The sequence below is a fragment of the Salvelinus alpinus genome, chromosome 7 (genome assembly GCF_045679555.1).
Source record: "Salvelinus alpinus chromosome 7, SLU_Salpinus.1, whole genome shotgun sequence".
NCBI lineage: Eukaryota > Metazoa > Chordata > Actinopteri > Salmoniformes > Salmonidae > Salvelinus > Salvelinus alpinus.
Genome location: NC_092092.1, coordinates 76,442,519 through 76,567,518, shown reverse-complemented (window position 1 = coordinate 76,567,518; position 125,000 = coordinate 76,442,519). Strand labels below are relative to the sequence as shown.

Here is a 125,000-nt window from a genome sequence, read left to right as displayed (position 1 = left end):
GCAAAAACCATAAAGTGCTATGATGAAACTAGCTCTCATGAGGACCACCACAGGAAAGGAAGACCCAGAGTTACCTCTGCTGCAGAGGATAAGTTCATTAGAGTTACCAGCCTCAGAAATTGCAGCCCAAATAAGTGCTTCACAGAGTTCAAGTAACAGACACATCTCAACATCAACTGTTCAGAGGAGACTGCGTGAATCAGGTTTTCACGGTCGAATTGCTGCAAAGAAAACCACTACTAAAGGACACCAACAATAAGAAGAGACTTGCTTGGGCCAAGAAACACGAACAATGGACATTAGACCAGCGAAAATCTGTCCTTTGGTCTGATGAGTCCAAATTTGAGATTTTTGGTTCCAACCGCTGTGTCTTTTTGAGACGCAGGGTAGGTGAACGGATGATCTCCGCATGTGTGGTTCCCACCGTGAAGCATGGAGGAGGAGGTGTGATGGCGTGGGGGTGCTTGGCTGGTGACACTGTCTGTGATTGATTTAGAATTCAAGGCACACTTAACCAGCATGGCTACCACAGCATTCTGCAGCGATACGGGATCCCATCTGGTTTGTGCTTAGTGGGACTATCATTTGTTTTCAACAGGACAATGACCCAACACATGTCAAAGCTGTATAAGGGCTATTTGACCAAGAAGGAGAGTGATGGAGTGCTGTATCAGATGACCTGGCCTCCACAATCACCCAACCTCAACCCAGTTGAGATGGTTTGGGATGAATTGGACCGCAGAGTGAAGGAAAATCAGCCAACAAGTGCTCAGCATATGTGGGAACTCCTTCAAGGCTGTTGGAAAAGCATTCCAGGTGAAAATGGTTGAGAGAATGTCAAGAGTGTGCAAAGCTGTCATCAAGTCAAAGGGTGGCTACTTTGAAGAATCTCAAATATAAAAACTATGCGTTGCATTGTGCCTTAGAACAGCCTTAAGCCGTGGTATATTGGCCATATACCACACCTCCTCAGGCCTTATTGCTTAAATATATATAGTATAAAAAGGATGGATAGAGCGCAGTACATGTGCTGTAATACACTATCTATAGAAAAGTATGTGTACACCCCTTCAAATGAGTGGATTCATTTATTTCAGCCACATATAATCGAGCACAAAGCCATACAATCTCCATAGACAAACATTGGCAGTAGAATGTCCTTACTGAAGAGCTCAGTGACTTTGAACGTGGCACCGTCATAAGATGCCACCTTTCCATCAAGTCAGTTCATCAAATTTTCTGCCCTGCTAGAGCTGCCCCGGTCAACTGTAAGTGCTGTCATGTGAAATGGAAAAGTCTAGGAGCAACAACGGCTCAGCCGCGAAATGGTAGGCCACACAAGCTCACAGAACAGGAACACTAAAGCGCGTAGAGAGTAAAAATCGTCTGTCCTCGGTTGCATCACTCACTACCGAGTTCCAAACTGCCTCTGGATACAACAACAGCACAATAACTGTTTCGTCGGAAGCTTCATGAAATAAGTTTCCATGGCCGATCAGCCACACACAACTCTAAGATCACCATGCACAATGCCAAGCGTCGGCTGGAATGGTGTAAAGCTCGCCAAAATTGGACTCTGGAGCAGTGGAAATGCATTCTCTGGAGTGATGAATCACGCTTCACCATCTGGCAGTCCGACGGACACATCTGGGTTTGGGGAATGCCAGGAGAATGCTACCTGCCGGAATGCACAGTGCCAACTGCAATGTTTGGTAGAGGAGAAATAATGGTTTTGGGCTGTTTTTCATGGTTCGGACTAGGCCCCTTAGTTCCAGTGAAGGGAAATAACGCTACAGCATACAATGACATTCTAGATGATTCTGTGCAACCAACTTTGTAGCAACAGTTTGGGGAAGGACCTTTCCTGTATCAGCATGACAATGCCCCCGTGCACAAAGCGAGGTCCATACAGAAATGGTTTGTCGAGATCGGTGTGGAAGAACTTGACTGGCCTTCACAGAGCCCTGACCTCAACCCCATCGACCACCTTTGGGATGAATTGGAACGCCGTCTGTGAGCCAGGCCTAGTAATCGCCCAACATCAGTGCCCGACCTCACTAATGCTCTTGTGGCTGAATAGAAGCAGAAATGTTCCAACATCTAGTGGAAAGCTTTACCAGAAGAGTGGAGGCTGTTATAGCAGCAAAGTGGTGGACCAACTCTATGTTAATGCCCATGATTTTGGAATGAGATGTTCGACGAGAAGGTGTCCACATACTTTTGGTCAAGTGTGTGTGTGTGTGTGTGTGTGTGTGTGTGTGTGTGTGTGTGTGTGTGTGTGTGTGTGTGTGTGTGTGTGTGTGTGTGTGTGTGTGTGTGTGTGTGTGTGTGTGTGTGTGTGTGTGTGTGTGTGTGTGTATTTCTAAACACTTCTGTATTAACGTGGATGCTACCATGATTACAGATAGTCCTGAATGAATCGTGAATAATAATGAGTGAGAAAATTTGACACACATATATCATACCCCCCCCCCCCCCCCAAATGCTATCCTTCCATGTTATTGTAATGGTGAGAGGTTAACATGTCTTGGGTGAATGACATTTGTACATCTGTAACTTTCTCTCTCATCGGTATTCACGATTTATTCAGGACTATCCGTAATCATGGTAGCATCCACATTAACGTAGAACTGTTTAGAAATATATTCTATTCTTATTTACATTTAAAAGTGATTCCAAAATGACACAATATATTATTTACCATTACTTTACCATCAAAATAATCTGAAACACAACCAAAACAAACAGTAAATGCATCCAACAAGTTTGTAGAGTCACAAGCTTGATGTAGTCATTGCGTGCTAGGAATATGGGACCAAATACTAAACAATAGTATTTAATAAACATATAAGTGAAATTGTCCTCCTTCCTCTTCCTCTGACACCGCCTGGTAAAAAGGTTGTGGATGGCAGGAAGCTTGGCCCCAGTGATGTACTGGGCCGTTCGCACTACCCTCTGTAGTGCCTTGCGGTCGGAGGCTGAGCAGTTGCCATACCAGGCAGTGATGCAACCAGACAGGATGCTCTCGATGGTGCAGTTGTAGAACCTTTTGAAGATCTGAGGACCCATGCCAAATCTTTTCAGTCTCCTGAGGGGGAATAGGTATTGTTGTGCCCGCTTCACGACGGTCATGGTGTGCTTGGACCATGTTAGTTTGTTGGTGATGTGGACACCAAGGAAATTGAAGCTCTCAACCTGCTCCACTGCAGCCCAGTCAATGAGAATGGGGGCGTGCTCGGTCCTATTTTTCTTGTAGTCAACAATCATCTCCTTTGTCTTGATCATGTTGAGGGAGAGGTTGTTGTCCTTGCACCACCCGTTTAGGTCTCTGACCTCCTTCCTATAGGCTGTCTCATCGTTGTCGGTGATCAGGCCTACCACTGATGTGTCATCTGTAAATTTCATGCCTGGATGTGCAGTCATGAGTGAACAGGGAGTACAGGAGGGGACTGAGCACCCACCCCTGAGGGGCCCCTGTGTTGAGGTCAGAGTGGCGGATGTGTTGTTTCCTAACCTTACGACTTGGGGGCGGCCCGTCAGGAAGTCCAGGATCCAGTTGCGGAGGGAGGTGTTCAGTCCCAAGGTCCATAGCTTATTGATGAGCTTTGAGGACATTATGGTGTTGAATGCTGAGCTGTAGTCAATGAATAGCATTATCACATAAGTGTTCCTTTTGTCCAGGTGGGAAAGGGCAGTGTGGAGTGCAATAGAGACTGCATCACCTGTGGATCTGTTGGGGCGGTATGCAAATTGGAGTGGTCTAGGGTTTCTGGGATGATGGGGTTGATGTGAGCCATGAACAAGCCTTTCGAAGCACTTCATAGCTACAGACGTGAGTGCTATGGGTCGGTAGTCATTTAGGCAGGTAACCTTAGGGTTCTTTGGCACAGGGACTATGGTGGTCTGCTTAAAACATGTTGGTATTACAGACTCGGACAGGGAGAGGTTGAAAATGTCATTGAAAACACTTGCTAGTAAGTCAGCGCATGCTCGCAGTACACGTCCTGGTAATCCATCTGGCCCTGAGGCATTGTGAATGTTGACCTTTCTAAAGGTCTTACTCACATCGGCTGTGGAAAGCGTGATCACACAGTCTTCCGGGAACAGCTGGAGCTCTCATGCATGTTTCAGTGTTATTTGCCTCGAAGCGAGCATAGAAGTAGTTCAGCTTGTCTGGTAGGCTCGTGTCACTGGGCAGCTCTCGGCTGTGCTTCCCTTTGTAGTCTGTAATGGTTTGCAGGCCCTGCCACATCCGACAAGCGTCTGCGCCGGTGTCTTACCACTCGATCTTAGTCCTGTATTGATGCTTTGCTTGTTTGATGGTTCGTCGGAGGGCATAGCGGGGTTTCTTATAAGCTTCTGGGTTACAGTACCGCTCCTTGAAAGCGGCAGCTCTAGCCTTTAGCTCAGTGTGGATGCTGCCTGTAATCCATGACTTCTGGTTGGGGTATGTATGTACGGTAACTGTGGGGACGACGTCATCGATGCACTTATCGATGCACTCAATGCCATTGTAGGAATCCCGGAACATATTCCAGTCTGTGCTAGCAAAACAGTCCTGTTACTTAGCATCTGCTTCATCTGACCACTTTTTTATTGATCTAGTCACTGGTGCTTAACCGCAAAATAATTTTTTTTTATGATGTATTTACGCAGATTTTACCAGCAACAAGTCGGTTCTGATCGAAACACAACTCGAATGGGAAAATTCACATATTGTTTTCATGCAGATTTTAGAATAGTAGCATGACAATCTGTCACCAATTGGATGGGAACCTAGCTATAGACACCTTAAAGACTGTGGCTAGTACGCTCATCCAGTGTCACTGTGATTATGCCTGTACATCATGGTTCATCAGCAGCCCCACACATCTCAAGAATAAGCTACAGAACAGCCAAAACAAGCCCGGGAAGAACTGTTCTTCAACTTACCACCCGAGCATTTAAAGCAGCTAGATTGGCTCCCGGTGGAACAAATAGTAATATTAATTCAACTTGGTCTGGTCCACAGAATTATCACGGACTCAGCCCCCAGGTACATATCCAAATATTTTTCATTTGATAGAGATGTCCACCATCATAAAACCATAGCCAGAGACTCTAATATTCACTGTTTCAAGAGTCTATCTGGTAAGAACACATTTTCATATTCTTGCACTGTTGAGTGGGCCTACCAACCATAACCACTTTTTAAAAGAATGTCAAAAGCTGGCTAATGTGTGAACAGTATAACCTTTGTTTTGTCTGTTTCTATCTAATATGTCTGTGTCTCTGTAATGTGTCTGTATCTATGTAATGTATCTGTATCTATGTAATGTCTGTTTCTATGTAATGTATCTGTATCTATGTAATGTCTGTAACTATGTAATGTATCTGTATCTATGTAATGTCTGTTTCTATGTAATGTGTCTGTATCTATGTAATGTCTGTTTCTATGTAATGTGTCTGTATCTATGTAATGTATCTGTATCTATGTAATGTCTGTTTCTATGTAATGTGTCTGTATCTATGTAACTATGTAATGTGTCTGTTTCTATCTAATATGTCTGTGTCTCTGTAATGTGTCTGTATCTATGTAATGTCTGTATCTATGTAATGTGTCTGTGTCTCTGTAATGTCTGTATCTATGTAATGTCTGTTTCTATGTAATGTCTGTGTCTCTGTAATGTCTGTATCTATGTAATGTCTGTTTCTATGTCATGTCTGTTTCTATGTAATGTCTGTATCTATGTAATGTATATGTATCTATGTAATGTGTCTGTTTCTATCTAATATGTCTGTGTCTATGTAATGTCTGTATCTATGTAATGTCTGTTTCTATGTAATGTCTGTTTCTATGTAATGTCTGTATCTATGTAATGTATATGTATCTATGTAATGTATCTGTATCTATGTAATGTCTGTATCTATGTAATGTATATGTATCTATGTAATGTGTCTGTGTCTCTGTAATGTGTCTGTATCTATGTAATGTCTGTTTCTATGTAATGTCTGTTTCTATGTAATGTCTGTATCTATGTAATGTCTGTATCTATGTAATGTCTGTTTCTATGTAATGTCTGTTTCTATGTAATGTCTGTATCTATGTAATGTATCTGTATCTATGTAATGTCTGTTTCTATGTAATGTACATGTATCTATGTAATGTGTCTGTATCTATGTGATTTGTCTGTATCTATGTAATGTGTCTGTATCTATGTAATGTGTCTGTATCTATGTAACTATGTAATGTATCTATGTAACTATGTAATGTGTCTGTATCTATGTAATGTATCTGCATCTATGCAATGTATCTGAATATGCAGTTGAAGTCGGAAGTTTACATACACCTTAGCTAAATACTTTTAATTCAGTTTTTCGCAATTCCTGACATTTACTCAGAGTAAAAATTCCCTGTCTTAGGTCAGTTAGGATCACCACTTTATTTTAAGAATGTGAAATGTCAGAACAATAGTAGAGAGAATGATTTATTTCAGCTTTTCTTTCTTTCATCACATTCCCAGTGGGTCAGAAGTTTACGTACACTGAATTAGTATTTGGTAGCATTGCCTTTAAATTGTTTAACTTGGGTCAAACGTTTCGGGTAGCCTTCCACAAGCTTCCCACAATAAGTTGGGTGGATTTTGGCCCATTCCTCCTGACAGAGCTGGTGTAACTGAGTCCGGTTTGCAGGCCTCCTTGCTCGCACACGCTTTTTCAGGTCTCTGCCCACACATTTTCTATAGGATTGAGGTCAGGGCTTTGTGATGGCCAAACTAATTTCTTCAAAAATGAAGAAGTAAGAGAGAGAGAGAGAGAGAGAGAGAGAGCTATATTTCGTTTACATTTTTTTCACTTTCACTTACTTAGCTAGCGAATGCAGCTAGCTAGTTTAGCCTACTCAAACATCCAGCTCAACAGAGAGGGATGCTATGCTAGCTAGCTGGCTATGGCTATCCAACACTGGAACTCTTCCAAGTCAAGGTAAAAATGTATTGCCGCCGGTATAACTGCTAAACTGCTTGCTGTATACTGTACTGTATGATTCTAGTTGGTGAATGAATTATATAACGAGCAAAGTGAGCATGCTGTTTGTATGTGGCTGCCAAGAAAGTGAACTGTGTTTTCGGGTGATCAGGGTTGTGTTCATTCTGCTGATTTTGTTGAAAAACATTTCTTAAAACGGAAGCAAACGGAACGAAACAGGAATAAACATAACTGAATTTGTCCAATAGAAACTCTGGTTTGCAACTGTTGGAGTAATGATTACGCCCTACACCAGCGAGATGCAGGCTAGAGTGTGCAAGGCAGTGTTGAAAGTCTGTCACCTTGATTATTCACATTTTTTCTCTTGACTTGTGTGCCTCCACTACATGACCAAAGGTATGTTTCCACCTGCTTGTCGAACCTCTCATTCCAAAATCATGGGCATTATTATGGAGTTGGTCCCCTCTTTGCTGCTATAACAGCCGTCACTCTTCTGGGAAGGCTTTACACTAGATGTTGGAACATTGCTGCGGGGACTTGCTTCCATTCAGCCACAAGAGCATTAGTGAGGTCGGGCACCGATGTTGGGCGATTAGGCCTGGCTCACAATCGGCGTTCCAATTCATCCCAAAGGTGTTAGATGGGGATGAGGTCAGGGCTCTGTGCAGGCCAGTCAAGTTCTTCCACACCGATCTCGACAAATCATTTCTGTTTGTGTAACGGATGTGAAATGGCTAGCTAGTTAGCGGTGGTGCGTGCTAATAGCGTTTCAATCGGTTACGTCACTCGCTTTGAGACCTTGAAGTAGTGGTTCCCCTTGCTCTGCAAGGGCCGCGGCCTTTGTGGAGCGATGGGTAACGATGCTTCGTGGGTGTCAGTTGTTGATGTGTGCAGAGGGTCCCTGGTTCGCGCCCGGGTCGGGGCGAGGGGACGGACGGAAAGTTAAACTGTTACATTTGGAACACCGTGTGTTTATGGGAGCATTGTAATGCTGATACAGGAAAGGGCTGTTGCCACAAAGTTGGAAGCACAGAATCGTCTAGAATGTCATTGTATGCTGCAGCGTTAAGATTTCCCTTCACTGGAACTCAGGAACGTAGCCTGAACCATGAAAAACAGCCCCAGACTATTATACTATTATTATTATTGGGGCAGGTAGCGTTCTCCTGGCACCTACCAGATGGTGATTTTACGAACTGACTTGTTGGAAAGGAGGCAGTGCCAGTGCCATGAGTCACTGAGCTCTTCAGTAAGGCCATTCTGCTGCCAATGTTTGTCTATGGAGATTGCATGGCAATGTGCTCAATTTTATGCACCTGTTAGCAGTGGGTGTGGCTGAAATAGCTGAATCCACTAATTTGAAGGGGTGTTCACATAATGCTGTATATACAGTATATTTCTCTGTATCTCTTTCTCCCTCTCTCTCCCTTTCTCACCCACTCTCTCACCCATCTGCTCGTTGTGACACCTCTCTGTGTTTCCACCATCAGAGCCATTAGCAGCTCTAATGTGTCACCATTGCCAGGGTTTAGCACCTCATGTCAACTAATTTCTACTGCACCCAGCACATATTTCATATTAATCCTCCATCATCTCTTCTCTTCTACTCCAACGGTACATTACATTTCTTTAGCTACAGAACAGTAATATATAGAAAGAATGCATTACTTTGCTAACAGTCTACCCAGTCCATAGATCTATAGATCCTGAGTATGGTGAATGTATTAAATTAATATATTCAGATATTGGTGAATTTGAGGTTGTTTGATCTGCTGTCATTCTGTACTGATGAACTGACCCCAAGAATTAAGAACTACACCAAAACACAGGGAGTATTTTGTATCCATGGTAACGATGTGATATGGGGAAAGACATTTCATAGTAACTAGTGGCTCTTTAGATTGAGTAGTGTTTTTTTTTGTCCTGGGGGTGTATTGGTGCATAATGGTCACATCCTGCACATTCAAAAGGGAGATCACGCTACACGATAGTACATGCTACATAGCTTCCACAACAGCACAGTGTTTTTGATCTAATTACCCATAATTCAGTTCAGATATGAAGCATCTTTCATGTGAAATTAACTGTAAACTAGCTAAACTATCATGACCAACAGAATTTGCTCCATCCATCCATTCATTAATTCATTCATTCATCCATCCAGCCCATCCATCCATGCCGTACGTCCGGTCTGTCCATCCATCCCCATTCATCCATCCATCCAGTCCTACCATCCATCCAGCATATCATCCATCCAGCATATCATCCATCCAGCATATCGTCCATCCAGCATATCATCCATCCAGCATATCATCCATCCAGCATATCATCCATCCAGCATATCGTCCATCCAGCATATCATCCATCCATCCTACCATCCATCCATCCAGTCCCACTATCTATCCATCCATCCATCCATCCATCCATCCATCCATCCATCCATCCATCCATCCATCCATCCAGGCCTACCATCCATCCATCCATCCATCCAGTCCTAGATTCCATCCATCCATCCAGTCTTACCATCCATCCATCCATCCATCCATCGTCCAGATCTACCATCCATCCATCCATCCAGTCTTACCATCCATCCATCCATCCATCCATCCATCCATCCATCCATCCATCCATCCATCCATCCATCCATCCATCCATCCATCCAGTCTTACCATCCATCCATCCATCCATCCGTCCGTCCGTCCGCGTCCGTCCATCCATCCATCCATCCATCCATCCATCCATCCATCCATCCATCCATCCATCCATCCATCCATCCATCCGTCCAGGCCTACCATCCATCCAACCTCAACACCACAACACAGACAACACCGGACCCACCAACCCAACAGACCTCACCCCCCTAACAGCCCTCCTGTCAGCTCCCCTGATAGCTCTCCTGACAACCCCCCGACATCCACGGAGGACAAACAAAAGCCAGAGATTGTGCTCCTCGTTAACTCAAATGGCAAATACATTCAAGAGGATAAACTTTTTTTGTTTGGGCTAAACTCTGTTGCCCAAACAATAGGTATGCCCTGGAGCTGTTGTCAGAGGACAAACACTAGGCATGTCCTGGAGCTGTTGTCAGAGGACAAACACTAGGTATGCCCTGGAGCTGTTGTCAGAGGACAAACACTAGGTATGCCCTGGAGCTGTTGTCAGAGGACAAACACTAGGCATGTCCTGGAGCTGTTGTCAGAGGACAAACACTAGGCATGCCCTGGAGCTGTTGTCAGAGGACAAACACTAGGCATGCCCTGGAGCTGTTTTCAGAGGACAAACACTAGGCATGTCCTGGAGCTGTTGTCAGAGGACAAACACTATGTATGTCCTGGAGCTGTTGTCAGAGGACAAACACTAGGCATGTCCTGGAGTTGTTGTCAGAGGACAAACACTAGGCATGCCCTGGAGCTGTTTTCAGAGGACAAACACTAGGTATGTCCTGGAGCTGTTGTCAGAGGACAAACACTAGGCATGTCCTGGAGTTGTTGTCAGAGGACAAACACTAGGTATGCCCTGGAGCTGTTGTCAGAGGACAAACACTAGGTATGCCCTGGAGCTGTTGTCAGAGGACAAACACTAGGTATGTCCTGGAGCTGTTGTCAGAGGACAGACTAGGGTCCCCCAGCCACATCATAATTCACAGGGCCCAGCAGAAAATGGTGGCCATAGCACTCAAATGGAGTGATTTAAAAAGCATCTTCTACTTTCCCCAACTTTCTCCACCCTGCTACCACGGACATTCTTTCACCCTGCCACCATACAGTGGGTGTATGCTAGCATTTCACAAGAATGTGCCTCAAAACCTAATGTCTACCTGGTCCTCCCCTCCACCCGGGACTTGAACAGCCTTTACAACCAGGTCCACCTCCTACAAAGCAGCAATCCCAACTTTTGCCAGGACCCTGAAGGACGTCACCCTCAACCGTAGTACCAGCACTTCACACAGGAGCAACAGAGTTACGGACACCCCACCCAGACTAGCGAGACACCCTCCCCGACCTGCAAGACCCCCTCCCGAAGGACCTGCACGGAGAGAACCCACGCCAAGAGGACCTACACCCGGACCACAGCATCACCAGCCACACCCCAACCAGTTAAGACCTCCCCAAGTAAACCCTGGCCACACCCTATATAGGCCCCCCCATATCAGACATAGGCCCCTTCTGCCCAACCCCATGCCCCCTGCCCACTGCCCCTGCAGCAAGGACCTCAACATGACAGCAGAACATATGCCCAGGCTGTGAGCAGAGCAACAGGCCCAACCCCCACTATTACACGCACCCAAGCCCCATCCTGCGACCTAAGAGGCATGTATCAGATGCTCAACATGCTCTGCTCACACCTACTGTGATGGTCCGGGCTTAAACCACACAAAGACAACACTAGACAAGCTTTTACTATCTCATCCTGGAATATACAAGGTCTGAGGTCATCTGCCTTTGGCCCAAAGAGCAGGAACCCAGATTTCATCTAAGAAATTGGAAATACAGACATTGTCATCCTACAAGAAACATGGTATGAAGGAGATGGACCCACTGTTTGCCCTCTAGGTTACAGAGAGCTGGTAGTCCCATCCATCAAACTACCAGGTGTGACACAGGGAAGAGACTCAGGGGGTATGCTAATTTGATATAGAGCAGACCTAACTCACTCTATTAAATTAGTCAACACAGGAACATTTTACACCTGGCTAGAAATTAATAAGGAAATTATCTCAACAGAGAAAAATGTCCTCATGTGTGCTATCTATATCCCCCCAATAGAATCCCCATACTTTAATGAAGACAGCTTCTCCATCCTAGATGGGGAGATAAACAATTTCCAGGCCCAGGGACATGTACTAGTCTGTGGTGACCTAAATGCCAGAACGGACAAGAACCTGACACCCTCAGCACACAGGGGGACAAACACCTGCCTGGAGGTGACATCATTCCCTCCCCCATATGCCCCCTAGACACAACTATGACAACATAACCAACAAAAACGGGTCACTACTCCTGCAGCTCTATCGGACGCTGGGTATGTACATAGTCAATGGTAGGCTTCGAGGGGACTCCTGTGATAGGTACAACTTTAGCTCATCTCTTGGCAGTAGTACTGTAGACTACTTTATCACTGACCTCAACCCAGAGTCTCTGAGAGCATTCACAGTCAGTCCATTGACACCCCTATCAGAACACAGCAAACTCTACTTGACCAGAGCTATGCTCAATCATGAGGCATTAAATCAAAAGGAACTAAATAATATTTAGACATGCTATAGATGGAAGGAAAATAGCGTGGAAATCTACCAAAAAACAATTAGGCAACAACAAATTGAATCCCTTCCAGACTATTTCCTGGACAAAAGGTTTCACTGTAATAGGGAAGGTGTAAACTTGGCAGTAGAAAACCTAAACAGTATATTTGTCCTCTATTTGTCCTGCAGCTTAAGCCCCACCGTCTTCAACAAATTGGCTCGGGCACTAGAACAGTCTGCAGCACCCGGCCTCACCCTACTAGAATCTGAAGTCAAATGTCTACTGTTTGGTGTTGATCTGGTGCTTCTGTCCCCAACCAAGGAGGGTCTACAGCAGCACCTAGATCTTTTACACAGATTCTGTCAGACCTGGGCCCTGACAGTACATCTCAGTAAGACCAAAATAATGGTGTTCCAAAAAAGGTCCAGTTCCCAGGACCACAAATACAAATTCCATCTTGACACCGTTGCCCTAGAGCACACAAAAAACGATACATACCTTGGCATAAACATCAGCGCCACAGGTAATTTCCACAATGCTGTGAACGATCTGAGAGACAAGGAAAGAAGGGCATTCTACGCCATCAAAAGGAACATAAAATTCAGCATACCAATACCAAATACTTGAATCAGTTATAGAACCCATTTCCCTTTATGGTTGTGAGGTCTGGGGTCCGTTCACCAACCAAGAATTCACTAAATGGGACAAATACCAAACTGCATGCAGAATTCTGTAAAAATATCCTCTGTGTACCATAAAAAACACCAAATAATGCATGCAGAGCAGAATTAGGCCGATACCCGCTAATGATCAAAATCCAGAATAGAGACGTTAAATTCAACAACCACCTAAAAATAAGTAATTCCCAATCTTCCATAATAAAATCCATCACCTACAGAGAGATGAACCTGGAGAAGAGTCCCCTCAGCAAGCTGGTCCTGAGGCTCTGTTCACAAACAAAAACAGACCCCACAGAGCCCCAGGACAGCAACACATTTAGACCCAACCATATCATGAGAAAACAAAAAGATAATTACTAGACAACTAGAATGCTATTTGGCCCTAAACAGAGAGTACATAGTGGCAGAATACCTGACCACTGAGACTGACCCAAAATTAAGGAAAACTTTGACTATGTACAGACTCAGTGAGCATAGCCTTGCTATTGAGAAAGGCCACCGTAGGCAGACCTGGCTCTCAGGAGAAGACAGGCTATGTGCACACTGCCCTAACCTCCTGCCAAATGTATGACCATATTAGAGACACATATTTTCCTCAGATTACACAGATCCACCAAGAATTTGAAAACAAACCTGATTTTGATAAACTCCCATTTTTACTGGGTGAAATGCCACAGTGTGCCATCACAGCAGCGAGATTTGTGACCTGCTGCCACAAGAAAAGAGCAACCAGTGAAGAACAAACACCATTGTAAATACAACCCATATTTATGTTTATTTATTTTCCCTTTTGTACTTTAACTATTTGCACATCGTTACAACACTGTATATATACGTAATATGACATTTGTAATGTCTTTATTGTTTTGGAACTTCTGTGAGTGTTTATTTCACTTTTGTTCATCTACTTCACTTGCTTTAGAGAGAGAGAGAGAGAGAAGTCATGCAGAAGAACAGCTCCTGACTTGTTATAACGTTTTGGTTGTTAAGAGCGAGATTGACACGATTAAATTAGCAGAAAATGTATAGGTAATCAAATTGTACAACTGAAGATCAACACAGGAGGAAAAGATTGACAGAGAGTGAGTTAAAAGACCAATCTTCATCCTGGTAGCTAGCCAAATTCAAATCTGTCAGCTAGCTTACCGTCTAGCTCTAACTGTTTACTGGTGGTAACCATAGCAACATGGCAGAGCTAGCACCGCTAGCAGCAGCAGAGACTGAGAGACTTTCCCCACTTTCTTTTGAATACCCAGCAGAAATCAAATCAGAGAAGGGAATAATCAATTTAAAACACAGAATTCTGAGGGGGAACCCAGAAACGTTGTTTGCCGACTGCTCACAAAACAGGACTGTTACAAACCTGTTATTTTACACAGACCACACAGCCTGGCATACAGCTGGATCCAGGCATTTCAGCTATATCACAAAAAAAGGCATCTGCAAGGGAGGGCAAATCCACATTTTTGAGGACAGCGATAAGGACCAGGAAGACAGGTTTCTGACGGTAAACATGTATCAGAACGGCACTGTCATGGTCCAGGGCAGTGAGGCTGCACTCAGCTCTGTTGTGCAGGACTTCCCCACCCTAACGAAGACAGCGGAAAGCAAAAAAGAAAAGGACAGCACCCCGACCTCTCCCCTCACCTCAAGCAGACAGTAGGGATGTTTGCCAGGTCTCTAAAGGACGTGGCACTTGGTAGACAAACAGCCCATGCCGCACTGGACAGAGGACCACCCAGAGACCCCTACCAGACCACTGCACCACCAAGGAGCCCCAGGCCCCTTCAACGCCACACCAGACCCAGCGCACCCCACAGACCTCACCCACCACCAGAGCATCACCACTTCCATCGGCTTAGCCAGACCGGACCGGGCCCAGCCTACTACCCCGCACCAGACCACCACCCCTACCAGACCAGAGAGGAAGCCCCACGGCCCAGAACTGGCCCCCCTCCACTCCACAGGGCCCAACAGCAGGACCAGCGCAGCTACGCAGAGGTCGTCAGAGGACAGGAGAACCCTGTAGGATTAAGTGAGATTAAACAGCTCCTCCAATACATCTGCACTAAACACACACACACGCACGCACGCACGCACGCACGCACGCACGCACGCACGCACGCACGCACGCACGCACGCACGCACGCACGCACACACACACACACACACACACACACACACACACACACACACACACACACACACACACGTACACACACACACACACACACACACCTATTGTACTAGAATTTACTCGTTCAATGAATAGCAATATTTATATATACAACGGAATTTTTTTTTGCTGTTATCCTGTTTATCTCACTCTTAACAACTTAATAGTTAGTTACTGTATTTCTGACTGCTATTCTTTCTTTTGGAACATGAAATCACTATCAGTTAGCATGTGGAACATTCAGGACCCAGGAGGTAATTGTGCCGTCACAAAAACACAGTTCTGTCAATAGAGGCAGAGACTCTGGAGGACTGATCATTTGGTACAAATCGAACTACAACATCTAATTGATCCCCTCAAAATTGGCAAATGTCACATTTGGTTAAAACTGAAAAAATAACTTGTACTGACAGAAAAATATGTGTTCCTTTGCGCAATATATATCCCCCCCTCAGAATCCCCATATTACTCAGAAGGAGATCTTCCCCACCCTTGAGGAAGAGACGTGCCATTTCCAGGCCCAGGGAAATGTGCTCATCTGTGGGGACACAAATGCGCACAGGAACACTACCTGATCTAACGAGCACACGAGGGGACAGCTTTATTACAGGCCATACTGTTTCTAACTGTCTTAATCCCATAGAAACAACAGTGACAGCACCATCATCAACAACAGAAGGGATCTGTTGCAGCTCTGTAGAAGCCTGGGTCTGTATTTTGTCAATGGTAGGTTACGGGGGGACTCTTTGGGGAGATTCACCTACTGCTCACCTCTTGGCCACAGTACAGTAGACTATATGATCACAGACATGGACCCTTTCTCTCTCAGCTCATTCACTGTCAAGCCACTAACACCTCTGTCTGATCACAGCCAAATTACGTTGTTCCTCAAAAGAACAGACATGGAAACAACCACACATTCACAGCCCAGTAAGCTGTACAACATCAGACATTCATACAGATGGGCCCAAAACAGCACAGAAGAATACCAGAAAGCAACCTGGAACCAAAATATACAAACACTCTCAGATAACTTTCTGGATACCACATTCACTCACAGTAAAGAAGGCATCAATCTAGCAGTACAAAACATCAACTATATATTCAGGCAAACGGCAAAAGAAGCACAGTTGAAATTGATAAAAAACAAAACAAAAAAGTTCACAGATGACAACTGGTTTGATGCAGATTGTAAAATTATAAGGAAAAAACTTAGAACACTATCCATCCAAAAGCACAGACCCAAATAATGGTGAATTACGCCTTCATTACTGTGAGACTTTAATACTCTATAAACGTACACTCAGAACCAAAAAAGCACAGTACAACAGCAATCAGCTGACACTAATTGAGGAGTCCATAAACACAAACAACTTCTGGCAAAATTGGAAAAAACTAAAAAAATCTAAACAAGAGGAATTAGCGATACAAAATGGTGACATATGGACAACCCATTTTAAAACACTCTACAACACTGTTCAAATTGACACAAACGCAGAACAACGCCAAATTCATGAGAAGTTGAATGGATTAGAAAAAGCTATAAAGGACAATCAAAATCCACTGGACTCCCCAATTACTGACCAGGAGCTCTATAAGAAACTTCAGGCTCAAATTTAAAAAGTAATGCGGACCTGATGGCATCCTAAATGAGATGCTCAAACTCACTAGTGCAAAATTTCAATTGGCTATATTAAAACTGTTTAATTTGATCCTGAGTGTAGGTTATTTCCCTGACATCTGGAATCAAGGACTCATAACCCCAATCTTTAAGAACGGAGACAAATTTGACCCTAACAATTACAGAGGCATTTGTGTGAACAGTAACCTGGGGAAGGTTTTCTGTAGTATTATCAATGTAAGAGTTCTAAACCTCCTTCATAAGCACAATGTCTTGAGTAAAATCCAAATTGGATTTATACCAAAACATTGCACAACTGGTCATATTTACACCCTACATGTGTAAATATATAAACATGTCCACCAAAACATGTCCACCAAAATAATACCAAAATATACGCTTGCTTTATCGACTTCCAAAAAGCATTTGATTCTATTTGGCATACAGGACTGTTCTACAAGTTATTGAAAGTGGTGTAGGGGGTAAAACATATGACATAATTAAATCAATGTATACTGGCAATTCGTGCAGCATTAGAATTGGTAAGAAAATAACAGAATTCTTTAACCAGGGGCGGGGCCTTCGCCAGGGTTGCAATCTGAGCCCTGCACTCTTCAATATTTACATTAACGAATTGGCCACTATTCTAGAAAAATCCTCAGCCCCTGGTGTTAGTCTCCACAATTCAGAAGTTAAATGCCTACTCTTCGCAGATGACCTATGCCTGCTGTCACCCACAGCACATGGCCTACAGCAGAGCCTGGACCTGCTAGAGCAGTACTGCCAGACCTGGGCACTGGCATTTAACCCCAAAAAGACTAAAATAATGATTTTCCAGAGAAGATCCAGATATCAGGGAATTAGACCAAAGTTCTCAATTGGTACAAAATATATAGAGTACTGTACACACTACAATTACTTATGTTTAAAAATAAGCTCAACTGGATACCTTAATGAGGCAGTGAATGAAATGAGAGAGAAGGCAGGCAGGGTATTCTACGCCATTAAAAAGCAAATTCAAATTGAAATACCTATTAAAATTTGGCTAAAACTAATTGAATATGTCATTGAACCAATTGCACTTTATGGCAGCGAGGTGTGGGGTCCACTTGCAAAACAAGATTTCATCAAATGGGACAAACACCCCATTGAAACCCTGCATGCAGAGTTCTGTAAGATTATCCTACATGTCCAGAGGAAAACTACAAACAATTTATGCAGGGCAGAATTATTATGCAGGCCAATATCCACTAATAATAAAAACTCAAAAAAGAGCAATTAAGTTTTGGAAACATCTAAAATACAGTGACCCCCTCTCATATCATTACCAAGCCCTGCAATGCCAAGAGCTGAGCAAAGAAAAGAGTCCCCTCATCCAGCTGGTCCTGGGGCTGAGTTCACAAACCTGTTCTACTAACACACTGAAGCTTCAGGACCAGAACATCCAATCAATCAGAATAAACCAAATTACAACACAGTCAAAACAAAACTACATTACTTATTGGGAAACACAAGCACAAACACAAAGCAAAATGCAGTGCTATCTGGCCCTAAATCGACAGTACACCGTGGCTAAATATTTGACCATGGTTACTGATCAAAACTTTAGAAAAACCTTGACAAAGTACAGGCTCAGTGAGCACAGCCTTGCCATTGAGAAGGGTAGACACAGGAAAACCTGGCTCCCAGTAGAGGAAAGGCTGTGCAACCACTGCACAACAGCAGAACCTGAGACGGAGCTGCATTTCCTGACAAAATGTAAAAAATATAAAACAATTAGAGAGTGTCATTTTCCCAAATTTGAAACCCTTATTCAAGGTTACGTCATGCCAATAAAGAGAGAGAGAGAGAGAGAGAGAGAGAAAACCTCCTCAAATAACCGGTGCCCCAGCACATTGACTCTGTATCAGTACCCCCCTGTATATAGTCTCGCTGTTGTTATTTCACTGCTGCTCTTTATTTACTTGTTAAGTTTATCTCTTATTCTTATCTGTATCTTTTGAAACTGCATTGTTGTTTAGGGGCTCGTAAGTAAGCATTTCACTGTAAGGTCTACAGACCTGTTGTATTCGGCGCATGTGACTAATACAATTTGGTTTGATATGTGGCCATTCTACTCCTACAGTGGGTCCTCTGTCTCTCAGGAGTTCAGCTAACTTCTGCCCAAGCCTACTGTTCTACTAATACAGTACAGTATCCAACCCCACTACTCTGCTCCTAGATTTGAACCCTAATGCTCTATTATAGCATAATTTGGAAGACATTTAGTACACAGTATCCTGTCCTCACATTATCCTGCCCTCACAGTACCATGCCCTCACAGTATCCTGCCCTCACAGTACCCTGTCCTCACAGTACCCTGTCCTCACAGTACCTCTTCATTTCTCTCTCTCCATCCATGTCTGTGTGATGTATCTGTCAGGTTTCAGAGGGCTAGGGCCACTGTAATCACAGCACTAATGGATGCTCTTTAATTATGTCTCTACGCTTTGTACTGGCACAAATCCATGATGGGTCGCACTCCTGGCCATAACTACCGTGTCTAGGAGAGAGAGGAAGAGAGGGGAGAGAGACAAATGAGAGATGGAGGGAAGAAGAGACAGAGGGGAGATAGAAAGATAAAATCAGAGAGAGGGAAAGCTGTCACCAGAATGACATTCAGCATTCGAACATCTGCTGTTACTGGACCGCAAAGACACACCGCTTTATCAGTCAGTGATGTTTAATGAGCAGCCTCTCTCTCTCTCTCTCTCTCTAAAAACTCCTAACCTTGCATGTCAGTGTCCCCAGTGTGTTATAAGACCAATATGTTCTGTGACAGCTCAGTCTGTGTGAGGAATCATAGTGGTGTCAGTCTGTGTGAGGAATCAACAGAGTGGTGTCATTATGTGTGAGGAAACAGTAGGGTGTCAGTCTGTGTGAGGAAACAGTAGAGTGTCAGTCTGTGTGAGGAAACAGAGTGGTGTCATTATGTGTGAGGAAACAGTAGGGTGTCAGTCTGTGAGGAGACAGTAGGGTGTCAGTCTGTGTGAGGAAACAGCAGAGTGTCAGTCTGTGTGAGGAAACAGAGTGGTGTCATTATGTGTGAGGAAACAGTAGGGTGTCAGTCTGTGAGGAAACAGTAGGGTGTCAGTCTGTGTGAGGAAACAGTAGGGTGTCAGTCTGTATGAGGAAACTTTGTGGTGTCAGTCTGTGTGAGGAAACAGCAGAGTGTCAGTCTGTGTGAGGAGACAGTAGAGTCAGTCTGTGTGAGGAAACAGTAGAGTGTCAGTCTGTGTGAGGAGACAGCAGTGTCAGTCTGTATGAGGAAACATAGTGGTGTCAGTCTGTGTGAGGAAACAGAGTGGTGTCATTATGTGTGAGGAAACAGTAGGGTGTCAGTCTGTGTGAGGAAACAGCAGAGTGTCAGTCTGTGTGAGGAGACAGTAGAGTGTCAGTCTGTGTGAGGAAACAGTAGAGTGTCAGTCTGTGTGAGGAGACAGTAGGGTGTCAGTCTGTGTGAGGAAACAGCAGAGTGTCAGTCTGTGTGAGGGAACAGTAGAGTGTCAGTCTGTGTGAGGAAACAGTAGAGTGTCAGTCTGTGTGAGGAAACCCAGTGGTGTCAGTCTGTGTGAGGAAACAGCAGAGTGTCAGTCTGTGTGAGGAGACAGTAGAGTGTCAGTCTGTGTGAGGAAACAGTAGTGTCAGTCTGTATGAGGAAACTTTGTGGTGTCAGTCTGTGTGAGGAAACAGCAGAGTGTCAGTCTGTGTGAGGAGACAGTAGAGTCAGTCTGTGTGAGGAAACATAGTGGTGTCAGTCTGTGTGAGGAAACAGCAGAGTGTCAGTCTGTGTGAGGAAACAGTAGGGCGTCAGTCTGTGTGAGAGAGAGAGAGAGAGAGGAAGTGAGGGAGGAGTCAAATAGATAGTTTGTTTGCTAGAGCATTTCTAAGTGGTCTGGCCTTAAAAGATAAAAGACGAGATGAAAGAAAGAGAGGAGAGAAGAAAGAGAGTAGAGAGATAGAGAGAAAATAAGCAACCAATTAGATGAGATTAGCCTTAGATCTTGAAGCTTCGTTAACCTTACATGCAGTCCTCAGTCTTTATCCACTGAGGCTATTCCTGACCACTACTAGTGTACGTGTGTGTGTGTGTGTGTGTGTGTGTGTGTGTGTGTGTGTGTGTGTGTGTGTGTGTGTGTGTGTGTGTGTGTGTGTGTGTGTGTGTGTGTGTGTGTGTGTGTGTGTGTGTGTGTGTGTGTGTGTGTGTGTGTGTGTGTGTGTGTGTTGTACAGGTCTGCAGTAGGCTACTCTGTGGCAGTAATATCAGCCTAGAACTGAACACTGACTGAGCGACCTCATTGACATGATTATCAAGAATCAGTATCACACACAGCCGTGCAGCTCCAGTCTATGGCCTGGCTGACTTCAAATGGACCACAACAACTCCATTTAATATTACCCTGGTAGGAGATAGAGAGTAGCTATAATATTACCCTGGTAGGAGATAGAGAGTAACTATAATATTACCCTGGTAGGAGATAGAGAGTAACTATAATATTACCCTGGTAGGAGATAGAGAGTAACTATAATATTACCCTGGTAGGAGATAGAGAGTAACTATAATATTACCCTGGTAGGAGATAGAGAGTAACTATAATATTACCCTGGTAGGAGATAGAGAGTAACTATAATATTACCCTGGTAGGAGATAGAGAGTAACTATAATATTACCCTGGTAGGAGATAGAGAGTAGCTATAATATTACCCTGGTAGGAGATAGAGAGTAACTATAATATTACCCTGGTAGGAGATAGAGAGTAGCTATAATATTACCCTGGAAGGAGATAGAGAGTAACTATAATATTACCCTGGTAGGAGATAGAGAGTAACTATAATATTACCCTGGTAGGAGATAGAGAGTAACTATAATATTACCCTGGTAGGAGATAGAGAGTAACTATAATATTACCCTGGTAGGAGATAGAGAGTAACTATAATATTACCCTGGTAGGAGATAGAGAGTAACTATAATATTACCCTGGTAGGAGATAGAGAGTAACTATAATATTACCCTGGTAGGAGATAGAGAGTAACTATAATATTACCCTGGTAGGAGATAGAGAGTAACTATAATATTACCCTGGTAGGAGATAGAGAGTAGCTATAATATTACCCTGGTAGGAGATAGAGAGTAACTATAATATTACCCTGGTAGGAGATAGAGAGTAGCTATAATATTACCCTGGAAGGAGATAGAGAGTAACTATAATATTACCCTGGTAGGAGATAGAGAGTAACTATAATATTACCCTGGTAGGAGATAGAGAGTAACTATAATATTACCCTGGTAGGAGATAGAGAGTAACTATAATATTACCCTGGTAGGAGATAGAGAGTAACTATAATATTACCCTGGTAGGAGATAGAGAGTAACTATAATATTACCCTGGAAGGGGATAGAGAGTAACTATAATATTACCCTGGTAGGAGATAGAGAGTAGCTATAATATTACCCTGGTAGGAGATAGAGAGTAGCTATAATATTACCCTGGTAGGAGATAGAGAGTAACTATAATATTACCCTGGTAGGAGATAGAGAGTAACTATAATATTACCCTGGTAGGAGATAGAGAGTAACTATAATATTACCCTGGTAGGAGATAGAGAGTAACTATAATATTACCCTGGTAGGAGATAGAGAGTAGCTATAATATTACCCTGGCTCGGGTGGTTGTTGTCCTTGATGATCTTTTTGGCCTTCCTGTGACATCGGGTGGTGTAGGTGTCCTGGAGGGCAGGTAGTTTGCCCCTGGTGATGCGTTGTGCAGACCTCGCTACCCTCTGGAGAGCCTTACGGTTGTGGGCGGAGCAGTTGCCGTACCAGGCAGTGATACAGCCCGACAGGATGCTCTCGATTGTGCATCTGTAAAAGTTTGTGAGTGTTTTTGGTGACAAGCCAAATTTCTTCAGCCTCCTGAGGTTGAAGAGGTGCTGTTGCGCCTTCTCCACCACGCTGTCTGTGTGGGTGGACCATTTCAGTTTGTCCGTGATGTGTACGCCGAGGAACTTTAAACTTTCCACCTTCTCCACTACTTTCCCGTCGATGTGGATAGGGGGATGCTCCCTCTGCTCTTTCCTGAAATCCACGATTATCTCCTTTGTTTTGTTGACGTTGAGTGTGAGGTTATTTTCCTGACACCACACTCAGAGGGCCCTCACCTCCTCCCTGTAGGCCGTCTCGTCGTTGTTGGTAATCAAGCCTACCACTGTAGTGTCGTCTGCAAACTTGATGATTGAGTTGGAGGCATGCATGGCCACGCAGTCATGGGTGAACAGGGAGTACAGGAGAGGGCTGAGAACGCACCCTTGTGGGGACCCAGTGTTGAGGATCAGTGGGGTGGAGATGTTGTTTCCTACCCTCACCACCTGGGGGCGTCCCGTCAGAAAGTCCAGGACCCAGTTGCACAGGGTGGGGTCGAGACCCAGGGTCTCGAGCTTAATGACGAGTTTGGAGGGTACTATGGTGTTAAATGCTGAGCTGGAATCTCTGTGTGTGTGTTGACTGGGACAGAAAGCCATACAGAGCTACACAGCACAGAGCTACACAGAACTACACAGCACAGAGCTACACAGACCTACACAGCACAGAGCTACACAGGACTACACAGCACAGAGCTACACAGGACTACACAGCACAGAGCTACTATAACTGTTTGCCAGCAGAATCTTAATAAGTGGCCACTGAAAGGATTCATCCAAGAGGCTCAGCGGAAGATTAGATTAGAAACCGAAACACTGTTGTTGATATTCTCTCTCTCCTCTCTCTGTCCCTCTCTCTGTATTTCTCTCTCTCTGTCTCTCCTCTCTCTCTCTCTGTCCCTGTCTCTGTCTCTCTCTCTGTCTCTCTCTGTATTTCTCTCTGTATTTCTCTCTGTATTTCCCTGCCTCTCGTTCTCCCTCTATGTGTATATCTATTCCCTCTATGTGTATATCTATACCCTCTATGTGTATATCTATACCCTCTATGTGTATATCTATTCCCTCTATGTGTATATCTATTCCCTCTATGTGTATATCTATTCCCTCTATGTGTGTATATCTATTCCCTCTATGTGTATATCTATTCCCTCTGTGTGTATATCTATTCCCTCTGTCTATATCTATACCCTCTATGTGTATATCTATTCCCTCTGTGTGTATATCTATTCCCTCTATGTGTATATCTATTCCCTCTGTGTGTATATCTATTCCCTCTGTCTATATCTATACCCTCTATGTGTATATCTATTCCCTCTATGTGTATATCTATTCCCTCTGTGTATACTTATTCCCTCTATGTGTATATCTATCTATCCCACTGCCTGTATGCCAAATGGCACCCTATTCCATATTTAGTGCACTACCTTTGACCAGAGCTTTATGGGAACGACATAGGGAACAGGGTGTAATTTGTTACGCAAACACAGAGAGATTGAATCTGACTGCTGAAGGCATGTTGTCCTGAAGATGCACAGGGCCTTATGTCTCTCTGGCTCAGGGACTTTCAAGGCTAAGCTACAGTATAAGGCCTACTGTGTCCCTGGCTCTCTCTACTCCACTCTCCAGTCCACACATAGAGCACCAGTCCTAATGTTGCCTGGTGCTAAAGGGCTCTAATAGCAACACTCTAGATTCTAGAACACTCCGGAGCACTCTATAGCTACATTCCAGTAGATTCCGGAACACTACAATACTCCCCTTCTCACATGTTGTGTTCTGAAGGACATGTGAAGACCGAGAGGGTGAGAAATATAACAACAGAAAGAGGAGGTAGATGACACAGTGTTATGAATGCATGCTTACTGTAACTATCTTGCTGTACAAGAATCTGGACAGCATATTAAAAAAGGTAGATAAGAACCATTCATGATAAAATGTCTTTATTGTACGATCATGACATGGTATTCTGGTGCCTGTTTACACCTGCTCACTATATGGCTCACAACCAAACATGCTAGACTTTTCAAACCAGCTTTAGATCCCCATCCGGGATAGCTTCAGCGTATCTAAGTGACACTCTTACATCAGTGTTTTAAAAAATGTATATATATTTTTTATTTCACCTTTATTTAACCAGGTAGGCAAGTTGAGAACAAGTTCTCATTTACAACTGCGACCTGGCCAAGATAAAGCAAAGCAGTGCGACAAAAACAACAACAACACAGAGTTACACATGGAATAAACAAATGTACAGTCAATAACATTATAGAAAAATCTATATACAGTGTGTGCAAATGGAGTAAGGAGGTAAGGCAATAAATATAAGCCAATAGTAGTGAAGTAATTCCTGTTGAATGCTGAGCCTCATAGTTAACCACAGAGGTACAGACCTGCAGCATGGACAGTACCTTCTGAAAATCTCTCAATGTGCTTCTGCACCTCGCAGCTAATGGCTTGCTATGGCGTTTTACACTACCATGTGGATGTGCAGTCACTCACTGACGAGACAAAACCCACACTCATACCACCGCCTCATTAACTCCAGACTCAGTTTGGATTGGTGGGAAAAACATTCCAGGCACTGTGACAACACACTATTGAGGATTCCACCGCCGTCGTCCATAGATAGATCTAGAAGAGAAAGAGGCAGCACATAAAGTTGCGTGCGAGCGAGCGCCAGACTGAGAATATTTTGAGAGCTTCCGACGTCTAAGTCATTTAAAACATTTATGACTTACTCACTTTACATTAGGTTATGATTCATTGACTTGATTCATACTTAATAGACTCACTCACCCCACTTTACATAAGGTTATGGTTCATTGACTTGATTCATACTTAATAGACTCACTCACCTCACTTTACATTAGGTTATGGTTCCATGACTTGATTCATACTTAATAGACTCACTCACCTCACTTTACATTAGGTTATGATTCATTGACTTGATTCATACTTAATAGACTCACTCACCTCACTTTACATAAGGTTATGGTTCATTGACTTGATTCATACTTAATAGACTCACCCACCTCACTTTACATTAGGTTATGATTCATTGACTTGATTCATACTTAATAGACTCACTCACCTCACTTTACATAAGGTTATGGTTCATTGACTTGATTCATACTTAATAGACTCACTCACCTCACTTTACATAAGGTTATGATTCATTGACTTGATTCATACTTAATAGACTCACTCACCTCACTTTACATAAGGTTATGGGTCATTGACTTGATTCATACTTAATAGACTCACCCACCTCACTTTACATAAGGTTATGATTCATTGACTTGATTCATACTTAGACTCACTCACCTCACTTTACATTAGGTTATGATTCATTGACTTGATTCATACTTAATAGACTCACTCACCTCACTTTACATAAGGTTATGGTTCATTGACTTGATTCATACTTAATAGACTCACTCACCTCACTTTACATTAAGTTATGATTCATTGACTTGATTCATACTTAGACTCACTCACCTCACTTTACATAAGGTTATGATTCATTGACTTGATTCATACTTAATAGACTCACTCACCTCACTTTACATAAGGTTATGATTCATTGACTTGATTCATACTTAATAGACTCACTCACCTCACTTTACATAAGGTTATGATTCATTGACTTGATTCATACTTAATAGACTCACTCACCTCACTTTACATAAGGTTATGATTCATTGACTTGATTCATACTTAATAGACTCACTCACCTCACTTTACATTAGGTTATGATTCATTGACTTGATTCATACTTAATAGACTCACTCACCTCACTTTACATAAGGTTATGGTTCATTGACTTGATTCATACTTAATAGACTCACTCACCTCACTTTACATTAAGTTATGATTCATTGACTTGATTCATACTTAATAGACTCACTCACCTCACTTTACATAAGGTTATGATTCATTGACTTGATTCATACTTAATAGACTCACTCACCTCACTTTACATAAGGTTATGATTCATTGACTTGATTCATACTTAGACTCACTCACCTCACTTTACATAAGGTTATGATTCATTGACTTGATTCATACTTAGACTCACTCACCCCACTTTACATAACAAGGACATGGTGCGTTGAGTGGATTCACACTTAATTGTGAGAATTTAAAATATATATTTTTTACACCTCACACCATCCAACAAGATCTCACGGTCTCACAGCAAAATGAGATGTCCAGCCACGTTCTCCTGCTGCTCTGTATCCTTCCATTTCTCCAAATGTCAACTTTCAAAGTTAAAGGTTAAATTTAGGCACTCATTCCAAATGGTTACGGTTTGGGATATGGTTGAAACCAGAAATAAAAACCAGTGTCCACAACTGGGATCAAACACCCAACCTTCTGATCCAGAGTCGAGGGATTACCCAAGTCTACTTGGTAATAGCGCTCACTTTGCCCCTAGTGGCTGGTTTTGAAGGCATTTTCCGACGTCCTCAGGACATGGATAGTTGTCCAATTTTGACGCCAATCTAGAACAACCTGTCTGCACCATCGCCCACAAATGGAACATCTTGCTGTTTGAGCATGAGACAGGGCAATGGGAGAAAAATACTCCTTTGGCTAAAAACAGAGACTGTTGACTGTATTCAATGGGGGAAAAATCAGTGATCCCTGTTTGCAATCTACCTGACTATCACTCAACAACAACTATGTGTATTAATGTCTGGTGTCTGACTGATACCAGGATGCTATGGTATATTCAGGTCTAATAGAGAGAGAGACCAGAGAGACCAGAGAGAGAAGAGAGACCAGAGAGAGACCAGAGAGAGACCAGAGAGAGAAGAGAGAGACCAGAGAGAGAGAGAGACGAGAGAGAGAGAGAGACGAGAGAGAGACAGACAGACAGACAGACAGACAGACCGACAGACAGACAGACAGAGACAGACAGACAGTAAAAATATGAACATTTGAAAGGATTTACTTGTGAAATATTTTATATTCTTTTAACACTTTTCAGTTACAACAATAATAATAATATCAATGAGAGCGTACACAACTCTACTGAAGTATGTCACCCTACTTTACCAGCTTAGTTACTAAACAATTCATAAAACGGTGTACAATGCAAGTGTAATAGAAGATAAATAACACATTTGAATTGACAGACTACATTTTTCTTTTGCCTGCTGTATAAGAAAAGGAATAAGCTGACGCACACCCAACAACTGTTTTGTAGAGGTTCTGATTAACGGAGAGTAAGCTATGAAAATAAACTAATTATGTTCCCAAACATTTAGAAGGTATAGCAACCTACTGTATGACAAACATGTTTTACAGGGGGTACTGTATACCTACTGTATGACAAACATGTTTTACAGGGTGTACTGTATACCTACTGTATGCCAAACATGTTTTACAGGGTGTACTGTATACCTACTGTATGACAAACATGTTTTACAGGGGGTACTGTATACCTACTGTATGACAAACATGTTTTTTCCCCCCATTGCTGTTTGGTCTATGTTTGACTTGTGACATCGACACTGAAGCTGACATTGACGACTCAATGCTCCTGTCAACACTGTGCCATCATACTCTAAGAATGTGCCGTCATACTCTAAGAATGTGCCGTCATACTCTAAGAATGTGCCGTCATACTCCAAGAATGTGCCGTCATACTCCAAGAATGTGCCGTCATACTCCAAGAATGTGCCGTCATACTCCAAGAATGTGCCGTCATACTCTAAGAATGTGCCGTCATACTCCAAGAATGTGCCGTCATACTCCAAGAATGTGCCGTCATACTCTAAGAATGTGCCGTCATACTCTAAGAATGTGCCGTCATACTCTAAGAATGTGCCGTCATACTCTAAGAATGTGCCGTCATACTCTAAGAATGTGACATCATACTCTAAGAATGTGCCATCATACTCTAAGAATGTGCCATCATACTCTAAGAATGTGACGTCATACTCTAAGAATGTGCCGTCATACTCTAAGAATGTGCCGTCATACTCTAAGAATGTGCCGTCATACTCTAAGAATGTGCCGTCATACTCTAAGAATGTGCCGTCATACTCCAAGAATGTGCCGTCATACTCCAAGAATGTGCCGTCATACTCTAAGAATGTGCCGTCATACTCTAAGAATGTGCCGTCATACTCTAAGAATGTGCCGTCATACTCTAAGAATGTGCCGTCATACTCTAAGAATGTGCCGTCATACTCTAAGAATGTGACGTCATACTCTAAGAATGTGACGTCATACTCCAAGAATGTGCCGTCATACTCTAAGAATGTGCCGTCATACTCTAAGAATGTGCCGTCATACTCTAAGAATGTGCCGTCATACTAAGAATGTGCCGTCATACTCTAAGAATGTGCCATCATACTCTAAGAATGTGCCATCATACTCTAAGAATGTGCCGTCATACTCTAAGAATGTGCCGTCATACTCTAAGAATGTGCCGTCATACTCTAAGAATGTGCCATCATACTCTAAGAATGTGCCATCATACTCTAAGAATGTGCCATCATACTCTAAGAATGTGCCATCATACTCTAGCGATATCCAATAAAACATGTATCATCCGTCAGGAATTCAGAATGTCTTCTTCACACCTTCACTCAAATTAAAATCACTCTGTCTACCGAACCGTCAAGGCAGTTTCTTGAAGAAGAGTTTCTCTTTATCAGGGTGAATATTCTGTACTTTACAAGTCATATTACTAGTTGATCCATTGATTATTACTGATACAAGTTGAGCCTTTTCAGATAATTCGTGTTCCTTGGTATTTGGAGATGATTCTTTATTTTACCCACTGAGGTACTGTAGGTTCGAGTTGTGAGGTTGTTGTTGATATGCAGACTTGCCCTGAGGGTATACCTGAACATGACCCCTACCACTTAACCCCTCTTAACCTTTCACCCTGTCTTAATCCCTCTTAACCTTTCACCCTGTCTTAGTTAACCCCTCTTAACCTTTCACCCTGTCTTAGTTAACCCCTCTTAACCTTTCACCCTGTCTTAGTTAACCCCTCTTAACCTTTCACCCTATCTTAACCCCTCTTAACCTTTCACCCTGTCTTAACCCCTCACCCTGTCTTAACCCCTCTTAACCTTTCACCCTGTCTTAACCCCTCTTAACCTTTAACCCTGTCTTAACCCCTCTTAACCTTTAACCATTCACACACTTTCTCCTGTTACTGTGGTTATAGTTGCTGTGGGTACAATTACTGTTCAGTCCAACTACAGTCAATTCCTAAAATACAACTGGTGTGACTGTACTGACGACGTGCACTAACCAGTGACTTTGCACTTGTAAGAGGTGTACTTATCAGGAATCAACTGTACTACAACATTCCCTCAACAATATGCACAATATCCATGTCCTATACAAAGTCCAGTCCTGTACTGTTGTTTAGCTGCTAGAGTTTTGAGAGAATATCGTTCTTTGGCCGGTAATGGCGTAAACCTATCTTCTTCTCATGGGTGTACACATTACAGTCAATGAAAGCTACCAAATACCAAAGAGCTTAAAAGTGGAATACTGAACTGAATAGAAGAGCCTGGGATAGATAGTTAAAAACACACTCCAATGAGAAAAAGGATTGTCCTTCATAAATGTAAACCACAGTTTCAGAAGAGGGCTAAGAGCCAAAACGCTGTGGGCATTCAATAACAATCGTATCCCTGTAAAAATGATACTGTTTGAAGAAAGTAAAAAACTGAGAGGCGGTATAAAAACCAAGATGAGAGGAGGAGGAAGAGTACGAGGATGAGTAGAAGGAGAGGTTTTGTGGACATTGTGATGTAACACTTCACTAACACTCTGGTCTACCAGGCATGGGCCATGGGCGATTAGAATTCTCAACAATCCATCGAACAATCAAATAACACACTTCAAGCACCCAATTCCCCATGTAGTGCACTACTTTTGACCAGGGCCTGCATAGGGCTTTGGTCAAAAGTAGTGCACTACATAGAGGATAGGGTGCCATTTCCGACAAACCCTCACTCTGTACTAAAACCACTGTTATTTCTCTTTCTTGCAGTCAAATACACAACTTGATATTTTCTCGCATTTTTCCCCCCCTTGTTTGTTAGCTTTGACTCTCGGACAAGACGCAGCGTTGTTTTTCTAGCATTAAGAATCCCCTCTAGAATGCAAATACCTGGGTTGTCCTAAAGAATATATGCATGAACAGCTCGAGAGGATATTGATGGTCCATATAGGTCCTCTTTTACCTTATAAGGAGTTCACTGTGTTTTTTTGTGAGACAAGATGGCATCATGTAAGCTGGTTGTCTTCACAAGCAGAGACTTAAAAGGTGAGGCGTTATCTTTACAAGAAAAATATGATTTTTTTTTAATTTGACCTTTATTTAACTAGGCAAGTCAGTTAAGAACAAGTTCTTATTTTCAATGACGGCCTAGGAACAGTGGTTGCCTTGTTCAGTGGCTGCCTTGTTCAGGGGCAGAACGACAGATATTTACCTTGTCAGCTCGGGGATTCGATCTCGGGGATTCGATCTTGCAACCTTTCGGTTACTAGTCCAACGCTCTAACCACTAGGGTACCTGCCACCACATTTGAATAGTAAAAGTGAACGGCCCCTTTCCCAACAGTTTGGTCTCAGACATATAAGGAAAATAAGAAGAGGGGAAGGAGGAAATGAAAGACTTTCGTTTTGTGTGACACTTTGTTCTTGTTTGTGCCGGGCTGGCCACTCTCTCTCGCTCATTCCTCTAGGCTGCTTAGATGTCACATTATTTGGCCATTTTAGTTCAGAGGAGAAGGAGGGTCTGTTGGAGTAAGCAGCAGCAGAGGTTCAGAACAAAGTAGTACTTCAATCTAGGCCCTTTTCCGATTGGCCCCTCCAGGCTGCTAAAGTTAGTTATACACAGACCAGGCAGGACCTGAACTGGACTAAACAAGCTATTTTACACACAGCATTGTGCTTCACCAAGGCAGATACTATATACAGGAGGAAGGACAGTACATGGAGGGTGGGGGGGGGGGGCAGTCTCTGTAGGATGGTTAGGGGGGCTGTGGTCGGGTCTCTGAGGCTTGGTGCGGGGGCGATGGTTGGGTTATAGCTGGATCAGGAGAGGGGACCGCAGAGGTGGTAAGTATTACAGCTGATGGGTGAGAGAGAAATATGGAGAGAGGGGACGGCTGGTTGGAGGCAGGGGGGCTTGATGCAGGGGGCCAGGGCCCATGGAGATTGGGGCCAGGGGTGCTTGAAGCAGGAATCCAGGGCTAGGGGACACTAAGGGGGCCAAAGAGCCAAGGGGCAGGGGCTGGAGGCTGGGGTCCAGGAGGCAAGGGAAAGATTGATGGATCCAGGGATGCAAGGGGGCCCAGGACTGGAGGCAAGGGGATCCAGGGAGGCAAGGGGACCCAGGGCTGGATCCAGGGAGACAAGGGGATCCAGGGAGGCAAGGGGACCCAGGGAGGCAAGGGGGCCCAGGGAGGCAAGGGGGCCCAGGACTAGATACAGGGAGACAAGGGGATCCAGGGAGGCAAGGGGACCCAGGGAGACAAGGGGATCCAGGGAGGCAAGGAGGCCCAGGACTGGATACAGGGAGACAAGGAGATCCAGGGAGGCAAGGGGATCCAGGGAGGCAAGGGGGCCCAGGACTAGATACAGGGAGACAAGGGGATCCAGGGAGGCAAGGGGATCCAGGGAGGCAAGGGGATCCAGGGAGGCAAGGGGGCCCAGGGCTGGATCCAGGGAGGCAAGGGGACCCAGGGAGGCAAGGGGGCCCAGAACTGGATACAGGGAGACAAGGGGACCCAGGGCTGGATCCAGGGAGGCAAGGGGACCCAGGGCTGGATCCAGGGAGGCAAGAGTAGAGGAGGCTGGATGCTGGGGACCACTAGGGGGACCGGGGACCAGGGATGATGATGGTCTCACTCACGGTAGAACACGTATTCAGTGTAGCTGGTCCAGATCTTGTCGTCCGTCTGCTCGTGAGCGAAGGCGCAGGTCCCCGTGGAGTTACAGGCCACCATGTGAAACCCGGCGTCTGCCAGCCTGTCAAAGGCCTGCTCCAGGAAGGTGAATTTGAGATAGTATCGTGACGTGTAGCGCTCTGGAGGTCGGTCCGGGTCCCGGCTCTCGTTCAGCGTCTCCCCAAACACCTCTTTAGCCAGCGACGTCTTGCCACAAACCATAATGCGAGCAACTCGTCTGAACTTGGCGTCAGTCTGGCTGTCGCGCCCCAATGTATAGGAGCCGCGATAACCGATGGTGATGAATCCCGAGCGTTTACCGTCTCCACTGGGGACCAGACTGGCGCAGGCGGCAGTGCCCAGCGAGGCTAGGTTGCGCCCGGTGTCGATGCCCGGCGAGGAGTCCTCCGGGTCGCTCTGACACCCCTCGTCGCCTAGCGAGTTCTGCTTGCTGAGTTTGGGCGCCAGAATCTTTATGAGCTCAGGTAGGTTGAAGAACTCAGCCTCCCGCTGCAGGCGACCCCGCTCTGGGAAGTGGTCTGGCAGCACCAGCTGCTGATCTCTCATGTAGTCCAGAATATACCGGAACAGGAAACCATCACGGTCCACGAAGAAACGGCCCTTGGTGTCCCTTGCCAGACCTTTGGTGGATTTTCTGCTAAACATCTCCCACAGGAGAGAGTCTGGTACGCTGATGAGGGTTGAATAGCGAGTGATGTACACCTGGCCGCCCACGTTCAGCTCTACTATCTCAGGGAAGATGACTTCTTCCCCTAAAGGAATGCTGGGGGTGTTATCGGGGAGAGCCATGGCTATTGTCCTTCTGTCGTTCTGTTACAGAGAACTCTGCTCACTCTGCAACCCTACTCCTACTGTCACCTTGCTAGTGAGGTGGGGAGATTTGTTTCCAAGTTATAGCCTACAACTGTACACAGCAGCTCAGAATAGGTTACTTGCGTTCATATGAAATACATATGAATAAAAAAATTAAATAAAGAGTTTTCTGTTGTCAAAATTAACAAAAGGTTATTTCTGAAACCCTAAAGGCGATCAGTTGTTAAAAAAAGGGCTTAACTACAGCAGCGCACTATTCCTAACAGAGCAAAGCAATCATCTAAACTGCAGTTATATCATCTCAGGCCGTTAATAGCAAAACGTGACAACACGAAGGCATCTATTCTAACTACAGGGATAGTTTCTGGTAGCTAAAACACCTTGTGTCCATGTCCTTTACGCGTAAACCAATGGAATATCCTGAATATTGCACCGGAGGATTGAAACAAAATAGCCTACCAAAATCCTAAACACGCATGCATTTCTCAACGACTCTTGTCTATATATGGAGAACAGTCCGGAATGGATAATAGCCCACAGCAGTCCTTGATCGTTTCCTCTTATTTCGCTCGATTGTCTTGACGCAAAAATACAAAAGGTGGAACTTCAGTACAATCCATAATTGGAGGTGTCGGTTGGAGTACGGATCAGGAATAGCCAATAAAGGAAGCAGAATTCCCAGACGAAATACGAGCTGTGATCAAAAACACCTCTAGTCGTGCCATCGCCGAGGGGACGACGCTATCTGTCTTTCGTTCGGTAGGTTTTCTCCTCCCGTAGTAACAGCCACTCTCTTATGCCATCCCGGAGAGCTCTGCTGCTGCAAAAAAACGTAAATAATCAGCCCCGTTAAACCCCACCTACCTGCCGGTGACGCGCTCTAGCTTTGCCCCGGCCCGGGTCAGTGTTTATATTATGCAAAACTAACAGTTTCACTTACAGCTATAAATACAAAGGCAGATCTTTGATTGTTTAGATGATTCATCAAATGGAATTATGGAGATGATTCATCATTTGGTGTCATGTCATTGCTGTCATGAGCCATATAGCAAAGCAATTGAGATGTCAATTTGATTTGCAGTGTCAATTTCAATTAATTTGTCCGTTTTTGAACATCAACTGTGAATAGTATAGTAAACAGGGGTTTAAATGACCAACTAGGGGTCCTTAGAATTGTCATTAACGGTCCTTATAATAAAACTCAGATCCCTATAATATAACAGAACAGCAGCGACACCTATTGGATATAACGACAACTACAACAATGGCAAATACCCAAGACTAAATACAAAACATTTAGCACTCCGTAAAAACGTTAGATATAATTTGAATTCCAAATAAAAAAATAAAAAATCTGAATTGCATTGTAATTAAGATCACTTTATTGGTCGATTGCACACAAGGTCCAACCAAAATGTTACTTTCGCTATTAACCCAACCCCTCTGAAAGACACACACATATACCGTTTTTTGGAGGAGAGGTGCGGGGGCTGCCAGACTGGGTGCCCAGGGAGCTGTTGTAGTGGGGGGTTAAGTGCCTTGTTCAAGGGCACAAAAACAAGCAATGGTATCTATAATTTGATACCAGCAACCCTTTGGTAGCCTGCTCATTTCCCAACAGTATTTTCCTGTCTGACCCGGGACTAGAACAGGTAACCCTCCTGCTGGTGGCTCGCCTCTCTCACCACTAGGCTACATGCGCTCGCCTCTCCAACCACTCGGTTACCTGCCTACCTGGCAGCTAGCCTAGCGGTTAGAACAACACAAGATTTGAGCCACATCCACGTGCCTTGTTTATAAGATATTTGATTTGCAATTGCACTTTAGAATAAACTGCTATTCAATAAGATGTGGTCTGGTTGATGATTATGGCACCCTATTAGAACAGGGAGTATTCCAATCACTTCTACAAGAGTCCCTCCTGACACACCAGTGTTCCAGCTCCTACAGGAGTCCCTCCTGACACACCAGTGTTCCAGCTCCTACAGGAGTCCCTCCTGACACACCAGTGTTCCAGCTCCTACAGGAGTCCCTCCTGACACACCAGTGTTCCAGCTCCTACAGGAGTCCCTCCTGACACACCAGTGTTCCAGCTCCTACAGGAGTCCCTCCTGACACACCAGTGTTCCAGCTCCTACAGGAGTCCCTCCTGACACACCAGTGTTCCAGCTCCTACAGGAGTCCCTCCTGACACACCAGTGTTCCAGCTCCTACAGGAGTCCCTCCTGACACACCCGTGTTCCAGCTCCTACAGGAGTCCCTCCTGACACACCAGTGTTCCAGCTCCTACAGGAGTCCCTCCTGACACACCAGTGTTCCAGCTCCTACAGGAGTCCCTCCTGACACACCAGTGTTCCAGTTCCTACAGGAGTCCCTCCTGACACACCAGTGTTCCAGCTCCTACAGGAGTCCCTCCTGACACACCAGTGTTCCAGCTCCTACAGGAGTCCTCCTGACACACCAGTGTTCCAGCTCCTACAGGAGTCCTCCTGACACACCAGTGTTCCAGTTCCTACAGGAGTCCTCCTGACACACCAGTGTTCCAGCTCCTACAGGAGTCCTCCTGACACACCAGTGTTCCAGCTCCTACAGGAGTCCCTCCTGACACACCAGTGTTCCAGCTCCTACAGGAGTCCTCCTGACACACCAGTGTTCCAGTTCCTACAGGAGTCCCTCCTGACACACCAGTGTTCCAGCTCCTACAGGAGTCCCTCCTGACACACCAGTGTTCCAGCTCCTACAGGAGTCCCTCCTGACACACCAGTGTTCCAGTTCCTACAAGAGTCCTCCTGACACACCAGTGTTCCAGTTCCTACAGGAGTCCCTCCTGACACACCAGTGTTCCAGCTCCTACAGGAGTCCCTCCTGACACACCAGTGTTCCAGCTCCTACAGGAGTCCCTCCTGACACACCAGTGTTCCAGCTCCTACAGGAGTCCCTCCTGACACACCAGTGTTCCAGTTCCTACAGGAGTCCCTCCTGACACACCAGTGTTCCAGCTCCTACAGGAGTCCTCCTGACACACCAGTGTTCCAGTTCCTACAGGAGTCCCTCCTGACACACCAGTGTTCCAGCTCCTACAGGAGTCCTCCTGACACACCAGTGTTCCAGCTCCTACAGGAGTCCCTCCTGACACACCAGTGTTCCAGCTCCTACAGGAGTCCCTCCTGACACACCAGTGTTCCAGCTCCTACAGGAGTCCCTCCTGACACACCAGTGTTCCAGTTCCTACAGGAGTCCCTCCTGACACACCAGTGTTCCAGCTCCTACAGGAGTCCCTCCTGACACACCAGTGTTCCAGCTCCTACAGGAGTCCTCCTGACACACCAGTGTTCCAGCTCCTACAGGAGTCCCTCCTGACACACCAGTGTTCCAGTTCCTACAGGAGTCCCTCCTGACACACCAGTGTTCCAGCTCCTACAGGAGTCCCTCCTGACACACCAGTGTTCCAGTTCCTACAAGAGTCCCTCCTGACACACCAGTGTTCCAGCTCCTACAGGAGTCCCTCCTGACACACCAGTGTTCCAGTTCCTACAGGAGTCCCTCCTGACACACCAGTGTTCCAGTTCCTACAGGAGTCCCTCCTGACACACCAGTGTTCCAGCTCCTACAGGAGTCCCTCCTGACACACCAGTGTTCCAGCTCCTACAGGAGTCCCTCCTGACACACCAGTGTTCCAGCTCCTACAGGAGTCCTCCTGACACACCAGTGTTCCAGCTCCTACAGGAGTCCCTCCTGACACACCAGTGTTCCAGCTCCTACAGGAGTCCCTCCTGACACACCAGTGTTCCAGTTCCTACAAGAGTCCCTCCTGACACACCAGTGTTCCAGCTCCTACAGGAGTCCCTCCTGACACACCAGTGTTCCAGTTCCTACAGGAGTCCCTCCTGACACACCAGTGTTCCAGTTCCTACAAGAGTCCCTCCTGACACACCAGTGTTCCAGCTCCTACAGGAGTCCCTCCTGACACACCAGTGTTCCAGCTCCTACAGGAGTCCCTCCTGACACACCAGTGTTCCAGCTCCTACAGGAGTCCTCCTGACACACCAGTGTTCCAGCTCCTACAGGAGTCCCTCCTGACACACCAGTGTTCCAGCTCCTACAGGAGTCCCTCCTGACACACCAGTGTTCCAGTTCCTACAAGAGTCCCTCCTGACACACCAGTGTTCCAGCTCCTACAGGAGTCCCTCCTGACACACCAGTGTTCCAGCTCCTACAGGAGTCCCTCCTGACACACCAGTGTTCCAGCTCCTACAGGAGTCCTCCTGACACACCAGTGTTCCAGCTCCTACAGGAGTCCCTCCTGACACACCAGTGTTCCAGTTCCTACAAGAGTCCCTCCTGACACACCAGTGTTCCAGTTCCTACAGGAGTCCCTCCTGACACACCAGTGTTCCAGCTCCTACAGGAGTCCTCCTGACACACCAGTGTTCCAGTTCCTACAGGAGTCCCTCCTGACACACCAGTGTTCCAGTTCCTACAGGAGTCCCTCCTGACACACCAGTGTTCCAGTTCCTACAGGAGTCCCTCCTGACACACCAGTGTTCCAGCTCCTACAGGAGTCCCTCCTGACACACCAGTGTTCCAGTTCCTACAGGAGTCCCTCCTGACACACCAGTGTTCCAGCTCCTACAGGAGTCCTCCTGACACACCAGTGTTCCAGTTCCTACAGGAGTCCCTCCTGACACACCAGTGTTCCAGTTCCTACAGGAGTCCCTCCTGACACACCAGTGTTCCAGCTCCTACAGGAGTCCCTCCTGACACACCAGTGTTCCAGTTCCTACAGGAGTCCCTCCTGACACACCAGTGTTCCAGCTCCTACAGGAGTCCCTCCTGACACACCAGTGTTCCAGCTCCTACAGGAGTCCCTCCTGACACACCAGTGTTCCAGTTCCTACAGGAGTCCCTCCTGACACACCAGTGTTCCAGCTCCTACAGGAGTCCCTCCTGACACACCAGTGTTCCAGCTCCTACAGGAGTCCCTCCTGACACACCAGTGTTCCAGTTCCTACAGGAGTCCCTCCTGACACACCAGTGTTCCAGCTCCTACAGGAGTCCCTCCTGACACACCAGTGTTCCAGCTCCTACAGGAGTCCCTCCTGACACACCAGTGTTCCAGCTCCTACAGGAGTCCCTCCTGACACACCAGTGTTCTCCCTCTGGGTTCAACTACAGGACAAATCCCCCCCAGTGTCCACCCTCTCCATCTGGGTTCAACTACAGGACAAATCCCCCCAGTGTCCACCCTCTCCATCTGGGTTCAACTACAGGACTAATCACCTGTAGTGTCCACCCTCTCCATCTGGGTTCAACTACAGGACAAATCCCCCCCAGTGTCCAGCCTCTCCATCTGGGTTCAACTACAGAACTAATCACCCGTAGTGTCCAGCCTCACCATCTGGGTTCAACTAGAGGACAAATCACCCGTAATGTTCAGCCTCTCTCTCTGGGTTCAACTACAGGACTAATCACCTGTAGTGTCCAGCCTCTCTCTCTGGGTTCAACTACAGGACTAATCACCCGTAGTGTTCAGCCTCTCTCTCTGGATTCAACTACAGGACTAATCACCTGTAGTGTCCAGCCTCTCTCTCTGGGTTCAACTACAGGACTAATCACCCATAGTGTCCAGCCTCTCTCTCTGGGTTCAACTACAGGACTAATCACCCGTAGTGTCCAGCCTATCTCTCTGGGTTCAACTACAGGACTAATCACCTGTAGTGTCCAGCCTCTCTCTCTGGGTTCAACTACAGGACTAATCACCCGTAGTGTCCAGCCTCTCTCTCTGGGTTCAACTACAGGACTAATCACCCGTAGTGTCCAGCCTCTCTCTCTGGATTCAACTACAGGACTAATCACCTGTAGTGTCCAGCCTCTCTCTCTGGGTTCAACTACAGGACTAATCACCTGTAGTGTCCAGCCTCTCTCTCTGGGTTCAACTACAGGACTAATCACCCGTAGTGTCCAGCCTCTCTCTCTGGATTCAACTACAGGACTAATCACCTGTAGTGTCCAGCCTCTCTCTCTGGATTCAACTACAGGACTAATCACCCGTAGTGTCCACCCTATATAGCGAACAGGGTGCCATTTTGGACACACAGCAAAGAAGTTCTTCCCCATTTTCAAAATGATAACCCACTCTAGACAAGTTAATGACTAGGTATTTTATCTGGTCATTTATGTTGTCATAATAGTCATTCATATTTCCATGGAGTTAGACCACCATCTTGTGGTGATTACTGAGCAAGTAGAGATCAATCCTATTCCCTAGTCGTGCACTACTTTTCACCAGAGAATTAAAGGCCTTTAGGGAATAGTGTTCCATTTGGGACTCAGTTATCCCCCCCAAAAAAGGCAGCAGAAACTAAAAAGATAACTGTTTATTTCGGTTCCTCCTCAACAGTAGTTTCTGAACAATCAGACAAGAAAATTTGACAACGAAAGTACAAGGAAATGCATACATTTTTAACCACAATTAACTGCATGGACAGCATATTATGTGCATACTTTTAAGAATCCAATGCCAATCTTTCAACCATTCTATTCAAGGTGTGTGTAGCCCAGTCACTGTGGGGTTGCTGGATACCAGTGAGCAGAACTCTTACCAGAAAGACCAACCATTTACCTATGAGCTATCAATACAAAACAGTTCAGCTGTCTTCCTATTGATAATACATTTATATGAATACCGGTCGCTACCGTCCCACCTATACAAGGTCCTGATATACCCTAAATTCTCTCTCCACCACTCATATTGTCTGTTATATTCAGGGAATATAAATTATACACCCTTTGCATACATGTAAAATTAACAAAATAATAAAGTGCTTTCTACCGACTCAAACAGACACACATAATCTCTTAGAGAATGGTACTTTACACGGCGTACGTTTGAGACTTAAAATCACTTTACTTTTCAGATTTCTGTTTTAGCAGAGCTCAGTGCATGAGGAGAAACGGAACATATAAGACATGCCCAAACAAGCCCATGGTTGGCTTGTTTGACCACATCTGTGTTCTATGTGATGACACGTACACATCATATACAAATCTTACAGTGGCATTCACAACAAGGGTAAAAACAACTGCAGTGACAACTGCAGGAGTTCTTACCAAAACACACAGAACGGAACCATCTGTCCACCTAACATGACATTAAAACATTCAACAAGTTTAATTAATAATAGTCGGCACTGTTAAAGAAACGAAACAAAAGTTCTGTTTGTTTAAAAAAAAAATGAGTTGGTTTCGTAGCTCATAGGTTAAGGTGCTTGTGTAAACATTGTTCCACTCTGACGTCACAGGTGGACCACTCAAACGGGCCACTTATGTTACTCAGATTCATAATGATTACATGATTGTGATTCAGATTGCCTTTAAAACCAAACGGTATTATGGTAAAAAGCAGGTTATTGGGAGGATACTTAGACCTGGGTTCAGGTCTATCAAATACATACTTTAGTTGGGCTTGCCTGGCACAATGGAACCAACAGATTTGCAAAAGTCCAAACCCCTTGTAGGCAAGATAAAGCAAACGCTGAAACGTATAAGAAATAATTGATAAACGATGAGATACTAGTTGGTAGAGTGGAGCAGAGTGATGCAGCTCTCCTGTATGCACTAGTTTGATACAGTCTGGAGAGAGAGAGAGTGAGAGCGAGAAAGATAGAGAGAGCGAGAGAGACAGAGAGAGATAGAGAGAGCGAGAGAGACAGAGAGAGAGTGAGAGACAGAGAGAGTGAGAGAGAGACAGAGAGTGAGAGAGAGACAGAGAGAGAGAGACAGAGAGAGAGAGACAGAGAGAGAGGGAGGGAGAGAAGAGGCCTGAATGTTCTCAAATAACCGTCTGTCTTTCTCCCCACAGAGTTTCAACATGTATAAAAATAAGACTTAATTTGAGACCCTGAATAAATGTTCATCATATGGTGAATCCTCTCTCTGCAGATAAATACATACATAAAGACTACATGTACCCTGGTTTTAATCTTCTCCAACTTCCACAATATCCTTAGTTTGATTACACCTGGGGGAGAGGGAATGGGGGGGGGGTCTGGTGAGACCTATTCCTACTCTATACAACCAGTAGAAAAAGAGAAGCAGTCAGTCAGAATGTTATCATCGCTACCAGTCTAAATGTACCATTCCATCCTTATCAACTGCCTAAACGCGTTCCCCCCTTTGTCGTGTGAAACAGGTCTACGTAGACTGAGGAGTGTGTGCAGTCTGTTTCTATCCGGGTAACGTTGTGTCGTCACTGTATTCACATCGTTCCATCAGCATATCTTTGTGATGTCTGGCTATGTGCTGACTCTTCTCTGAGGGCCTTCTGAAGCCTTTACAACAGTAGTCACAGCAGTGGGGGTATTCCTTGGTGTGGATCGAGATCACGTGGCGTTTGAATCCTGAAGCGTCCGGGCTGTTGTACTCGCAGTACTGACACTGGTACACTTTCCTCCCGCTGTGGGTCTTCATGTGTTTCTTCAGCTCCGTGGACTGGCGGAACCCTCGCCGGCAGCGTTTACACTTAAAGGGGAGGTCCTTGGTGTGAACGGACAGGATGTGTCTGCTGAGGGTGAAAGGTTCAGAGGTCGTGAAGTTACAGTGCCTGCACTGGTGCACCTTGTTGCCCTTGTGCATCTCGGAGTGTTTCTTCAGCTCAGAGGGCCGGTGGAAGCCCTTCTCACACACGTCACACTGGTGAGGGAAGTCTTTGGTGTGAACAGATATAATGTGTCGTTTTAGATCAGAGGAGTTGGTGCTCTTGTGTTCACAGTGGGGACACTGGTGGGTCTTGTGTCCCTGCACCATCTCTGTGTGCCGCTGCAGCTCCCCCTCGTCTGCGTAGGCCTGGGGGCAGTGGCCACACTTAAAAGGCAGGTCGGCACCGTGCTTGCTCTTGATGTGAGTCTTTAGGTTGGACTGGTCTGCACAGCGAAAGTCACAGTGCGGGCAGCAGTACGGCTTCTCGCCCGTGTGGGTCCGCATGTGCTTCTTGAGCTCTGACGGGTGACGGAAGCCTTTAGCACACTCCACGCACACGTGGGCGAAGTTCCTACTGTGAACGGCCAATAGGTGGCGGTTGAGGAGCCCCTGCTCTGCAGTCTCATAGTCACAGTACTTACAGTGGTGCAGTTTGGACTCCTTGTCCCTCAGGATCAGCTTGTTAGACCCTAGCTGGCTGTCTTCGTGGTAACGACGGGTGTATTCTGTGTAGGTCCTGTTGTATTCTGGGTACTCTGCGGTGGTCCTGTTGTATTCTGGGTACTCTGGGGTGGTCCTGTTGTATTCTGGGTACTCTGGGGAAGAGGTTCTGTCTCTGTCACTGCGATGGACCAGTAGCTTGTGGGACTCCAGGTGGTTGTGGAAGTTGACCTTGAAAAACAAAACAGATTTTACTTATAGCGTGTTTCACAGACATGTCACAAGAGCAACACACTTAACAGGGAAAAGTAGGAAGGGAAACAATCACAATGAAAAATGTCAACAACGTAATAATATAAAACAGGTTGTTTCGATACTGGAGGCTGATTGGTTGATATATGGGAGTTGTGGGACAACAACTCCTGCAAAATACCATGAAGAATTAATCTCATTATTCCACTGTCCCTCATCCCAGGCAGGAAATTCATCAACTTTATCTTCTGAGGGAAAAAAGCATCTACACATAATTCTTCCAATGCTACCATTTGGTTTGCAACAGTTGGGGGTTGAATAAACCTACCTGTAAGCCTCTACGACCTGTGCAACAATGTACCATTTTACAAATTCGATCTCTCCTGTGCCAATAGGCTAGCTAGCCCAAGAATGAACATGAAACTAATTATTCACCATGGAAACAGTAAACACTCCGAATTCCATTCATTCATTAGCGCAGTGTGGCCTATTGGATATTTATTCAAATAATTATTTATAAAAAATATTTATCTCTCGTCATCATTTAATCTCTGCTAGCTAGCTACATACACTAAGCTGACTGTACCTTTAAAGAGCTTGGAAAATTCCAGAAAATGATGTCATGGGTTTAGAAGCTTCTGATAGGCTAATTGACATAATTTGAGTCAATTGGAGGTGTACCTGTGAATGTATTTCAAGGCCTATCTTCAAACTCAGTGCCTCTTTGCTTGAATACATGGGAAAATCAAAAGAAATCAGCCAAGACCTCAGAAAGTAAATTGTAGACCTCCACAAGTCTGCTTCATCCTTGGGAGCAATTTCCAAACGCCTGAAGGTACCACGTTCATCTGTACAAACAATAGAACGCAAGTATAAACACCATGGGACCACGCAGCTGTCATACCGCTCAGGAAGGAGACACGTTCTGTCTCCTAGAGATGAACGTACTTTGGTGCGAAAAGTGCAAATCAATCCCAGAACAACAGCGAAGGACCTTGTGAAGATGCTGGAGGAAACAGGTACAAAAGTATTTATATACACAGTAAAACGAGTCCTATATCGACAAAACCTGAAAGGCCACTCAGCAAGGAAGAAGCCACTGCTCCAAAACCGCCATAAAAAAGCCAGACTACGATTTGCAACTGCACATGGGGACAAAGATTGTACTTTTTGGATGAATGTCCTCTGGTCTGATGAAACAAAAATAGAACTCTTTGGCCATAATGACCATTGTTATGTTTGGAAGAAAAAGAGGGATGCTTGCAAGCCGAAGAACACCATCCCAACCGTGAAGCATGAGGGTGGCAGCATCATGTTGTGGGGGTGCTTTGCTGCAGGAGGGACTAGTGCACTTCACAAAATAGATGGCATCATGAGGATGGAAAATTATGTGGATATATTGAAGCAACATCTCAAGACATCAGTCAGGAAGTTAAAGCTTGGTCGCAAATGGGTCTTCTAAATGGACAATGACCCCAAGCATACTTCCAAAGTTGTGGCAAAATGGCTTAAGGACAACAAAGTCAAGGTATTGGAGTGGCCATCACAAAGCCATGACTTCAATCGCATACAAAAATTGTGGGCAGAACTGAAAAAGTGTGTGTGAGCAAGGCCTACAAACCTGACTCAGTTACACCAGCTCTGTCAGGAGGCATGGGTCAAAATTCACCCAACCTATTGTGCGAAGCTTGTGGAAGGCTACCCGAAACGTTTGACCCAAGTTAAATAATTTAAAGGCAATGCTACCAAATATTAATTGAGTGTATGTAAACTTCTGACCCACTGGGAATGTGACGAAAGAAAGAAAAGCTGAAATAAATCATTCTCTCTACTATTATTCTGACATTTCACATTCTTATAATAAAGTAGTGATCCTAACTGACCTAAGACAGGGAATTTTTACTAGGATTAAAATGTCAGGAATATTGAAAAACTGAGTTTAAATGTATTTGGCTAAGGTGTATGTAAACCTCCGACTTCAACTGTACATGCGAATGATTTGTTTAGCATAGCAAAGTCGAATGAACGACCAGCCTGCTTGGTAGCAACTTCAGAACGCAAAAACAAGTGTAGTCATTAAAAATAAAGTTTTATAATTATAAAATATAATTCATATTTTTTATAAATATGTTGGCAACCGTTTCATAAAAGCAATAATGCCCTCGAACCTGGGAATTATACCCGGGAATTATAGTGGGACAACTCCCTCCAAGGGCTGTATCCCGGCACTTGACTTCACCTTGGGCCTCAGAACAGAACTTGTCAGAATTTGTCATATGATAATTCCCGGGTTCTCAGGCAATACTGCTTAAATAACATAAAATAATAGAGAGAATGAAGGGGAGAAGAAAAGAGGAATAATAACAGATAAGGTCCAATGACGGGAACATCAGAGATATGAGAGGCGACAGAGACCTTCTTGTTGGTGGTGAAGTCACAGTCGGTACACTGGTATTTCTTAACGTGGTGGTCAGGATGGTTCTTCATGTGGCACTTGAGGAAGCCTTGTGACCTGAACTTCTTACCACAGATGTGACAGGGGTAGACGGTCAGGGGCATGCCGTCTGGACCGATGATCACAGCTGGGATGAGACAGGGAGATACTGTATATTACTGAGGACTAGATCAAAATAACTCACTACAAGATCTAACAATAAGCTGAATTTCAAGCCACAAAAAGAAAGCAAAAGGGAATTTCTGCCATGTTTTCACCCCTCTGATAATTTGATACAACTAGTTATATCTCCTGAATGTATGTTCTTTGGGCTCATGTCAGCCGAAGGGATAATGTAATGTCTGTCTGTACCGGTCTGGCACTGCCGTGATAATGTAATGTCTGTCTGTACCGGTCTGGCACTGCCGTGATAATGTAATGTCTGTCTGTACCGGTCTGGCACTGCCGAGATAATGTAATGTCTGTCTGTACCGGTCTGGCACTGCCGTGATAATGTAATGTCTGTCTGTACCGGTCTGGCACTGCCGTGATAATGTAATGTCTGTCTGTACCGGTCTGGCACTGCCGTGATAATGTAATGTCTGCCTGTCCCGGTCTGGCACTGCCGTGATAATGTAATGTCTGTCTGTACCGGTCTGGCACTGCCGTGATAATGTAATGTCTGTCTGTACCGGTCTGGCACTGCCGTGACAATGTAATGTCTGTCTGTACCGGTCTGGCACTGCCGTGATAATGTAATGTCTGTCTGTACCGGTCTGGCACTGCCGTGATAATGTAATGTCTGTCTGTCTGTACCGGTCTGGCACTGCCGTGACAATGTAATGTCTGTCTGTACCGGTCTGGCACTGCCGTGATAATGTAATGTCTGTCTGTACCGGTCTGGCACTGCCGTGATAATGTAATGTCTGTCTGTACCGGTCTGGCACTGCCGTGATAATGTAATGTCTGTACCGGTCTGGCACTGCCGTGACAATGTAATGTCTGTCTGTACCGGTCTGGCACTGCCGTGATAATGTAATGTCTGTCTGTACCGGTCTGGCACTGCCGTGATAATGTAATGTCTGTCTGTACCGGTCTGGCACTGCCGTGACAATGTAATGTCTGTCTGTACCGGTCTGGCACTGCCGTGATAATGTAATGTCTGTCTGTACCGGTCTGGCACTGCCGTGATAATGTAATGTCTGTCTGTACCGGTCTGGCACTACCGTGATAATGTAATGTCTGTCTGTACCGGTCTGGCACTGCCGTGTCTCTCCCTTCCTCTTCTTCTTCTTGATCTTCTGTTTGAGGGCTCTGTTGGTACCCTGACTGTCTCTGATCTGGATGTAGGGCCTGGTCCCTCCATTCCTCACTGTGTCCACACTGTTATCTATATATAAACAGCAGGGGGAGAAACCTACCTCAGAAAGTATTCAGACACATTTTGTTACACCCTTATTCTAAAATGGATTCAATAGTTTCCCCCCCCCCTCATCAATCTACACAATACCCCATAATGACAATGCAAAAAAATGTATTAGATGTATTAAAATGTAAAAATGTATTAGAAAATGTATTAGAAAATGTATAAAAAAATAAAACATATTTACATAAGTATTCAGACCCTTTACTCAGTACTTTGTTGAAGCACCTTTGGCAGTGATTACAGTCTTCTTGGGTATGATGCTACAAGCTTGGCACACCTGTATTTGGGGAGTTTCTCCCATTCTTCTATGGAGATCCTCTTAAGCTCTGTCAGGTTGGATGGGGAGCGTCGCTGCACAGCTATTTTCAGGTCTCTCCAGAGATGTTCGATCGGGTTCAAGTCTGGGCTCTGGCTGGGCCACTCAAGACATAGAGACTTGTCCCGAAGCCACTCCTGCGTTTGGCTGTGTGCTTAGGGTCGTTGTCCTGTTGTATGGTGAACTTCCCTCCAGTGTGGAGGTGCTGAGCACTCTGGAGCAGATTTCATAAAGGATCTCTCTGTACTTTGCTCTGTTCATCTTTCCCTCGATCCTGACTAGTCTCCCATGATGCTGCCACCACCATGCTTCACCATAGGGATGGTGCCAGGTTTCCTCCAGAAGTGATGCTTGGCATTCAGACCAGTGAATCTTGTTTCTCATGTTTTGAGAGTCCTTTAGGTGCCTTTTACTGAGGAGTGGCTTCCGTCTGGCCACTCTACCATATAGACCCAATTGGTGGTGTGCAGCAGAGATGATTGTCCTTTTGGAAGGTTCTCCCATCTCTACAGAGGAACAATCAGGTTCTTGGTCACCTCTCTGACCAAGGCCCTTCTCCCCCGATTGCTCAGTTTGCCCAGGTGGCCAGCTCTAGGAAGAGTCTTGGTGGTTCCAAACTTCTTCCATTTAAGAATCATGGAAGCCACTGTGTACTGTGTTCTAGGGGACCTTCAATGCTGCTTTTTGATACCCTTCCCCAGATTCGTGCCCCAATACAATCCTGTCTCTGAGCTCTCTGTATGATTGATTCAACCTCATGACTTGTTTTTTGCTCTGACATGCACTATCAACTGTGGGACCTTACATAGACAGGTGTGTGCCTTTCCAAATCATCTCTGGCATTGTGTTGTGTGACAACAAAACTGCACATTTTAGAGTTCCCAGCACAAGGTGCACCTGTGTAATGATCATGCTGTTTAATCAGCTTCTTGATTTGCCACACCTGTCAGGTGGATGGATTATCTTGGCAAAGGAGAAACATTAACTAACAGGGATGTAAACAACTTTGTGCACAACATTTGAGAGAAACTTTGTGTGTATGGAAAATGTCTTGAAACTTTTATTTCAGCTCAGGAAACATGGGACAAATACTTTACATGTTGTGTTTATATTTTTGTTCAGTGTAGAACAGTGTGGATTGCAAACAGGTTCAAGTTAACATACTTAGCAAAGATGGATAGGTCTGCATTTTGTTACGGTAAGATGTTTAACAAACAAAATGGACTGACTTTGGAATTGGAGTTGATTTCAAGGCAACACATAAAAGACCGTAAATACACAACTTGAAGCTACCACGTATTTAGTCATGGAGCACGTTGTGATTGGCCAAGCCTTAACACACCCACAATTTGTTGAGTCATCAAAACCCAGTCCTTCGCGCCACCGCCAGCACTGCGAAGATCATTTGGGGTTGTGAAAATAGCAAAAATATTTCTGACACGCCCCCGAACCGATAATGGTACTGCCAGCGCTTGGATTTACCATTTCATTAGGTTTGTTTTAATAAAGAACCCATAGTTGTGTGTGTTATATCCAGCTGAAGGAATGCTGTTATTACTGAATATAAAACCAGTTGAACACAAGACAGTAGTGAATCCTTATTCCTTACCGTAGGCAGCAGCCCAGGAGACCGGGACAAACATCTTGCTGTTTGGAGAGTCATCTAGCTGGTTCTCCTGGACTGCTGAGGTCTCCTCCTCTCCTACAATCACTTCCATGTACACCTGCTCTGCCATGTCTGACACATCTGTAAACACACAGAGACAGACAGATTCAGTAACAACCCTTACCCTCCTCCTCACCTACAATCACCTACACCTGCTCAGCCATGTCAGCCCAGTCTGGAATACAGAGACACAGAGATAGTCAGTTACAGGACATGTACAAACACTTTCTTCATTTGCCCGAAGCCCTGTTCAAATCCTTTTGAAGTGCACCTGTGAAAGCTATTTGTTGGAACCTTTTTGTTGTTGTTGACCTATCCAGTCACGTTTGATCACATGATTGGACAGGTGAAATGAAGGGTTCCACTAAAAAAACATTCACAGCTGCAGTCATGTGAGAGGAGTTATTTCTTTAAAGAAGAGTGTTTACTCACTGATATTTTCCTCTGACTGGGATTGGTCCTTCACAGCCATGTCTGTCTCCTCCCCCAGACCATGTCTGTCTCCTCCCCCAGACACCCCCCGGCCATGTCTGTCTCCTCCCCCCAGCTATGTCTGGCTCCTCCCCCAGACCCCCCCCGGCCATGTCTGTCTCCTCCCCCAGACACCCCCCGGCCATGTCTGTCTCCTCCCCCCAGCTATGTCTGGCTCCTCCCCCAGACCATGTTTGGCTCCTCCCCCAGACCATGTCTGGCTCCTCCCCCAGACTTCCGTACAACATGGTGGCCGTTATGGAAGTCAGTAAAGTTAATTATGCGAGAAATTGCGGTGGGGACGTCTTTATAATCAAATATTGATAATATAATAAGCATCATATGGAAGTAAACTTTTGAGTCACGTGACATGGTGTGTGTGGTCCTCTCACTATGACTCAGGAAAGCAGTTTATTAGACTACAGATGAAAAGTTAAATAAACTTTACAGGGTGGTGAAAGAGCACGGTGATCTTGATGCTCCTTTCCAATAAATATCGATGGTCTAATTCTGGTGACATGATGATTGATGCTTGACTGCCGTTTGACAAATAAAAATATTCAGGCTTTTATCCATAATAATCTCGACATGTAGACTAGTCTATCCTCACCGTATACGTGAGCTGTTGTGCCAAGACCAGTGTAGGCACATCTGACATTTAACGTAACAGTTTGTGACAAAACTATAGGTACAAATGGAAACACATTGACCGTGAGATTTTTATTCACCACATGAAAACTTAAGCGAAAAAGTACATTGTGTGCACTACGTCATCACACACTGATTTATATAAAATCAGCAACAAGTCCTTTTGTTGGAAACACCACTGGTGGCAAAATGCACATATTTTCTTTATGCAGATTTTGGAATATTCACATGAAAATCTGGTTGCCAATTGGATGGAAACCTAGCTAGTAAAACACAGTTTACACCACCTCTCTACTCCTCTGAGGAAGCCTTACCATCTAAAGTATCATATCCATGTATGTAGCTGATACTAGAAGTTAGAAGATAATAGTTTGATGCCATTCACAATATGCAAAATGCTGCTTCGCGTTTCAATTGACATGAGCCTCTTGAAATGTTGGACTCTTTGAAGAAAGAATGGTGCTTTCAAGACAACTGGGAACTCTGAAATAACCGAGGTCAAATCATAGCGTCGTTGATCTTCAGGTCGGAAATTCGTAGCTCAAGAAAGATGCCAGAGTTTCCGAGTAGGGATTCCAAGGTGGACGACCGTTCAAAACGATTTTTCACAGTCGGAGTTTGTTTTTTATGCATTCCCAGTCGTCTTGAACGCACTGAAGTCTGAGATTTCCGAGTTCCCAGTTGTTTTGAACGTGACAGAAATACCACTCACCTATCTCCACATCGTCATCGGCCTCCGCTTTGAAAATGTAGACCTTGATGACCTCTGACCCCTCCTTGTTGGAGGCGTCGTCCTGCATCACCTCAGTAGTGATCTCTAGAGGAGTGTCTCCTATGTCCAGCTTCTCACCAACGTCATCCACTGGATAAACACAAATAACACATCGCAGTTAGCCTTTACCCCACAGCAGGGTAGGACAACAAGGACTTGGGAGGCAAAAATGTCCAGCAGAGTTCATGAAATGCTCTCCAAACAATCCTTCAGATGTATTCTAGCCTATTAATTTGCAGTAGTTGTAAACAATGATTAAAAAGACACAACAACGCCACACCGTAGAGCACTAATGCTAGCAAATCATTCAATGAAATCAAGCCTTTTTATACACTGAACAAAAATAAAAACGCAATATGCAACAATTTCAAAGATATATGAACTGTAACTCAGTAATACAGAAATCAGTCAATTTAGATAAATTCATTAAGCCCTAATCTATGGATTTCACATGTCTGGGAATACAGATATGCATCTGCTGGTCACAGACAACTTATCAAAAAAAGGTAGAGGCGTGGATCAGAAAACCAGTCGCTATCTGGTGTGACCACCATTAGCCTCATGCAGCGCGACATCTCTTTCGCATAGAGTTGATCAGGCTGTTGATTTTGGCCTGTGGAATGTTGTCCCACTCCTCTTCAGTGGCTGTGCGAAGTTGCTGGATATTGGCGGGAACTGGAACACGCCGTCAGACACGTCGATCCAGAGCATCCCAAACATGTTTTTTTATTTTTATTTAACTAGGCAAGTCATTTAAGAACAAATTCTTATTTACAATGACGGCCTACACCGGCCAAACCCGGATGACGCTGGGCCAATTGTGCGCCGCCCTATGGGACTTCAAACACGGCCGGTTGTGATACAGCCTGGATTCGAACCAGGGCATCTCTATCACTGAGATGCAGTGCCTTAGACCGCTGCGCCACTCTGGAGCCCAATGGGTGACACGTCTGGTGAGTATGAAGGTCATGGAAGAACTGGGACATTATCAGCTTCCAGTTATTGTGTACAGATCCTTGCGACATGGGGCCGTGCATTATCATGCTGAAACATGAGGTGGTGGCGGGTGGATGAATGGCACGACAATGGGCCTCAGGAGCTTGTCATAGTATCTCTGTGCATTCAAATTGCCATCGATAAAATGCAATTGTGTTCGTTGTCTGTAGCTTATGCCTGCCCATACGATAACCACCACGGGGCACTCCGTTCACAACGCCATACACATGGTCTGCGGTTGTGAGGCCGGTTGGACATACTGCCAAATTCTCTAAAACGACATTAGAGGTGGCTTATGGTAGAGAAATGACCATTCAATTCCCTGGCAACAGCTCTGGTGGACATTCCTGCAGTCAGCAATCCAATTGCACACTCCCTCAAAAATTGAGACATCTGTGGCATTGTGCTGTGACAAAATTGCACATTTTAGAGTGGCCTTTTATTGCCCCCAGCGCAAGGTGCATCTGTGTAATGATCATGCTGTTTAACCAGCTTCTTGATATGCCACACCTGTCAGGTGGATGGATTATCTTTGCAAAGCAGAAATGCTCACTAACAGGGACGTAAACAAATGTGTGCACAAAACTTGAGAGAAATAAGCTTTTTGTGCTTATGGAACATTTCTGGGATCTTTTATTTCAGCTCATGAAACATGGGACCAACTCTTTACATGTTGCTTTTACATTTTTGTTCAGTGTAGGTTGTAGGGCTAGTTGGTTAGTTGACTCACAGGAGATCATGAGGTAGTCCTCCGAGGTGCTCTTCACATCCTCCTCATCCTCATCAGGCTGCAGAGAGACAGCCTCCACCTCCAGCTCCTCGTGGGCCTGGATCACTGTCTCCTCCTGCCCCAACTCCTCCCCAACAAGCACCTCCTGGTCCAAGCCCTCCACCCCGTCCTCCTCCTGGTGCTCCACAAAGAGCTGGTCTGGCATGTGGTGGTGATGGTGGACTGAGCCCTGAATGAGGTCTGAGGTTAGAACATGGTGAAGGTGGTGAGAGTCCATAGCCACTTCGGTGCCCAGCAAGTGCTTGTGGCCGATGTCAGGGCCTTCAATCACCTCCGTCTCTAGGTCTTCCTCGAGGCCCTCGACCATATGTGTCTCCAGCTCCACCACCTCCGTCTCTAGGCCGTCCACCACCTCCGTCTCTAGGCCGTCCACCTCCGTCTCTAGGCCGTCCACCTCCGTCTCTAGGCCGTCCACCTCCGTCTCTAGGCCGTCCACCTCCGTCTCTAGGCCGTCCACCTCCGTCTCTAGGCCGTCCACCTCCGTCTCTAGGCCTTCCACCTCCGTCTCTAGGCCTTCCACCTCCGTCTCTAGGCCTTCCACCTCCGTCTCGAGGCCCTCCACCTCCGTCTCGAGGCCCTCCACCTCCGTCTCGAGGCCCTCCACCTCCGTCTCGAGGCCCTCCACCTCCAGGCCGTGCTCCAGCAGAATGCCTTCGTCCGTCATGACGTCAGACAGGAGCATGCCCTCTGGCATGGATACCACAATGTGATCCCCTTCGATGTGGGCCAGGCCCCTCATTCCTGCCACTGTACAGGGAAACAGTAAGAGGGGAATATTATTATAGGAAAGTTTCCACTGCAGCCCTGGTTTGGACTGAGGCTTTTCCAGGCTATCCTCTTAGTGGAAAAACACCCAAAAAAGGATTGTAAGATACAGCTACACAAGACATTGCTGTAGTGTGGTCAGCATCTAGCTTTGCATGAGGAATTGGGCTCTCATGTGAAGACTAATGAACACAACATATACATTATCAAAAGGCCATATTGACCTACCAAAGTCCTGCATGATCATGGTGTGAGGCATCTTTAACTCCTGTGTGTGTAGCTCCAGGATCCCTCCGCCGTGGTCCATCTCTTTGATCTGAAAAAGGCGTAAATAAAATTATTAATGTTAGGCCTACACATCATTTCAGAGGTTCTATATTCGTTACACAAAGCATCTCAGAGTGCTGAACTAGGATCAGTTCGGCCTTTAGATCATAATGAATAATATTACATGGACAGATCCTAGATCAGCACTCCTACTCGGGAGACACTTTGTGGATACAGGCCCTGGATATTGATTAGTGTCAGTGTGTATTACCTTCACATTTGATGCCAATGCTCTCTAAAATAAGAACAGTGTGTTGCTGGTGTTTCTTCCTTCCATCGGGGGAGAGAACCCTGCAAAGGAAGGGACAACAGTGAGATTGATGCCACTGAAAACATTGATCTTTCATCCATGTGCCATGAGAGGAAATGTGGGAAAGGCCGATGACATCACATACCCGGTAGATCAAATCAAATGTTATTTGTCACATGTGCCGAATAAAACAAGTGTAGACCTTACAGTGAAATGCTTACTTACAAGCCCTTAACCAACAATGCAGTTAAGAAAAAGTGTTAAGTAAAAAATAGATCAGTAAAAAAATAAAAGTAACATGCAGCAGTAAAATAACAGTAGGGAGGCTATATACAGGGTGTTACGGTACAGAGTCAATGTGGAGGCTATATACAGGGTGTTACGGTACAGAGTCAATGTGAGGAGGCTATATACAGGGTGTTACGGTACAGAGTCAATGTGTAGGCTATATACAGGGTGTTACGGTACAGAGTCAATGTGGAGGCTATATACAGGGTGTTACGGTACAGAGTCAATGTGGAGGCTATATACAGGGTGTTACGGTACAGAGTCAATGTGGAGGCTATATACAGGGTGTTACGGTACAGAGTCAATGTGGAGGCTATATACAGGGTGTTACGGTACAGAGTCAATGTGAAGGCTATATACAGGGTGTTACGGTACAGAGTCAATGTGGAGGCTATATACAGGGTGTTACGGTACAGAGTCAATGTGGAGGCTATATACAGGGTGTTACGGTACAGAGTCAATGTGGAGGCTATATACAGGGTGTTACGGTACAGAGTCAATGTGGAGGCTATATACAGGGTGTTACGTTACAGAGTCAATGTGGAGGCTATATACAGGGTGTTACGGTACAGAGACAATGTGGAGGCTATATACAGGGGGTACTGGTACAGAGACAATGTGGAGGCTATATACAGGGGGTACCGGTACAGAGTCAATGTGGAGGCTATATACAGGGTGTTACGGTACAGAGTCAATGTGGAGGCTATATACAGGGGGTACCGGTACACAGTCAATGTGGAGGCTATATACAGGGGGTACCGGTACAGAGTCAATGTGGAGGCTATATACAGGGGGTACCGGTACAGAGTCAATGTGGAGGCTATATACAGGGGGTACCGGTACACAGTCAATGTGGAGGCTATATACAGGGGGTACCGGTACAGAGTCAATGTGGAGGCTATATACAGGGGGTACCGGTACAGAGTCAATGTGGAGGCTATATACAGGCGGTACCGGTACAGAGTCAATGTGGAGGCTATATACAGGGGGTACCGGTACAGAGTCAATGTGGAGGCTATATACAGGGGGTACCAGTACAGAGTCAATGTGGAGGCTATATACAGGGGGTACCGGTACAGAGTCAATGTGGAGGCTATATACAGGGGGTACCGGTACAGAGTCAATGTGGAGGCTATATACAGGGGGTACCGGTACACAGTCAATGTGGAGGCTATATACAGGGGGTACCGGTACACAGTCAATGTGGAGGCTATATACAGGGGGTACCGGTACACAGTCAATGTGCAGGGGAACCAGTTAGTCGAGGTAATATGTACATGTGGGTAGAGTTAAGGTGACTATGCATAGATAATAGAGGCAATGCAAATAGTCTGGGTAGCCATTTGATTAGCTTATGGCTTGGGGGTAGAAGCTGTAAAGAAGCCTCTTGGACTTGGTGCTCCAGTATCGCTTGCCGTGCGGTAGCAGAGAGAACAGTCTTTGACAAGATATTCTCTGTGTAAGCTATTTTATGATGATAAGGATGTTGAAACTGCAGTATTCTAGCTGCTGGTATAGCTGCTGGTGTCTGTCTTGCCATAATTAATGTCTGGAAAAAATATGACCACATACTCAACTGGTGCTGCAGTGGAAAGTGTTGATTAGTTAACACTTGTTGATGGCATTTGAGTCAGTCCTAGCTCATATTGAATATGAATGAATAATGAGATATTGAGCCATATATTTCTATTATGAGACCGTTCCAGGTTTAAAATGTCGAAAAGGACCTAGAACGGATCTGTTGTTTTTCCTGCTTCTTAATTGTAATGATTTGCGCTGTCCCACACACGCCCACCGTTCATTGCCCAATTTCATGGTTGCCTGGATTATGCATCTGAAGCAGGGCAAGCTAGCGAGCACTCGCCATTTAAAATAAATCAAGATAACCAACTACCTAGTGTTACCACATCCACCTGATTGCCAAATGTCCGTGGTAACACTTGCAAACATGTTTGTCAATCCACATTCATTGGGTGGGATATATGTAACGGGCTAGTCAGCTAGCTAATAACGAGATAAGCTACCTAGCTAGCTAAGCAAGCTTGTTTGGCGCTGTGCAGACGTTTTGCTGCGGATGCCGATATCTGGGGGGAAATTCCACAATACTGCAAAGAAAGGAGGTGTATATAGAATAGTCATTTGTCGTTGAACTGTGTGTGTGGTGCTTAATGGCTGTTCTTTACTGTATATTTCTGAAACGTTGCGCCCACAACAACGTTAGCCAATTTCGATTCCGCCATTTTGGTTAGATAGCTTGTTAGTTAGCGTGTTTTAAAACTCCAGAAACCTCCACAAATCAACGATTGGTGCTAAATGAACAACTTGACACGCAATCGATACCACAATGTAAACACAAGCGACGTGTGCATTCACAACATTTATCGATGCATTTTTAATTGCGAAGGGACATGTTAGCTAGCGCATGCGGCATAATAAACCATGTTGTTTCCCGAGGAGCGCAAGGCCCGCAACAGCCGACTGGGCCCTAGTCTCATATACGATATGCAATTTCAATCGTTTCGAATGCTTTTACCTGATTATGGACTCCTTCAAATATATCGTCGTTATTTCTTCTTTCTCGGTTTTGTCTGTTATTGTTTGGGTATATTTTTCGACACTAAGCTAAATGCGGCCTGTACATTTGGATCCCCGGGCACTCTTTCCGAGGCCTGGGCCAATCACGTTGCTCGCTTGCAACCAAGGGAGGGCAGACAATGCGTGGCCTCGTTTAGCGCTGATCCCTGTCTATTTGCGTCACGCAAGGGAGAGCTTCGAGTCCAAATCGATGTTGTCAAGTTGATAGACAACGTACTATTTACCGATTGATCAGGATTGTTACAGCAGTTGATTAAATAACAAATATACTTTTTGTGTGTGATTATCAAGCAAGGTTCAACATTGGATAGAGGACAGCAGTGCATTGAAGTTATAATCAATCATGTGCATACACATTCATAGTTCCTAATAAAAAGTTCTCCCCTACTACAATGACACTACACGTTTCGGAATAGACATTTATTGACTGGTTCGATAAGACATAACAGTAGGATTATTCTTAGATTGAGTTTCAAAAACAGAACAGATTATTTTTATTCACCAGAATTTGTTCCAGCCTACAGCACATCACTATCTGGTGCATGCAGAGGAAGAGCATCTACATGAGCAGCAAAGTAAATATTCAAGTTCTGGGTAGGTTTTATTCTTAATTTCCAGAGGCACTCCGCATGAGGGTGCATAGCTGGTTGTCTCTTAGAAAGAGCATAAGGCCTTTACTTCGTGCGTCAGTTTGTTTTATTAGTACAGTGGTATTAAAAACAACACTCAGATTCACCAACCGATATGCAGTAAACTGTGGTAAAGCAATGTATACAGTATCTCAACTACAAGTAGTAGTTCGTTGGATTTGTAGAAACAATACTGCAGCAACAGATATGCAACCTTGGCACAGAATTTATCCCAACAATATATTTTTTTATATATAAAAAAGAAGTTCTTAAGGGGGGTCTTGATGGAAGGGCAGTGTGGTCCAGAGCTGTCGTGTTAGTCGGCAAAACACAATTATACAGGAATCACAACCAATCCCTCACAAAAAAATAAAAAATAAATAAACTTCCCACACGCATCAACATGAGGGTTGTTCCTTGGAAGAACAGACTTATTATTTCTAAGGCTATTATATAACAAACTAATTTCTTTGTCCTCAGAGAAAAGAGAACTAAACATCATGCAACACCCAAGTAACAGATGTGATCACCTTCATATCAGAGTTCAACTTCACACACACAATAGAACAAACAGTCCATCCAAAGTCATCAATCATTTGTAAATCTACAGAACGTAAACAAACAACCCTTTGTCTTCTCTCAACTATCATAAAATATAGACTGGAATTGGAATCGACATGTTATAAACATCTTCTGTACTCTGGAAGCTTTGTCTAGGTCCTGTCTCCAGTGTATCCGTGGGGTGAGGGGGTTCTCCATGCCAGGAGAGCTTTGTCTAGGTCCTGTCTCCAGTGTATCCGTGGGGTGAGGGGGTTCTCCATGCCAGGAGAGCTCTGTCTAGGTCCTGTCTCCAGTGTATCCGTGGGGTGAGAGGGTTCTCCATGCCAGGGAAGCTCTGTCTAGGTCCTGTCTCCAGTGTATCCGTGGGGTGAGGGGGTTCTCCATGCCAGGAGAGCTCTGTCTAGGTCCTGTCTCCAGTGTATCCGTGGGGTGAGAGGGTTCTCCATGCCAGGAGAGCTCTGTCTAGGTCCTGTCTCCAGTGTATCCGTGGGGTGAGAGGGTTCTCCATGCCAGGAGAGCTCTGTCTAGGTCCTGTCTCCAGTGTATCCGTGGGGTGAGAGGGTTCTCCATGCCAGGGAAGCTCTGTTCATCTACAGTGGTCCAGCCTACAGAGGTATGTTCATAGGCCAGCGGTATGGTCAGAGACATGTAAGTTGGTGTTGCCTACAGGGGTACGTTCAGAGGCAATTAAGTTGGTGTTTATACTAAAACGTGAGATAAAGGAGAGGTGGAGGAAGTTTCCTTGTTGCCTCAGTAGCAGCCGTCTCTCCACGACTCATTTGAGATTGGGCCATTCGTTCTAGTCATCCCCATAGACCTAACGAACAAAGACAACAATGACATAAGTCTTGATACTTGTAAGAGAGGCATTCAAACGGTTTGTGCCCTCCACTGATAAGGAGTAATCACGTTTAACCAACGGAATGACTATTGAAAGTCACACGTATCAACTCACTTTGAGTAATCATTCCAAGTCATAATGCTGAATGTGTATTTCTAAATGATCAATCAATCAATCAAATAATCAAATAATCACCTTCTATGAGGATGGGCCAGTCTACTCCTTGAGGATGGGGCTTCTGCTTGCCTCCCACCCCCAGTAGAGGCTCTCCCGGCTGTGTAGGCTTCCCCATTGGCAGGCCCTGGGGACTGGACCCTCCGTACCCCTCCATTGGGTCCACTCTGGACTACAGGCAGGCCCCTGGAGGGCTGGCGGGCCCCCGGCATGGAGCCCATGGCTTTGACAGGGACCCGCATAGACAGATGGGACTGGCCACTGCCTCGCATCCGACTGGATGACATACCTGGGGGTGATGGGCATGATGAGATGGGTTTAGGAGAGCTCTATCCACACACTGCAAAGTAGTATACTCAAAAAGTTTCCATGTGGTCTTACACTTATTTCACGTTCATATGCCAATGCTCTGATGACAGTACAATATAGGACATGAGAGAAGAGCACATTCTCTGTATACTTGACATCAGGAATTGTGGCAGCAAAAAGTTGTAGACTAGATGCTTGTACCCAGAGGAATATTAGTGGAACTGAGGTGAATAACCAGGGAGGGAGGACAGTACTGAGGGAGGAGTTGTAGCCTAGATGCCTGTACCCAGAAGAATATTAGTGGAACTGAGGTGAAGTTGTGAGCAGGTCTGATTTATCTGCTGTGGGGTGGACGGACGGACAATGGTTACCTGAGGGGAGAGTGGGGCAGGTGTAGGTAAGGGTTACCTGAGGAGGGGGTGGGGGGGGGCAGGTGTAGGTAAGGGTTACCTGAGGAGGGGGGGGGGGGGGGGGCAGGTGTAGGTAAGGGTTACCTGAGGAGGGAGTGGGGCAGGTGTAGGTAAGGGTTGCCTGAGGGGGGAGTAGGGTAGGTGTGATATACGGTTACCAGAGCTCTGGAGGTTAGCCTCCATGCTGCGGCTATTCCTGACTGCCTCCAGGGAACGCAGGCTGGTGCGGGGGGCCAGGTTAGGCAGGCTGGTGCGGGGGGCCAGGTTAGGCAGGCTGGTGCGGGGGGCCAGGTTAGGCAGGCTGTGCCTCACCTCTTCTGGAACCACACAAACAGCTACAGTTGGAGAAAGACCAAACTGAAACTGCATTCTATAGCAGCAACTCCCAAAGTTGGTCCTGGGGCTCTCTGTGGGTGCGTATTTTGGGTTTTTCCCTAGCACTACACAACTAATTCAAATAATCAAAGCTTAATGATGAGTTGGTTACTTGAAATAGCTGTGTAGGTCTAGGACAAGAACCTGGGGGGGCCCAAGGACCGAGTTTGGGAAACACTGTTCTATAGCACTAATCCATTTATAAGTCATGTCTTCAAACAATACAGAACTGAATTCCCTGTAGTTCTGACTGTGTACAGACACTGCTTTGTGTTTGGTCTGTGTGCGATACAGGAACACTCCTTTCCAGTCTCCTACCCTCGGTCTTGGCGAACTTTAGAAGCTCGGGCCCGGGCCCCTGTAGCGAACGCCGTGGAACACGTTGTCGGGGGGCCCCCAGCCTGCTGTACTCTGCCTGGCCCTGGGAACCCGTGGAGGGGGAGAGGCAGCGGGGCGAGCTCAGGGGAGAGGGGGAGTAGCGGAGGCGTCGCTGGGGCAGAGAGCAGCACTCATCCTCCTCATCCTCCAGGCTGTAGGTGTCAAACTCCTGGTCGCTGTAGGTCCCACCCCGACGTAGAGACTGGAGGGAGGCAGAGGAACTACGACGAGACACTGAGGCAGAGCTGGAGGCATAGTCCTGTCTCAGACCTGAGAAAGAGAGAGAGAGTTACAGGCCCTGGACGCTGCCACAGGTGAGGACACACACATGAAAGAACAAGGGTCTACTGTATTTTATCACCTCCTTGACCAAGGCCCTTCACCCCCAATTGCTCAGTTTTCCCAGGTGGCCAGCTCTAGGAAGAGTCTTGGTGGTTCCAAACTTCTTCCATTTAAGAATCATGGAAGCCACTGTGTTCTGTGTTCTTGGGGACCTTCAATGCTGCAGAAATATTTTGATACCCTTCCCCAGAACTTCTTCCATTTAAGAATTGTATTTTATATTTCACCTTTATTTAACCAGGTAGGCCAGCTGAGAACAAGTTCTCATTTACAACTGCGACCTGGCCAAGATAAAGCATAGCAGTGCGACAAAAACAACAGAGTTACAAACAAACGTACAGTCAATAACACAATAGAAAAATAGAAAGTTCTATGTACAGTGTGTGCAGATGTAGAAGAGTAGGGAGGTAGGCAATAAATAGAACATAGAGGTGAAAATAATTACAATTTAACATTAATACTGGAGTGATATATGTGCAAGTAGAGATACTGGGGTGCAAAAGAGCAAGAGGGTAAGTAATAATATGGGGATGAGGTAGTCAGGTGTGCTATTTACAGATTGGCTGTGTACAGGTACAGTGATCAATAAGCTGCTCTGACAGCTGATGCTTGAAGTTAGAGGGAGATTTGAGTTTCCAGCTTCAGTGATTTTTGCAATTCGTTCCAGTCATTGGCAGCAGAGAACTGGAAGGCGGCCAAAGGAAGTGTTGGCTTTGAGGATGACCAGTGAAATATACCTGCTGGAGCGCATGCTACTGGTGGGTGCTGCTATGGTGACCAGTGAGCTGAGATAAGGCGGGGTTTTACCTAGCAAAGACTTATAGATGACCTGGAGCCAGTGGGTTTGGCGTTGAATATGTAGTGAGTCCCAGCCAACGAGAGCATACAGGTCACAGTGGTGGGTGGTATATGGGGCTTTGGTGACAAAACGGATGGCACTGTGATAGACTACATCCAGTTTGCTGAGTAGAGTGTTGGGGGCTATTTTGTAAATGACATCGCTGAAGTCAAGGATCGGTAGGATAGTCAGTTTTACGAGGGTATGTTTGGCGGCATGAGTGAAGGAGGCTTTGTTGCGAAATAGGAAGCCGATTCTAGATTACATTTTGATTGGAGATGCTTAATGTGAGTCTGGAAGGAAAGTTTAGTCTAACCAGACACCTAAGTATTTGTAGTTGTCCACATATTCTAGGTCAGAACCGTCCAGAGTAGTGATGCTAGTCGGGCAGGAGGATGCGGGCAGCAATCGGTTGAAGAGCATGCACTTAGTTTTACTAGCATTTAAAAGCAGTTGGAGGCCACGGAAGGAGTGTTGTAATGGCATTGAAGCTCGTTTTGAGGTTTGTTAACAGTGTCCAAAGAAGGGCCAGAAGTATACAGAATGGTGTCGTCTGCATAGAGGTGGATCAGAGAATCACCCGCAGCAAGAGCGACATCATTGATATATACAGAGAAGAGAGTCGGCCCGAGAATTGAGCCCCGTGGCACCCCCATAGAGACTGCCAGAGGTCCGGACAACAGGCCCTCCGATTTGACACACTGAACTCTATCAAGGAAGTAGTTGGTAAACCAGGCGAGGCAGTTATTTGAGAAACCAAGGCTGTGGAGTCTCCCGATAAGAATGCGGTGATTGACAGAGTCGAAAGCCTTGGCCAGGTCGATGAAGACAGCTGCATAGCACTGTTTTTTATCAATGATATCGTTTAGGACCTTGAGCGTGGCTGAGGTGCACCCATGACCAGCTCAGAAACCAGATTGCATAGTAGAGAAGGTACGGTGGGATTCGAAAATGGTGGGTGATCTGTTTATTAACTTTGCTTTCGAAGATTTTAGAAAGGCAGGGCAAGATGGATATAGGTCTATAACAGTTTTGGTCTAAGGTGTCTCCCCCTTTGAAGAGGGGGACGATCACAGCAGATTTCCAATCTTTTGGAAATCTCAGACGATAAGAAAGAGGTTGATTGAGCTAGTAATAGGGGTTGCAACAATTTCGGCAGATCATTTTTAGAAAGAGAGGGTCCAGATTGTCTAGTCCAGCTGATTTGTAGGGATCCAGATTTTGCAGCTCTTTCAGAACATCAGCTGTTTGGATTTGGGTGAAGGGAGGAGGGGAGGGGTTGGGCAAGTTGCTGCAGGGGGTGCTGAGGTGTTGGCCGGGGTAGCCAGGTAGAAAGCATGGCCAAACCGATTATCGTAGATTTGTCGGTGGTGACAGTGTTTCCTATCCTCAGTGCAGTGAGCAGCTGGGAGTAGGTGCTCTTATTGACGGAGGCCACTGTGTTCTTGGGGACCTTCAATGCTGCAGAAATTATTTGGTACCCTTCCCCAGATCTGTGCCTCGACAAAATTCTGTGTCGGAGCTCTACGGACAATTCATTCGACCTCATGGCTTGGCTTTTGCTCTGACATGCACTGTCAACTGTGGGACCTTAGAGACAGCCTTTCCAAATCATGTCCAAGCAATTGAATTTACTACAGGTGGACTCCAATCAAGTTGTATAAACTTGAAGGATGATCAATGGAAACAGGATGCACCGGAGCTCAATTTCGATTCTCATAGCAAAGGGTCTGAATATTTATGTAAGTAAGGTATTTCTAAAAACCCGCTTTTGCTTTGTCATTATGGGGTATTGTGTGTAGATTGTTTAGGATTTTTATTTTATTTAATCCATTTTAGAATAAGGCTGTAACATAACAAAATGTGGAAAAAGTCAAATGGGTCTGAATAATTTCCGAAGGCACTGTATACAAAGAACTATTAACAGAAAACAGGTCAAACGAAACGAAGTGTAGCTAGTTTGCAGTCTTTCCAGCTTCAGTTTGAAGTGTTAGCTGTGTTGTTGGCTAGCTCTCGTAGAACAGTGTCCTGACGAGAGAGCACATTTTTCTATACCAAGTGAATTTGCGCATCATTAGCTAACATGTTATGGATGTATCCAAATAAATGGCACTGGAGAACAAACACATGCAGCTACTTTGTTGTTATTCTGGCTGAACCGTTTGATGTGACTGTAAATTAGCCTTAGATGGCTAGCTAGCAACCCTAGATGTTTGTCAGGACTATATCTTGTGGAAGGATGAAATTGTATGAATAAATTCATCACTTTTAAAGTTGAATGAAAATATATGTCAATCATTATTTGAATGTGTTGGTAACTTGTTGTATAAAAGCGATAATGCCCTCGAAGCCAGTGTTTGGAGGATATATTGGCACGGGTAACACTGGCTTCTCAGGCATTATCACTTAAGTGTATATCTAGTATCTACATGGACAATAACCCTGAAAGACATGGACACACCCACCCACACAAACACAGTCCTGCCCTAAGCACGCACTACCACAAAGAGTCAGCATATTCTCAGTCTACTATATTCTTAGCATATTGACAATAACAATGATGTAACCCTTTAGACTTTGGTAACACAGTATTCAAGACAACACCACTCCCTCTTCCTGAAACACATGATCACGGCAGTCATTATTCTAGGTAACACCACTCACTCTCTTCCTGTAGGCGGGCCATGATCTGGACGTCAGTGAGGTCCTGTAGCTTGTAACCCATGGTGATGGAGTCGTCTGAGGTACTCAGCTCACTGTCTACAGAAGACTGGGAACTCAGAGCAGAGTGCACACTCACGTAGCCTGAAATTACAATAACACAACCGTGATTTAGATCACACACACACTACTTCAGAATCCACCACAGTTTTGACACACAACTGCCCCTTGAGAGATAAAAGGTCTATAATACAACCTGAAAACCAAGGACATGCAACTATACATTATCCATACACAGCTATACAGTAGTCTATCTGTATTAGTCTCCAATCATAGACTGAGGGCTGGTCCAGTAACAATGTTTCTGGATCAGACCTGCATTATGAGAGGAGATACTTAGAAGTCCTGACTTCCCTGTCTGTCCTACTGGATTAGTCTAGACACAGTGCTGAGGATAGCTGGAAGCATGAGGTGTCTACTAGACATCAGCAGGGCCATCGTCTGACACACACCCCCCCCAAACTGGAACACACCCCCTTCATTCAAACTGACACAGAGGCAACAACAGCATCCAGGGCGTTTGGTTATATAACAGATGTGGGATTAGAAGGGGTCACCAGCAAGCAAAACATTCACATACTTCATGCAAAGGAGTGTTATTTCCAGTCTGTGTTCATAATAACATAAGCATTGTGTTGGTTTATATAGCGCCACCCACACATTGAGAAGTTAAATTTTTTGTTTTCACAGTATCGCTAAGGGTCAAAGTATATCCACACCACTCTGCAAAGCAAGCCTGTAAATTCCATTTGTTTTGGTAAAATAATGATCAATGCATAATACCATTCAGCATCTTGGCTATAGTAGGCCAATATACACAATAGATCCAACCTTTGACCTTTTACGTCGTTGAGTTGAGGAGAACAACCCTTTGAAGAAATGTTGCAGAATACAGCAAACATTAAACAAACATTTCAAATATTAAAAACCCCTTACAAATGTCTTACTTTTAAAGTCCTACTCCAGTCTCCCTTTCAGCTCATTCATCACCCGTTGTATTTAAAACGCCCATCCCATTAGGTGGTCCGGGTGTCCAGATTACTCTATTATACATGGGGTATTGTCTTTCAAAAAGGAAAAGTTTGAAAATAGATGGAGCGCATCTTTAAGAATTCAAGTTTTTAAAAATCTGATACTACTTTATCTTGAGTTCCACCAACACAAAAACCCCAGAGAGGAGCTGAATGTAAAGCACGTTAATATCATTCATACCTGAGCCACCACTGGCTAGTAGGGTTTTGTTAGTGGATTTGTGGTGGTACCCAGGAGAGAGGAGGCCAGAGGAGCCAGCCTCCCTCGTCTGACCAGAGCTGCTGTAGATGTTCCTCCAGCGAGATGCTAAAAAGGCACACAGAACAGACAGGACTCACACAGTTACATAAAACAGAGTCAAGGCACAGTTTAAGGCAGCCTGTATCGTGCCAAAAGAGTGTTCACTTCACTAGAGCGTGTTAGGACTTTTTTGGCCAACATCTGTGCCTAGTAGGCAGAAAAACAACAACATTGGGGTGGGAGTGAGTATGTGTTCAGGATTCCTTTACCGGTCCTTTAGATACCGAGTCTGAAGTGAACAAGAACTTTAAAAAGTCATTCCTGATCAGAGAGAAAGTACAACTTTCTGAGTTTAAATGGCCGTGGCTGGTTCATTGAGCTGTGAGACTAGAGGCATTGGTTTCCCAACAGCTTTTAGAACTTACTGTCCTATATCAACACTTACATAAGAGCTAACAAATGGAGGCTGTGACAGGACATTCCTTCCTAGGGCAATGGGTTCTATATAATGTTCTCTTACTTTATCAAGTGTCCTTGTTTGCTGATATACACTGTTTGACACTACCGTCATTCTATTCAGCCCCATTGGTGTCTATATTTTTACTGACTTCACACAGCGTCATTGTCGGCTACTACCTCCATTCAGACTCATTGCAGGTGCCAAATGGGCCACAACACAAGTTTGGGAGGGGTGTAACTGATCACCCTTATAGGCTATGAGAGGTAGCAATGAGGCTATGGCAGGTCATTATTGATTCTTATGTTTTATTTTCATCCAGGAAGCAGTATTGTTTGCTATTCATTGGCTCGGTCAGTCATTGAGCCAATGGGCCACAACAACACAAGTTTAGCAGGGTGAAACGGTCCAATATCACACTTTTATAACATGACTCATAACTACGGGGTAGGTTATAGCCTAGTGCATGACTTTCTATATGTCCCCGCTGCCAGTGGGCAGGTGATGTAATACAGTGAGTGTAAACTCTGGAGCTGTAGTCTCCTGTACCACGGTGGTGTGCATGTCAACGTTTCCCTTCTAAAGTGGGTAGTTTCATGCCCTAACAGACAGCTGTGTTCTGGTGCTATAAGACTATCCGACCCAGGGCAAGGTAATCCATCATAAAATTGTTTTGTCAAGATTACGAGATAAACTGTCTACATTAGGGGTGGATGTATGAGGACACTGTCTACATTAGGGGTGGATGTATTTGAGGACACTGTCTACATTAGGGGTGGATGTATTTGAGGACACTGCCAACTTTACTTTACTTTGCTAGCTGACAACTTTACGTTTTTTTTGTTTTGTTTTTAATTACCGTTTATATTTTTAGTTTTTCCATCGCAACTTTCTTCCCTCATTCAACTTTTTCACTCCGGACGCTTTATCTGGACATGGTTCGTCAACACCTTCAACAGCCGAAGCTAAGTACTAACATTAACATGATGTCTTTTAATTGCAGTCGCTGTACTCATAATATACAGGAGAACGATCGCCTTACGGCGAGAATAGCTGTGCTACAAGCCCAGCTTCAGACGCAATCGTTAGGCAAGGGTAATTTCAGTGTAGGAAAGGAAGAAACAGCGTCTGTGCCACCAGTAAGTACAGATAGTAACGTTAGTATAAATCCCCCCGCACAGTCCCCGCAGCCGGACAACTTTCTCATGGCTTCTGGAGGGAAATGCTGTTGGAATGCTCAACCGGTGTCGCTCATTCAGCCGACAGAAACTTTCAACCGGTTCTCCCCATTATGTAGCGAGTCGGAGTCTGAGTCTGAGTTTTCTCTTGTCTCTACTCCTCCCGTTACGGGGTCTGAGACGCCGAAGGCTCCCACCATTAGCTCTGACAAATTGAAAACCCTAGTCATTGGCGACTCCATTACCCGCAGTATTAGACTTAAAGCGAATCACCCAGCGATCATACACTGTTTACCAGGGGGCAGGGCTACCGACGTTAAGGCTAATCTAAAGATGGTGCTGGCTAAAGCTAAATCTGGCGAGTGTAGAGAGTATAGAGATATTGTTATCCACGTCGGCACCAACGATGTTAGGATGAAACAGTCAGAGGTCACCAAGTGCAACATAGCTTCAGCGTGTAAATCAGCTAGAAAGATGTGTCGGCATCGAGTAATTGTCTCTGGCCCCCTCCCAGTTAGGGGGAGTGACGAGCTCTACAGCAGAGTCTCAGCACTCAATCGCTGGTTGAAAACTGTTTTCTGCCCCTCCCAAAAGATAGAATTTGTAGATAATTGGCCCTCTTTCTGGGACTCACCCACAAACAGGACCAAGCCTGACCTGCTGAGGAGTGACGGACTCCATCCTAGCTGGAGGGGTGCTCTCATCTTATCTACCAACATAGATAGGGCTCTAACTCCTCTAGCCCCACAATGAAATAGGGTGCAGGCCAGGCAGCAGGCTGTTAGCCAACCTGCCAGCTTAGTGGAGTCTGCCAATAGCACAGTCAGTGTAGTCAGCTCAGCCATACCCATTGAGACTGTGTCTGTGCCTCGACCTAGGTTGGGCAAAACTAAACATGGCGGTGTTCGCCTTAGCAATCTTATTAGGATAAAGACCTCCTCCATTCCTGCCATTATTGAAAGAGATCGTGATACCTCACATCTCAAAATAGGGTTACTTAATGTTAGATCCCTCACTTCAAAGGCAGTCATAGTCAATGAACTAATCACTGATCATAATCTTGATGTGATTGGCCTGACTGAAACATGGCTTAAGCCTGATGAATTTACTGTGTTAAATGAGGCCTCACCTCCTGGTTACACTAGTGACCATATCCCCCGTGCATCCCGCAAAGGCGGAGGTGTTGCTAACATTTACGATAGCAAATTTCAATTTACAAAAAAAAAATGGCGTTTTCGTCTTTTGAGCTTCTAGTCATGAAATCTATGCAGCCTACTCAATCACTTTTTATAGCTACTGTTTACAGGCCTCCTGGGCCATATACAGCGTTCCTCTCTGAGTTTCCTGAATTCCTATCAGACCTTGTAGTCATAGCAGATCATATTCTAATTTTTGGTGATTTTAATATTCACATGGAGAAGTCCACAGACCCACTCCAAAAGTCTTTCGGAGCCATCATCGACTCAGTGGGTTTTGTCCAACATGTCTCTGGACCTACTCACTGCCACAGTCATACTCTGGACCTAGTTTTGTCCCATGGAATAAATGTTGTAGATCTTAATGTTTTTCCACATAATCCTGGACTATCGGACCACCATTTTATTACGTTTGCAATCGCAACAAATAATCTGCTCAGACCCCAACCAAGGAGCATCAAAAGTCGTGCTATAAATTCTCAGACAACACAAAAATTCCTTGATGCCCTTCCAGACTCCTTCTGCCTACCCAAGGACATCAGAGGACAAAAATCAGTTAACCACCTAACTGAGGAACTCAATTTAACCTTGCGCAATACCCTAGATGCAGTTGCACCCCTAAAAACGAAAAACATTTGTCATAAGAAACTAGCTCCCTGGTATACAGAAAATACCCGAGCTTTGAAGCAAGCTTCCAGGAAATTGGAACGGAAATGGCGCCACACCAAACTGGAAGTCTTCCGACTAGCTTGGAAAGACAGTACCGTGCAGTACCGAAGAGCCCTCACTGCTGCTCGATCATCCTACTTTTCCAACTTAATCGAGGAAAATAAGAACAATCCAAAATTTCTTTTTGATACTGTTGCGAAACTAACTAAAAAGCAGCATTCCCCAAGAGAGGATGGCTTTCACTTCAGCAGTAATAAATTCATGAACTTCTTTGAGGAAAAGATCATGACCATTAGAAAGCAAATTACGGACTCCTCTTTGAATCTGCGTATTCCTCCAGGGCTTAGCTGTCCTGGATCCGCACAGCTCTGCGAGGGCCTGGGATCGGGAGAGACACTTAAGTGTTTTAGTACTATATCTCTTGACACAATGATGAAAATAATCATGGCCTCTAAACCTTCAAGCTGCATACTGGATCCTATTCCTACTAAACTGCTGAAGGAGCTGCTTCCTGTGCTTGGCCCTCCTATGTTGAACATAATAAACAGCTCTCTATCCACCGGATGTGTACCAGACTCACTAAAAGTGGCAGTGATAAAGCCTCTCTTGAAAAAGCCAAACCTTGACCCGGAAAATATAAAAAACTATCGGCCTATATCGAATCTTCCATTCCTCTCAAAAATTTTAGAAAAAGCTGTTGCGCAGCAACTCACTGCCTTTCTGAAGACAAACAATGTATACGAAATGCTTCAGTCTGGTTTTAGACCCCATCATAGCACTGAGACTGCACTTGTGAAGGTGGTAAATGACCTTTTAATGGCGTCAGACCGAGGCTCTGCATCTGTCCTCGTGCTACTAGACCTTAGTGCTGCCTTTGACACCATCGATCACCATATTCTTTTGGAGAGACTGGAAACCCAAATTGGTCTACACGGACAAGTTCTGGCCTGGTTTAGATCTTACCTGTCGGAAAGATATCAGTTTGTCTCTGTGAATGGTCTGTCCTCTGACAAATCAACTGTACATTTCGGTGTTCCTCAAGGTTCCGTTTTAGGACCACTATTGTTTTCACTATATATTTTACCTCTTGGGGATGTTATTCGAAAACATAATGTTAACTTTCACTGCTATGCGGATGACACACAGCTGTACATTTCAATGAAACATGGTGAAGCCCCAAAATTGCCCTCGCTAGAAGCCTGTGTTTCAGACATAAGGAAGTGGATGGCTGACAACTTTCTACTTTTAAACTCGGACAAAACAGAGATGCTTGTTCTAGGTCCCAAGAAACAAAGAGATCTTCTGTTAAATCTGACAATTCATCTTGATGGTTGTAAAGTCGTCTCAAATAAAACTGTGAAGGACCTCGGCGTTACTCTTGACCCTGATCTCTCTTTTGACGAACACATCAAGACTGTTTCAAGGACAGCTTTTTTCCATCTACGTAACATTGCAAAAATCAGAAATTTTCTGTCCAAAAATGATGCAGAAAAATTAATCCATGCATTTGTTACTTCTAGGTTAGACTACTGCAATGCTCTACTTTCCGGCTACCCGGATAAAGCACTAAATAAACTTCAGTTAGTGCTAAATACGGCTGCTAGAATCCTGACTAGAACCAAGAAATTTGATCACATTACTCCAGTGCTAGCTTCCCTACACTGGCTTCCTGTTAAGGCAAGGGCTGATTTCAAGGTTTTACTGTTAACCTATAAAGCGTTACATGGGCTTGCTCCTACCTATCTTTCCGAGTTGGTCCTGCCGTACATACCAATACGTACGCTACGGTCACAAGACGCAGGCCTCCTAATTGTCCCTAGAATTTCTAAGCAAACAGCGGGAGGCAGGGCTTTCTCCTATAGATCTCCATTTTTATGGAACAGTCTGCCTACCCATGTGAGAGACGCAGACTCGGTCTCAACCTTTAAGTCTTTACTGAAGACTTATCTCTTCAGTAGGTCATATGGTTGAGTGTAGTCTGGCCCAGGAGTGTGAAGGTGAACGGAAAGGCTCTGGAGCAACGAACCGCCCTTGCTGTCTCTGCCAGGCCGGTTCCCCTCTCTCCACTGGGATTCTCTGCCTCTAACCCTGTTACAGGGGCTGAGTCACTGGCTTGCTGGTGCTCTTTCATGCCGTCCCTAGGAGGGGTGCGTCACTTGAGTGGGTTGAGTTACTGACGTGATCTTCCTGTCTGGGTTGGCGCCCCCCCTTGGTTTGTGCTGTGGTGGAGACCTTTGTGGGTTATACTCGGCCTTGTCTCCGGATTGTAATGTTGGTGGTTGAGGATTTCCCTCTAGTGGTGCGGGGGCTGTGCTTTGGCAAAGTGGGTGGGGTTATATCCTTCCTGTTTGGCCCTGTCCGGGGGTTTCTTCGGATGGGGCCACAGTGTCTCCTGACCGCTCCTGTCTCAGCCTCCAGTATTTATGCTGCAGTAGTTTATGTGTCGGGGGGCTAGGGTCAGTTGGTTACCTGGAGTACTTCTCCTGTCTTATCCAGTGTCCTGTGTGAATTTAAGTATGCTCTCTCTAATTCTTTCGTTCTCTCTGAGAACCTGAGCCCTAGGACCATATGTCAGGACTACCGGGCATGATGACACCTTGCTGTCCCCAGTCCGCCTGGCCTTGCTGCTATTCCAGTTTCAACTGTTCTGCCTGCGGTTATGGAACCCCTACCTGTCCCAGACCTGCTGTTTTCAACTCTTAATGATCGGCTATGAAAAGCCAACTGAGATTTATTCCTGATTATTATTTGACCATGCTTGTCATTTATGAACATTTTGAAAATCTTGGCTCTCTCTAATTTTCTCCTTCTCTCTTTCTTTCTCTCGGAGGACCTGGGCCCTAGGACCATGCGTCGGGACTGCCGCCCGTGGTGACTCCTTGCTGTCCCCAGTCCGCCTGGCCTTGCTGCTATTCCAGTTTCAGCTGTTCTGCCTGCGGTTATGGAACCGCCACCTGTCCCAGACCTGTTGTTTTTCAACTCTTGATGATCGGCTATGAAAAGCCAACTGAAAATTATTCATGATTATTATTTGACCATGCTTGTCACTTATGAACATTTTTGAACATCTTGGCATAGTTCTGTTATAATCTCCACCCGGCACAGCCAGAAGAGGACTGGCCACCCCTCATAGCCTGGTTCCTCTCTAGGTTTCTTCCTAGGTTTTGGCCTTTCTAGGGAGTTTTTCCTAGCCACCGTGCTTCTACACCTGCATTACTAGCTGTTTGGGGTTTTAGGCTGGGTGTCTGTACAGCACTTCGAGATATTAGCTGATGTACGAAGGGCTATATAAAATAAAATTGAATTGAATTGAATTAGGGGTGGATGTATTTGAGGACACTGTCTACATTAGGGGTGGATGTATTTGAGGACACTGTCTACATTAGGGGTGGATGTATTTGAGGACACTGTCTACATTAGGGGTGGATGTATTTGAGGACACTGTCTACATTAGGAGTGGATGTATTTGAGGACACTGTCTACATTAGGAGTGGATGTATTTGAGGACACTGTCTACATTAGGGGTGGATGTATTTGAGGACACTGTCTACATTAGGGGTGGATGTATTTGAGGACACTGTCTACATTAGGGGTGGATGTATTTGAGGACACTGTCTACATTAGGGGTGGATGTATTTGAGGACACTGTCTACATTAGGAGTGGATGTATTTGAGGACACTGTCTACATTAGGAGTGGATGTATGAGGACACTGTCTACATTAGGAGTGGATGTATGAGGACACTGTCTACATTAGGAGTGGATGTATGAGGACACTGTCTACATTAGGGGTGGATGTATTTGAGGACACTGTCTACATTAGGGGTGGATGTATTTGAGGACACTGTCTACATTAGGAGTGGATGTATTTGAGGACACTGTCTACATTAGGAGTGGATGTATGAGGACACTGTCTACATTAGGAGTGGATGTATTTGAGGACACTGTCTACATTAGGAGTGGATGTATGAGGACACTGTCTACATTAGGGGTGGATGTATTTGAGGACAAGTTGACAGCAGTGTCATAGTGCACCAGAAGCAGTCAGACTTTTGATTAGACCACATTTGCCATAAGTAGCCATGTGCTGATGCATAGACCTGGGCCTTCTTATCAAAGCTCCAGCTGCTGTCAATCTATCCTCAATACACCCAATCCTTTTTTATAGAATTTCTCGTGATCGACAAAACAGCTTTTGTTACGTCTTGATCACCAGAAAAGTATCTTGTGATCGCTATTTAAAAAAAGAAAGTATTATAAATGTCCTCTCTAGACTTCCTTCCGTACAAAATAAAACTCCTGGTCGCGCAGCAAAATACTTTGCCGCATTTTAGAGCCCTACACACAAAATGAGCAGTAAACAAGACTACAGAGGGCTGGGGAAGATAGATAAACTGTTTCAAAGTTCCACTGAAATTGACCATGGCAAAGGTGTTGACCTAGCAATTGTCTGTGTCCCAAATAGCACCCTATTCCCTGTTAAGTGCACTACTTTTGACCTGGGCCATAGGCTCAAACCATTCTGTGTGCATATTGCCATGTAATGCGTGCACACTCCCTGGAAAGATATGTAGCACTCTTGAGGAAGCTTGGAGTTAACGATGGCAACTTCTCTTTCCCGGATACCGGTACCTCGGCTGGGACCGAGGTGTAGGAAGCGGAGAGAGACTTGGGGCTGTGGTCGGAACAGGTGGAACTAGCATTACAATGGGGAGATCGTGAGGTGGCTGGTTAGATACAAGGCCCACGTTCGGATGGCAATGGGGGTTTCTCAGGTAACGAAGAGGACTTAGTTCCGGGACAGTTACGGGAGTAGCGGGAGCAAACCTAGTATCCAACATATCATTCATAAAACTGTGCCACAACCTGGTCCAACCCGCATTCAGCTATGCTGATGCTGCATGGGTGTGGCCTCTTCAGGATCTGGAAGGGATGGACTGCTGCACACGCCTCCGGTGGATGGCAAGCTAGCTGACTACCTAGCACTATTAAAACCTTCCCCAACCAGAAACCGTGGATTGATGGCAGCCTTCACGCAAAACTGAAAGCGCGAACCACTGCTTTTAATCATGGCAAGGCGACCGGAAACATGCCCGAATACAAACAGTGTAGCTATTCACTCTGCAAGATGAACTAACTAGCTAAGCATCAGTATAGAGACAAAGTAGAGTTGCAATTCAACGGCTCAGACACGAGACGTGTGGCAGGGTCTACAGTCAATCACGGATTACAAAAAGAAAACCAGCCTCGTCACGGACACCGATGTCTTGCTCCCAGATAAATTAAATCAACTTCTTTGCTCACTTTGAGGACAATGCAGTGCCAATGACACGGCCCGCTACCAAAGCCTGTGGGCTCTCCTTCACCGCGGCCAACGTGAGTAAAACATTTAAAGGTGTTAACCCTCGCAAGGCTGCAGGCCCAGACGGCGTCCCAGACGGTAAAGACCAGCTGGCTGGTATGTTTACAGACATATTACTTCGCTACTATTGGCCTATTTATTGCCTTACCTCCTTACTCCATTTGCACACTGTATATAGATTTTTCTATTGTGTTATTGACTGTACTTTCATTTAACCCATGTGTAACTCTGTGTTGTTGTTTTCTGTCACACTGCCTTGCTTCATCTTGGCCAGGTCGCAGTTGTAAATGAGAAGTTGTTCTCAACTGGCCTACCTGGTTAAATAAAGGTGAAGAAACAAAAAAATCAATCCCTATCCCAGTCTGCTATTCCCACACGCTTCAAGAGGGCCACCATTGTTCCTGTTCCCAAGAAAGCTAAGGTAACTGAGCTAAACGACTATCGCCCGTTAGCACTCACTTCCGTCATCATGAAGTGCTTTGAGAGACTAGTCAAGGATCATATCACCTCCACCCTACCAGACACCCTAGACCCACTCCCATTTGCTTACCGCCCCAATAGGTCCACAGATGACGCAATCACTGCACTAACCCATCTGGACAAGAGGAACACCTACGTAAGAATGATGTTCATCGATTACAGCTCAGTATTTAACACCATAATACCCTCCGAACTCGTCATTAAGCTCAAGATCCTGGGTCCCAACCCAGCCCTGTGCAAATGAGTCCTGGACTTTGACGGGCCACCCCCAAGTGGTGAGAGTAGGAAACAACATCTCCACCCCACTGATCCCCAACACTGGGGCTCCACAAGGGTGCGTCCTCAGCCCTAACCTGTACTCGCAGTTCTCCCATGACTGCGTGGCCATGCACGCCTCCAACTCAATCATTAGTTTGCAGACGACACTACAGTGGTAGGCTTGATTACCAAAAACGACGAGATGGCCTACAGGGAGGAGGTGAGGGCCCTCGGAGTGTGGTGTCAGGAAAATAACCTCACTCAACGTCAACAAAAAAGGAGATGATTGTGGACTTCAGGAAACAGTAGAGGGAGCACCCCCCTATCCACATCGACGAGACAGTAGTGGAGAAGGTGGAAAGTTCCTCGGCGTACACATCACGGACAAACTGAAATGGTCCACCCACACAGACAGCGTGGTGAAGAAGGCGCAACAGCGCCTCTTCAGGAGGCTGAAGAAATTTGGCTTGTCACCAAAAATCCTGACAAACTTTTACAGATGCACAATCGAGAGCATCCTGTCGGGCTGTATCACCGCCTGATACGGCAACTGCTCCGCCCACAACCGTAAGGCTCTCCAGAGGGTAGTGAGGTCTGCACAACGCATCACCGGGGGCAAACTACCTGCCCTCCAGGACACCTACAGCACCCGATGTCACAGGAAGGCCAAAAAGATCATCAAGGACAACAACCACCCGAGCCTTTGCCTGTTCACCCCGCTATCATCCAGAAAGCGAGGTCAGTACAGGTGCATCAAAGCTGGGACCGAGAGACTGAAAAACAGCTTCTATCTCAAGGCCTGATGGCAGACTGTTAAACAGCCATCACTAATATTGAGTGGCTGCTGCCAACATACTGACTCAATCTCTAGCCATTTTAATAATAAAAAATTGGATGTAATAAATGTGTCACTTTAAACAATGCAACTTTATATCATGTTAACATACCCTACATTACTCATCTCATATGTATATACTGTACTCTATACCATCTACTGCATCTTGCCTATGCCGCACGGCCATCGCTCATCCATATATTTATATGAACATATTCTTATTCATTCCTTTACACTTGTGTGTATAAGGTAGTTGTTGTGAAATTGTTAGATTACTTGTTAGATATTACTGCACGGTCAGAACTAGAAGCACAAGCATTTTGCTACACTCACATTAACATCTGCTAACCATGTGTCTGTGACAAATAAAATTTGATTTGAGAAGGTGCATCTTGCAGATGGGGTGCCCGATCCCTGTCGTCTTTCACTATGCTGCAGGTCTACCAGACTTAGTTGCTGGAGGAGATGGGCATGGCTTTGGCCACAGGAGAGCCCCAACGCAGAGCTCCTGGATGAGATCCGTGATGCGGCAGACTTCATTCTGCACATGTCCCGGTGCACCGTTCTGGCACTCGGGAAGAGCATGGGAGCTTTGGCTTATGCTGTCGCAGGTGCCGGAGAGGGACAGACCGACGTTCCTCAATGAGCCGATTTCTCTCACAAGGTTGTTCGGGTCGGCCGTGGAGGCTATGCAGGCCCAGTTCGAGGCCAAAAAGCAGCAAGAGGAGAAGTACCTTCTGGAAGACAGAGATCCGCCGGCCAAGCGGACTGCCCCAGGGGCCGGGCCCAGCACCAGGTCGGATCAGCCAGATTCCTAGGCACAACGCCAGTCTGTCTGGCACAAGCACCCCCCCGCTTCCAGGGGCGAGGTGAGAGAGATGGTCTTGCCAAGACACAGGGAAGTTTGGGGATGGCACAGGATCGGGTCCTCCCTTGCCAGCCGCCCCAAACACCAGTGGTGACAACAGTACCCCAAGTGGCATGGCCAATCGGGGTACATCCCAAATGCTTGCGCCTAACCACATGGTTTCAACCTCATTGTTTTGGGGTTTCAAGAGTGTTGTTATATTGAACTATGTGGAATACACATGTCCCTCCACATTCCAACAAGGTTGTCAAGAGTGGTGGAGATAAAAACAAGATCCACGAGGAGGCGTCATGCCTCCTTTATGGGAGACAGTGTCGCTCTGGGTAATGCGAACAGTGACATCGGGTACAGGTTACAATTCGTTGTAGGCCCCCCACATTTTCGCAATGCCATCACGTCGACTGGTCCCCTGGCATCAGCACCAGTATTAAAGAGCGGAATTATCCATGCTCCAGAAACAGGCAACATGAGTGATTCCTCTGTCGGAAGCCAGGACGTCTGGTACAGCTTGTATTTCCTGGTTCCGAAAAGGGACAGGGGGTTAGGCCCCATTCTAGACATGCGTGACCTGAGCAAACATCTGAGTTTGCAAATTCAATATGCTCACAAAGCAACGGCTGTTACGATTCGTGCGTCTCGGCAACTGGTTCGCCACCATCAACCTAAAGGATGCATACTTTCATGTGCCCTTGTCACAGAAAGTTCCTGAGAATCCATTACGAGGCAATATCCTATGAGTTGTTGGTACTCCCATTCGGATTGTTCCTCTCACCTCATCTTTTCAAAAGGTGATGGAGGCAGCTGAGGGTATTGGCCTATCTGGACGATTGGCTGATAGCAGAGGAGTCAAGGTAACAAGCGGTTACATATATCCAGGCTGGTGTCCCATGTTCAGGTCTATGTTTTATTGTAAATCAGAAAAAGAGTTGTCTAACCCCATAGCAGCACATTCCATTCCTGGGGCTCGAGTTAGGCACGCTTATCTGTCCCTGGAAATGGGGTTCAGGTCTGCTTGGCCAAATTTTAATTGAGGCGCACAGTATGGGGATAATGTCTTCTATGATAGCGGTCATTCTCCTGTCACTATTATTGATGCGGACGTTCCACTGCTGGGTGATAGCCACACGCTTGGCTGCATCTGGCCACCTAAACCGGTCGAGTCAGGTGTCCCCGACATGCCTTTAGGCACTAGCCCAGTGGAGGGACCCTGGCCACTGTCGCAAGGGGTTCTCATGGGCCGGGTGTTCTCATGACAGACGTGTCCCCCTGTGTGAGGATTACTCAATTCGGGGACTATGGGCGGTGTCACAGTAAAACCAGCATATCAATTACCTGGAAATTCTAACAGTACTTAGCGCTCAGGCTCCCCCTCCCTCGTTTGTCGGGCAGGCATGTGCTGACATGATGGTGGAATACATCGTACTGGGGGGGGGGGGGGGGGGGTACCCCTCCTCACCTTGCTCCCTGTTACTGTGGGGCAGTGCATATTTGCTCGCACGTCAGGCGGTGGATGTTCCCGGTTGCCTCAATTCGGTTGAGGATCGGCTATCCAGGGGGAACGTCTTCCCTAGGGATGCTCTGGCGCACCAGTGGCCTTGGACCCTCCTTTACGCGTTGCCGCCAGTGGTTCTGATTCCACCCACGTTAGAGAGGATGCGCTGGGAGGGTTAATCATACATTGTGTGTATCCCAGTTTGCCCAGGCAGCTTTGGTTCGCAGAGATCATTCACCTTTTAGGCGAGGACCCATGGCAACTCCAGTTGCGCAGGGACCGGTCGTCCCAGGCTCATGGACAGGTTTGGTACAAGAGGCCGGAGATTTGGTTCCTATGGCCCGAGAAGGCCAATCTGATGGCTAGGGGTTTACCTCTGAATGTCATTGCTACCATTCAGTCTATGCGTGTAAGTGGCTAGCGTTTGAGCACTGGTGCCAAGATACAGGACTTTGAGCCATTTCCCTTTTCACCTCCTTTTGCTTCTGAAGAGCAACAGAGGTTGCCCTGTGTCCGGTGCATAGAATGGACCTGGGATATCCGGATATGTGCCCGGCTTGTCGTCTGTTTTGGCAAATCGCTCACGGCAGTGTCTCTCCCACTGGACTGCTTCTCCCTGGCAAATCGCTCGCGGCAGTGTCTCTCCCACTGGACTGCTTCTCCCTGGCAAATCGCTCGCGGCAGTGTCTCTCCCACTGGACTGCTTCTCCCTGGCAAATCGTTCACGGCAGTGTCTCTCCCACTGGATTGCTTCTCCCTGGCAAATCGCTCGCGGCAGTGTCTCTCCCACTGGATTGCTTCTCCCTGGCAAATCGCTCGCGGCAGTGTCTCTCCCACTGGATTGCTTCTCCCTGGCAAATCGCTCGCGGCAGTGTCTCTCCCACTGGATTGCTTCTCCCTGGCAGATCGCTCGCGGCAGTGTCTCTCCCACTGGATTGCTTCTCCCTGGCAAATCGCTCACGGCAGTGTCTCTCCCACTGGATTGCTTCTCCCTGGCATATAGCCGCAAGGGTTCCCTAGTGCCCACTCCACCAGGGGTCTGGTAGCGTCTTTTCACGGGTTGGCTATAGGAGATATTTCTGCCGCGGCGAGTGGGGCATCACCACACACTTTTTGTGAGGTTTTATAGCTTGTTACGGCTCCCAGTGTAGCCCACAGGGTGCTGACTGCTGGGACAGGGGAAAGTCAACAGGTAGCACGCAATACCCAGACTGCCGCATCTGCTGGGTGGTCTGCCATGGGCCATTTAACTTAGTATCCATTGGGGTCGACTTGGGACATGATTATACTTCCCCATAGTATGTGCTTGACTGACAAAGGGAACGTAACGTTATGACTAACTACTGTTCCCTGAAGGACGGGAAACAACATTGACCCTACGCCGCCTGTTCCTGGGCTCAGTGAAGAGCGGTATGAAATTGAAGGAATGAATCCGAGCCTCACGCTCATCACTTGTGTAACGCCAGATACTTCCAGCGAGGCGCAGACTTCATTGACCATGTCAGGAGTGATTATAAATCCTTCGACTGAAGTCGTGAGAGTGCGACTCCCCATAGCATGGTGTACTTAGTTCCCTTCCTTCAGGGAACAGTAGTTCTAGTCATGACAGTTACTGGACAGGAGGCCGTACTGGTTATTGCCAGATACTGAGTTATGACTGCATTCACTGGTGCTCAGTGACAAACTAAATTTTTTGTATTAGTTTATTGCTTGTTATGAGGTTATTGGGTGTAGGACAGGTTGTTGGTCATTATAAGGTTACTGTATGGAAGGATTCCTATGTTATTGTAAGGTTATTATACATTTATGTTTATGGCCATCAAAATGTATGATTATTATTAAGTTATTATAGGATTATTATAAGGTTATTGTACATGGTTAGTGTAAGGTTACTATAGTATAGTTACTTTAGGGTTGTTATATGGTCATCGTAAGGTAATTCTAAAGGTTACGAGGTAGGTGCGTACTCTGGTCGAGACGGTTGAGCAGGGTGCGACAGGCCACCTCCGTCTCTGGGCTGGGGTGGTCCAGAACCTTCCGACACCACTTCAGAGGAGACTCAGGTCTGGGCTCAGCAACTACCTGCTTCATAGGGGAGACATACAACCTGCAGAGACAGAGAGAGAAGAGATGAGGCAGGCAGATGGGGATGGAAAACAGAGAGAAGGAGAGCAATGTGGTAGATAAAGAGGCAGGGAGTGATGAAAGGAAGAGGATGAGAAAGTGAGGTGGTGGTGGATGGAGAGAGGGAGAGGCAATTTACAATTTGCAAAGCCTCAAAGCCTGTTTATCCAGCCTGCCTGCAGCCAAGTGAACAGCAGAACACTGAGATGAGAACACAGCATTAAATGGTTCGCTGGCCTGTGAGGTATGCATTTAATAACCTTTAGTATGTGGGAATGTCTGCAAGAGGCATGCCTTCGTCTTTTACGCCTGGTGGAACAACCACACACTCAGTATCCTTCATAACACTAATCATCTACTACTAGAAATAGGCTAGCGGTTACATATGCCTCTGGGAGGAGAGAACAGCACCCTGCTACACTCAACTCCCTGTGGAGGGAAAGAGGTATGGGACTGTAGGTGGAGTGAAAGAGGTATGTGACTGTAGGTGGAGTGAAAGAGGTATGTGACTGTAGGTGGAGTGAAAGAGGTATGGGACTGTAGGTGGAGTGAAAGAGGTATGGGACTGTAGGTGGAGTGAAAGAGGTATGGGACTGTAGGTGGAGTGAAAGAGGTATGTGACTGTAGGTGGAGTGAAAGAGGTATGGGACTGTAGGTGGAGTGAAAGAGGTATGAGACTGTAGGTGGAGTGAAAGAGGTATGTGACTGTAGGTGGAGTAAAAGAGGTATGTGACTGTAGGTGGAGTGAAAGAGGTATGTGACTGTAGGTGGAGTGAAAGAGGTATGTGACTGTAGGTGGAGTGAAAGAGGTATGTGACTGTAGGTGGAGTGAAAGAGGTATGTGACTGTAGGTGGAGTGAAAGAGGTATGTGACTGTAGGTGGAGTGAAAGAGGTATGTGACTGTAGGTGGAGTGAAAGAGGTATGTGACTGTAGGTGGAGTGAAAGAGGTATGGGACTGTAGGTGGAGTGAAAGAGGTATGGGACTGTAGGTGGAGTAAAAGAGGTATGGGACTGTAGGTGGAGTGAAAGAGCTATGGGACTGTAGGTGGAGTGAAAGAGCTATGGGACTGTAGGTGGAGTGAAAGAGCTATGGGACTGTAGGTGGAGTAAAAGAGGTATGGGACTGTAGGTGGAGTGAAAGAGGTATGGGACTGTAGGTGGAGTGAAAGAGGTATGTGACTGTAGGTGGAGTGAAAGAGGTATGGGACTGTAGGTGGAGTGAAAGAGGTATGGGACTGTAGGTGGAGTAAAAGAGGTATGGGACTGTAGGTGGAGTAAAAGAGGTATGGGACTGTAGGTGGAGTAAAAGAGGTATGGGACTGTAGGTGGAGTAAAAGAGGTATGGGACTGTAGGTGGAGTAAAAGAGGTATGGGACTGTAGGTGGAGTAAAAGAGGTATGGGACTGTAGGTGGAGTAAAAGAGGTATGGGACTGTAGGTGGAGTGAAAGAGGTATGGGACTGTAGGTGGAGTGAAAGAGGTATGTGACTGTAGGTGGAGTGAAAGAGGTATGTGACTGTAGGTGGAGTGAAAGAGGTATGTGACTGTAGGTGGAGTGAAAGAGGTATGTGACTGTAGGTGGAGTGAAAGAGGTATGTGACTGTAGGTGGAGTGAAAGAGGTATGTGACTGTAGGTGGAGTGAAAGAGGTATGTGACTGTAGGTGGAGTGAAAGAGGTATGTGACTGTAGGTGGAGTGAAAGAGGTATGGGACTGTAGGTGGAGTAAAAGAGGTATGGGACTGTAGGTGGAGTGAAAGAGGTATGGGACTGTAGGTGGAGTGAAAGAGGTATGGGACTGTAGGTGGAGTGAAAGAGGTATGGGACTGTAGGTGGAGTGAAAGAGGTATGTGACTGTAGGTGGAGTGAAAGAGGTATGGGACTGTAGGTGGAGTGAAAGAGGTATGGGACTGTAGGTGGAGTAAAAGAGGTATGGGACTGTAGGTGGAGTAAAAGAGGTATGGGACTGTAGGTGGAGTAAAAGAGGTATGGGACTGTAGGTGGAGTAAAAGAGGTATGGGACTGTAGGTGGAGTAAAAGAGGTATGGGACTGTAGGTGGAGTAAAAGAGGTATGGGACTGTAGGTGGAGTGAAAGAGGTATGGGACTGTAGGTGGAGTAAAAGAGGTAGGGGACTGTAGGTGGAGTAAAAGAGGTAGGGGACTGTAGGTGGAGTAAAGGAGGTAGCGGACTGTAGGTGGAGTAAAAGAGGTAGGGGACTGTAGGTGGAGTGAAAGAGGTATGTGACTGTAGGTGGAGTGAAAGAGGTAGGGGACTGTAGGTGGAGTGAAAGAGGTAGGGGACTGTAGGTGCGGCTAAGGATGAGAGGCAGAGAACATTACCGTTTACAGAGAGTTTATTCTTAGAAAATACTCAACTTGTTCCAACATACAGCAGTATGTCTTGGTTGCAAACATAAGCCACAGCCAAAGGATACAGTGTGTCAGGAGGATAAGGATACAGTGAGGCAGGAGGATAAGGATACAGTGTGGCAGGAGGATAAGGATACAGTGAGGCAGGAGGATAAGGATACAGTGAGGCAGGAGGATAAGGATACAGTGAGGCAGGGGGATAAGGATACAGTGAGGCAGGGGGATAAGGATACAGTGAGGCAGGAGGATAAGGATACAGTGAGGCAGGCGGATAAGGATACAGTGTGGCAGGCGGATAAGGATACAGTGAGGCAGGAGGATAAGGATACAGTGAGGCAGGAGGATAAGGATACAGTGTGGCAGGAGGATAAGGATACAGTGAGGCAGGAGGATAAGGATACAGTGAGGCAGGAGGATAAGGATACAGTGTGGCAGGCGGATAAGGATACAGTGAGGCAGGAGGATAAGGATACAGTGAGGCAGGAGGATAAGGATACAGTGAGGCAGGAGGATAAGGATACAGTGTGGCAGGAGGATAAGGATACAGTGTGGCAGGAGGATAAGGATACAGTGTGGCAGGAGGATAAGGATACAGTGTGGCAGGAGGATAAGGATACAGTGTGGCAGGAGGATCAGGATACAGTGTGGCAGGAGGATCAGGATACAGTGAGGCAGGAGGATAAGGATACAGTGTGGCAGGAGGATAAGGATACAGTGTGGCAGGAGGATAAGGATACAGTGTGGCAGGAGGATAAGGATACAGTGTGGCAGGAGGATAAGGATACAGTGTGGCAGGAGGATAAGGATACAGTATACTTGAAGTACAGTCAGGCCAGTCTTATGACCAAAACCCATCCAATTATTCAATCCTAGACAGTAACCACACACGCGCACACAGCCCATCCCGACCCATTTAGTTCTGCCCATTCTAGCCTATCCCATATTCCCAGGCAATAACTAGTCCACAGTAGTTTCAGTGCTGTGTGTTCAGTCCATCCCTGCCACTGACCTCTTCCCTCCACAGTAGCCTGTGCATGGCTCCATCTCCTAATGAGGGCTCTACTGTACTGTTCTCTCCCAGCTATCACTGTGCATGGCTCCATCTCCTAATGAGGGCTCTACTGTACTGTTCTCTCCCAGCTATCACTGTGCATGGCCCCATCTCCTAATGAGGGCTCCCTCTCCCAGCTATCACTGTGCATGGCCCCATCTCCTAATGAGGGCTCTACTGTACTGTTCTCTCCCAGCTATCACTGTGCATGGCCCCATCTCCTAATGAGGGCTCCCTCTCCCAGCTATCACTGTGCATGGCCCCATCTCCTAATGAGGGCTCCCTCTCCCAGCTATCACTGTGCATGGCCCCATCTCCTAATGAGGGCTCTACTGTACTGTTCTCTCCCAGCTATCACTGTGCATGGCCCCATCTCCTAATGAGGGCTCCCTCTCCCAGCTATCACTGTGCATGGCCCCATCTCCTAATGAGGGCTCCCTCTCCCAGCTATCACTGTGCATGGCCCCATCTCCTAATGAGGGCTCTACTGTACTGTTCTCTCCCAGCTATCACTGTGCATGGCCCCATCTCCTAATGAGGGCTCCCTCTCCCAGCTATCACTGTGCATGGCCCCATCTCCTAATGAGGGCTCCCTCTCCCAGCTATCACTGTGCATGGCCCCATCTCCTAATGAGGGCTCCCTCTCCCAGCTATCACTGTGCATGGCCCCATCTCCTAATGAGGGCTCCCTCTCCCAGCTATCACTGTGCATGGCCCCATCTCCTAATGAGGGCTCCCTCTCCCAGCTATCACTGTGCATGGCCCCATCTCCTAATGAGGGCTCTACTGTACTGTCCTCTCCCAGCTATCACTGTGCATGGCCCCATCTCCTAATGAGGGCTCTACTGTACTGTTCTCTCCCAGCTATCACTGTGCATGGCCCCATCTCCTAATGAGGGCTCTACTGTGCTGTCCTCTCCCAGCTATCACTGTGCATGGCCCCATCTCCTAATGAGGGCTCTACTGTACTGTCCTCTCCCAGCTATCACTGTGCATGGCCCCATCTCCTAATGAGGGCTCTACTGTACTGTTCTCTCCCAGCTATCACTGTGCATGGCCCCATCTCCTAATGAGGGCTCTACTGTGCTGTCCTCTCCCAGCTATCACTGTGCATGGCCCCATCTCCTAATGAGGGCTCTACTGTGCTGTCCTCTCCCAGCCATCACTATGCATTACCTTCTACTGTACTGTCCTCTCCCAGCCATCACTATGCATTACCTTCTACTGTGCTGTCCTCTCCCAGCCATCACTATGCATTACCTTCTAATGTGATGTCCTCTCCCAGCCATCACTATGCATTACCTTCTACTGTGCTGTCCTCTCCCAGCCATCACTATGCATTACCTTCTACTGTGCTGTCCTCTCCCAGCCATCACTATGCATTACCTTCTACTGTGCTGTCCTCTCCCAGCCATCACTATGCATTACCTTCTACTGTGCTGTCCTCTCCCAGCCATCACTATGCATTACCTTCTACTGTACTGTCCTCTCCCAGCCATCACTATGCATTACCTTCTACTGCCTGAGTTGTCCGCTGACACCACGTCTTGCCTACCATAGACAATATGCCTAGTCTACTACACAACCACCTCACGTGATGATCTCAACTGATATCTATATTTAACATCAGTGATCGGCCTGAGAGTCTTGCATTTTTTGCATTGCTTTGACCGTTTCTAGAGTACATGTGAAGTCTAGCTAAGTAGCGGTGAGTGTTTGAGTTGAGGGACTGCCAAGTCCGTGAGGACTTTTGATCCGGGTCACATGGGGAATGGGTTGAGCCACGACACACACACACCACACCTGGCTGTGCTAACTGGTTTTTGAGTAATCAACTTGGGCTCATCTTCCCATTGGACAAACACAACCCCTCTATTCCACTGGGACCAGCAACAACACAGAAAGAAATGATCCATGTCACTCTCACATACAGGACAGCTGACAGTCAGGGCTCTAAAGTCAGACAACTTGATCCTGGAACCATTTACAAGCAACTGGAGAGCTGACCGGCAGTGGCTGATGCTAAGTTGTAGGCCGAGTTAGCTAGGCCAGTTGTTTAACAGATCATGTGATACTCAGCGCTACAGTTGAAGTGTAGAGGCACTAAGGGCAGATCATTTGGTAAATGGACCATTTGGGATTTTACATAGAGATACCGGTAGGCACGCCATCACCTGCACACATAACAAAGCTCTCACACCATCACCTGCACACATAACAAAGCTCTCACGCCATCATCTGCACACATAACAAAGCTCTCACGCCATCACCTGCACACATAACAAAGCTCTCACGCCATCACCTGCACACATAACAAAGCTCTCACGCCATCACCTGTACACATAACAAAGCTCTCAAGCCATCACCTGCACACATAACAAAGCTCTCACGCCATCACCTGTACACATAACAAAGCTCTCACGCCATCACCTGCACACATAACAAAGCTCTCACGCCATCACCTGTACACATAACAAAGCTCTCACGCCATCACCTGGGGCCTGTTGCACAAAAGTAGAATTAAGACATCCGGGATAAATGACTCAGCTGAGCTCAATGAAGCCAAAACATGTGCGTCCAGGCTTAATTGGTTGCACAAAGACCAAGCCAGGATGAGCAGACACGGATTCATTAAGCCAGGTGAAACCAATCCTGGATAGGTGCGCGCTCACGGCTCACTCAAATAGACCCCGCCACAGATCACAGATTAACTGATTTACCATGGCAACTAGAGCCGCGTACTTTTCCCCGTCGGAAGCACAAATCCTCATGGAGGCATACGAGGAGGTAAAAGATATAATTAAGAAGAAAGGCAACACCGCCACAGTGATAAAGCAAAGAGAAAAAGCGTGGCAAAGTATTGCAGACCGCCTGAATGCGTAAGTAGTGCACAATTACACACTCACCGCTCCGCTGAAACATCACAATTACAATTCAAATATTTAATTCACATCTCCAAAAATGCAGTTGTACTGTAATTATGAAACGGTTAAATTTTTAATTGAAATGCACTGCAGATATGAGTGAAATTGTGTAAAGTAACTCCATCACACTGTATAAAGCTATGATAAATTTTTTGATATTTTTACTGAAAACAAGACAAAAATACCAAGTAATTTTTTGCAGTGTGACTCCATTAAATGTGTGTGTGTGTGTGTGTGTGTGTGTAGATTAAACATGAACGGGCCAAAACGGACATGGCAGCAGGTCAAAATCAAATACAAGAACATTCTGCAGAATGGTATGGTCCCTGACTAATATTTAACAAAGCACAAGCATATATTGTACCCAGAAGGTGCCTGCTCACACATTGTCTGTACTGTTTTAGCAGTGAAAAAGAATACCCACAGACAAGGCACGGGTGGTGGGTCACCAAAGGCTGACCTTACCCCAGCAGAGGACATGGCCTTGGAGCTAAATAAAGGCAGGCCCGTCTTAGAGGGGATCCCTGGGGGGAAAGAGACGAGCATAGGTTCCTCCCAAGATGCCACCCGCTTCATTCAAGGTATGTCCTTCCATCTCTACATGGGATACAACCACATTCATATTGAATCAATTTGGACTGTCTGACTTTGGTTTACCTATTGCCTTGCAGTGTCTGGCAGCACTGTGTTCCTGTTAGAGCCACCAGCACAAGCACCAGACGATGCTGATCCAGTGAGTACTCCATCAAAGGCATACTGTAGGCCTGGCATGTCTTGTCTACTAGCTTCAATATGAATCCGATTAAATGTGATAGGGTGAAGGCCCCAGTGCAGCAGCAACAGCACATGATGGAGACGATGATGAGGAGGAGACCATCTCTCTGGATTCCAGAAGGCATGAGGTATCATGTTAAGACTGTGAAAGTACTATTTACTCTACAATGGTGAGGAGTCCTCATCAAAATCAAAAAATCTAATTTCTTTTACAGGACCCAGATGCTATACAGTGGGAAAACCAGCCTGGCAACATAGTGCGTATTAATAAAAGGACACCACATCCTGCCAAATTCCAGCTGCGCTAATTGTATTGTGTTCACAGAGCTCACAAGCTATCAGAAAGTTGTATGGCAACCACCTCCGGCGCCAAATAGAACTGGCAGACATAGACATTCAGTACAAGAAGAAAAAGATGGAAAATCTTGCACTGGAGTCCGAAATAAAAAAGAGGACAATTAGGAAACTGGACCTTGAAATAAAAAAACTTGAGAGGGAGGTGAGATATGCCTTCAATGTACACTGTATGCTAACTGTAACACAAATGTATTATTCATTATTTTTCTTTCCTCCCCCAGCTCCAAGAAGATGACACAGCTCAAAATAAAAATTAGGTATATTCTCGTAAAGTCAAGTGAGCCATGACATATGAGCTCTTATTGTGAGCACACAGGACGGTGGCATCTTTCTAAGGTTTTTTTTATTTTCCCAGCAATCAGTACAACCAAGTCATCGTTATAAGGCATCGCCCTCTTTTGCCCACCCCCCCAGCACCAGGTGTGGCCACTAGCCTATATGAAGGCCCAAAATTGTGTGTTCCTTTCTGCTCTGACAATGGCATGCCCATTCGTGCGAGATGTGGTGGATGAAGAAGCACTTGTGCTGAGGAGAGCCTTCAGGCGAGAAAGGGTCTTCAGGGACCGGTTGGACCCACTGGCCTTCCCTGATGACCATCTATATGAAAGATACAGGTTTTCTGCAGATGGCATCAGGTATCTATGCAGACTACTGGGTCCCAGGATTAAGCACCGCACTGCACGGAGCCATGCACTGAGTGTGGAGCAAATGGTTTGTGTGGCCTTGCGCTTTTTTGCTAGTGGAGCCTTCCTGTACTCAGTGGGGGATGCAGAACAGCTGAACAAGGCCACAATTTGCCGCACAATAAGGAGTGTGTGTCTGGCTATCAAAGCATTAGCAGATGTCTTCATCTCCTTCCCTGGCCACAGAAGACTCTGTGACATCAAAGAGGAGTTCTATAGGATTGCAGGTAAGAGGATCTACAAATTACAGGACAACTGTTAACACATAGTAGGATACTCATTACTTTGTGTGACAGGTTTCCCCAATGTCATTGGTGCAGTGGACTGCACACACATAAGGATAAAAGCCCCCTCAGGTGCCCATGAGGCCGATTTTGTGAATAGGAAATCCTTTCACAGCATTAATGTTCAGGTGAACATAACTTTTTGATATTGTCCATTGACGAACACTCTGCATTGCCAGTGATGTGCATTGATTGGTGTAATATTCCTCATCTTATGATTTCAGATGGTCTGCAATGCTGACTGTGTGATCAGCAATGTTGTGGCAAAATGGCCTGGCTCAGTCCATGACTCCAGAATCTTTCGGGCCTCTGAAATCTATCAGTGCCTATCACAAGGTAAGCCACACAACCCCTATTTATAACCATCATGGCTGTGTCAAGAATATCACTGTGTTTATGAGGTAGTAATGATGAGATTTTGTGTTGACAGGTGAATTCTCTGGTGTGTTGCTGGGAGACAGGGGGTATGGCTGCCAGCCTTTTCTCCTGACACCTTTCACAGACCCCCAGGAAGCACAGCAGGCCTACAACCATGCCCATGCCAGGACCAGGGCCAGAGTTGAAATGACCTTTGGCCTCCTGAAGGCACGCTTTCACTGCCTTCACAAATTAAGGGTCAGCCCTGTTAGGGCATGTGATATTACTGTGGCTTGTGCTGTCCTCCACAATGTGGCCTGCCTGAGGAAGGAGAGGGCCCCCAGAGTGCCACCAGCCATGGACTGGGACAATCCGGCAATCTTCCCTGATGACGACAGTGGTCGGCTGCTGAGGGACCAATATGTGTTGAATTATTTTAGTTAGTATGTGTGCTTTCAATTTTGGTTAAATATGTCCTGCGGTGGCAGAGGAATTTGGGTTTTTTTGGGTTCGTTTTTTGACGAATTTGGCCTCTTATGATGTTTGTGCGGTATACTGTGTGTAATACAAGGCTGCAGGGAGGCTACTGCATCCATTCATTTGTCTGTTCAGTTGATGTGTATGGATTTGTCCTGCATTTATTTTAGTGTGCAGACATGCAGGGTGTGTTATATACAGACCTTTGAATGTGTATGTATCATTTTGTATAATATGCTTGGATTCTGTGCTTTCCATCTTGTAGAGTCACTGTGACTTCAGTTTCGAAAGGAGCTGATGGTTTACCTGCTTTGTTTTGTCCTTATTCAATAAAGGAACATAATGTTACACATTGTGTTTTTATATTCATATGGAATGTGTATTTGTTTATATGACAGAGTACTAGGGCCACACTGAAGAAAAAGGATAAAGTCATAAATTTATGAGGCTGGTTCTTTCTGCAGAAAAGCTACATATTGTTTTTACAGTTTTGATACTTATGACAATGTGATACTTAATATTCTGGCACATCAGCATGTCTTTGTTTATGAAACCATACTGAAGTACAATTTCACGAAATGCCCCACATCTGTCATTTTAACAACTGTCCTCCTTTAAAACAACTGGTTACAATATTATGACTTGTGTTTTTTTCCCCTCTGTGGCCCTAATATTCTATCATTTTATATATAGCCTTATAGTCTATGGGAAACTGTAAATTATCTAATGATAGCAACATCATCTAAAAATCATTTTTTATCCAAAATCATTGAAATTAATGATCACAAACGTTTAAATAATAACAGTGGGTCTAGTTATATGTGATAACAATGTATAGTGAGCAGTGAAATAACTATTGGTTTCCATTTGTGGTGACTGCTGACTGACATTAGGGATGAGATTAAATAGATCCTGGAATTTAGCCTGGTCTGGAGCAGGCTAGCTCCACAGAATAAATCTCCATGGTAATTTATACCATAACATATCCTCCTGCCCCCTATCCATCTTTAGTGCAACCGGATTACGGATCAATTGAGCCAGGATCACCAAGATATCCTGGCTTAATCCCTTATCCTAGTTTTGTGCAACAGGCCCCTGCACACATAACAAAGCTCTCACGCCATCACCTGCACACATAACAAAGCTCACGCCATCGCCTGCACACTTTTTTTCTCCTTAACTGGTGTGCCGTTTCTTGGCAGGTTCCTTGCACAGCGGGGTTACTTCAAGCCTCAGATTACTAGTATTTCTCCAAACCTCCCAGTAAATGTTTTAAGTAGCAGAAGGTCTATGATGGATCACATGCTGCCTAAGTCCCTCCAAAGCAGTTTAGCCCCCAGCAGCATCCACCCGGCCCCCAGCAGCATCCACCCGGCCCCCAGCAGCATCCACCCGGCCCCCAGCAGCATCCACCCGGCCCCCAGCAGCATCCAGACTGGTTAATGATGTGGTGGAGAGAACAAGGCCTCATACAGACTGGTTAATGATGTGGTACAGAGAACAAGGCCTCATACAGACTGGTTAATGATGTGGTACAGAGAACAAGGCCTCATACAGACTGGTTAATGATGTGGTAGAGAGAACAAGGCCTCATACAGACTGGTTAATGATGTGGTGGAGAGAACAAGGCCTCATACAGACTGGTTAATGATGTGGTGGAGAGAACAAGGCCTCATACAGACTGGTTAATGATGTGGTAGAGAGAACAAGGCCTCATACAGACTGGTTAATGATGTGGTAGAGAGAACAAGGCCTCATACAGACTGGTTAATGATGTGGTAGAGAGAACAAGGCCTCATACAGACTGGTTAATGATGTGGTAGAGAACCTCCCGGGCCTCATACAGACTGGTTAATGATGTGGTAGAGAGAACAAGGCCTCATACAGACTGGTTAATGATGTGGTAGAGAGAACAAGGCCTCATACAGACTGGTTAATGATGTGGTGGAGAGAACAAGGCCTCATACAGACTGGTTAATGATGTGGTAGAGAGAACAAGGCCTCATACAGACTGGTTAATGATGTGGTAGAGAGAACAAGGCCTCATACAGACTGGTTAATGATGTGGTGGAGAGAACAAGGCCTCATACAGACTGGTTAATGATGTGGTAGAGAGAACAAGGCCTCATACAGACTGGCTAATGATGTGGTAGAGAGAACAAGGCCTCATACAGACCGGTTAATGATGTGGTAGAGAGAACAAGGCCTCATACAGACTGGTTAATGATGTGGTAGAGAGAACAAGGCCTCATACAGACTGGTTAATGATGTGGTAGAGAGAACAAGGCCTCATACAGACTGGCTAATGATGTGGTAGAGAGAACAAGGCCTCATACAGACCGGTTAATGATGTGGTAGAGAGAACAAGGCCTCATACAGACTGGTTAATGATGTGGTAGAGAGAACAAGGCCTCATACAGACTGGTTAATGATGTGGTAGAGAGAACAAGGCCTCATACAGACTGGTTAATGTTGTTGTAGAGAGAACAAGGCCTTGCTGCTTTGGATTGTTAATCCACAGATCAGCTGCTAAAGTAGCTACCAGGAATACAATATGGTACCCGTTTGTTTGCCTTGGACAATACTGTACAAAATGGGACGGATAAACAAACGCATAATGAGTTTAAAAAAACACCCTGGACTTGGCAAACACACACAACCCACAGGCCTAGATGAACCTTGTGGTGTACAGAGGGAACATTAAATTAAAATGGATTATTTGGGAATTAGCAGTCTGCCATTACAAACATTGAGGTAATCCAATCGTGTTAATTAAATTCTGGTAAACAAGCCACGTTTCTCCACAACAGAAGAACCCAGACTAGACACACAGTAACAACAGTACAGGACTGACAGTCATTTGAATAATGCAAAATTTGGTACTGCCTTCCAGGACTTTGCCAGCAGTAGAAGCCCGGAGTAGTGACTGAACTAGGAGCTCTGCATGTAGGATAAACAGAGGACAACCAACGCCTTGTTTCTACTAGTGATGCACCAATATCACATTTTTGGCCGATACCAATATCCGATATTTACCATTTTAGTGGCTTTTTAAGCATTCTAGTACAGTTCAATAGTTAACACACACATGGGCGCAGCGGTCTTAGGCACTGCATCTCAGTGCAAAAGGCGTCACTACAGTCTCTGGTTTGAATCCCGGCTGTATCACATCCGGTTTGATTGGGAGTCCTATAGTACGGGCTGTCATTGTAAATAAGAATTTGTTCTTAACTGACTTGCCTAGTTAAATAAAGGTTACACACACACAAGTTATTTTGTTGGCATTTACCTATGTCCCCATTACCAGTAAAACATAATCAAAACCTATTTCTTTCACTTACTTGCTGTGCTGTTTCGTTGTTCAGTCGTTTCATTCTCAACCAGGATTACTATGGAACGCAGTTTGGGTCTTTGTGTGTCAAAAAAGATGTCAAAATAACACAACATCTGTTTCAGTAGCTATAGTTAGCTAGCTAACTATATAGGTAGGTGTCATCTAAAATAACCCTAATTTATAAGAGAGTTCTTATTTGGTTAATTGTGGTCGGACCAATCAATGTGAAGCTAGCCACAATAAGGATTAGCCACAAGTGGCCTTTGCTGTTAGCCTTCAAAATAAAATAATGGCATAATACTACTATTTGTATTAATTTGCATTACAGGCAATGACGTACTTTTATTTTGAAGGCAAACCGCAAATTCCACTATTGTGCCTAATCCTCATTGTGGCTAGCATCACAACACATAACCCGGTGCAGTCGAGCCTCACTAGCCAGATGCTGGCTGCTTATAACGTTAGCTTTGGGAAACAGGGTTAAGTAGCTGGCTAGCTATTTATTTTCATGAATTGAAGTTGAATTTCAATAGGCGAACAACAAATGGTACCCTGGCTAATACTTACAAGGATTCCTAAATCATTGAAAGAATAATGAAAATGACTGCAGGTTCTACTGGTCATTGTTTTCAGGCTGGCTGTATTGGTGCTAGCTAGGTACTAAGCTAAAGCTAGCTACCCCAGAAGTTGCAGTCAAACAAATTATGCTTTATTACCAATGCGAACAGATAGTTCGTGGCCGGTGATTGTAGACTTTTTTGTACAGCTTTGACAGTGCTACTGTATCTTTTTTGACAGGCAAAGACCCAAACGGCGTTCCATAGTATGCATGTCGTGAAGCTAATAGCAGTGACGCTATTACTGTGTAACTCTGGTAGGGCAACATCTGAAAAATAGCGCACCTGGTAGGTTGTACCGGTGCTTGACCAGTCGGCGAAAGCCAACATCACCCACGACAGAAAACGGTTGATTGTCAAGGGCTATAAATTCCATTATCTTGGCTTTAATGGATTTTGCTTTTGTTGTCTCGCTGAAATGTTGTTACTCTTTCAAATGACTGCTCGATCCACACAAGCAGACATTGTGGGCTAGTTTAGGAATGCTGTGTTGCACGTTTAGCGCAAAATGTTATGTAGAGTCATTACGTCATGTACCTACGTTATATAGCTATGCATGTCAGCTTTGACATCAGTTTTGCACATTGGGGCGTTAAACTAGATATCGGCCAATACCGATGTTGACATTTTTAGCTAATATCGTCCGATTCCAATATGTTCACCGATATATCGCGCATCCCTAGTTTTCACTTCTCTGGCTGTGGAAAATGCTGTATTGACTGTAGCCTTGGATCATCACAGTTTAACATGGGCACATAAGTAACTGCGTGTGTCCTTTTGAACTTTGCCAAGAAGCAATAAGTTAAGTCATGCCATTGGAGTACCTATGGCTGTATGTATTAGTACCTATGGCTGTATGTATTAGGGCCCACAGTAGCAAAATGCTTTAAAAACAGAAAACTAACACAAGCCTTTCTTATTGGACAAGTTCAGGTAGTCCCTGTTTCAGTCCATTTTATTTGGTTTGGTGCCTATTGAATAGGACCCATGTGTCCTTGACCATTGAGAGGCCAAGCTGTGCTGCGCTAGTTCTGGCTCTGAGCTCAAGCCTCTAGCTTCCTTCCCTCTCTGGGTATTCACATCAGAGAACAGCACTACTGCTGCTGAGTGCGCACACACACTGCACTGAGTAAATCACGTTGGCTGGCTGCCCCTAACCCAGGGCAACAGTGGCCTCTCTCCCGCTGTGCCCCTCTCCCTCTAGAGCAAGGTGCTCCCTCTCTCTTTCCATTTCGGTCTCCCTCTCAGTCACTATCTATCCTCTCTCTCTCCACACTACCCCCTCTTTTCTCTCTCTCCAAATCACATAGATTCAGTGATCAGAGGCACTGCCTGTCACAGCCCATTTTATACAGCCCACAAAGCTGAGCATTTCCAAGGCAGAAGCAGCACTCAGATATTTCCATCTAAAGGCTGCTGGAGCCTACTGGCTCTGCTGCATAAAATCTTCCTCTTTTCTGCACGGTTTCCTCTGGTTGTTACATATCACTGAAACCAGGCCAATTGCCACTGCAGAGACCCAACTCCAACCTAGGTCTACGTCCCAAACAGCATCTTATTCCCTACCTAGTGCACTAGGGCCCATAGGGCTCTGGTCAAAAGTAGTGCACTACAGGGAATAGGATGCCATTTGGGACATAAGCCAGGTCAAATGTACATTTTTGTATGACAAAAAAAAGGTTGCGGTCATAGTCTCTCTACTTCTAGGAGTGAAAGGTTCAACAGAACAGAACCATAATGACTAATCTGGCTATAGGGCCTTTCATCATGCTGAGTGTGAACACAGTATGACATCAAGCTGACCCCTGGAGACCGTGGTAAACAGATGTCGCCACTCCAACATGTGGGCTACAGACTAGTGAATGTTAGTCCACATGAATTCCTCTGTCATCTGCAGTGATCTGAATGTCTACTAGGAATACGTTTCATCTGAACAGTTGTTTCACGACAGAGCACAGTGTGCAGTATCTGCAGGTATAGCAGCAGAAAGGAAGGGGCAGGAGACTAAAACACTGACATGCACACGTGGGGCACGCCTAAGGCGAACTAAGATCCTTTATGATCCAAGCATAGCGAATAAAAAGATACGGGACCTTCCAGACAGCGTGCAGAGGACACTCTATTCGCGACACAGTGCACTACTGGATGAGAGACCTATGAAGCCCCGGTCAAAAGTACAGCATTAGCTATACAGGAAATGGGGTGCAATTTCACATGCAGCCGTTCTCTCTCTCTCTCCTATCACCATGGTACCTACCAGCTGTCCTCGTCATCCACCTCTGCAAGGTCCTCCCATAGGTCCAGAACATCCACCTCATCCAAGGCCAACTGGTCCAATCCCGAGTCGCTCTCCGCCAGGGTCTCAGACTCATAGCTGTCCAGAGAGGGACTCTCTGGGGTTGTGCTTAGCCCCTGGGTCTGTGCCGGTCCTGGTCCGTTCCCGCACGGCAGGGTCAGAAAGCCTGCGCACAGTCCACCATCCTCCTCTTCCCGGTTAACTACAGGGAGCTGGGACATATCCTCACTGCTACTACTGTCCTGAGGAGAGGACAGCTCCATGTCACTACTGCTGCCACCTACTTCCGTTCCACAACTTCCACTGCTCTCCAACCTGAGAAGGGAGTTGGTGTTGATCTCTCCTTCACAGGAGGAGATTATCTCATTGATGTTGGTACTGGTTGTGAGGTTACTGTTGTTTGTGGTGGTCTCTCTGAGATTCTTACTGCCTCCCCTGTTGCGGAGTGTTTGATTCTGGACCTCAAGTCTTCGAATGAGTTCCTGGAGCTTACGTACCTCCTCCAACTCCACCCCTGCTAGCTCCTGCTCCTCCTCGTAGCTCGGCTGGGAGGGCTTCACACAGTCGTTGTCTGCTGGTTGCGCCGCAGTGGCGCTGTCCGGAACTACCATGTTGCTCCGGGTCTGCTAGAGGAAGAAAATGTTTCGATCAGCAGCTCGCGCAAGGAACAACAAACCATCAGATCTTGGGTACAGACACTCAGCGAGGTACAGATCATGGTTGAAAACAGTGGGGGGGTTTTGTCGTTGCGTAAAATGGCTCATTATTAGCTGGACTAGTTGTGAGATTAGCAGTTTATGAGCTTGTAATCAAATCATCCGAACCAAACAAACGACAAGGGGGGGTAGCTAATCAATTTGATCATAGCAACGTTTGCTTGCCAATAAAGCCAAGGCCACATAGACGGGGGTAAATATATTTTCTACATAGATCAATTAACTAGCAAGCTCCCATGATTAGCACCAATAATACCGATATGATGAATAAAGAAATATCCTAAAATAACGGCCGAAGCCTCAAAGGCTGACAAATTACAGGCTAACAACAGCGGCACAAACAGTCCCCACACTCGTTCAGTTTCATTGAATGCCGCCAACATTTACAGTTAAAGATAAGTCAAGCTTCTTGCTATTTGTTGTTAGCTAATTATCAAAGTACAACTTTAACACACATGCATTTATATAATATAGAACTCTAAAACACACACATGCATTTATATAATTTATTATACAAGCCAATAGATAATTTGTTATATCGATGCATTTTCAAAAGAGCCGTTGGGTTAGCTAGCTAAACATAACAAACCTACTGTACCTGCACCGGTTGAGCTGAGCCGTGTTGATGTCAAAAGATGTTCATATGAGCCTGCTAAATCCAACGAACGAGAGTTTACATGAATCAAGTACGTTTACAAGGAATACTAAAAACGTAAATCATATGTATCAACAAAAAATTACAGCTATATGATTGTCGGCGTAATGAGGGGGGACCACGCTAAGCCATTTTTCCCGTTAGCCTGTAATTGGCTAGCTAACTAGCGAGCAGCTATGTTTTGCCAGCTTTTGAGGGACTCGAGTTCACCCAATCAGGGCATTGCTCCCGCCCCGTACTTGACATTACCACGATATTTGGTGCCACCTGCAGGATACTCCAGGTGTTGCCTGCTGTTCTCTTCTCATGCGCTAGAGGTCGCCGAATACAAGGAGAAAGCAAAAAGACACATGTAACGCAATAGCACACCTGGGGTGCATTTCATTTCGCTTCAACGTTTGCTACGTTGCGTGACTATTTGTACTTAACGACATAGATGTATTGGAATGTTTGGTGTTGTACTAGTCATGTAATCTGCCACAATACCAACAATTATCCAAATAACCTGTCTTCAACATAACAAAACTACATGAGCTGTGAAAGGGGAAGAAAACAAACTAACTGAGGAAAATAACTCCTCTGTAGTATTGTGACGCAACACCTCTCTTTATCTGTGCCAAGATAACACACCAAAACATACCATCATTGCTCAAGTTCTGCAGAACTCTTACTTCTGTTGCAAAGGTGATTCTCACGGCAATAAACATACGTCACTTATTGAATTGTACCCGTAGATAATAGAGCTATGAGTAAGTATTTGCCTTTGATCAGAAACAAGCTCAGGGCAGGGACTAGATTTGATGTTGACCTAGTAGAAGAATACTGGGTTGGGTTCCCAAAGTGAAGGCAGAGAGAGAGGGTGGAACCTTGTGAGAGTGTCAGTTTGATAGTAACTCTGCTGGTTCGGGAACATGTACTAACAAGTAGGCTTATGCACATGTTACTGTGTGTGTACACCACCATATTCTTCACTATATCAAATCAAAGTTTATTTGTCACGTGCGCCGAATACAACAGTGAAATGCTTGCTTACAGGCCCTAACCAACAGTGCATTTTTTAAGTAAAAAATAGGTATGAGGTGAACAATAGATAAGTAAAGAAATAAAAACAACTGTAAAAAGAAAGTGAAAATAACAGTAGCGAGGCTATATACAGTAGCGAGGCTATATACAGTAGCGAGGCTATGTACAGGTGGGCTGATTGAGGCAATATATACATGTAGGTATAGTTAAAGTGACTATGCATATATGATAAAAAGAGAGTAGCAGCAGCGAAAAAGAGGGCTTGGCGGGTGGGGGGTGGCGGGACACAATGCAAATAGTCCGGGTAGCCATTTGTTTTCCTGTTCAGGAGTCTTATGGCTTTGGGGTAGAAGCTGTTGAGAAGCCTTTTGGTCCTAGACTTGACACTCCGGTACTGCTTGCCATGCGGTAGCAGAGAGAACAGTCTATGACTAGGGTGGCTGGGGTCAATTTTTTGACAATTATTCGGGCCTTCCTCTGACACCGGCTGGTATAGAGGTACTGGATGGCAGGCAGCTTGGCCCCAGTGATGTACTGGGCCGTTCGCATTACCCTCTGTAGTGCCTTGCGGTCGGAGACCGAGCAGTTGCCATACCAGGCAGTGATGCAACCAGTCAGGATGCTCTCGATGTTGCAGCTGTAGAACCTTTTGAGGATCTGAGGACCCATGACAAATCTTTTTAGTTTCCTGAGGGGAAATAGGTTTTGTCATGCCCTCTTCACTACTGTCTTGGTGTGTTTGGACCATTCTAGTTTGTTGGTGATGTGGACACCAAGGAACTTGAAGCACTCAACCTGCTCAACTACAGCCCCGCCGATGAGAATGGGGGCGTGCTCGGTCCTCCTTTTCCTGTAGTCCACAATCATCTCCTTTGTCTTGATTATGTTGAGGGATAGGTTGTTATTCTGGCACCACCCAGGCCAGGACCTACTCCCTATAGGATATCTCGTCGTTGTCGTTGATCAGGCCTAACACTGTTGTGTCGTCTGCAAACCTAATGATGGTGTTGGAGTCGTGCCTGGTCATGCAGTCGTGGGTGAACAGGGAGTACAGGAGGGGAATGAGCACGTTATGGTGTTATGGTGTTATGGTTATGGTGTTATGGTTATGGTGTTATGGTTATGGTGTTATGGTTATGGTGTTATGGTTATGGTGTTATGGTTATGGTGTTATGGTTATGGTGTTATGGTGTTATGGTTATGGTGTTATGGTGTTATGGTTATGGTGTTATGGTGTTATGGTGTTATGGTGTTGGTGTTATGGTGTTATGGTTATGGTCTGGATTCAAAGTAAAGATGGGTGGGGGCTGTTCAAAAGTCCATTCAAAAGTCTTATTGTGGCTCGATAACCACAGTAAATATAGGATCATCATGGAGTTTGTTTGTTACATTTACTTACAGTACTTACTTACATTTGCTCCCTGTTGTTCATGTGTTACTCTGTGCATCGTCAATTCTGTGTGTGTTATCTGTCTTCTGCTTATAAGATCATGTGTCCTCTGAATACTGCACAGAGGAAACATTTATATTACATTTTACCTCTCATTTTTATTCAGAGCGACTTACAGTCAGTTTACAATATGTTACAATATGTGAAATATCTCCCTGGTATATTTTTCCCCGTTTGATCAAAGATTACCTATGCCTTATCTGTCTCATCACCACAAACACTCACCTACTCCAACAAATACAAGGAAGTACACGACTACAATTCCTGCCTGACTGCCATCACTACACACACACACACACACACACACACACACACACACACACACACACACACACACACACACACACACACACACACACACACACACACACACACACACACACACACACACACACACACACGCACCACCATGGTTTCTGTACCCAAGAAAGCAAAGGTAACTGAACGAAATGACTATCGCCCCGTAGCACTCACTTCTGTCATCATGAAGTGCTTTGAGAGACTAGTCAAGGACCATATCACCTCCACCCTACCTGATACCCTAGACCCACTCCAATTTGCTTACCGCCCCAATAGATCCACAGACGATGCAATCGCCATAACACTGCACACTGCCCTAACCCATCTGGACAAGAGGAATACCTATGTAAGAATGCTGTTTATTGACTATAGCTCAGCATTCAACACCATAGTACCCTACAAGCTCATCATTAAGCTAGAGGCCCTGGGTCTGAACCACACCCTGTGCAACTCGGTCCTGGACTTCTTGACGGGCCGCCCTATATATATATACAGTGGGGAGAACAAGTATTTGATACACTGCCGATTTTCAGGGTTTTCCTACTTACAAAGCATGTAGAGGTCTGTACTTTTTATCATAGGTACACTTCAACTGTGAAAGACGAAATCTAAAACAAAAATCCAGAAAATCATATTGTATGATTTTTAAGTAATTAATTTGCATTTTATTGCATGACATAAGTATTTGATCACCTACCAACCAGTAAGAATTCCGGCTCTCACAGACCTGTTAGTTTTTCTTTAAGAAGCCCTCCTGTTCTCCACTCATTACCTGTATTAACTGCACCTGTTTGAACTCATTACCTGTATAAAAGACACCTGTCCACACACTCAATCAAACAGACTCCAACCTCTCCACAATGGCCAAGACCAGGGAGCTGTGTAAGGACATCAGGGCTAAAATTGTAGACCTGCACAAGGCTGGGATGGGCTACAGGACAATAGGCAAGCAGCTTGGTGAGAAGGCAACAACTGTTGGCGCAATTATTAGAAAATGGAAGAAGTTCAAGATGACGGTCAATCACCCTCGGTCTGGGGCTCCATGCAAGATCTCACCTCGTGGGGCATCAATGATCATGAGGAAGGTGAGGGATCAGCCCATAACTACACGGCCAGACCTGGTCAATGACCTGAAGAGAGCTGGGACCACAGTCTCAAAGAAAACCATTAGTAACACACTACGCCGTCATGGATTAAAATCCTGCAGCGCACGCAAGGTCCCCCTGCTCAAGCCAGCGCATGTCCAGGCCCGTCTGAAGTTTTCCAATGACCATCTGGATGATCCAGAGGAGGAATGGGAGAAGGTCATGTGGTCTGATGAGACAAAAATAGAGCTTTTTGGTCTAAACTCCACTCGCCGTGTTTGGAGGAAGAAGAAGTATGAGTACAACCCCAAGAACACCATCCCAACCGTGAAGCATGGAGGTGGAAACATCATTCTTTGGGGATGCTTTTCTGCAAAGGGGACAGTACGACTGCACCGTATTGAGGGGAGGATGGATGGGGCCATGTATCGCGAGATCTTGGCCAACAACCTCCTTCCCTCAGTAAGAGCATTGAAGATGGGTCGTGAATGGTTCTTCCAGCATGACAACGACCCGAAACACACAGCCAGGGCAACTAAGGAGTGGCTCCGTAAGAAGCATCTCAAGGTCCTGGAGTGGCCTAGCCAGTCTCCAGACCTGAACCCAATAGAAAATCTTTGGAGGGAGCTGAAAGTCCGTATTGCCCAGCGACAGCCCCGAAACCTGAAGGATCTGGAGAAGGTCTGTATGGAGGAGTGGGCCAAAATCCCTGCTGCAGTGTGTGCAAACCTGGTCAAGAACTACAGGAAACATATGATCTCTGTAATTGCAAACAAAGGTTTCTGTACCAAATATTAAGTTCTGCTTTTCTGATGTATCAAATACTTATGTCATGCAATAAAATGCAAATGAATTACTTAAAAATCATACAATGTGATTTTTTGGATTTTTGTTTTAGATTCCGTCTCTCACAGTTGAAGTGTACCTATGATAAAAATTACAGACCTCTACATGCTTTGTAAGTAGGAAAACCTGCAAAATCGGCAGTGTATCAAATACTTGTTCTCCCCACTGTATATATATATAATTTTTGTTGTTGTATTTTATACCCTTTTTGTTTTTGGCTCATTGCTGCAACACCCCAACGGGCTCGGGAGAGGCAAAGGTTGTGTCACGCGTCCTCAGAAAGCGTCCTCAGAAACCCGCGCTCTTAACACCAGCCAGCTTAGTCTGGAAGCCAGTCGCCAGCCCTCAGGCACCCGGCCCGCCAAAAGGAGTCGCTAGAGCGCAATGAGCCAACTAAAGCCCCACTGGCCAAACCCTCCTCTAACCCGGACGACGCTGGGCCAATTGTGCGCCATCCTATGGGACTCCCGACCACAGCCGGTTGTGGCACAGTCCAGGATATGAACCCGGGACCGTAGTAACGCAATGCAGTGCCTTAGACCGTTGCACCACTCGGGAGTCCAAAATATTTACATATTCTTAATTCCATTCCTTTACTTTAGATTTGTGTGTATTGTTGTGAAATTGTTAGATATTACTTGTTAGATATTACTTGTTAGATATTACTGCACTGTTGGAGCTAGAAACACAAGCATTTTGCTATGCCCACAGTAACATCTGCTTAACATGTGTATTTGGTATTTTATTAGGATCCCCATTATCTGTTGCAAAAGCAGCAGTTACTCTTCCTGGGGCCACAAAAAACATGAAACATAACACAGAACATCAATAGACAAGAACAGTTCAAGGACAGAACTACATACATTTTTAAAAAGGCACACGTAGCCTACATATCAATGCATACACACAAACTATCTAGGTCAAATGGGGGAGAGGCGTTGTGCCGCGAGGTGTTGCTTTACCTGTTTGTAGAAACCAGGTTTGCTGTTTATTTGAGCAATATGAGATGGAAGGAAGTTCCATGCAATAAGGGCTCTATATAATACTGTATACTTTCTTGAATTTGTTCTTAATCTGGGGACTGTGAAAAGACCCCTGGTGGCATGTCTGGTGGGGTAAGTGTGTGTGTCAGAGCGGTGTGTAAGTTGTATGCAAACAATTTGGGATTTTCAACACATTAATGTTTCTTATAAAAAGAAGAAGTGATGCAGTCAGTCTCTCCTCAACTCTTAGCCAAGAGACACTGGCATGCATAGTATCTATATCAGCCCTCAGGTTACAATGAAGAGCAAAACGTGCCGCTCTGTTCTGGGCCAGCTGCAGCTTAACTAGGTCTTTCCTTGCAGCACTGGACCACATGACTGGACAATAATCAAGATTAGACAAAACTAGAGCCTGCAGAACTTGCTTTTTGGAGTGTGATGTCAAAAAAGCAGAGCATCTCTTTATTACGGACAGACCTCTCCCCATCTTTACAACCATTGAATCCAAATGTTTTGACCATGACAGTTTACTATCTAAGGTAACGGCAAGTAATTTAGTTTCCTCAACTTGTTCAACAGCCACACCATTCATTACCAGATTCAGCTGAGGTCTAGAATTTAAGGAATGATTTGTACAAAATACAATGATCTTAGTTTTAGAGATGTTCAGGACCAGTTTATTAATGGCCACCCATTCCAAAACAGACTGCAACTCTTTGTTAAGGGTTTCAGTGACTTCATTAGTTGTGGTTGCTGATGCGTATATGGTTGAATCATCAGCATACATGGACAAACATGCTTTGTTTAATGCCAGTGGCAGGTCATTACTAAAAATGGAAAAGAGCAGAGGGCCTAGAGAGCTGCCCTGCGGTACACCACACTTTACATGTTTGACAGAGAAGCTTCCATTACAGAAAACCCTTTGAGTTCAATTAGATAGCTCTGAATCCACGATATGGAAGAGGTTGAAAAGCCATAACACAAGTTTTTTCAACAACAGGTTATGGTCAATAATATCAAAGGCTGCACTGAAATCTAACAGTACAGCTCGCACAAGCTTGCTGGCAGCAAGCTTATAGGTCTGCTGTTAGAACCAGTAAAGGCTGCTTTACCACTCTTGGGTAGCGGAATGACTTTGGCTTCCCTCCAGGCCTGAGGACAAATACTTTCCTCTAGGCTCAGATTAAAGAGTGATAGGAGTGGCTATAGAGTCAGCTACCATCCTCAGTAGCTTTCCATCTAAGTTGTCAATGCCAGGAGGTTTGTCATTATTGATCGATAACAATAGTTTTTCCACCTCTCCCACACTAACTTTACAAAATTCAAACTTACAATGCTTTTCTTTCATAATTTTTAGTTTTTATGCATGAATACAATTGCTCACTGTTTGTTGTTGGCATTTCCTGCCTAAGTTTGCCAACTTTGCCAATTAAGTAATCATTAATAAAATAATTGGCAACATCAAATGGTTTTGTGATCGATACATGTGAATGATCTTGTTACTGTAGTGTTTGTAAACATCCTGTATGTGACAAATACAATTTGATTTGACACACACACACAGTAGCCTACAGGGCTGTTAGAAAGTATATATACCCTTTGAATTATTCCACATTTTGCTGTGTTACAGCCTGAATTCAAAATGGATTAATAGATTTTTTAAAATCTCATCCATCTACACACAATACCCCGCAATGACAAAGTGAAAACCTGCTTCGCGAAATCTTAGCAAATTTATTGATAAGGAAATACAGAAGTGTAAATGAGATGTAAATGAGATAAGTATTCACACCCCTGAGTCAGTACATGTTAGAATCACCTTTGGCAGTGATTACAGCTGTGATTCTTTCTGGGTAAGTCTCTAAGAGCTTTGCACACCTGGATTTGACAATATTAGCAAAAAAAAATGTTTTAGTTCTCCAAGCTCTTTCAAGTTGGTTGTTGATCATTGCTAGACAGCCATTTTCAAGTCTTGCCATAGATTTAAAGCCTATTTTAATTCAAAACTGTAATTCGGCCACTCGGGAACATTCAATGTCGTCTTGGTAAGCTCCAGTGTATATTTGGCCTTGTGTTTTAGGTTATTGTCCTGCTGAAAGGTTCATTTGTTTCCCAGTGTCTGTTGGAAAGCAGACTTAACCAGGTTTTCCTCAAGGATTTTGCCTGAGCATAGCTCAATCCGTTTATTTTTATCCTAAAAAACAACCTACTCCTTGCCGATGACAAGCATACCCAAAGCATGATGCAGCCACCACCATGCTTAAACAATATGAAAAGTTGTACTCAGTGATGTGTTGTGTTGGATTTGCTCCAAACATAACACTTTGTATTCAGGACATAAAGTTACTTTCTTTGACACATTTTTTGCAGTTTAACTTTGCAGTTTAACTTTAGTGCAGTTTAACCTTATTGCATGTTTTGGAATATATTTTGTTCTCTACAGGCTTCCTTCTTTTCACTCTGTCAATTATGTTTGTATTGTGGTGTAACTACAATGTTGTTGATCGATCATCAGTTTTCTCCAGTCAAAGAATTTAAACTCTGTAACTGTTTTAAAGTCACCATGGTGAAATCCCTGAGCGGTTTCATTCCTCTCCGGCAACTGAGTTAGGAAGGACGCCTGTATCTTTGTAGTGACTGGGTGTATTGATATAACATCCAAAGTGTCATTAACTTCACAATACTCAAAGGGATACTCAATGTCTGCTTTAATAGGTGCCCTTCTTTGTGAGGCATTGGAAACCCTCCCAGGTCTTTGTGGTTGAATTTGACATTCACTGCTCGACTGAGGGACCTTACAATTAACTGTATGTGTGGGGTACAGAGATGAGGTAGTCATTCAAAACTCATGTTAAACACTATTATTGCACACAGAGAGTGAGTCCATGCAACTTATTATGTGACTTGTTAAGCACATTTTTACTCCTGAACTTATTTAGGCTTGTCATGACAAAGGGGTTGAATACTTATTGACTCTTGACATTTCAGCTTTACATTTTTAAGTAATTTGTAAAAATGTAATTCCACTTTGACATTATGGGGTATTATGTGTAAGCCAGTGACACATCTCAAATTAATCAATTAGTGAATTAAGTTCAGGCTGTAACACAATAACATGTGAAAAAGTCAAGGGGCGGGAATACTTTCTGAAGGCTCTGTATGTGCACGTTCAGCAGTAGGACACACATCACTGAGGATAACACCACTGTGAGCTTAAGATACTGAGGAAACTGAAGACCTACTGAAGACCTACTATTAAACAGATTACTATCCAAGTGTGACGAGAATCGTATTAGATCTGCAGACGTAATGACAACACAGCTAGGGAGGGCTTAGGATGTGTGGTGCCTCAGTTTATGTCCCAAATGGCTCCATATTCCCTGTATAGTTCACTACCATATAAGGCCCTGGTCAAAAGTAGTGCACTATATTGGGAATAGGGTGCCATTTGGAACACGACCCTAGGCCTACTCTTAGTTGGTTGGTGATGGGTTGTCTGGAGATACGGGTAGTCTGATTGATCTCTCTCACTGTATGGTCTTTGTCCTCCTAGATACTACCGGTCTCTATGACGTGTGTCATGCATTAGACTAGACTACTAGAGAGTTCATCCTTATGATACCATAGAGATAGTGAGGAGGGGCATGTGGAACTCTGCCAGGGCAGATTCCTTCTCTATTTGAGACCATATTTAACCAATTATCCCATAGCTGAGATAAACGTCCTCCCAGTGAGGAGAATAGCTAAGGTGTAGCTGTAGCTAAGGTGTAGCTGTAGCTAAGGTGGTCCACTCACAAAAACAACAATGGGATAATTATCATCATTAAATTAAATAAAAATAAATGATAATTGGTTGAATACATGCGTTTATACCAATCACTGGGAGGACGTTTCTCATTGATGGGATAATTGGTTGAATACAGCCTTATACTAGTCACTGGGAGGACGTTTATCTATGAATGATGTCCTATGATTGTAACTCCCTCTTACTTACAGTAATATGTCAGAAACACACTGTGGAGTCAAACACACTGTGGAGTCAAACACACTGTGGAGTCAATCACGCTGTGCGGTCAAACACGCTGTGCGGTCAAACACACTGTGGGGTCAAACTCACTGTGGGGTCAAACACACTGTGGGGTCAAACACACTGTGGAGTCAAACACGCTGTGGAGTCAAACACACTGTGGAGTCAATCACGCTGTGGAGTCAAACACGCTGTGGAGTCAAACACACTGTGGGGTCAAACACACTGTGGGGTCAATCACACTGTGGGGTCAATCACACTGTGGGGTCAAACACGCTGTGGAGTCAAACACGCTGTGGAGTCAATCACGCTGTGGAGTCAAACACGCTGTGGAGTCAAACACACTGTGGGGTCAAACACACTGTGGGGTCAATCACACTGTGGGGTCAAACACGCTGTGGGGTCAAACACACTGTGGAGTCAAACACGCTGTGGAGTCAAACACACTGTGGAGTCAATCACGCTGTGGAGTCAAACACGCTGTGGAGTCAAACACACTGTGGGGTCAAACACACTGTGGGGTCAAACACACTGTGGGGTCAATCACACTGTGGGGTCAAACACGCTGTGGGGTCAAACACACTGTGGAGTCAAACACACTGTGGGGTCAAACACACTGTGGGGTCAAACACACTGTGGGGTCAATCACACTGTGGGGTCAAACACGCTGTGGAGTCAATCACGCTGTGGAGTCAAACACACTGTGGGGTCAAACACACTGTGGGGTCAAACACACTGTGGGGTCAAACACACTGTGGGGTCAAACACGCTGTGGGGTCAAACACACTGTGGGGTCAAACACACTGTGGGGTCAAACACACTGTGGAGTCAAACACACTGTGGAGTGTGTGCCAGAGCGCCCAGGATCTCAGACTGAGGTGAAGGTTCACCTTCCAACAGGACAACAACCCTATCACACAGCCAAGCCAATGCAGGAGTGGCTTCGTGACAAGTCTCTGAATGTCCTTGAGTGGCCCAGCCAGAGCCCGGACTTGAACCCGATCGAACATCCCTGGAGAGACCTGAAAATAGCTGTGCAGTGACGCTCCCCATCCAACCTTACAGGGCTTGAGAGGATCTGCAGAGAATAATGGGAGAAACTCCCTAAATACAGGTGTGCCAAGCTTGTAGCGTCATACCCAAGAAGACTCGAGGCTGTAATCGCTGCCAATGGTGCTTCAACAAAGTACAGAATCTGAATACTTATGTAAATGTGATATTTCCATCCTTTATTTTTAATACATTTGCTTACATTTCTGAAAAACCTGTTTTGCTTTGTCATTATTGGGTATAGTGTGTCGATTGATGAGGGGGAAAATAACTAATCCATTTTAGAATAAGGCTGTAACTTAACAAAATGTGGAAAATGTCAAGGGGTCTGAATACTTTCCAAAATGTGCTGTACATATTTGAATGAATCTTAATAGGATTGTATACTTAATATAATGATAAAAACATCACAAGACAACACTTATTGACCGAAGTCAAAACAATTAAGACAAGATCCAAATTCAGTTTTACAACACTCATTTTATTAAAACAAAAATATCTTCTCTCATGTTATTGTTACAGAACGTATCCAGGACGGCACTGTGTACAGACAGAACATTGGGCATAGTTGACAGTGGAACAGACGGTGACAGTATTATCGCTCAGACACAAACACAACGTGTTCATTTCTTCCTTCTGTTCAACCCTGGCTCATCCATCTTTATCTTAGTTCACCCCTTTCCAACCAAGACTGCATAAAAAAAGCACAATTCAAAACATTTGACAGTTAAAATCGTATTGGCCTTCCCTTTACTAATCATGCACCCCTAACCCCGCAGCATCAGAGTCAATGCCATTGTGATTAACTAACATGGTGATACGGAAAGAAGCAGAAGCGATAGACATATTTATTAAGTGGAGGAGAAGAGAGAGGGATGACTGGAGGAGAGGAACCATGGGAGTTTCATTTGGAGCCCTCTTCAGCTTTCTTCTCCTGCTCAATATCTGTGAGAGAAAGAGAGAGTGAGGGAGGGAGGGAGGGGGAGAGACTTAGTGATTAGTCTATGTCTTGATCACTGTTGTGATGGATACATGGCATATTGAGTAATCAAACTATCATATATATATTTGTTAATCACCTCATCTATTTCAAAACACTCAAAACAGGACATCACAACCCATCCAAAATGAAAAGATACTGTATCAGAAAATGGCAGTACATCATCATACAGAACGTCAAAATCATGAGCTATCACTGGGCAATAGAACACAGGATGAATCCACTCTCATAAGGAGGGGGGCTGGCTGAGAGGCAGCTTCTGAGACAGATGGTTCCTCTCCTGTCATTGGCTCGTTATCAGCCTGGCTGGCAAAACCGCCAGTCCAATAGTCAAGCATCTTTTATCGTGCTATCAACAACCCTCTCGTCAGGTTTCTACTGTAAACTCTGCTATCAACAACCCCCTCGTCAGGTTTCTACTGTAAATCCTGCTATCAACAACCCTCTCGTCAGGTTTCTACTGTAAATCCTGCGATCAACAACCCTCTCGTCAGGTTTCTACTGTAAACCCTGCTATCAACAACCCTCTCCTCAGGTTTCTACTGTAAACCCTGCTATCAACAACCCTCTCGTCAGTCGTCAGGTTTCTACTGTAAATCCTGCTATCAACAACCCTCTCCTCAGGTTTCTACTGTAAATCCTGCTATCAACAACCCTCTCGTCAGTCGTCAGGTTTCTACTGTAAATCCTGCTATCAACAACCCTCTCCTCAGGTTTCTACTGTAAATCCTGCTATCAACAACCCTCTCCTCAGGTTTCTACTGTAAATCCTGCTATCAACAACCCTCTCCTCAGGTTTCTACTGTAAACCCTGCTATCAACAACCCTCTCGTCAGTCGTCAGGTTTCTACTGTAAATCCTGCTATCAACAACCCTCTCCTCAGGATTCTACTGTAAATCCTGCTATCAACAACCCTCTCCTCAGGTTTCTACTGTAAATCCTGCTATCAACAACCCTCTCCTCAGGATTCTACTGTAAATCCTGCTATCAACAACCCTCTCCTCAGGTTTCTACTGTAAATCCTGCTATCAACAACCCTCTCCTCAGGTTTCTACTGTAAACCCTGCTATCAACAACCCTCTCGTCAGTCGTCAGGTTTCTACTGTAAACCCTGCGATCAACAACCCTCTCCTCAGGTTTCTATTGTAAACCCTGCGATCAACAACCCTCTCCCTCAGGTTTCTACTGTAAATCTTCAAGAGGTGTGTGTGAAGCTGTCTGAGTGAAGCTACATGGTATGTCTGCTGGTAATACTGCACAGCCCTGTCTAAGTTGGTACTCGCCAGGGTTTATGGGGAAATTGTGCTTTAAGAAATAAAATGGAAGACTACACAATAGAACATGGTAACAGAGTAATTGTCATGTCATTTTAATATTATGACCATGTAATACCTGGTAAATATTGAACTGAAAATAGACACCCTAACCAACCAACTTCAATTGGGGGTCTAGATGTCTTTACTAGCGGTTCCTCCCTGCATGGCAGTATTCTGTCCTGGGGTGGGGGTTATTGCAGCAGGTGTTTCTAGAGCAGTGAACATGCTTACTACTGCACTCCCAATCACACCTCTTACCACACTGCTACTGACAGAGAGCATCTAGAATATCCACCCAAATCACACCTCCTACCACACTGCTACTGACAGAGAGCATCTAGAATATCCACCCAAATCACACCTCCTACCACACTGCTACTGACAGAGAACATCTAGAATATCCTCCCAAATCACACCTCCTACCACACTGCTACTGACAGAGAACATCTAGAATATCCACCCAAATCACACCTCCTACCACACTGCTACTGACATAGAACATCTAGAATATCCACCCAAATCACACCTCCTACCACACTGCTACTGACAAACAAGTTATATACATTTCCACACTATGAATTTGGAATAATACTGTGAAATTGTGAAAATGATGATGCCATTTCAGTGTAAGAGCGGTTTGAAAAGGCCGCCTGAAATTTCAGACTGTTTTGGTGGGAGTGAGTTTTGGCCTTCCATGGTGACATCACCATGTGGTAAATTAGTTAATAGACCAATAAGAAAAAGTTCCAAACCCCTCTGCCAATAACAGCTAATTTTCTGTTTTCCGCTCCCCACTCAAAACGTGCAAAATTCTTGCTTGAGAAATTGCTCTTCGTTAAGAAGCTATTTTTGTTCCTTTTTGACCATTTTAACTCAAAGCAATCACAGTAAGGTACTAAATGGTTACCCAGAATGATTTAATATCACAGTAAGGTACTAAATGGTTACCCAGAATGATTTGATATCACAGTAAGGTACTAAATGGTTACCCAGAATGATTTGATATCACAGTAAGGTACTAAATGGTTACCCAGAATGATTTGATATCACAGTAAGGTACTAAATGGTTACCCAGAATGATTTAAAATCACAGTAAGGTACTAAATGGTTACCCAGAATGATTTAATATCACAGTAAGGTACTAAATGGTTACCCAGAATGATTTGATATCACAGTAAGGTACTAAATGGTTACCCAGAATGATTTAATATCACAGTAAGGTACTAAATGCTTACCCAGAATGATTTAATATCACAGTAAGGTACTAGATGGTTACCCAGAATGATTTAATATCACAGTAAGGTACTACATGGTTACCCAGAATGATTTAATATCACAGTAAGGTACTAAATGGTTACCCAGAATGATTTGATATCACAGTAAGGTACTAAATGGTTACCCAGAATGATTTAATATCACAGTAAGGTACTAGATGGTTACCCAGAATGATTTGATATCACAGTAAGGTACTAAATGGTTACCCAGAATGATTTGATATCACAGTAAGGTACTAAATGGTTACCCAGAATGATTTAATATCACAGTAAGGTAATAAATGGTTACCCAGAATGATTTGATATCACAGTAAGGTACTAAATGGTTACCCAGAATGATTTGATATCACAGTAAGGTACTAAATGGTTACCCAGAATGATTTAATATCACAGTAAGGTACTAAATGGTTACCCAGAATGATTTGATATCACAGTAAGGTACTAAATGGTTACCCAGAATGATTTAATATCACAGTAAGGTACTAAATGGTTACCCAGAATGATTTAATATCACAGTAAGGTACTAAATGGTTACCCAGAATGATTTGATATCACAGTAAGGTACTAAATGGTTACCCAGAATGATTTGATATCACAGTAAGGTACTAAATGGTTACCCAGAATGATTTAATATCACAGTAAGGTACTAAATGATTACCCAGAATGATTTGATATCACAGTAAGGTACTAAATGGTTACCCAGAATGATTTGATATTGAGATAAAACGGCTGGGTTGGACCTTTTTAATATCCACCCAAAACATGTTCCTCCCACTGACTTCAATGCATGGGGCGGCAGGTAGCCTAGTGGTTAGAGTGGAGGGGCGGCAGGTAGCCTAGTGGTTAGAGTGGAGGGGCGGCAGGTAGCCTAGTGGTTAGAGTGGAGGGGCGGCAGGTAGCCTAGTGGTTAGAGTGGAGGGGCGGCAGGTAGCATAGTGGTTAGAGTGGAGGGGCGGCAGGTAGCCTAGTGGTTAGAGTGGAGGGGCGGCAGGTAGCCTAATGGTTAGAGTGGAGGGGCGGCAGGTAGCCTAGTGGTTAGAGTGGAGGGTAGCCTAGTGGTTAGAGTGGAGGGGCGGCAGGTAGCCTAGTGGTTAGAGTGGAGGGGCGGCAGGTAGCCTAGTGGTTAGAGTGGAGGGGCGGCAGGTAGCCTAGTGGTTAGAGTGGAGGCAGGTAGCCTAGTGGTTAGAATGGAGGGGCGGCGGGTAGCCTAGTGGTTAGAGTGGAGGGGCGGCAGGTAGCCTAGTAGTTAGAGTGGAGGGGCGGCAGGTAGCCTAGTGGTTAGAGTGGAGGGGCGGCAGGTAGCCTAGTGGTTAGAGTGGAGGGGCGGCAGGTAGCCTAGTGGTTAGAGTGGAGGGGCGGTAGGGAACCTAGTGGTTAGAGTGGAGGGGCGGCAGGTAGCCTAGTGGTTAGAGCGTTGGACTAGTAACCGAAAGGTTGCAAAAGGTTGCATTCCCGAGCTGACAAGGTAAAAATCTGTCGTACTGCCCCTGAACAAGGCAGTTAACCCACTGTTCCTAGGCCGTCATTGAAAATAAGAATTTGTTCTTAACTGACTTGCCTAGTTAAATAAAAGTAAAAGAAAATGTATGAAGTTTGAGATGTGGGCATGCAGTATCTCAGGTTAGGATTGGATCGTGACAGATAGAGACCACATGCCACCATATTCCCTTTAAAATGCTGTACTTTTGACCAGAGCCGGGCACTATGTAGGGATAAGGGTTTCATTTGGGACGCACCCAGAGAAAGGAGGAATCAGGGAGTATCTGATGGAGGCTGCTGACATGGTGACCGCTTAACTCCTCTCTTCCTGCTCCTCTGTCACGTCACTTCCTGTCTGACCTAAGGCTTCAGCCTAGTCCACCCTGTCTGAACTAAGACCGCTTTAGGTCTGCACTAAAGCCCTCGCTAGTACACTCCCTTTCTGCACCAGAAGGCAGCCTCTCCTCCCCTAACTGCACTAAGATTGCGTCTCCAATGCAGCTTGACTGCAAAGCTCAATGCACAGGCCCAGAAAACCCAGCTTTATAGAACTACTCTGCATAATGTTGTTATCAATCCCTAAGGAATAACTGGTGGCTGCCAGGCCTCAGAGCCACTAAAACAATCAGCACGGTTCTGCAACGCTGCTGGATAGCAGTCAGACAAGTGTGTACTTGATAACTGGAATGCATTGGGCGTAACTGTAACAATGTAACCTACGGTGTTCTTCTCAGCAGTGTTGTACTATTTCTGGATGGTCAGGTGAAGATTTACCCTCTACTTTACATACAGTCAAATGAAGAGACACTACACACTACTAACTCTACAGTAGAGGGGCACTAACTCTACAGTAGAAGGGCACTAACACACTGTTAACACTACAGTAGAAGTGCACTAACACACTACTAACACTACAGTAGAAGGGCACTAACACTACAGTAGAAGGGCACTAACACTACAGTAGAAGGGCACTAACACTACAGTAGAAGGGCACTAACACTACAGTAGAAGGGCACTAACACACTACTAACACTACAGTAGAAGGGCACTAACACACTACTAACACTACAGTAGAAGGGAACTAACACACTACAGTAGAAGGGCACTAACTCTACAGTAGAAGGGCACTAACACTACAGTAGAAGGGAACTAACACACTACTAACACTACAGTAGAAGGACACTAACACTACAGTAGAAGGGCACTAACACTACAGTAGAAGGGAACTAACACACTACTAACACTACAGTAGAAGGACACTAACACTACAGTAGAAGGGCACTAACACAATATTAACACTACAGTAGAAGGGCACTAACTCTACAGTAGAAGGGCACTAACACACTGTTAACACTAAAGTAGAAGGGCACTAACACTACAGTAGAAGGGCACTAACTCTACAGTAGAAGGGCACTAACACACTGTTAACACTAAAGTAGAAGGGCACTAACACTACAGTAGAAGGACACTAACACTACAGTAGAAGGACACTAACACTACAGTAGAAGAGCACTAACACACTACTAACACTACAGTAGAAGGGCACTAACACACTGCTAACACTACAGTAGAAGGACACTAACACAACAGTAGAAGGACACTAACACTACAGTAGAAGGACACTAACACTACAGTAGAAGGACACTAACACTACAGTAGAAGGACACTAACACTACAGTAGAAGGGCACTAACACACTGCTAACACTACAGTAGAAGGGCACTAACACACTGCTAACACTACAGTAGAAGGGCACTAACACACTGCTAACACTACAGTAGAAGGGCACTAACACTACAGTAGAAGGACACTAACACACTACTAACACTACAGTAGAAGGGCACTAACACACTACTAACACTACAGTAGAAGGGCACTAACACTACAGTAGAAGGGCACTAACACACTGCTAACACTACAGTAGAAGGGCACTAACACTACAGTAGAAGGGCACTAACACACTGCTAACACTACAGTAGAAGGGCACTAACACACTGCTAACACTACAGTAGAAGGACACTAACACTACAGTAGAAGGGCACTAACACACTGCTAACACTACAGTAGAAGGACACTAACACTACAGTAGAAGGACACTAACACTACAGTAGAAGGACACTAACACTACAGTAGAAGGGCACTAACACACTGCTAACACTACAGTAGAAGGGCACTAACACACTGCTAACACTACAGTAGAAGGGCACTAACACACTGCTAACACTACAGTAGAAGGGCACTAACACTACAGTAGAAGGACACTAACACACTACTAACACTACAGTAGAAGGGCACTAACACACTACTAACACTACAGTAGAAGGGCACTAACACTACAGTAGAAGGGCACTAACACACTGCTAACACTACAGTAGAAGGGCACTAACACTACAGTAGAAGGGCACTAACACACTGCTAACACTACAGTAGAAGGGCACTAACACACTGCTAACACTACAGTAGAAGGACACTAACACTACAGTAGAAGGGCACTAACACACTGCTAACACTACAGTAGAAGGACACTAACACTACAGTAGAAGGACACTAACACTACAGTAGAAGGACACTAACACTACAGTAGAAGGACACTAACACTACGGTAGAAGGACACTAACACACTATTAACACTACAGTAGAAGGGCACTAACACTACAGTAGAAGGACACTAACACTACAGTAGAAGGACACTAACACTACAGTAGAAGGACACTAACACTAAAGTAGAAGGGCACTAACACACTACTAACACTACAGTAGAAGAGCGCTAACACACTACTAACACTACAGTAGAAGGACACTAACACTACAGTAGAAGAGCACTAACACACTACTAACACTACAGTAGAAGGGAACTAACACTGCAGTAGAAGAGCACTAACACTACAGTAGAAGAGCACTAACACACTACTAACACTACAGTAGAAGGGCACTAACACACTGCTAACACTACAGTAGAAGGGCACTAACACACTACTAACACTACAGTAGAAGGGAACTAACACTACAGTAGAAGAGCACTAACACACTACTAACACTACAGTAGAAGGGAACTAACACACTACTAACACTACAGTAGAAGGGAACTAACACTACAGTAGAAGAGCACTAACACACTACTAACACTACAGTAGAAGGGAACTAACACACTACTAACACTACAGTAGAAGGGCACTAACACACTACTAACACTACAGTAGAAGGGCACTAACACACTACTAACACTACAGTAGGACGGCATGTGTATTTTATGGTTTTTCCCTCTTGGCCAGCCAGAGATATTAGGTTGAACAAGGACAAGACCTCTTACTGTTGCCCTCAAGTGTGTACCAGGCTCTCTGTTAATCAGCAATAGGCCTATATCATGCTAGTGCAGTGTTGCCGTCTTCTCTCTGTGCAATACAGTCGGAAGCACTTAACTACTGTAAACAGAGACGGAGACAGGTACAGGGTAGCTACTGTAAACAGAGAGGGAGACAGGTACAGGGTAGCTACTGTAAACAGAGAGGGAGACAGGTACAGGGTAGATACTGTAAACAGAGAGGGAGACAGGTACAGGGTAGATACTGTAAACAGAGAGGGAGACAGGTACAGGGTAGATACTGTAAACAGAGAGGGAGACAGGTACAGGGTAGCTACTGCAAACAGAGAGGGAGACAGGTATAGTACAGCTCCACTGCAGCTTGACTGCAAAGCTCAATGCACAGGCCCAGAAAGCCCAGCTTTATAGAACTACTCTGCATAATGTTGTTATCAATACCTAAGGAATAACTGGTGGCTGCCAGGCCTCAGAGCCACTAAAACAATCAGCACGGTTCTGCAACGCTGCTGGATAGCAGTCAGACAAGTGTGTACTTGATAACTGGAATGCATTGGGCGTAACTGTAACAATGTAACCTACGGTGTTCTTCTCAGCAGTGTTGTACTATTTCTGGATGGTCAGGTGAAGATTTACCCTCTACTTTACATACAGTCAAATAAAGAGACACTACACACTACTAACTCTACAGTAGAGGGGCACTAACTCTACAGTAGAAGGGCACTAACACACTGTTAACACTACAGTAGAAGTGCACTAACACTACAGTAGAAGTGCACTAACACTACAGTAGAAGGGCACTAACACTACAGTAGAAGGGCACTAACACTACAGTAGAAGGGCACTAACACTACAGTAGAAGGGCACTAACACACTACTAACACTACAGTAGAAGGGAACTAACACACTACTAACACTACAGTAGAAGGGAACTAACACACTACTAACACTACAGTAGAAGGGCACTAACTCTACAGTAGAAGGGCACTAACACTACAGTAGAAGGGAACTAACACACTACTAACACTACAGTAGAAGGGCACTAACACACTGCTAACACTACAGTAGAAGGACACTAACACTAACGTAGAAGGGGACTAACACTACAGTAGAAGAGCACTAACACTACAGTAGAAGGGCACTAAAACTACAGTAGAAGGACACTAACACTACAGTAGAAGGACACTAACACTACAGTAGAAGGGAACTAACACACTACTAACACTACAGTAGAAGGGCACTAAAACACTACTAACACTACAGTAGAAGGGAACTAACACTACAGTAGAAGGGCACTAACACTACAGTAGAAGGACACTAACACTACGGTAGAAGGGAACTAACACTACAGTAGAAGGACACTAACACTACAGTAGAAGGGCACTAACACTACAGTAGAAGGGAACTAACACTACAGTAGAAGGACACTAACACTACAGTAGAAGGACACTAACACTACAGTAGAAGGACACTAACACTACAGTAGAAGGGAACTAACACTACAGTAGAAGGACACTAACACTACAGTAGAAGGGCACTAACACACTATTAACACTACAGTAGAGGGGCACTAACACTACAGTAGAAGGACACTAACACACTATTAACACTACAGTAGAAGGACACTAACACTACAGTAGAAGGGCACTAACACACTATTAACACTACAGTAGAGGGGCACTAACACTACAGTAGAAGGACACTAACACACTACTAACACTACAGTAGAAGGACACTAACACTACAGTAGAAGGACACTAACACTACAGTAGAAGGACACTAACACTACAGTAGAAGGACACTAACACTACAGTAGAAGGACACTAACACTACAGTAGAAGGACACTAACTCTACAGTAGAAGGGCACTAACACACTATTAACACTACAGTAGAAGGGCACTAACACTACAGTAGAAGGACACTAACACTACGGTAGAAGGACACTAACACACTATTAACACTACAGTAGAAGGGCACTAACACTACAGTAGAAGGACACTAACACTACAGTAGAAGGACACTAACACTACAGTAGAAGGGCACTAACACACTGCTAACACTAACGTAGAAGGGGACTAACACTACAGTAGAAGGGCACTAACACACTACAGCAGAAGGGCACTAACACTACAGTAGAAGGGCACTAACACACTGCTAACACTACAGTAGAAGGGAACTAACACTACAGTAGAAGGGGTCTAACACTACAGTAGAAGGGCACTAACACTACAGTAGAAGGGCACTAACACACTGCTAACACTACAGTAGAAGGGAACTAACACTACAGTAGAAGGGGACTAACACTACAGTAGAAGGGCACTAACACTACAGTAGAAGGACACTAACACTACAGTAGAAGGACACTAACACACTACTAACTCTACAGTAGAAGGGCACTAACACACTACAGTAGAAGGGCACTAATACACTACTAACACTACAGTAGAAGGGAACTAACACTACAGTAGAAGGGCACTAATACACTACTAACACTACAGTAGAAGGGCACTAACACACTACTAACACTACAGTAGAAGGGCACTAACACACTACAGTAGAAGGGCACTAACACACTGCTAACTCTACAGTAGAAGGGCACTAACACTACAGTAGAAGGGCACTAACACTACAGTAGAAGGGCACTAACACACTGTTAACACTAAAGTAGAAGGGCACTAACACTAAAGTAGAAGGGCACTAACTCTACAGTAGAAGGGAACTAACACTACAGTAGAAGGGCACTAATACACTACTAACACTACAGTAGAAGGGCACTAACACACTACTAACACTACAGTAGAAGGGCACTAACTCTACAGTAGAAGGGCACTAACACTACAGTAGAAGGGCACTAACACTACAGTAGAAGGGCACTAACACACTGTTAACACTAAAGTAGAAGGGCACTAACACACTATTAACACTACAGTAGAAGGGCACTAACACTACAGTAGAAGGGCACTAACACTACAGTAGAAGGGCACTAACACACTACTAACACTACAGTAGAAGGGCACTAACACACTACTAACACTACAGTAGAAGGACACTAACACACTACTAACACTACAGTAGAAGGGCACTAACACTACAGTAGAAGGGCACTAACACTACAGTAGAAGGGCACTAACACACTGTTAACACTACAGTAGAAGGGCACTAACACACTACTAACACTACAGTAGAAGGGCACTAACACTACAGTAGAAGGGCACTAACACACTGTTAACACTACAGTAGAAGGGCACTAACACTACAGTAGAAGGGCACTAACACTACAGTAGAAGGGCACTAACACTACAGTAGAAGGGCACTAACACTACAGTAGAAGGGCACTAACACACTACTAACAGTTACAGGGTGGGGCAGACGTAGGAGTATGAGCAATAAGGGGAGGAGACAGGTTCGGCGACAGGACAGGAAAGAAGGAGACTGGGTAGGAGACAGAAAAGGAGATAGGGTAGGAGAAACGTACCCTCCTTGGTTGGCAGAGTGTTCTTCTCAGCAGTACTGGTCTTCTTTAGACACTTCTTGTTGAAGGTCTCCACTCCCTGCTTCACTGGGTTGTTGTCGCCCATCTTAGATGATGTCTGAGGGAGAAGGAGTCAGAATGTAAATGTCGAGAGAGAGAAAGAGAGAGAGAGAGAGAGAGACAGAGAGACAGAGAGAGAGAGAGAGAGAGAGAGACAGAGACATAGAGACAGAGACAGAGAGACAGAAAAGAGAGAGAGAAAAGAGAGAGAGAAAAGAGAGAGAGAAAAGAGAGAGAGAAAAGAGAGAGAGAAAAGAGAGAGAGAGTCCTTAGACAAATATGTAATCTAGAATACTGGTGAGTGAATGCAGGTATATCCAGCCACACCCACCTTACCTCACACTCATACATACACTCACACACACACAAAACACACACACACCTGTATAATCTGTATAATTACGTAATTCAGTCACTTGAATCAACACACACTCCCACGACATTACCATTCACCATCTAACAAAGGAGAACAAATATCCAGGAGAGAGAGCTGTTGTTGTGGCGTCACGTTACCCAAGCACTCAGGTCTGCTGCAATGCACTGGTTCTCGTATACAGGAACGCATAACTGTACTTTCTGGTTCAGCGAGAGTGGCTGCACAAAGAGCATATTGGGATGGAAGAATGGCATTCTCCAAATCTATGAAAGGATGTGAATGAATGAACCTACATGCATTACCTACATGCACCTACATCCTAGTCTTTTAGATCTGTGTAGACCTGTAGTCTACTCATTCAAACACAAATCTTAGCATACTATTAGAAAGTGTACACTGCCCTACCAAGCAAAAAGGTAGTAACTGCTCATTTGGTCTAAAATTAGTTATTGTAATTTTTGCTACATTAAATACATGCTTAATCATGTGGACCAGTATCCTGCCTCTATTGTATTGTGTTTTGGAGAAAATGGGGGTCATGTTTAGCAGTAACTGCACAGAGTTACTGTGAAACCAAGGTAAATAAAAGCCATTTTTCTCAGTTCCACGCTATGAGCAGTTACTGTCTTTTTGCTTGGTAGGGCAGTACATTGCAGTGTGATTCCACCTCCACACATTGGTGCTTTATTTGAACAAATATTTAATTTATACTTCCACAAACGCAGAACTCACAAACCGTCTCATGATCTGCTTGCAGGCAGACCTTATCTAGGTTCCCGTGAGTGCAATAGCTGGGTGTGACGTTGTTTTTGCAGACCAATTTCTGTAAACCGCACAGATTAATTCATAGGTGGCAAAGCCATCTGCAGTAAAATTAGCTAATTTGACAGATCTGTCATGTTAAGCTCACTATTAGAACATGTTTTTATCATAAACGGCACCCCAGTGAACCGCCAAACCAAAAGACTGACTGTAGGCTGGAAGCATGTCAGCCGTCAGCATCACATGCATCGATTGGGCTTTAGGTAACAGTGCGACAACTGAAAACAATAAAATCTATTCGGAATGTCATCACACCAAGGCCTGTAACTATGATATAGATAGAGCCATGATGACAATTTGCCTAACCTAACCATACAATAATGAAACACAGGCACGTTAAATAGCCTAGTTGGCAAAGGAATGCTGCAGGTGCGTTAAATGCATGCATTGTAGAACTGTCAACACAGCAACAACAAAAAATATTTTAAAAGCCGAACACTAAATCATATCGCCTAATAATAACATATAATATATAGCCTATTCTTTACTGACAATCAAATACAACCGCACCTTCCTTCCGTCTTTTATTTGTATTTGTATTTTTTTTTAGATATTTTTTTTTACAAATGCATAATAACACGACCGACCATCAGAATAACGTTTTTAGGCTATGATGGCAACATAGGGTGGCATCCATAAACTAACGAACACATAGAGGGAGACAGGGACATGGAATTTGAATCATTTGTATACTAAAGCTACCAATATTTACCTGGTCCGAGGATGTGCGGTGAGAATGTCCGTTACAGGTACTGCGTCTGGGTGTAGTCTGCATATGTGTAGGACAAACGGTTAAATAGGGAAAGCGCACCCTTTTTTTTACGCCAACTAGACACCAATCTGAGCTACGCCATTGGCCCAATCCATCCAGAGGAGGGATAACATTGGCCAGGTTAAACCCATGAGTTGAGATGTTGAGGGGGACAATGTTGTGCAGCGTTCATCTGATAAATCCGACAATGATACCACACCGCCACCTTGTGGATACATACAGCATAGCCTACAGGTCCAGAGTTTGGTGGAGAGGTCAACGCAAGAAGCATCTCCATCATATAAAGTTCACTATAAACTGGGTGGTTCCAGCCCTGAATGCCTATTGGCTGACCGTCGTGGTATATGAGACCGTATACCACGGGTATGACAAAACATGTATTTTTACTGCTCTAATTACTTTAGTAACAACTATATAATAGCAATAAGGCACCTCTGGGGCTTGTGGTATAATGGCAATATACCACGGCTAATGGCTGTATCCAGGCACACTGCAATGCGTCCTAAGAACAGCCCTTAGCCATGGTATATTCGCCATATACCACAGCCCCTCGTACCTTATTGCTTAAGTATAAAGTGCATACACATATTCAGAATATCCTGCAAAGTGAAACTCAAGTGTGGTTTGATAAAACATGTATTAATGCTCAGGCATGTCATAATGCAGCCTTGTGGATCAACATTGTAAAGTAGTACAGTCTGGTACTTACGGTATATGTTCTCTGATGTCAAAATATTATCATTCAAGTATTCCTCTCAGAGTAGAATATGTTATGTTACGAATTACAATTTGTATTATATGGTAACAACCCTTTATAAGCGTGGATATCGACTCTGCCGCTTGAGCATGCTTTTGGGGCACAGTCGATAACGCGCTGGTCTTCGGGCTAGAAGGCCGAGGGTTCGAGACCTGCTCCCTGCTGTTTCATTACAATATGTTACAACTTTGCTAAACTTACAATATGTTACGAATTTGCAATACATACTCTGTTACGAATTTTCAAAATGTATGATATGTTACGAATTCTAGCTAAGTGGCTAAATGTTAGTTAGCTGGCTAATGTTAGCTAGGCTAGGGGTTAGAGTTAAGTTAAGGAATTAGGTTAAAGTGTTCAGGTTAAATGTATGACAAAAAAATAGTAAGTAGTTAAAGTTGTTAATTAGCTACAAATGTCGGACACATTTGTAGACTCGGTCTCGGACAGTGAGGACGCGTAATTTCTTCCCGAGACCAGCGAGGTGAAAAACTCAACATGATCAGTTTCCATTCAGTCAGCGCATCAAACCGATTCACCAGACCAAATATATACACTCCTTTCTTGAAACATTAACATCTTAACAGCCTTTATATCTATTATAGACATGTTTGCTCAGTGGCGAATTTATAGTCCTTCAGTGTGTGACAGCCAGGTTCATGATCCTGAAAGGACAGCAACCGTAATACCAGCGCACTCATGCAGGACTGCACTTCTCGTAAAACACAGTGGTGTAGTGGAGGGTATACGCAAGTATAAACCGACTCGACTACGCCTAAGATAATGAATGGAAAATATATACTAAATACAATATGTGTTGTATAGGGTTAATAAGGTCAATGCCCGCTCCCCGCAGAAATCTAATTAGCATGATACAAAAATCAGCATAAAAATCCATTAGACTAGAGATATCTTGGTTTTTGCATTGGATGTGTGTCAATCGTCAATTCGTAACGTCTGAGATCCCTAAAGATTGGAAAGCTGCCACGGTCATCCCCCTCTTCAAAGAGGGTGACACTAGACCCAAACTGTTATAGACCTATATCCATCCTGCCCTGTCTGCCTATCTAAAGTCTCTGAAAGCCAAGTTAACAAACAGATCACCGACCATTTCGAATCCACCGTACCTTCTCCACTGTGCAATCTGGTTTCCGGGCTGGTCACGGGTGCACCTCAGCCACGCTCAAGGTACTAAATGATATCATAACCGCCATCGATAAAAGACAGTACTGTGCAGCCGTCTTCATCGACCTGGCCAAGGCTTTCGACTCTGTCAATCACCGTATTCTTATCGACAGACTCAACAGCCTTGGTTTCTTAACTGATTGCCTCGCCTGGTTCACCAACTACTTATCAGACAGAGTTCAGTGTGTCAAATCGGAGGGCCTGTTGTCCGGACCTCTGGCAGTCTCTATGGGGGCACCACAGGGTTCAATTCTCAGGCCGACTCTTTTCTCTGTATATATCAATGATATCGCTCTTGCTGCGGGTGATTCTCTGATCCACCTCTACGCAGACGACACCATTCTGTATACATCTGGTCCTACTTTGGACACTGTGTTAACTAACCTCCAAACGAGCTTCAACGCCATACAACACTCCTTCCGTGGCCTCCAACTGCTCCTAAATGCTAGTAAAACTAAATGCATGCTTTTCAACCGATCGCTGCCCGCACCCGCCCGCCCGACTAGCATTCACTACTCTGGACGGTTCTAACTTAGAATAGGTGGACAACTACAAATACCTAGTTGTCTGGCTAGACTGTAAACTCTCCTTCCAGACTCATATTAAACATCTCCAATCCAAAATGAAATCTAGAATCGGCTTCCTATTTCACAACAAAGCCTCCTTCACTCACGCTGCCAAACATACCCTCGTAAAACTGACTATCCTACCGATCCTTGACTTCAGCGATGTCATTTACAAAATAGCCTCCAACACTCTACCCAGCAAACTGTATGCAGTCCATCACAGTGCCATCCGTTGTCACCAAAGCCCCATATACCACCCACCACTGCAACCTGTATGCTCTCGTCGGCTGGCCTTCGCTACATCTCCAGATGTTTTTGTTGTTGTTGTAATAGCAGTAAAGCCAAATTGTTGTATACTTCAAGGGGTCTTAAAATTCAAAATTATCCTTGGTATGACCTTTAAACAATTCCATATACAGTAGTGTAAGCCCCTCGCCCCGCTTCGACTCTTATAGGTTAAATATGCCACTGGAGCTCCTGTACCAGTAATAAGCTGTGGTATGAGACTACACCCACAATTGAAGTGTGTACAGTACTGATAACTTGTCATTATGAAATAGCCTATACTGTTATAAATGTTATGAATCACATCGCCTACTATACAACTGTAGCCTGTACAGTCACTGGAATGTC

At 45.0% G+C, this 125,000-nt stretch overlaps 5 protein-coding genes and 1 long non-coding RNA gene across 8 annotated transcripts in view; 1 reads left to right on the top strand and 5 right to left on the bottom strand.

The window, feature by feature from the left end:
* LOC139581935 (amyloid beta A4 precursor protein-binding family B member 1-interacting protein-like) overlaps positions 1-3,589 on the bottom strand; it is an 8,033-nt gene extending 4,444 nt beyond the window's left edge. Inside the window, exons 1-2 of the mRNA XM_071412128.1 lie at positions 3,520-3,589; positions 3,174-3,407 (exon numbers count right to left, since the gene is read on the bottom strand). Coding sequence (XP_071268229.1) covers positions 3,174-3,407; positions 3,520-3,589 — 304 coding nt within the window. The remainder of the gene's footprint in view (positions 1-3,173; positions 3,408-3,519) is intronic.
* A 24,007-nt stretch (positions 3,590-27,596) lies between these two features.
* On the bottom strand, positions 27,597-34,574 carry LOC139581695 (BTB/POZ domain-containing protein KCTD12-like). Its single transcript, XM_071411724.1, has one exon. It carries the CDS (start codon positions 33,384-33,386, stop codon positions 32,535-32,537), a length of 852 nt encoding a protein of 283 aa, XP_071267825.1. The 5' UTR covers positions 33,387-34,574; the 3' UTR covers positions 27,597-32,534.
* A 5,198-nt stretch (positions 34,575-39,772) lies between these two features.
* On the bottom strand, positions 39,773-56,707 carry LOC139581691 (zinc finger protein 711-like). Its single transcript, XM_071411718.1, has 9 exons — positions 56,483-56,707; positions 53,623-53,702; positions 53,313-53,400; positions 52,260-53,066; positions 50,474-50,623; positions 48,586-48,723; positions 46,487-46,624; positions 45,216-45,382; positions 39,773-42,779 (listed from the first exon to the last, which is right to left on the bottom strand). Exons 3-9 carry the CDS (start codon positions 53,389-53,391, stop codon positions 41,637-41,639), a joined length of 2,622 nt encoding a protein of 873 aa, XP_071267819.1. The 5' UTR covers positions 53,392-53,400; positions 53,623-53,702; positions 56,483-56,707; the 3' UTR covers positions 39,773-41,636.
* A 242-nt stretch (positions 56,708-56,949) lies between these two features.
* LOC139581692 (SLAIN motif-containing protein-like) lies at positions 56,950-97,393 on the bottom strand. Of its 3 annotated transcripts, none has more exons than XM_071411720.1 (9): positions 97,151-97,393; positions 95,798-96,462; positions 80,156-80,295; positions 65,335-65,460; positions 64,066-64,206; positions 60,162-60,491; positions 59,627-59,785; positions 58,771-59,038; positions 56,950-58,551 (listed from the first exon to the last, which is right to left on the bottom strand). In XM_071411720.1, the coding sequence occupies exons 2-9, from the start codon at positions 96,445-96,447 to the stop codon at positions 58,485-58,487; spliced, it is 1,881 nt and encodes a 626-aa protein (XP_071267821.1). In that variant the 5' UTR covers positions 96,448-96,462; positions 97,151-97,393; the 3' UTR covers positions 56,950-58,484. The 3 variants fall into 3 exon arrangements, with proteins under 3 accessions (XP_071267821.1, XP_071267820.1, XP_071267822.1); XM_071411719.1 differs by having other exon boundaries at positions 95,798-96,459; XM_071411721.1 differs by having other exon boundaries at positions 59,627-59,782; positions 95,798-96,459.
* On the top strand, positions 86,231-89,937 carry LOC139581694 (uncharacterized). The gene is made up of 10 exons (XM_071411722.1): positions 86,231-86,974; positions 87,062-87,238; positions 87,329-87,390; positions 87,473-87,559; positions 87,647-87,688; positions 87,757-87,930; positions 88,010-88,045; positions 88,144-88,698; positions 88,980-89,091; positions 89,186-89,937. The coding sequence occupies exons 1-7, from the start codon at positions 86,911-86,913 to the stop codon at positions 88,043-88,045; spliced, it is 642 nt and encodes a 213-aa protein (XP_071267823.1). The 5' UTR covers positions 86,231-86,910; the 3' UTR covers positions 88,144-88,698; positions 88,980-89,091; positions 89,186-89,937.
* A 22,495-nt stretch (positions 97,394-119,888) lies between the features above and the next one.
* Positions 119,889-121,796, bottom strand: LOC139581689 (uncharacterized). Its single transcript, XR_011676272.1, has 2 exons — positions 121,005-121,796; positions 119,889-120,531 (listed from the first exon to the last, which is right to left on the bottom strand). It is a non-coding gene; the product is annotated as an uncharacterized lncRNA (long non-coding RNA).
* Between the last annotated feature and the right edge of the window lie 3,204 nt (positions 121,797-125,000).

Excerpts from the sequence above, each read along its gene's own strand:
- LOC139581694 (XM_071411722.1), top strand. The coding sequence starts at position 86,911 with ATGAACGGGCCAAAACGGACATGGCAGCAGGTCAAAATCAAATACAAG. Across the intron at positions 86,975-87,061 it reads CAAGAACATTCTGCAGAATG|CAGTGAAAAAGAATACCCAC; the intron begins GTATGGTCCCTG and ends GTACTGTTTTAG. Across the intron at positions 87,560-87,646 it reads TGGATTCCAGAAGGCATGAG|GACCCAGATGCTATACAGTG; the intron begins GTATCATGTTAA and ends TTTCTTTTACAG.
- LOC139581692 (XM_071411720.1), bottom strand. The coding sequence starts at position 96,447 with ATGGTAGTTCCGGACAGCGCCACTGCGGCGCAACCAGCAGACAACGAC. Across the intron at positions 80,296-95,797 it reads GTGGATGACGAGGACAGCTG|GTTGTATGTCTCCCCTATGA; the intron begins GTAGGTACCATG and ends CTGTCTCTGCAG. Across the intron at positions 59,786-60,161 it reads AAAGTTCGCCAAGACCGAGG|AAGAGGTGAGGCACAGCCTG; the intron begins GTAGGAGACTGG and ends GTGTGGTTCCAG.
- LOC139581695 (XM_071411724.1), bottom strand. The coding sequence starts at position 33,386 with ATGGCTCTCCCCGATAACACCCCCAGCATTCCTTTAGGGGAAGAAGTC.
- LOC139581691 (XM_071411718.1), bottom strand. The coding sequence starts at position 53,391 with ATGGACCACGGCGGAGGGATCCTGGAGCTACACACACAGGAGTTAAAG. Across the intron at positions 50,624-52,259 it reads GGACTACCTCATGATCTCCT|TGGATGACGTTGGTGAGAAG; the intron begins GTGAGTCAACTA and ends GTGTTTATCCAG. Across the intron at positions 48,724-50,473 it reads CGATGACGATGTGGAGATAG|ATGTGTCAGACATGGCAGAG; the intron begins GTGAGTGGTATT and ends GTGTGTTTACAG.